Source organism: Sabethes cyaneus, chromosome 1, assembly GCF_943734655.1.
Source record: "Sabethes cyaneus chromosome 1, idSabCyanKW18_F2, whole genome shotgun sequence".
Classification (NCBI taxonomy): Eukaryota; Metazoa; Arthropoda; class Insecta; order Diptera; family Culicidae; genus Sabethes; species Sabethes cyaneus.
In genome coordinates this window covers 173,345,651-173,447,823 of record NC_071353.1, presented here as the reverse complement: position 1 = coordinate 173,447,823, position 102,173 = coordinate 173,345,651, and the positions used below count along the sequence as shown (strand labels likewise).

General features: G+C 43.1%; 4 protein-coding genes across 10 annotated transcripts; 3 read left to right on the top strand and 1 right to left on the bottom strand.

The window, feature by feature from the left end:
* Positions 1–10,198: 10,198 nt before the first annotated feature.
* On the top strand, positions 10,199–57,539 carry LOC128742053 (uncharacterized). 6 transcript variants are annotated; one of them, XR_008412245.1, is made up of 7 exons: positions 10,199–10,348; positions 20,092–20,593; positions 38,966–39,071; positions 55,143–55,348; positions 55,412–55,717; positions 55,875–56,392; positions 56,945–57,060. XR_008412245.1 is itself a non-coding variant. In XM_053838249.1 (6 exons), exons 2-6 carry the CDS (start codon positions 20,348–20,350, stop codon positions 57,050–57,052), a joined length of 972 nt encoding a protein of 323 aa, XP_053694224.1. In that variant the 5' UTR covers positions 10,199–10,348; positions 20,092–20,347; the 3' UTR covers positions 57,053–57,539. The 6 variants fall into 6 exon arrangements, 5 of the variants coding, with proteins under 5 accessions (XP_053694224.1, XP_053694233.1, XP_053694250.1 ...); XM_053838249.1 differs by lacking the exon at positions 55,875–56,392 and having other exon boundaries at positions 56,945–57,539; XM_053838258.1 differs by lacking the exon at positions 55,875–56,392 and having other exon boundaries at positions 10,199–10,370; positions 56,945–57,539.
* Positions 57,540–68,927: 11,388 nt separating this feature from the next.
* On the top strand, positions 68,928–70,480 carry LOC128745271 (arginine/serine-rich coiled-coil protein 2). 2 transcript variants are annotated; one of them, XM_053842310.1, is made up of 2 exons: positions 68,928–69,018; positions 69,152–70,480. In XM_053842310.1, exon 2 carries the CDS (start codon positions 69,257–69,259, stop codon positions 70,298–70,300), a length of 1,044 nt encoding a protein of 347 aa, XP_053698285.1. In that variant the 5' UTR covers positions 68,928–69,018; positions 69,152–69,256; the 3' UTR covers positions 70,301–70,480. The 2 variants fall into 2 exon arrangements, with proteins under 2 accessions (XP_053698285.1, XP_053698277.1); XM_053842302.1 differs by having other exon boundaries at positions 68,931–69,018; positions 69,149–70,480.
* A 4-nt stretch (positions 70,481–70,484) lies between these two features.
* On the bottom strand, positions 70,485–83,025 carry LOC128745260 (paraplegin). Its single transcript, XM_053842291.1, has 3 exons — positions 82,038–83,025; positions 80,846–81,976; positions 70,485–70,964 (listed from the first exon to the last, which is right to left on the bottom strand). The coding sequence occupies exons 1-3, from the start codon at positions 82,884–82,886 to the stop codon at positions 70,605–70,607; spliced, it is 2,340 nt and encodes a 779-aa protein (XP_053698266.1). The 5' UTR covers positions 82,887–83,025; the 3' UTR covers positions 70,485–70,604.
* Positions 83,026–88,308: 5,283 nt separating this feature from the next.
* Positions 88,309–89,784, top strand: LOC128745373 (protein artemis-like). The gene is made up of 2 exons (XM_053842433.1): positions 88,309–88,660; positions 88,722–89,784. The coding sequence occupies exons 1-2, from the start codon at positions 88,420–88,422 to the stop codon at positions 89,714–89,716; spliced, it is 1,236 nt and encodes a 411-aa protein (XP_053698408.1). The 5' UTR covers positions 88,309–88,419; the 3' UTR covers positions 89,717–89,784.
* The last annotated feature ends 12,389 nt before the right edge of the window (positions 89,785–102,173 follow it).

Genomic DNA, 102,173 nt, shown 5'->3' with positions numbered 1-102,173 from the left:
CACCATCCGTGCGTCGGAAGGAAGCGGTCCGTTTGGTTCGAGCTGTTCTTTTTTCAGGGGATGAAAATCCGCAGTCAATCGAAGTATGCCATGCCTCTCACAGCCACGCATTATTATCGGTGCTGGGCTGTCACCTACGGTTAGGTTCGTTTCCAATGCATTGAGTAAGAAATTTTGAATTGCTTTAACGATTTTTTAAGTCACAATTAATTGTGATTTTTTTTGCTTACGCAATTATTTCCTACCAAGCCCAACAAGTCTTAAGATCGAGACTCAGTTGATTTGTTTTATTTTGACATAATTAAAACAGTCCGTGGTTTCCACCTCCTGAACGAAACAGCTCCGACGACCGCACACTTCTTCCAGCACAGAAAAAAAATCTACATACAATGCTCAATAATGGATCAGTATCATTTCGCCATCCAACAACATAATAAAGCACATTTTTGCACGTTCACGAGATTACGGAGGCGAAAGCATCGCATCGTCGTCATCATCTGCATCATCCATCGTTCATCGGAATGCAACAAAATGCGTTCAATTTTCATGCATTCTCTCTTCTTTTTGACCTTAAACAAGGGGTCGAGTCGAAGAGGACGAATGCCGAGGGTAGAGCGCGATCGGAACGTCCTACCTTCCCGTCAGAGGGAATAGGCGTTCAACCACCCAAACATACAGCTATTTAGCTATGCAATTTTCTCGTGTTCCGAGAAAACCCACACATCACATCATTTATCATTCGTTCATGTACATACATTTGTACACCATACGCGCATACAATTTGTGTTGATTACAAAAAAGCTGTGATTTTTACAACCTCGTCCTATTTCCTACACTTAAGCCCCGCTTTCTTCTATTGCTTCGTGTCCCGTTTTTGTGATCCCCTTCTCCTCCCCCCAAAAAAGCCCCCCAAATGTACATAGTGATTAACAATTTAGAAACGTTTTCCGAATGAACCCCGCTCTCCTCTTTCCCGCCTGCGCCCTAACGAACCTGTAGTGTATCCCCCAAACCTCGTTCGTCTGTTATTAATGTTAGGAAAATTTAGTCGATTATGTCGTTTTAAGTTAGTTATAGGTGAAAAATCGTATTCGAAACACTGGGGAAAGATAACCAAAACGAAAAAAAAAAACTGAAACACTATTGGTCTCGGTGTCAGGGCTGTCTGCCCCGAACGAAGCCTACTTTGATTGAATGTGTCAACCGCGTCGCGGTGACCATTGAAAACGATATTTATTCGCAATTTTGTTTACTGGAAGGTAAAGGAAACAAAAAAATTGGGGAAAATAGGAGTATCGCCCCCGTTGCTGCTGATCCCGTATCCCTCGACTGCTTTTTCTTTACGCGACCACAACAACAAGCCTCATGGAGCTATGCGCCATCTGTCTGAAGCAACGCCAGAAAGAGGATCGGGAACAGTGAATACTTCATAGCTAGTCAAATTTTATGTTATTGTAATTTGTAATTATGTTTTATTACAAAAATCCAACAAACACACACACATTGTAAAACTACAAACATGTAAAATGATATAAGCGCGTAAGCAAAAACTATTATAATGAAACGAAGAAAAAAAAAACATCTATAAATTGAGGAAAAAACAACACGCAAGTCCTTTAGTCGTCTTTTAATGAAATTTAAGAGTAATTAAGAAGTTTAAATTATTTATTTAACTAAATTGTGAAACCAGAAAAAGCTAAAAAAAATAAAAAACGAAAAAAAACATGCTAAATTAAAGTGTAAAACAAACCTGCATGAACTATATCTCTGTATGTCATATTTATTGATATGATACTATAGAAACGATAGATCGAAACACTGACAAAATGAAGTAATAAATGAAAAGGTGAAATAAAAAGAAATACAAACGCGCACTATCTACGGATTGAAAACAGCCGAATACCGTGAGCTTGACAACCAGCAGCATTCAACGATTTGTGGGAGTCACATTTTTCAAACAGTCACAGAAAAATCGGAAAAAATTGGGAACCGACGACCTCAGCGGGATACCAAACTACCCCCTCCAGAAGAACATAAGTGTAGCAGAGTGCACAATGTATATAATCTTACAAAATTCCTTCGGTTAACTTAGTCATATGCCGCCATTGCATTTAATGAACAGACCATCTACTGGTATTCGTCAACAAAGCTTATGGCCTTAGTCTGTGGAATGTGACTGAGAACTTTATACCTATGCAGAATTGTGGGATGTGACATACTTGCCGATCGGGGTCGATCAATTATGCAGCTTTCTTTTCCCGTGAAAACAACAACAGGGCCACCTGGAGATCATCTGATCAACGGACAACGTACGAATTGTATCGGACAGGGCGCTAGGTAGGTGATGAAACTTCCTTCACAAGAAAGAATCTAGCCAAGTATCGACGAGCGCGGAACCAGTTGATTACGATTTTCAAAGGAAAAAATCGCCAGAAAAAGGACAGAGATCGTAGCCCCCCTGGAACGTACGATATTTGCCCTTATTCTGCGAGTCACGTGACTCAATACGACAATTGTCACTCGCCGTGACTCGCCACGGCGAGTAGAGTCACCTAGGTGACAGCCGAGTCACCTAGGTAAGAAACACCTGTCACCTAAGTGACAGACCGTGTCACCTAGGTGACAAAGCGAGTCACCTAGGTGACAAATGTCACCTGATTCGCGGTGACTCTAAATAGTCACGTCACTCGCCTCGCAGAATAAGGGCAATTGAATTGCCTTTCCGTCCTAAGGTATGGCCTGATGAACAAAAATAACTAGGTTGTGGGCTGCCTGCCATCCAATGCCTTGGGTATCATTGCGTACTCGCCGGTGGATCTCGCTTTATTCTAACCACCTTGCCCGATGTGTCTCTGATCGTCTTGTTCTTACTGCATCTCTGCAAATATACTACACTCTTTTACAACATGTCCTACCCATTGTATCCGTATTCCGTCTAGCTTTAGTTACCATTTGAATACTGGGTTTGCCATTGAGCTGTGCGAACTTATGGTTAATCCTCCGCCTTCATACTCCATTCTCCTGAACGCCTCCGAGTATCGTTCGCAGTACCCATCTCTCTAGGGATGGGAAAACTATCATTAATTACTGATAGTTATCAGTAAGCAATAATATCACTAAGTATCAGTAAGGTTTCGCAGTTATTGATGCATACTGATACAGTTACGTCGTCCCGTTAGAAAAATCAGTTGGATTAAAGTTAATGGTCGGTAGTTGCGTACGATAGACGAAAGTGACACAATATATCGTCGTTGTCGTCAGCAGCCTAGAGCCGGGGTGGCTCGTCCTGTTTTAAGCAGTCGTCTCTATTCAACTCGATCTTGGGCCATTCGTCGCAAATTTCCCAGTCGTCTCAAAAGTCATAAATCACTTTCGACTTGGTCAAGCCATCTTGCACGTTGAGTTTTCGTGTTTCCGGTGCCGGTGGGGTTGTTGAAAAGAACTGTTGTCGTTGCTCTGTCGTCCGGCATCCTTGCGACGTGCCCGGCCCACCGTAGCCTACCGACTTTCGTCAGATGTAGATGGGAATCTGGGATACACAAGCAGTGAAAGTATGTCGTGATTCATATACTTCTATCCTTGATGAAAATCATGCCTCTCGTTTCGGTACCCGCTGGTCGGAACACCGCCTCAAGAGTGATGTTGAACAGCATACTGAATAAGCTGTCACCTTGTCCCAACCCTCGCCGTGTCTCGAAGGGACTCGATTGTGTCTCCGAGACGCGCGAAACACATCACTCGTTCCAATGTAGCTCTGATTAGTCGCGTCAGTTTATCCGGAAAACAGGTTTCGTGCATTATGTGCCATAGCTGGTCTCGATGTATCGTATGTTGCTTTGAAATCAATAAAGATGTGATCCGAGGACACGATGTACCCTCGACATTTCTGTAAGATCTGTCGGATGGAAAAAAAAATCTGGTCGGTAGTTGCGCGAGCCTCCATGAAGTCTACCTGATAAATTACAATGTAAAATTACAATGAATAATGCAGTTATTACAATTTCCTCTTTTTTAGTTATAATGCCGTTATGCGTAAAATTACTGATATTTACTGATAGTTATCAGTAACGTACTGAAACTACTGATGGTTATCAGTAACGATTCTTAATGATAGTTCCCATCCCTACATCTCTCGTAAACTCCAAGCACTCGCACGTCTTGCTCGAGCATTGTCCACTTTTCTTGCTCGTAGAGAAGAAGAGAATGAGCGTAGCCATCGTTCTCGTCCATGATTTTGCATAGCTCTTTTCGATCGGTAGTATCAGATGTAGCTTTGAAGTTAGCGAACAAATGGGGCGTGGGAACTCTGTATTCAATGGCCTTTTTGGAGGATCTACGGCAGTGTAAATATTTGAAATAAATTCTCACAAATCTGTGCACAATTGGTGACAGTTGGTGGAAAATTGTTTTGCGACAGCACTCTGTAGGCGGCATCGAGAACGGTGATTGCTTGATAGTTTTCACAGTCCAGCTTGTCGCTTTTCTTGTAGGTCGAGGCAAATAACCGTATAACCTATAACCCTGTAACCTCTCAATCCTCCGGTAGATGTTCAATATCCCAACTGCTAACAATTAGCTAGTGCAAACAAGTGGTCAGCTTTTTTGGCCTTCTTTTCTTCTGGCCTCGAAGTCCTGCAATTCTTATTCCGTCACAACACATTTTCATCCCTATTCTGTATTTCGAACGAGATAAAGATCCGGGGGGTTGTTCGGCTCGCGGCACAAAGCCTTTTTAGTTTCTTGTCTTCTAAGAACGATGCAGTTGCTCCCACTCCGCACACTCCTGCTCTTTCCGGCAGCGCTTTTTCTCCCGGAACTGTATCCATGACCCTTCTACATTCATCGTTACATCGGTCGTTCATTGATTCCGTGCCACGTGCCCGATGATGCACTCTGCTACACCGTTAATGGTTGTTTTGATTCTATTCAGCAGTCCTCGAGAGGGTCTTCGTACAGCTCGGCCTCTTCCGGAAGCGTAGTTTCGAGTGAATGCACGTAGAGCTGACAGTCGATGAAAATGTCGCTATGTTTTTGTCGGTCGATGTGTGTTTGTCTGTTTTGGGAATTAGAAGTAAACTAAGAAGCCCTTCAATATCTTGGTAGCCCGATGGTGGTACCAATACTGATATAGCCACACGGATCAGGAAGGCCAGGGGTGCCTTGCAGGTCTGTGAAACATTTGGAGTTCAAACCAGATCACTCTACGTACGAAAACCTGAATTTTCAACTTTAACGTTAAATCCGTACTGCTGAACGCTTGCAAAACGTGGCCCGACAACTGGATATCCATCAAGGAACTACATCGTCGATGTCATCAACGGCCGATAGTAACAGAAACTCGAGAACGTAGGTGGAAGTGGATCGAAATCATCTGGAGGAAAGCAGCGAATGAGATCTGTAGAGAAGTTCTCGACTGGAATCTCCAAGGACAGCGTAGGATTGGCAGACCCAGAGGCTCATGGTAACGAAGCTTAGCCAGCGACATTCGGGCCGATGACGAGAACCTATCTTGGCAACAGGTGAAAGCCAAGGCGGGTAATCGTCAGCAATGAAGAACTCTGATTTCGTCCCTTTGTTCTGCCGAAGCAGTAGACATGGACACATAACTAAAAGTAACATTGTTTATATCGATAAGAATCTTATTCCTTAATCTTGTTTGTTTATGATATGACAGCTGTCGATTCTAGTCAATCTTACCAGTGCGGTCGAGTCCGGATGAGATTTGGTTAATATAGGAGGCGCGTTTCGCATATCGCACAACACTCCCTCCCAGGTACGCATGGCCCTGGAACCTCGGGCTTACTCGGTGTTGCTGAGACATCAACATCAACCAGCTTTACCACCGGTCGTTCATATACCTGGAATACAGTCTTCACTGTGGCGCTACGTATTTGCCCGTTCTTAGTGTATTTGACGTCTACAACTCATCTCTTGGGCTATTGCCGTCCTTGGCAGTTCCGGATCTGTGACAATCCGGGCGATAGCACTTCGTACGCCGACCTATCGAGGGCAAGTACTCCCGCAACCATCTAAATCCACGAGGTTTTCCAGCTATTGGCTAGCGTAGCAAAGCTCTTGTTGTATGTCACAAGAGGCTTCGAAACTGAATAAAAAAAACTATTTCGGTTGAAATTGAGTGTTCTTCATCAGACAAAAAATCAAATTGAAATAAAAGAGTTAAAATTTTGGCCTCCCAGCATTGAGATACGTTGTTTGTTAGAACTTCGACTAGGAGAGGCTGTTCAGTTTACTCTTCGAGACGTGGCGAGGGCGCTGCAAAACAACATACAGGATAAGATTCTCAACATCGCTCTTAAGGTGATTCGACGATCAGCTGATATCGAAACGAGAGGTTTGATTCTCAGTAAAGGTAGTACACCTCTTGGCTAAGCAGGTGACTTGAAGCCACAAACTTTACCACGACGAAGGCCATCTGTGCTAGACTGAAAGCGGAGCCTGGGAGGATTCTGCTTAAAATCAACGCGTCGAAGACCAAATACATGCATGATAGGGGCTCAAACGCTATTAAGTCAGACCGAGCCAAGTGACAAAATTCGCATTTCGAGAAAACTGCGTTCGAAGTTTGCTGCTCTGTATGGTTAATACCTAGCAATTGTACGAAATTATCTCATAATCTGACTGTTTGTAACATTTATGTACTTTGATTAGAGTAAAATGTTTGCTTAACTCGTTCTTTTAAATTTTGCGACTTGGTCCGGTCTGATTTAACAGCGACCGAATGAGATGAACGTACCTTTTTCACGGACGGTAATCGTTAACGGCGACGAACCAGAAGTGGTAGATGAGCTCGTGTACGTGAGATCGCTGGTAGCCGCGGACAACAACGCAAATAAGGAGATCCAGCGGCATATTCAAGCAGGACAACGGCCCTACTTTGGTCTTTGCCAAACGTTGCGATTAACAGGCTTAAGTTACTTTACGAACCTGACAATGTACAAAACCCCTGTTAGACCGATAGACCATGCTCACTTAGCATGGTTGACGGAGTACACAGGTCTAAATCGACATTTTGTATTTTTTACGTAAAAAACTGCGATTTCAGAGACGCCTGGGAAACGGGCGACGAGTAACCCAAGATCCAATTGAATGGAGCTTAAAAGAGCACGAACCATCGCGGCTCTAAGTTGACGACGCCAACAGGGATCGTATAATCACCCCCGTACATGTTCCTGAGCTCTAAACAACCAACGCTATTCTATATTTCGAACGAATTGGTATTTCGAACGAAATTTCCGCCTGCAAAATCAAATGGGCAAAACATCTCGTTCGAAACAAGTCGAACGAAATAAAGGTTCGTTCGAAATACAGAATAGGGGTGAACAGCTGGCTGTGAAATTTCAAACTTGAAAGTGTATAACAAATTTTCTCATGGGGGAGGGGGGGTTCCAGGGCTACTCGTTGCCAATTCGTTGAGCGTCCCTACACACGCAATTCGGTTTTAGTCTGATCAAGCCATCTAGCGCTGCTCTATTTCTGGTGCCGGCGCGGTTTTTGAAGAGAAAAGATTTCGCTACACGGCATCCTTTCGACGTGGCCGGCCCACCGTATCCTTCCGATGTATGATGGGAATCTCTCCAAATAGTGCCTGCAGCTAGGGATTCATGCGTCTGTGCTATTCTACGTTTTCCGTTTGTACTCCGTCAAAAATAGTCCTCAGCATCTGGCAAGTGCACGTATATCTTCCATAATCAAGGTTAGTGTAGCGAGTCAGTTATGGGCTAACGGTCTGATTAGCATTTTGTACATTGTCAGCTTTGTGCAGCAGTTTATTCTATCGTGGAGGGGACTTCCAGCTTGAATCCGTCGTTGAATCTCCATACTTCTATTATTGTCAGCGGTGACCAGAGATCTCAAATATATGAACTCCTCAATCACTACCAGTTCATCGCCGCCAATAGTCCGCCAATGAGCCGCTTTGTTGTTTTTCTAAGGCCTCTTCCAACCATATATTTGATTTTCGATGCGTTGATTTGTAACCCAATACTTGAAGCCTCCCTCTTTGGTCTGGCGCAGATTGCCTCCGCCATTCCATAGTTTCCAGTAATGATGTCGAGATCGCCTAAGGCTAGGAGTTGGCTATTTTCGCTGAAAATTGTTCCTCACATTTGGATGCGTGCTCGCCAGAGCACGGTTTCAGTAGCGATATTACTGTCCATCCCCTAGCCATAACTTCCTACGCGATTCGAAGGGATCCGAGAATACCCCGAAATACGCACGTAGCATATCAGTCGCTCCAGGGTACTAAAGCCACTTCGATTGATCCGGAAAATCATTCTCATACATTTGCCATAGTTCTTCGTGACTGTATCGTATGCTGCCTTGAAATCCACGAAAATATAATGCGCAGGCACGTGGTATTTCAGACACTTTTGAAGGATTGTAAAAATTTGATCCGCAGTGGTGTGGGCCCCCATAAAGCCGCGGTACTGCCCTACGAAATCTCTTGCTATTGAAGATATACGACGTAACAAGATCCGGGAGAACGCCTTGTAGCCCCCCCGTCGCTACGCCCATTCGTTTCGCGCACTGCTGTTCTATAAACTGTGAAAACTAGATCACCTATCTATCTTAACTCACCTTGGTCAGTATATTGTTTACAGATTTTACCAATCTCTCCCAGCTTCCACCCACGCGGGGACCGTTCGGAGGCAAGAAAGTCCATTTAGGTTTTGGCGTCGGTTTCTGCTCTGGCTCCGGTCTATGAAGTGCAAAGTTTCGCCCAGCTCACGTTCCGCATCAACAAAATTTGTTTCACGATCGCTGTATATTTCTATCGGGGTTCCTTTCTTGGTTATGAAGTTCCCAAGTAATATTATTAATTTTTTGATAATCTGTTAACGTATCTGTAAACGTTAAAATCATCTATATGCTTTTAAGTTTTACTGCGCAATATCCCATCGTAGCTATAAAAGGGGTCATTGCAACTTTAACTAGAGTTTTTAGTAATACTTCTAAGTACCAATTTGAGTTCTATTGTACTTTTCAGCGGTTTTTATAACTAAATTTAAAAAACTTGTAAAAATCCCCATGTATACCAGTTATATAACCATTTTAATGCCTAGTGCCCACTCTTCAGAAGGTTTTACGTATTTATTGCAATGAAATTTCTTTGTCTTGGAAGGCAACCAAAGTTCAGGAAAAACCGGTCGAAGTGTTAAAGAAATTTGTTTATTTCCAACTGCACATTGATGAGCTTTAGACTTCAAATATCGTCAAATATGGTCGTTGCAGACAAACAACGCAGTGGACGCCCACAAGGTGCAATAAGACCAAAAATCATTGAGTAAATGTATAATGAAAGAGTACTCTATATTGTACATGAAGAATCACTGACTGAAGCTGGTTATTCAGCTGCAAAACAGGGTTAAGTTAAAAAGGATTGCTGGAAAATTGATAATTTGTTATCAACTGGATGAGACAAAAATCGCGAGAAAAGATCTGGTTTACAGGCGAAAGTAACAAACATTTTTCATCAAGATAATGCACGTGTTTACACAAGTGTTTTGATAATAGCTAAATGGAATGAGTGGAAGTGTTAATTGCTTGAACACCCACCGTATTTAACGTGTTTGGCCCTCCGCAAGCTGTTCAGCTGTGCAACTTTGAGGAGCCCCCGGAATGGTTTTATTACAGAGTCATAAAACTACTGAAGGACCATCAATGTAATTATGTAATAGAATGTGAAGTGTATCTGATCTTATCTGATCTGATAGACATTTAAGCAACCACTTTACCTGTTATGGAACAAAAATAAATTCAAAATTAAAACAATATGCTTCAGTACTCGAGCTGCGTTCCGGAAACCACCCCTATTGATCATAAGCGAGCAAAACAACTTCGCAGATAGTACGAAAAAACAATCCTGCATTATCCACTCGTATCGAATTAAAATTTGCTCCGCGCAAACCGCAGCGCAGCTCAGGTATGAGTGAGTGTGGCCGCATAGAACAACCATGATTGTGGGGCTGATGCTTATTGCTGGCCGGATTCCGGAGGATAGATAACAAAGCCGCGAGAGCTTCTGACTTTCTGAGAGAAATGTATGCAAACACAACTCAACTCGCGGACGCGGTAGCGACTTATCCAAAGCGCGCTCCCCGCGCTCCCAAATCAACAAACAGCACACGGTTTATATATTGGTACAGCAACGAAGCGATTCCGCGCTTTCCAGTCGGCTCAGTCAGCTCAGTCGGTAGCAGCACAGCAGCAGTCAGTACGAGTTCAGCGAGCAACCTGTGCGGACGGGAAAATTTTACGGTTCGAACCTACGGAGCTAAGTAGGCAGTGAGTGGTGTGATATTCTGACAGCGATATCAAATAAAAACAGGTAGAGTGTCAGTGAAATATAGGTACAAAGACTAACCAAACCATTCGCGGGGGTTACTGTTCTAGTGGGACGTTGCTGACTGATGAGGTGAAGGGGAAATTGTGTTGATTTATGATGGTGTTGTGTGCTGGCTCCCCGGGTTAACGAATCTAACAAAGTGAACAGCGCCAGCGGAAGGGGGTTTTGATCACGAGTCCCAGTGAAGTTCATGTTGTTGCGAATCAGCGGAAGAAATCATTGAAAACAGAAGTGTTGTGTGGTTATGTTTTTTCTCGTGCTGTCTGGCAAGAATAGTGATTGAGAAAAAAGTTTTAGCGAAATGTTTGCCTACTGCGATCTGTGTGCTAAGCAGTTTGTGAGAAGGAAAAATACAATTAAGTGGAGCAGGACTGATACACATAGAAGATAGTGCACTTTCACAAATCCTAAATTGAATAATAACCCAATTAGGGCCACATATTTCATTCGCATTGTCCTCCCGTTGCGGGAAGAGGAGGGGTGAAGAGCCATGCAAACGTGAGCGAAGCACTGATTAGCGACGACGATCATTACCGCCTACTCGACGGCGGCTTAGCAGAACCCGACCCGACGGAGATCATCGTCATCGTGTGCGAAGAGGAAGTGCCACGATAGTGCCGGAACAGGGTTACCATCAGACAGGGCCCACCCGCACAAAGTGAAGCGCCAGTATCTTGCTGTGACGCTTCGACCAGCGGCGGCGCGGCGGTAACTTCAATGCTTGCGGAAGCGAGAAGAGCGTTTTCCGGTCTGGATGCCACCCGCGTGTCGCGGGTTTAGGCGCCGACGGTTGCGCTCGATGTGACTGACCTTCGGCGCAATGAAAAAAAGCTGTAAAAATCAAACAGCTACCTGCGACACTCTGCTGCTTAGGAGGGCGACAAAAAAGGCACTTATCTAGCTCATTTCCGAGCGGTTATCACTCTTTCAGGTGTCTGCATTTCGCTTTTATTGTGGACCTTTCGTCCGGTCGTCACCGTCCTCACAGCTTGAGCAAACTAACTTCGATGCGGTGTTATGAAGTTGTCACACGTTGAGAACGGCAGGCGAGATAAAGCGGCTGATGGAGCGATAAAAATTACCTCCACCGTCGTCATCGTCATCGTCGTCGGACGTTCTTTATTTGTTGTTGTTTAGAACCGAATGGGAAATGATGGTTTTTGTTCCTCTCTACGTGATCACACGTCGGCATTTTTGCCGCCGGCGGTCATCTACGGGACGGACCGGGACCTCACGTGCGTTGTTCGCCTTTAGCAGCGATTGCACACGACGTTGCATTCGGCAGCCGCCTTGCGGTAGTTGGGCGGGTTCTCAAATTGAATAGTCATGTTTGTCCGGACGGTCCCACCTCAGACCGACGGACGACGACGACAATGGGACAATAAGTCCAAAAACGCTGCACACATTGAACCCCCGTCGAAGCAAAGCATGAGGGGAAATTCAAATTACACCTTCCCGTCCGGTTTCCTCGACAGTCGCGCAGCGAACAACGGTGAAGTCGTGAAATTCCATTGCGCACACGTTTACTCAGCGACGGGAGTCGCCGTTCGGTCCGAAAACAGGTGGGTGACTCATCGCAGCTCTGCTGCGAAAAACTCGCGCGACTACAATTCGCTGTCAGGTGGCTCGCTGCAACGACCCTGTCGCAAGCCACACCAGAGAGCCCACTTGAATTGAAAACGTGAACAGCATTTATGAGAATGGACTGTTCGAAGAACTAAAATTACTAGGTTTGCTTTGAAAAATTTGATCAACCAAATGCTGTGCTTTATGCGCTGACTGATTCTAATTCTGCGGTTGGTCGACATCGAGCGTCATTGCACACCGCATCGCTCTCGGTCGTAACCGGATACAGACAATCAAAAACCCGCAATGCCCGGATTAGCCGCAGGCCGCATACACAGAGAGTGGCGCTGGCGCTGGGGCTGGGGCAACTCAGTTAAGGTTGAACACCGCATTATATGCAGAAGAGCGCTGATTGCCCTCGATATGATGGCGAGCATTTTTGCACACAGTTGGGAGAGATTTGAAATACGCACTTCACTAGTTTGAAAAAATGGGGGGGAAAATCAGAAAGGTTGTGCTCCAGACACTGCCCGCATAGTTAATGTAGAAGCGCGGGGGTTTTGTGCTCGATTCTGTGGCATTCAGTTGCTAATGGTTGATGGATGGGCGAGTTCCCGTCTGGCAAATGCTATTAAATCTGCACTGTTTTGCATTATGAAAGAATCAGCTACCCAATTTGTGAAGGGCTCTAGGGCAAAATGCCTTTTACGAGCCGAACTTGCTTTATTAACAATCATAGAATAATATACGGTAGTCAAATATTAGATGATGTTTTTATGACGGAAGCTGATTGCAGTGCATTTAGGAATCCTCAGAATCATGTAGTTGCGGTAGCACCAATCAGAGAACAAATCAATCAGCGTTTGAAGTCTAGTGAGTCGTCATACGACGTAAAAGGTGGTCGTAGTTTCGTGATATCGTTAATAAACAATGAACATAGCAGTGAGAAAAAACTTAACGACCAAGCTTCCGAAGAGGAAGCGACATTGTGACCAAGTGACCATTGTTTTATGTATCCTACAAAGCATCGAATGAACTGTGTGGCTATAAACTACTATAATCTGGTTCCTAAGGTAGAAGCATTAGAACTGGTGGCTGCTCAGCTGCTTCTTCCCGAATCAGTTCCAAGAGTCATCGAAAAACTGTGGTCTTCCGGAGCAACTGCTTCAAGAGTTCTTGGACCAAGTCAACGAGCTAGAACCACTAAAACCTGATAATTTGAAAAGTTTCATACCGTTTGGCAAAACACGGTGGAGCAGCTCTGTGAGCATTTGAAAACTGCCATTCCAAAGATGCTCTGCTGTCCAGAACAAAAACGCCGAAAGGGACAGGTGTTTTGCTCCACCACAGTAAAGCTAGCAGTTCGTAATAGTATCTATTTCAACCGAAAAAAAAGAACTGAAACCTTGCAAAGTATGCCACAGACCACTGCCTGCGTCACTGTGATCGTTTTAGAAGAATACCTGCAACTGGGCTGTTGCACCCAATTGGAAGCGCAATAGGCATGAGCGCGCATATTCGCAGTGACTCAGCCGTAATATTCCGGATCGTTCCCGTACAGCTGTACTGCAGTGAAAAGACGATAACGGTGCTTGCATTCCTGGATGAAGGTGCCTCGGTTACGCTGGTGGGGAAGAAACTAGCAGCAGGCGGTTAGGTGTGGTTGGCGTTCAAGAAGACTTGACCATAAAGTGGACAGCCAATGTCAAGCGTGAGGAAAGGGATTTGCGACATATGAATTTGTGGGCATCTAGTGTCGATGACGGCGCAAATAAGCTGCTGTTATATGATGTCCGGACCGTTGATAAGCTCACGGTTCGGTGCTCGCTCGGTTAGACTATCTACGGAACGCACACTCTGGAAGTTCAAACCTAGAAACTGATGACACTGCTGGTAATTCGAAGTATACAAGTCAAGTCAAGATGCTCCTAGAAATCGAAGCCCACGAAATGGTAATCAACTAGCACCCGGCAGTGTTGCCGCCTCTGTCACTACCTATATCAAAAATACCCTTAAAAAGGTCATATCTTATGACCGGTTTTAGTCACTTCTTTTTGAGAATGTTCAGACGTACCCCGTGATGCGCCTTCCCCTCCTAGAGCTGCAACGGAGAGGAAGTTTCTTAATTTGACAGTGACCCCGTGCGGGATTTACGGCCCGTCAACGCGTGACGAGCAGTCGGGTGATGTCAGCCGAGAAACAGGCTGGGTCAGCAAGTCGGGCCTACACGAGCACAGCTAGTGGCGAGAAAAGGTTTAACGGCTAAGCTTCTGAAGTTTTCGGGCCAACCACCAAAGCAGTGGCCATTGTTTTATGTATCCTACAGAAAAAGGTCCCGAGATACTGCCTTGGAGAACACCGGATTGGGACAAAACCAACCTTTCAGCAATTTTCCGGTTGCGTAGATAAAATTCTAACCATACTACCATCGCAAAAGAGGCTTCTAGTTTACCAAATTTAGCGCAGACAGAAGCTACTCCACTTGCCACTCTTGCTGAATACTGGAAACAGGAACGGTTCTTTCCAGCTGGAAGAAAACTGTTGGCATCGTAAAGAAAGATGGATAATCATGGCTAACGGCCATCTTTACAGCATCGTTTGGACTATAACAGCCACCGGAAGAGGTCCAATCGACTCCTTTTGATGCAATATTGACTACGTCAGACTCTTCGACGAAAATTAGAACAGTTAGAATCAAAGTCATCAGTGAAATGAGCCTTGACTTGGTGGTCTTCATCATACAAACACATGCGACAGTAAATACATTCAATAGTACAATTACAAATTTATCATCTACGAGAGAGTCTTCACTGAAAGTTATTAGCCGTCAGGTTGAAGTCGAACCAATCATAAAGTTCGTTGACCCGCATAGCCATAAATCGGATAGAGTCATACAGTCCGTAGTTTGCAATCCAGTTCTGAAGTGTTCAGTTCAATGTTCAATTCAACACTATACAATTTTTGAGCAAACATATGTGATGGTTCATTAAATTCAAAGAAGCTTTCCACAATAGAAAAAGTCCGGATGCAGGCAGTTATTGGCTCATAGGATCCAAAGGTGGTCCGATGGAATCTCGGTTGAGCGCAGGGCACGTTGCGATGCTCACGAAAGTTGATGAGAGACAGGATGCTCGGTGACTCCATTTTCTCCATTTAAGATCTATGCAACACACACTGCTTACTGAACCTTCCTGCGCTGTTCAAGTGTCTGAAGACCCAATAAATGGCAACGATCGGCGTACGGTGGTAGATTGATTGGATCGCACCACGGTAGGTCTCAACGCAAGCCTCAAGAAACGTTTTTGCACTCTTTCGATACGCAAATTCCCCGACAACTGATAGGGGCACCATACCAAGCAAGCATTTTCAATCAACGGGCGAACTAATGAACAACACAGCGCCTTCATGCAGGGGGGATCACTGAAGTCACGTGCAGTTTTAGCGATGAAACCGAGCTGTCGGGAGGCTTCCGATATTGCCGTGGTACGATGTAAGTTGAACGTGAGTTTGGTGTCAAGCAGTACTCCAAGGTCATTGACTTGATCGACTCTTTTGAGTACATGGTCATTTATTTGGTAGTTGAAAACAACCGGACTGGCGATGCGGTGGAAAGTCATCACTTGACATTCTGTGATGCTGATAACAAGCCAATTTATCTTGCACCAATCAACAATCACATCCAAGAGCCTATGAAGCCGGATACAATCGTCTATGGAACGAACTATATCGTTCACAAACAGCAAAAACAGAAGTGGTCCCATGTTGCTACCTTGTGGTACACCCGACAAGTTGGTAAACTGGGAAGAGAAGCAAGAGTCGAGCTGCACGCATAGGACTCTACCACATAGGTAGGAACTGAGCCATTTCGTAAAATTCTGAGATGCACCAAGTCGCGAAATTTTCTGCAGCAGAACGCAGCCTTCAAGTCCGTGTAGATCATGTCGAGAGATCAAGCGCCGTCGTAACGGAACAAGCGTTGTTATTCGCTCGCTGATTCACAAAAACTAAATCCAGGAACGGGAACGGAACTTATTGAAATGCGCCCGAACAAGTCGGTCAGCATTTTGCATTAACTGGGTGTCAAGATTTGGGTAATGGAATGCCGCCTGCCTACAAAGGACTTTCCCCAGTCATCTTCCATCGATTATCGTCAATAGCTAATAGATTCGTAGGAAGTTATCAGGCCGGCTTCATGGCGGGTCGGTCTACAACGAACCAAATCTTTACCTTGCGGCAGATCCTCAAGAAGTGGCGCGAATTCCGTGTCTCCGCGCATCACCTGTTTATTGATTTCAAAGCCGCATATGAAAACGTGTAAACCAACAAGGGCTATAGAAAATTCTGGACGAAAACGACTTTTCTGAATTAACGTCGTTGAAATAGAGCAGAAAAATCAGACGGCCTAGGTGGCTTCCTTGAGGTATACTGTCATGGCATGGTTTATCTTGTGAAAGGCTGCCGACAGGTTGGTGTAAAAGACATTTGCTTGAGCTCTTCGGATCACACCTTCCGTTATGTATGATGTAAGACACAGTAGAGGTTTCATGACTACCAGCTCAAAAAGTTACAAGCGTGTCTCTTCAAGAATACGGAAGGTACTTGGGTACAAGATTAACGGACGATTTAAGCATGGTCGAAATCATCTCGTCATTGATATCAATGGTACCCAGCGTTTAACTACATATTGGCATGTTGTTGGCTGCTAGGGCGATATGTTCCGCGCTCAATACCTCATTGGTGAAAACACTTACAAACTTCTTGGAAAAGAAACGGCATATATCCTATAAGGAGCAACTTCCCTGTTGTACTCCCGGACTCTTTGCGTTGCCCGTTTACATAGTTCCAAGAAGACTTCGGGTGACGTTTGTTTATCCTCGCATCTTAGTGAAAGCATACGAAACTTCGTGAATCGTCTTAATGCTGCCCTTTTATGACTTCAGCCTGAGTAACTAATTCGTTTGCCAAGAAGGATGACAGGTACTTCTTTTCGGTACGTTTCGATCGATAGCATCAAGACAGCTGTTGATCAGCTTCAAGGAAGTTATATGAGATAGCAGCTAGACATTCATCGAAATCCCGAAGGAGATTATCTTCGCTGCAGACGATCAGAGGAGGACGGTGTTGAACTCTCTTGATTAACGAACACGGAGCCGCTGAGACACATGGGGCCTTGTCCTGTGAACTAACGAAGCAGAGGTCTAAGGAACGGTTCTCGTTGACGACATGGTTGACTTGATGAAGCACGAAGATTCAATGCACCGACATGTGCCGTAGAGTTTTCAGAATCAGAATAGAGGAAACCGCTATGTGCGTAAAATGACTGGCAGTGAGCGTCAATTAGGTTGTGAGTCGTGAACACGATCAGGTGGGATGTATAAGGCACATAGAATAAGTAAGCAATCACTCAGCTTGATGGCCATCCAAACCTGCTCGACGCAGCTCTCGGTTCCAATCCACGACGGACAGCTATCAGAACATCACAGACGGTCGGTAGATTTACGGCTGTTGTTATGCTTCCGATCACAACCGAAAGCTTCGTAATCGGGCTCAAAAACTTGACTGGAAATCGTCTGAGAGTTAAGCCACGTTTCGCATATGACAATGATATCATAGCAGCGATCCGATACGACTAGTCGGTTGTCTTCAATATCGGAATTCATTCCACCGACGTTTTGATAGAAGGCTATGACATCTTACTTGCTTGAGATTAAAAGGGTATTATCAGGGGAAGTCGTGCCTACCACGGACTCCACAAACACTTGCGGTCGAACAATCTGAGCCTCCGTACAAAGTGCACATTGTACAAAACGCTAATTATGCCGGTTGTCCTCTACGGGCATGAAACGTGGACACGGACATTAAGAACCATCTTTGGCGGCGAGCAAAAGAACGGTGTATGAAGGCAACGAATGAATAACGAACGTCTCTACGGCGAATTCAGTATTCAGAAAATGGTTAAAACTGGACGGATACTTTGGGCAGGGCACGTTGTTAGAATACCGGACAACTATCGTGCAAAAATGGTTTTCGCATTGAATCCGGTAGGAATAAGGCGAAGAGGGGCACAGAGAGGAAGGTGGCAAGACCAGGTGGAGCAAGACCTGGCGAGCATTGGGTAGCCGCGGAATTGGCGAGCTGCCATGGAGCTGCCATGGACCAAATAAGATGGATGAATTATGTTACCCAGACCTTGTCCTAAGACGTAAGGCCAACTAGGTAAATAAATCCAGGAACCTGCCGTTCTGGTTGTATACGGGATTAGTCTGATACATGCTGTGAAAATTCTTGCCATCTAATAAACGGAAACTGCGAGCATTCAACGATGACCGTAAAGCGTCAGCTTGTGGATGCAGCGACTAAGATAGTCCAGAACGATTGAAGTCACCAAATTAATGGTATTTATTGGCATGCTATCCTTTCCAAATTGGCAGAGTTATTCGTCAATCAAGTCGTCGGAATGATACGGATCTTCTGCTATTCTGCTGGTTACGATCGTATCTAAAGACGGAGAATGCGCTCCCGAATAGCTGTTGCGAGTTCCATTCAACTATAGCAATTAAAAAGACATCGATTTTAGTTCGAAGACCGCGCACGTTCTGGTAGTAAATCAGGGCCTGGACGACTGAAGTGCGCTGGCAGTGAAAGCTCGAGCCAGGGGTTGGGTCAGGAGGAACAGCAGCCTCCATGATGATAGAAACGTTACGTCCCAGCATCTGAATGACCGATAGTGGAGTGATAGCGGTGCTTGGAGAGTCGGAAATAATTACATGACCGTAAATTCTGGAGCTAAAACTGGATCCGAGGTCGTCGCAGGAGTTAGTGTGATCCTTGGAGTGATAGGCGACGAGAGGAGAGTTTGATGATGCCCAGTAGTTTTTTGTGACAGCACCCTCCTACTCTCTAAAGAGAAGACCTTGGCTAGGTCCCATTCCGATTGTAAACGAGATGAAGTTCATTGCAGACAAATCAGGATGCAAATTTTGGCCAATGGAATGACCTTGAATGGTCCATCGAACTGCAAACATACCCTAACCAAATCAGTTACTGCATCCGCTTCAACACTAGGGGGAATTCTGGACAGGTAGAACCAGAATAATTCCTTCGGAGGGAGAACTGTGATTATACGGCTTCAGAAGTCGATGGTTTCGTACCTCCAAGGAACGGCTTGGCAACCACGAAGCGCTCATCGCGACGACATTTTATCGGACAGTCTCTTGTACTTTCTTAGAAAGCTGCTCCATCTGCTTGCCGTTAACCATTATTGCCTGCTTCAAATCACTGATGGCCTCAGCCTCACTATGGTAGGCAACATTGAGGAGACAGCGTTGTGATATGATCTACACATGATCCAGCCTGCTTCCGGCCCGGAGAATAACGTCGTCTTCTCCTGGATCCGATTAAGGATGTCCTTACAGAGTTCTTTCAGAGTCATGACCATAGATCGTCAACAAAAAGGTAACCAGCTTCTGGACGCAACGACCAAGATAGTCCCGAACGATTGAAGTCTTCAAATAATTTGTACCTATTGGCATGCAATCCGTTTTAAAATTGGCAGAGTTATTCCTCAGCAAAGTTGTCGGAATGATACCTTGCGGTAAGACGAAGTTTTACGCAGGTTTTTTTTTGTTAAAAGCTAACAGGGAAGTCTCGCAGATTTGAATCATCTATTACGACATTGCCACCACAGAGGATACAATATATAGGGTAAGAACTCCGCGTGTTTTTAAGGAAACTACCCGTCCGATTTATAAATCCGACGCCGACGCCCAGATCATGGCACGGCATGCTGCGCTGCCGTTTTACCGTTTGACGTTTTATCTAAACGGTTATTCGCGCAAAAATTAATCCGTTTTGTTTGTTGCCATTTAGTAGCCACACACCACAAAAAGCACACAAAGAAGGCACGTCAAGTGTCCGGCGCGGCTGCGGCCGCAGCCACTTGACAGGGTTTATTACCTGGGGCAATCATTTCGCGTGTTTTTGATGGTTGGCCTATGTTTATTTTTTTTTTATTTTTTTTTTCGCTGCCTCTCTTCTTCTCACCGTTTCGTTTGAGTAGTGCAAACATTTCGCACCCGCCGCCGGCGGCGGCCGGCACCCGACACGGACCAGAACCCACCGAATCAATCGATTTTTGCCTATAATCTTGTTATTTTTAGTTCCCCAACTGAGTCAAGTGGACGTTGAAGATGCACATCGGCTAATCGAAGGAGAAGCAGGCGGCATCACCCAGAACGAGACAATCAGAATAAACAGGGGCGGGCAGTGCGGTTGTTGTGTGTCCAAGTGCAATTATCGTGTTTCTCTCGAAGAAAAATTCGGCCTGGCCGACATAGACAAGAAGAAAATACGTTCAGTGCCCTAGATCGTGAAAGTGCAAACGAAAAAAGAAAAAAAAAAACAAAATTAAGTAAGATGCGACGATTTCAAGTGCATGCAAGCTTTGCCGTAGCGATGCTTACTGTGCTCGCGCTAACCGGTGGTCCTTCCGGTGGACACGCTTCGGCCATCGAAGGCACTCCATACTACGGACGGTCCTACCGGGGCAACAGCAACGGCGACAACCGGATGATTTTCCCCAACGAAAAGGAACGCTACAATCTCTTGAACAAAGATGTCAAACGCGAGGCGGACGATTTCGACGGTTGCTGCGGCGATGATGTAAGTTGGCCTACTTGATTTTACGCGACCGGCGTCGCCGGTCGCCATTTCTACTACTTACCTAGCTTTGTGACTCACTGATAATAATCTATCACCATAAAACTGTGTTTCATAGAACTTACCCTTGAATGTGTATCAAACTAGCTAATCGTCAACGTAGTGACAAGTGTTTATCGGCAGCAACAACTGGCCTTGACTCAACAATTCGTCGAGTCGAAGCGGCGGCGGCGGCGGTGAACATTCCAGTAAATCACTGACGTTTACCTTGAGAACGTGGTGGCATTCGACGTTGGAATGATAAGACTTTTTACCCATTTCAATGTCTGATCCATTAGTAGAAAAAAAACGCCTTGCACCTTAGAGAAAATAGTCTCGTTGGAGACGAGCAAGTATGTACGATTAATTATTTCAATTGTTTGTTTTAATGATGTGCAAACAGTAGGTACTGTCGCCGTCGTCGTCGATGAGTAATAAAACGATAGGGTTTCTCTCGTATTTTGTTCGATACCAATGCATGCCGTACGGTACGTGCCAAAGTAAGCAAAGTGCGTTGCTCATTTTTTTTCTTTCGCTCTGACACGTTCTTATCGCGCGCAATCACACTTGTTTATTGTGCAATAAATGGTCATTAGGAGCTCGATGATCGGCATCGGAAGGCGTCCCTTATTGGGGATTGTTGCATTGTTCCACCGATTGATGGTGTTTGATTTGTTATACGCAACCGGTTTCAGTGATTTGATTGACCACCTGAAATTATAAATGGGTCTTTTTTGCTGTTGGCGTGACGGTTTACTACGAAGTGACTCATTGCAAGTAATTTAGTCAATTAGTTTGGGAATAATATGCTTCCATGGAATATCTGATAATAGAGTGGCTATTTTTAGTAAAATGAAACGCTTTGTCGTTATTGTACTTGATTTGTTAATGAAAGTTATTCTATCTTCTAGAGCAGACATAGAACTTGTCGGAAGAAGCCCCTTTATCGATTTCTCGTGGCTGACGATTTGATTGTTTATCATAACGAACTTCCATAGTAAACAATCAAAATATTCGTTATATAAACATCAGTTTATACATGTTTATGTCCAATCTATTAGCGCTTTGGGGAATTGCTTGGCCATTTCACGAAACCGATAAGAAACGACACTAAAGATTCAGAGAGTCGCTAGTTAGAAATGTAAACATTAGTCTAAAACGATGCTGAGCTAGTCAAATTCCTTCTATACTATAACCCGATTTCGTGACACCTATTGATGAAAGGAACCATTGTTATAGCATCTTATTTGTTATTTCAGATAGAAATCGACACGTCCTTAAAAACCTGCTTTTTCAAGCAATTGTCTCCATTCAACTTGAGCTTGGACTATGCCAATTTCCTAGGCATCCCGTAAATTGCAGGTTGCTTTCGATCTGGTCAAGCCATCTTGCGCGTAGGTTCCCTTCTTTCCTGGTACCGGTGGGGTTGTTCAATAGAATCGTTTTCATCGCACTGTCATCCGGCATCCTTACGACGTATCCGGCCCACCACCGCCCGTAGCAGTGCCATGTAACTCACCGCTTTCAGTTTGTACTCCGTCAATACATCGTGCGTAGCACCTTCCACTCGAACATGGCACTCATCTAGAACTTATACCCCATCGCCGTCAACGGTTTCCGTCCGTGGGAGGTGCTCGTTTGTATCCTTTGGGCGTCTTCCTGTCATGTATTTGGTCTTCGACGTATTTAATTTTAGCCCAATCCTCCTAAACTGCGTCTTTCAATTTGAAAAGCTCCTGGCTACGATATCAAATATTTTTTGAAACGATGGTTCCACAATTGATGAATGGACGGTAAAAGAAAGTAATGAAGAAGGACTTTTTTGGGAATGGACCGGGAATGGTAGAAGTCACAATGACAACTTGTTAAGTGTAGCTAACTATTAACCCCCCCCCCTCCCTTCCTTTCCACTCTTTCCCCTCCATTCCCAAAAAATCCTTCATTACTTTCCCTTACCGTCCCTTCATCAAGTGTAGAACCATCGTTTCAAAAAACATTAACATATGCCTGACCACATTTCAAGGGCATGACTAAAATTACGAGGTTTGGTCAAATTTACGATATCAAAGTCATCTGCGATGCCTAGGAGGACCTTTGCTAAAAATCGTGCCTCTTGTTTCGATGCCCACTCGGCGGATCCTTAAGAGCGATGTTGAACAGTAGGATCGTTGCACTGGCCCCGTAATTTTCCTGTACTCTAACAGCCGGCTGTGAAGTCTGTCGATAAAGAAGGGCAAAGTCTAAAGACGGTATAAACCCAAGGCTTTGCTTTGCTTGTCTTAACCCTCGCCGCGTCTCGCAAGGGGCTCGAGAGTGTCCCCGGGAGGTGCACGAAACACATCCGCTCGAGTCGTGTTCGTGCATTATCTGCTATAGCTAGTCTCGATCGACTGTATCGTACGCTGCTTCGAAGTCAATAAATAGTAATACCTGGACACGTTGTACTTCCGACATTTCTGCAAGTTCTGTAGGATGGTTCGTTCCAAAAGAAATATATGATCAATTTTTAGGGCAAACTTCGTAAAAACCCAACTAGTTTACAGTATTAATTTTTAACGTCTCTACGAGCTTTGTGCTGGTACAAGGGGGAGCTACTTCCTCGCATGAAAGAGCGTTCTGTATTTCGACATTTACATGAAATGTAAGCATCTCCTTCTGTTTAAGTTCTTCATCGAGTGAACTATCATAAGAAAATTCCATCTGTTTCTTTTTGGCGCTGGTGACTTCGACGATGAAGTTCCAAATCCAGAGATCCAAGTGTAAAGCAACCAAGCCAGAACAATGATGCTGGCAGCAGTTCACGAAGATCTGCATAATACATGCAGAAGATACATTTAAATGAAGCAAAAGATACATTAACATGTTATCCCAGCTAGCACTAACTCGTATATCAATGTAGGAAAATTATCGTAAATATCTCTTAACAAATGCAAAAGCGTAATTAAAGCTTGATAAAGTAGGCCCAAGTTGATTTTCTATCGTATATAATGATAATAACTGACATACATACGATTTTCAGCACAAAATCGTATAGCATTACGAAGCGAGTCGCGCTTAATCGGATATTATCGTATATAAATACATATATAGTCGTAACGCTTATAATTATTGCTAATCACGTATATAGCCTCCAAAATAGTACGGATACACCAATTTTGCGCATCAAATACGTTTTGATAGCATGTATAGCTGTACGTAATGATGATTTTTATCCTTTATATACATATGAAAATGCTAGCTGGGTATGCTATAGATTGATAATATTTGCCAAAGTCAATAACAAAACACTTTGACTTTGACCGTGCCAATTAAAAATTAGTAGCCTCTTCATGCTGCTTTACGAACTTTTTTAGGTTTTGTCTCAGCCCCTAACCTGGGATACAGCCGCATACCTGGTACGGAAACGTCTTAACCCTCGTCGCGTCTCGAAGGGACTCGAGTGTCCATGTGCACGAAACACATCGCTCGAAACGTGTTCGTGGCGGTCGAAAACATGCGTGTAGGCATGTTTTTGAGTTCTTTCTTCGTTTTACTTATCAATTCCTCCTCAGCTTTTGCTACAAAATTGTTGGAGTAGATCTTACGTTTCAGGTTTACCCAGAAATTTTCGAAAGAACGCAGCTGGGGGACGTTGGGCGGGTTCGCCGACTTGGGCACCACATCGATATTCAGGTATTTCTTGATGAACAACGCAACTTTCGGCAGCCACTCCGTACTATAAATTTCCCCGTTCATGGCCAGTCCGGAGCGAAAGATGAGCGGCTTTGACTTCCCCTTCTCACTGGTTGTCAGCCACAGCAGCACCTTCTTGTGGGGAACTTGGTGTGTGAAATGAACTTCCCCTCGGAGCTCACTTCCTTCGTGGGGGAAGTAAAATACGAAGTTCCCTACCAGTCATTGCCATCCAGGGTGAGATAGATCTCGTCGTCTATCACCACCGCCACGGCGCGATTTGCCGGGAAAATCGTCTTGATCATCATATTCAGTCACTGCCGCAGCGTCATTTCTTGCACTTCCGAGACCAGTGGACGGGAATGCCGCTCCTGAGCAAAATATAAAAAACAAAATGTATGTTCATGTTCGCCAGGTACTTTTTCACTGTTTGGCCGGTTGCACTGACCTCTCGGCCAAGCGCACGCAGCAATGTAGCCACTTTTCCGTCGGTCTTTCTCTTCAGCATGCTTTGGAACTTCGTGTCGCTCAGGGTCGTTGGCCGTCCGGAACCGGGGTTTCTTTCGATGCTCTGATTGTTGTCCAATAGTGCCAAGATGTAGATACCGACACGGGCGGTTTTTGACGCGGCGGGGCACCGTACTTTGAACGCGCACACTTCTGAACGGTGTAGCTTCACTGTTTTTTGGCCATCATGGATAGAGTTCGACTAATAGAGCTGTCAATTTTTTGTGCTGACTCATGGGTTACTATGATTAATGCTGAATGGCTAGTTATGTCAGTGCGTGTGGAGGTAAACCCATGAAAAATCGGCAATTTTTGTCTATTTTTTAATGCAAACATTACCTGAGTCCGTTGTATTTCCGACTTTTCTGTCAGTTCTGTAGGATGCAGTTCAGTAGGATTTAACAAATATATGTAAATGTTTTAGGGCATTACAAATTTGCGTAACAATCTCTCTGGCTGGTCGGCTCAAGGCTAAGAAGTAATCCGGTTCGGATGGAATGCCTAACGTGGACCTGAAAACAGCTATACAAGCGTTCCCGGATATGTTCAGCATGGTGCTGCAGAAATGCCTGAAAGATTGTAGCTTCCCGAACAGGTGGAATATCCTGAAGTTAATGCTATTGACGAAGCCAGGAAAGGCTGCCAGGGATCCGTGTACAAGTGGTACATACCTGGAAAGGTATTCGGAAGTTGAACATGGCTTGTCATATGCAGTTCTGGTTTCGAAAAGGGTGGTCCACGGTAATCGAGCGAGCCAAAAAGTCCTCCAGATAGAAACGAAGTTGAGATCGTTTTTTCATTTGTGTTGTAACGTGGTTTTTTTAACGTGAAAAACGCCCTTAACAGGGCCTGCCGGGATATCATCGCCGGGTCACTAGATAGAATACAGGTTCTGGAATATCAATGCAGATCTCTGAGGTGTGTCTTCCAGAGTTGAGTGCTTGTTTACGAGGCCGCTAAGGGGAGAAAGACGATGAACGTTACGGCGGAAGTTTCGCAAGGCTTCGCCCATCTCCATTCACGGAACGTTACGTACAACGATGAATAAAAGTTGCGTAAAAGGTTTGAGTGCTAGCTAACACTGGGATTGGCCCCAATGGAGCAGGTGAAAATGATTTGATCGAGGCAATCGGGAAGATTAAAAACTGGATGTAGAGAATGCTAGTTGTATGCCAAAAAACGAAGGGCGTTCTGGTCAGTAAATCAGTCAGTCAGAGGAGCTGTAGAAACAGCAGAGCACGGGGTCTTCAAATGTCCAAGATTTGCCGTAGTGCGAAGCGAAAGATGCTACCCCCGAGCGTGAACGAGAGGGAAAGAAGGGCAGGAATTGGACGAAGAAAGCAGGAAGTTTCTTCGTGATTAGGCACAAAGTATAAAATTGTGAATCCCACACTCTCATTTTGTAACAGGCCAACAGGTTTCTTCTCTATACCACAGACACACAAACATACATACACATTACACACACAGTCATCGTAGAAGGACTTTTTCCAAGGCACGACCCAGCGTGGTGGCCATAACTCCGTACTTAGACGAAGGGGACAACGCCGAGAGTATACAGGTGTCCAACGAGCAGCTTGTTGCAAGAGGCCTAAAAATGAAGAGGACGCCAAACCCTAACGGAATTCCTAGCATAACCGCATAAAAACTGCAATACAAGCGTTTCCGGACATGTTTAGAACGGTGCTGCAGAACTGTCTAGAGGACGGTCACTTCAAAACGGAGGGCCGTTCGATATTGGGCGGTGATAACCACCGGCGTCAAAAACACCTTCAATAGCGCCAGCTGGGAGGCTAGATCCTGTGCAAGATCCTGAAGAGTTACTTCCCGAACCGAGTGTTGGTGTACGAGACGGCCAAGGGGTAGTGATAAGTGCAGATTACGACGGGTGTCCCTCAAGGCTCTTCTCTCGGTCGTTGACGGTGTGTTGACTGTAGAACTGCCCTGCAGCGCACTATGGGCCAGAAATTAAAATTCCGGGACAAAAATATATGCGGTTAAACGGCATGTCTCAGCTCAATGTGGTCTTCCGCAACTTTTTGAATGAAAAAATGATGCATCTTTTGAAGGGGTCGTCCTATTGGACGATTGGGATTGGATATTTTTAGGTGTTACTTTAACAACAATTTAAGTAATAACTTTTTGAGTAAACTTTTTTTCACCTTTTTGGTTTTAAAATATTAAAGATAAACCAATTTCAAGTATTTTTTCTGAAGATATCAAACTTTTACCTTTTACCCATTTTCAGCAATAGATCTTTGTTTATAAACGACCCCTCAAATCACATTTCTTCTTGTAACATGTTTATATCAACAGACAGCTCAATTTGATATTCTAGACAACATTTTGCACATAAAAGAGGAATATTTTTGCTGAAGACTGTTTTGCTTTTTCTGCATTAATTAATACGATAGAACTGATTTTAGGTTAAAACCCGTCTGATGAAAAATGTGTATTTTTTCAAGGATGGTGTCTTCGGAGAAATAAAATAATAAAATATAGCGCATCTTCCTGCACTATTGGGGTGACCATGAATTCACCTATTAGGGTGATACAAACTTTTGTTTTCTTAAATAATTTCAAAAAGAAAATTTTTTCCTCAAAAGTTGCAGAACATACTAAAATAAGCAACTTTACTGAATAAACTAACTATCTATCTTTTACCGGTTGCGAAATATAATAATGTGTTAAAAAAGAGCACTTAAAAATCAATTACACTCAATAACTTTGCACACGATTATTTTATTGCTTTCAAATGTTCTACAAAGTTATTCAGTATATTAAAATACATATTTTCTGTGAAGACTGTTTGACGCTAGGACGCATATTTATTAAGTTATAAAATGTTTGAAAAAAAATTTGCGTTATTCCCAGCCATGGTATTCCCAGGTATTCTCTGAAATACACATTTGGGCAGATAACTTTAACAATTCCTTACAAATTGGTATGCAAACTAATTGCAGATGGCTAAGATATTCGGATTTTTCATCAGACGGTTTTCAACCTAAAATCAGTTATATCTTATTAATTAATGCATATAGAGCAAAATAGTCTTCAGCAAAAATATTCCTCTTTTATGTGGAAAATATTGTCTAGAACATCACATGGAGCTGCCTGTTGAAATAAACATGTTACAAGAAGAAATGTGATTTGAGGGGTCGTTCATAAACAAAGGTCTATTGCTGAAAATGGGTAAAAGGTAGAAGTTTGATATCTTTAGAAAAATACTTGAAATTGGTTTATCTTTAATATTTAGAAACCAAAAAGGTGAAAAAAAGTTTACTCAAAAAGTTATTATTTAAATTGTTGTATAAGTAACGCTTAAATATTAGGCGACCCCTTCAAAATATGCATCAATTTTTTATTCAAAAAGTTTCGGAAGACCACATTGAGCCGAGGCATGCCGTTTAACCGCAAATATTTTTGTCCCGAAATTTTAATTTCTGGCCCATAGTGGCAGCGCTAGCACTGAAGCACCTGAGAGTGATGACCGACGATCGGCTTAATTTTAATAGTCACGTGGACTATGTCTGTGAGAAGACGGTGAAGGCCATCAATGCGTTGGCTAGAATTGTCCCGAATAGCTACGGACCTAACAGTAGTAAACGTCGACTTCTGGCTGGTGTCTCCCTGTCGATTCTCAGGTACGAATGTCCAGCCTGGATTTCAGCGTTGAGAACCGAATGATACCTAACAAAACTGAACATGAGAGCCGCGAGTGCTTATCGAACAGTCATCACAGGAATGATCCCTATTGGTGGAAGACAAGGAGACTTATATGCGAATGGAAACTAGAGGAATTCGGAAAGTTGTCAGAGAGGAGTCCCTGGCCAAATGGCAACAGGAATCGGATTCGTCCTCAAACAGCAGATGGACCCGCGAGGGTGGTCGTGAAGGGATGGAAGTCAAATTGGGCGCCATCCACGCATCGGTGAACGTCTAGGTAACAGAGAAGTGCGGAGCTAGAGATGCTACTTCTGAGCGTGCGTGAGAGAGGAAAAACGCGTCAGGAAATGGACGGAATTTTTTTAGTGGTTAAGCGGGGTACGCTGCTGAAAAGAAAACAGCTCAAGAAAAAATCTTGCTATTTACCGAAGAAATTTTGACAACTCCAATGCAAGTAACCACCTGTCATTTTTTCTTGTGGTAATAATTGCGCCGGATATTATTCCGTACGGAAAAGTGACGTTTTAATTCACCTGCATGTAAAACTGCGCCATCTGAACGTGAAATAATATTTCTTATGAAGTGCGTACTGCTTAAGAAATCGTAAAAGAAATCGATTTCTTGAGCATTTCTTGTCCTATCTTTTTACCCATTACTTTTCAGCAGCGTACCCCGCTTTAGGCACAAAGTACAAAAGATTAAAGGTTTTTTCTCCTTACCGCAAACAAAAAGTGACACGTATCGTATCGAAGTAACACGTATCGATTGGTACATTGCCCTCCGGGCTTCGAATCAACTTCGTGTTTTTCGATAACTTTCCAAATCTTTGTTAAAGTATAACAAAGATAAAAATAAGACACAAACACAAAGCGTAAGCTTCGAATATAGTTGAATCCTCTGTTAACATAGCATACTGCCCAATCTTATTTATAGAGATGAGAGAACTAAGATAAAACCGGATTTTTCGATAAACCTGGATAAACCTGTGCATGAATTTAATACTTTCAGCTTAACAGCTCCTATGTCTGTGCTCGCATAAAGTCGTTGTGTCGTGTAGGTATAACGCCGAAATGCGCTTCAAACACTTATATTCTCATAAGTGCAACCAATAATCTTTCACGTTTGTAAATTTATTGGCTTCTATATTCTACCTAATTGCAAACGACAGATTTAAATGAGTTCATTTAAAGCTGATTCAAATCGTTTAAACTGATTGACAAAGCTAGGCAGTTTCTAGATAGAATTCTAATGCTATTGTCAATTAGTAAATTAATACGAGCAGCTTAGCTTCTAATTCGCGTGCCGACAAAACTCACGGAAGTACTGGAAGCTTTTATGTCGTCTCAACTTTCCATTATGCTGTCCGTCAACAAGCGACCATCACAAAGCAAGTTATAGTAGAAGCCGCGTGTTTAGTCGTTGTGTTCTCCTACGTAAAAGAAGCTATAGTTGATGCCAACTGGTGGATGATCGTGTCTCATTCAGTGAGACGACGCGACGAGCTAACTTAATTAACTGATTATACCTCCAATCAGCGCTGCTGTGTGATATCATGCACTCGAGTGATAATTTTTGCTCCTTCAAAAGCAACTGGAATGAAATTTATCGTTGTTTGAAACCCACTGTATATGGGTCGAATTCGACGGCCAATCGATCTGCTGGCTGGTTGAGGGTCGGCTCGGCACACTCACCTTGGCTGGAATTCGCTTGTTTGTTGTTGTTTCACTTGGTCGACGGCCAATGTGACATTTGCCTATTCTATGCATACGGTCGGTTGAGTTAAGCTGAGGCGCATTTCATAATCTGCGCCGGCGACGACACCTCCGCGTGCAGAATCGCGCGAATTACTGGTATGAGTCATCCGCGCCTGTAAAAGGTCTGCTGGCTGTGGGGTGGATGAATGTCGCAAAGGAAGAAATTCTTCGCATGCCAATCACTTCACTACTTCAGTGGACAGGCGAGAGCAGCGCATGGCAACGTGACGCCGAAGGTGTTCCAATTCAATGCTGTAGACCTGTAGATCTTTCATCGCACGTGGTTGTGCTATTGACACTGCTCTTACATCGATCCTGGACGGTTTTACTAAAATATGGGATTATTCATCTCGAAGCTACTGCTACCAGCAGCGTTACGGTGGGAAAATTGCGCTGCCAGCGCATCGCATTTATGCCGAAAGCAGTTTTCCGATTCGCGAGAGGGTGATAATTGGGGTGTCGGCAGATAGGGCTGCGACGTGGGACATATTCTGGTTTTGCAAGTTACATTCGAGTAACGTTTCGGTCATAATGACGATCGTTTACAAAACAATACTTTCATTGATTCGGTGATTCACGTATTGTTTCATAACAGCCGTAAACAAACTAATAAAAATTCAAGCTGAGCCACAAATTGCCCGGTGCAGGGATATCTATGGCAAGTTGTAGATCACCTTAATCCATCCATCCATCAAACCCATTAAACCGGTATTGTTTATTGCCAATTTTCCAGGTGCTTTGACTGTCATAAATTTGGTCTGACGTGATCAAGCCCTCCTGGACGCGCATTTCTGTTGACGGTTGGATCTTTGGAACGAAAAAAATTTCATCAAAGTACCCTTTGAGATCCTAGGGATGTGCTCAACACAGTTTTTCGATATGACATGTCACTGACGTACCAAAGTAAACAAATTCGTCGGCCATTTCAAAAGCATCTCCAGTAGTCACCACCGCAGATTGAACAGCCGAAGGGCTACCATGCTTTCTGCTAGCTGTTGCATACTTTACTTTGGTAGACTTTATGATGGGCCCTCCTTATGAGGGCTTATACTTTGTAAAGTTGCTTCTTAAGATGCGTGTACGCCTCTTATACAGCTCTACGATCACTGGCGTTCCCAGACAACAGAAGATGTTTGGTTTGGAAAATCACGTAATCGTAGGATGGCGGAAAAATCCTGATCAAATAGATTACTTTGGGCTTTGGAATTCCGTCCGATTACGAGATTTTTTACATTTTATAGAGAAGGCATAAAAGTGGGTTTGAAATTGTATTTATAACAAAACCTAAAATTGAACTTGGAATACGGATTTGATTTTGGACCTCAGCTTGAAGTTTGATTTGAAATTGCGTTTGAAACGGAACTGATAATTGGATTTCAAATTGCACTTTAAATCGGGGTAAAATTGGATTGGAATTCATTTACAATTGAAATTGGACCTAAAATTAGACACGATATTAGACTTCTGTCAAATTTGAAATTGCACTTTATATTAGACTTGAAATCGGTATTTAAATTGGACTTGACAGTTGACTTACATTCTGAATCTGGACTTAAGACATCAAATCGGATATAAATTGGACTAAATCGGAGATGAAATTTAAATTAAATTAGACTTCAAATTGGACTTAAATTTGATTTAAATTTGATTTAGACTTGAAAATTAGAATTAAACTAGACTTTAAACGGAACTTGAAATCGGAGATGAAAACGGACTTGAATTGGAATTAAATTGGAATTGCAGTTAAACTTGACATGACATAAAATCAGACTTGAATTGTAGTGGAAATCGGAGATGAAATTGAAATTAAATTAAGTTTAAAAGGTAGAGAATTGACCTTCAAATTAGACTTGAAATCTGAGTTGAAATAGGAATTAAACTACCCTAAGAACATTTTTGTTGTATTATTGCTTATCAAGCACTTGTTCCACGGATATTAATTATACAATGACTGAATAAGTTATTCTTAAACAAAAATGTTTGTTAGGTAAACGTCAAAATGAACATATACTTACTTACTGGGCCTAACATCTTATGACAAGGCCTCTGTAACGTAATTCCTCCATGTAATGAAAAGGGACTTATTTTAAACTTGAATCTGGACTCAAAATTGGACTTTATATCGGAGGTGAAAAAGGGCTAAAAATAAAACATGAAATTTGGCTTTTTTGTTAAGGGAGGACCTAAACCACTTAGTAATTGGACCTAAAATAGGACATGAAATTGCACTTTAAATTGATCTGTAGTGGACTTGAATTTGGACGCAAATTTGGATCAGTTTACTTTGCTTGACAATTAAATTAGGAATTAGAATTGTGATTGGACATAAAATTGGACTTGAAATCTTACTTGAAATGACTTGAGACTGACTGAATCTAATCTTACGCAGTTAATTTACTTATCGAAAAGTTACTGGTTATTCAAATAACTAACAGCTCCGGAGATTCGGGTTGCACCTTGAGGAAACTTTTTGTTCTATATCAAATTTTGTAGAAAAGGTGGAACTCGTGCCCCAGGAAAAGATCGCAGTAACGCATTTTTACGTCACGAATTTTTCGTTTTTAAATTGAAACATTTAACTTCGATTTTAACATAAAATTTAATTACCGAATTCGGCAGAAACCGTGTGAAATCAGCCCATCGAAAAAAAAAGTAAAAGTACAGTGCATTTTTCCTTTTGATATCTGGAAAACTTTCTGCTAATTGGTTGTCGATGTGTAATTCTGTTTCAAGTTTTGCGTGGCTGGACCGTTTGAAGTGAAAAATAGTGTAATGTGGATTCTGTCGATACTTGTAAGCTAAGATTTCCTACCATTTCGTTAGTTCCGGTTGGTAATTCCCGATTGAATCTTGGAGCAAGTGGGAAGGACCGGAAGTAGCAGGATGAGAGTCCGATGTGCTTTGACTTTTGTAACTGTGGATAAAGCTGTGCAAGTTAAATATCTCCGGGGGTCAAAGCCGGTGTTTGGCAGAATGCAACAATCTAGACTCCATCATTATCATCATCATCATCATCTAGAATTGGAGCCAACTCGGAACAAATCGAAAAATTTCAAGAAGCCGTCGCTGTCGAATTGGTTAAATTTGAAAGTTTTGCTCAAGCGGCAGGTTCCGAGTTCATCCAACGGGGGCAGTAGAAAGGCAACAAGATCTCATTGGAGACTGATGGTGCGGCTGCTACGGGGTAATTCGAAGCAGCAGCAAAATATTTAATATCGAGCCCAAGAGGAACTGGGACCACTGCCATCCAGAAGTAATCTATCTGGCGGTTCAAATCACAGCACAAACTGGGAAGTAAATCATTTCCTCTTGTTTATTTCTCTTTCTCTCTTGGGTATTTTTACAAATTTGACCTTTTTATAAAATAATTTATGTTAATCCTTTGTTAGTTGGTTAGTTTAATCTATTTCCAGATAGCGAAATAAGGCGCCTTGGCCTTTTGCAGCCTGGCTTTTGGTCTAAAAACCATAAGTTCATCCCCGAGGGTCCGGAGTATCACTTAACCTTTATTAGCAAAGATACTCCCAACGAAACAAAGTTACAATTAATCAGAAACGGTTGGTACGAGACGTCCCCGATTCTTCTTCTCCTGTTGATTTTGAAATGCATCTATATATGAATAACTTATTCACACAAGATTCATTTCGTATTTCAATTGTCTTCGCGGCAATACTTCACAGTTGGCCTGGCCGATTAAACATTTGCAATATATCACTGATATTATGCAAATGTTAATACAGACAAGAAAATAATTTGAAATATTTCTTTAAATAGAAATAATTAAAATTATTTCCAGGAATCCTTGATTGTGGCTGTGATGGTATTAATAAGAATAAGAATAAGAAGGTAGAACACGTGCCCCAGCCTGGGCACATCATTGTCTACGATTCACACCGATGATATCGGTCCAATCAAGGCTGATCCGGATTAGTTTTGTTGGAAAACAAATGGTGAGTCGGCAATTTAAACTCCCGGAGTTTATTGAGGATTGGTCGCAAGGCTAATATCTGGCCCGTCGTGGAATGTCATTTTGGAAAACGTATTTCCCAACACAGATTTTCGGCTTCGGTCTCAGTCTATGAAACAGGATGCAGGAGACAATTTTGTATACAGAATTGGAAAGAGCAATTCCCCGACAATTGCTGCATTCGACTCGGTGGGCCGTTTTGTAAATAGGGCCTATGAGACCTTCCAACCAGTTCATAGGCAGTTCTTTCTCAGTCCATACCTTTAGCATATAACCCGATGGATTGCACAATAGAGCCGTTCGCTCCCGACTTTCAAAAGATCGGAAGCTGATTTGCCGTTCTTCACCTTTCTAGCTGCTTTTTTAGTCTCTTGCGGGGTTGGTTGATCCACTGCTTGTCCATCATCCACAATCGTTACCCTGATTCTGTTGACAGCTCTATCCTGTTCACCATTCAACAGTACGTCGAAATGTTGTTCGTAACGCCTAATCACCTCCGATCTTTTGGTAGTTAGGTTCTCCTTCTTGTAGTTGCACATAACAGGAATTGGCGCGGACCGGTTTCTGCTTCCGTTGATGGTTTTAAAGAAGCTTGTATCGTGCCTCTCGAAGCAATTCTCCGCCTCCACAAGAATGCGATCTCAGTGCTGACGTTTCTTACGACGGTGAAGTCTCTTTTCGGCAGCTCTAGCATCTCGGTATCTCTCTCTGCTCCGGCATGTCACAGCTGCAGCTAATATGTGAGTTTTGGTTCGGTTCTTCTTATCAGTCACTCGTTGGCACTCTGTGGCAAATCACTCACTGGAAGTGGCTGCAGCGTAGCCGTAAGATTACCGAGTGTGCTTTGACAAGCGAGTGGTCATGGGTTCGAATCTTAGTAGGATCAGGCCATTCGATGTCAAGTGACTTTAGCATGGGTTTATTCTCAGGCCCCTAATTACCCTTCCATCACGCTGAATTCTATATGACCCCCATAAAAGCACTCTTGACAGTGCAAAAAGTCACTCTTATAGTTAAATGTACTGGTCAGCCTCGCCAGGGATGACTGTAACTGGAGACAGTACTGGCATTGAGGAGCAAGTTGAGTAAAGTAGATCTAGCATTGAAGGAAGGGTAAACGCCACTGCACGCAAGCACGCATAACATTTAATAAGCATATCGCTCATTCAATAGCGATTATAGCAAAAAATGCAGTGAGGTATACAGCAAACACCCGGCCGATATCACAATAGATCAACGATACTGCTCGTAGTGATGCGTCCATTCAGGAAAAAAAATCCATTGATGTTCTACCTTCTACTCATTGAGTAGTGAACTGAGCAACAAAGTGTTAATACAATTTTTGGCTGCCCATGAAATGGGACTAAAAAACTGTTTAGACTTCTCACAGCGGCAACAGTGCAAAAAATGTTGCATATAACGATAGTGGATGATATGACAACATTGAAATTCCCGTGCAGTTGCTTTTTCGCTCAATGAGAAACAAAATTTTGTTTATATATCTCTTTATTTTTGGCCTGTTTCGCTTTGCGTGGATGGATTTCTCATTTGTGGCCGCAGTTTTGCTCATTGTTATGAACAAAAAAAGGTGCACTTTTTGCACAATTAGTTAGGAAATGGCAAGCCTGTGTGTGAGTAATGGCATAGGACGAACAAATAAAAACAAAATAAAGCAAAATCTGTATCCGCACATCCTTAAGGTTTTCGCTTGCGCTCGCGAGTTGTTGGCATGGTTTGCCTCGTGAGCGGACTGAACGGAAACACGCTGTGCGCTTGCGAGTGTGCAGTTAGTAAAATGTATGCAATTGTTTGTCGTATGCTTTCGTCAGCAGAGTAAGTGTTGGAGGCTATGCTCCTCACATTCGCTCGCGTAAGAATGGCCATTGCTTGCTTCTCGCTCGATTTCCAACATTGTCCTTCACTGCATTAGAAATCCTAGCATCCCCGAGAGGATACGTCGCCTAACAAAGCGTTCATTCCCCCATGCACAGGTTAAAAAGGATTGAGAAAAAAAGCTTTTAAAAGGGAAACTTGGTCTGTTTCTCAGTCCTTTTGACGTAGGACTACGTCTTACGGCAAGTTTTGAGATAGGGTGTCATTCCAAAAAATCGAAAAATGCGAGCGTCACGAAAAATGAAATGTTTTGAGCGCTAATAGCTCAGCGGTTTTCCGATCAATTTTCAATATTCTTACACCAATCGATCGGAAAATCTTCTAAGAATTGACCCAAATGAAGAAAAGTATAGGTTCTTGATGTTGAACTATTGAAAAATTGAAAATAATGAACCTATGTTTTACCAGAATTCTCGCTTCGTGATTGGTTGGAAGATTCTTTACGATGATCTAAACCTATACCAATTTGATATCTGTGCTTGGGAAGTAAGCCAAAACAAGCGACAGTTTCCTCATTTCAACAAGATTTCTTAACACCACGGTTCAATCTAGACCATTTTGATGTCCTTGCTTGGGAAATACGCCAGAGAAAGTAACAAAGCCCCCTCGTGCCGACAGATTTCTTACGAACGCGATTAAACCTAGTCCAATTTGATGTCTGTGTTAGGGAAGTGTGCCAGAAAAAATGACACAAGTTCGTTGTCTCAACAGATCACAAATTCTTTACTGCGACTGCGAGACGACTAAACCTCGGCGAACTTGATATGATGAATACGCATGCTTGCCGTTTTATTAGAAGTGTAGTGAAAAGATGTGCTGTTGATAAAATAGGATTGAATTGGTAAAATCCCTTCAACGTGGGAAACCATGGATAATAAAAACAATCTTTAATTTGAGTAAGGTAGCAGCTAGCAGGAAAGCAATAGTTTGTGTTCTTGATGTTGTTAAATTGTTTTCAAATGCACAATCTTTTGAAAATTGAACGTATGCAATGTTACTACTTTGATAAATGTTACATACAACGCATGTAGCATGTATATATGTTGCATATAGCATGTATACATGATGAATCGAATGATTACAAGCATGAATACATGCCACTATCACTACAAAGGGACTTACGTAGTCCTGCGTTACCTATATATGTGGTCGTGTCTTGTACACAACCCCTCTGATTTTTTCAATTCTCTTAGCGATAAATTTCCGCTACTGGGAGCTATATTCTATACTACAGAGGATAGAGCGATATCCTGCTGTAGCATCTCTGACTTTCAAAATGCTTCATTCATAAAAGGATTTTGTTTTATAAGTCTGCTCAGAACATTTGTCTTACTTGGGCTTTCTATGTGATCCCAAAGAATGCATAAGCTGAATAAAAGATTTAATAACAAAACTATTGAAGAGCCAGTATTTGTATATCAAGCCCAACGTTTCTTAGATCCAAGCGCAGTTTTGCTGTTCATCAGGAGAGCGGATCAAATCTCAATCCATGCCCTTTAGAAGTTGGCGCGAACGTGTTTGAAAGAATGGCATACAGAACCATGTGAAGCTCTCTTAGAATTGCTTCTTTTAACGATGCTGTAAAATGACTGTTTTCCATCCCGATCTAAGTCGGACCCCACCGCTAATAATCGGACCCAGACATAGTTGCTTGAAAGACTAATTTGATTGTACTACATCATGCACCTGGATGGGTCGATTAGCTATAGCATTAGAAACATTCTAGCGTTACGGGCCACTATCCCTACTATGCAGATCGGTTCCTGTTTCATCAAATCCCTGGCATTCTAGTGGAAAATGAAGTACTCTTGAAACAACTATTTTACAAGGTATTTGCCAAAAAATTGGTGAAACAGGAGGCGATTCACACGGTAACAAAGAGTGCTTATTGTGTCCCGTTATGCTGGAATGTGTCATTAGCATCTGTGGTTTGAGCAGCACGTTCCACCGGCGTTTGGATCTCATCCATGCTTCAATTGAAGTGCACTCAAAATATGGTTAATCTATACAGTATTTTAAAGCACAGATAAAAAAACTCACTTGAAATTTGAACCAAGATTTATAATCGTCTAATTTATCATTCTAATTTTAGTCCTATAACGAAAACCCCGTTTGCCTTTCACTCGAGTCGCTTTTTACGCAAAGGATATGTTTCGCGTAAATTCCGGAATTCTCGTAAAAAAAATCTCGTGGATTCCAAAACTAAGAGTAAAGATAGGCGCATTAGGCACAACCACGTAAATTCCGAAATTCACATGAAAACCCGTGCAAAACGCGACTTCGAAGCAGGTGCTTTAATGGTTCAGGTAAAAAAGAACTGTACGCTAAGTAAGAAGTCTGGGTTGCGTAAGCTCTAAAATACAGCTGAGCACACACATGAATGACTTGATCTCTGTAATCGAACGCACTAGGGACGTAATTACAATTACTTTTCGTTACCTATATTAACTATTATTGAAAAAAGGAGATTACCGTCAATTAACAGACACTTCCATCGGTTGTCTTTTCAGTCGATTTTGTCAAAACTCGACAAATCTTCACCGCTCTTTTAAAGTTTTGTTGCCCTGAAATTCCAGTCTTTAAAATGCCTAATTTGCAAGGTTTACAGCACTTTTTGAAATGTTCAAAGCAATTTCACTGTTTTATGATTTTGAAATGAAAATTATATTTACCTCGGTAGAAATGAAAATTTTGGAGAGCGAAAAATGTACATTCACCTAAACGCGATGCCTACTTCGATTGCCTGAGGCAACTGCAATCGGAGAGGACCAGTCAGTGCATCAAGCACAAACAAATTTATAAGATTGTTAGCAAATCATATTAAAATTTATTGGCAAAAAAATAACAGGTTTTTTTTATTCTTTGAACCTCTTGCAGATACCATTGGAACTTGCCCTGCAGCTGGGCAACATCAGCTCCAGTGACGACGTTTTTAACCTGGTCGAGCCGGACTCCATCGATTCCCGCATCTTCTCCAAGGAGGGTAAGTTTCTTTCCTGTAGTAAAATAGGTTTTTCACGCCTCATCTTGAGTATTCACTGATAATATAATATACAAAATATATTAAAACAAAATTTGAAATAAAATATTAGACAACTGTCAGTGGGTGTGTGTGTGTGACAAAAACAGAAAACAAATTGGAAACCAAACACGCGCTAACTGTCTAGAAGATCTAGAACCGCAACGGTTTTCGTATGGTTGTGGAAACATCGGATAACTTACGACTTTTGGCTGCCGATGCACCGCCGGGGCTTCTTGCTGCGGCATGTTGGCTCTTTCGAGGCCACGTTTGTTGTACGGTTGTTTCGTTGAGGCTGCTGCCGCTAGCGGCGGTCGCGCTGGTAGGACTAGCTAGACTGCTTTCATCGATCCCGGATGTTGTTCGACGAGGGGACGACCGCATACCGATTATTCGGCGCCGTTTGAATGGTGTAGCAGGAGGTTGAGGTGTTAGGGTTGCTAGGTCTCCACCAGGTACGCCACCGTCGTCCGGTGGTGACTCCGGTAGTGGTAAAAGTTCCGTGCTATCCTCCTGTCGTCGTAGAGGGGAAGATGATCCGGAGGCCCTGCCATGTTCAAGTTCCGTAGTTTCTTCGGCGAACAAGTTTCGCCGGACAGCCGTAGAACGGTGGGACAGATCTTCGTAGATTATGAGAGCGAACTGAATTTCCCGCGAGTGCTGATGCATTCGATAGGAAAGCTTAAGGCGGGTACTTTTTTCGACCGGATTGGTACTGGGCGGAGTGGGGGGCGTTGTATCCAAGCCGTCCCCAGCCGGCTGTGTTCTCCGAGGAATGTGGTGGGTGGTACGAGTACCACGATGTTTTCTTTCGTTAACCGTACGCACGGTACCGACGGCCTCGAGATAGTGCAGTTCTGAGTAGACATTCTGTCGGTGATGATGGTCCGCGGGAGAGGGCGACTTTTTGATGCGTTTGACAGCTGATGGTTCACCGTCTTCGTCGTCGTCGTCGTCGTCGCTCGAAAGCGGTTGGAACTGACGGCCGACTGTCAGTGCCGGTGGATGTGTGGCTGCCGGAAGTGTCCGTGGGGGTGTCTCAAAACCGGAATCTTCACGAGTTGAGCTGTTCGATTTGGGACTGCTTGTACTTTGCTGCGAGGCGAGATCCGTCGTTTCTGCCGTAGTTCGGGAGGTGCCTGCAGAGAGGCTGAAATTTTCCGGCGGTATTGTTTTGCTAGTTAAATGGAGGAAAAGTTTTGTAAAATATAAACGTATTTAGTGGTTGATGATATAGTGGAAACTTACGTAGAAGCATGAGTTTGACGGTTTTCGAATGCTTCTACCGTGCTGGCATCGGTGAAACTTTGTACCATTCCAGTGTGCATTTTCTGTCGAAGGAACTTTACTATTTTTGCTCCGAATCGAATCGTTACGCCATTCCATTCTAGTACGGCATTCGAAGCCAGCTGGTGGCCCAACCGACTGGCGTCGTTGGAACAAGCTTCCAAATATTGCTGCAGTACTTCGTCGGGGGGAGTCATCTGTAATACAAGAGAGTAAATAAAGCAAATTGAATACAAAAACGTTTGATAGCAACGGTAGAATAAAGGCACGGAATAAAGGGGTTACAAGTATGTTGACTAATTGAATTCAAGGATTACTAGGTATTCTAATACCTCCCCCCTCAATTATAAATTGCCTTAACTCCTAATAGCCGTCTAGCTGCTTGTAGTTTAAGGCCTCCGGTTTCTACGTGGCCTAGTTTAATGGATTTTGTCTTATTCCTTAATGAAACGAACTATGACAGCTGTCCTCGAAAATATCAGACTTAAATTGGTTGCATCATCTGCTTGATATCCTTCGAAGGCGGTAGCTTTTCGATAGCTTCAGTTTTCGAAGGGTCAGCTCGAATGCCGTCCTTGTCCACGATGTGTCTCAGAAACTCGATACATTCGAGAACATCATACAGGAGGCTCCGATCGGGCTCCTGCCTAGCGCGACCTGCGATAAGGATGTCGTCTAAGTACAGTTTGACTCCAGCGATATCCGCCAAGCTAACGAACGTCCGCTTGCTTCCGATGTAGCTTACTTACTTTTGGCCTTATGTCTTATGACAAAGCCTGCATAACGTAATTCCTCCATCTAATGCGGTCCACGACCGCGGGTTTCCAGTTCCGCGGGTATACAGTGCTGGCCTTATCTGCCATGTCATGATACGTCTAGTAAGCTTACCCGGAAAGTTGTTTTGGTTCAGAATTTTCCATAGCTCTTATCGGTTTACACTATCATATGCGGCTTTGAAATCAATCAAACAGATGATGCGTGGGGACTCGGAATTCATGGCACTTCTGGAGGATCTGTCGCAAGGTGAAGCTATTTGGTCCGTTGTAGATCGACCCTCCATGGAGCCGGCTTGACTACTTGCCATGAATTTATTGGTTGCTTTGTTGTCCACTGGATGGCTTCTTTAACTTCGCTTATTGACGGGGGTGGAACATCTCCGTTGCTTACTGCACCAATGAAGTTATTTCTTCCACTGCCGCGAGGTTCCGCCTGCACGCTGGTGTTCATCGTAGTGGTGCTTCCAGCTTTCGATCCCCCCTCGGTCGTATGTCAAAATACCTCCATCCTTATCTCTGCACATTTTGGCCCGCGGCGCAAAGCCTTTGCAAGATTCGTTGAGTCTCCGATAGAACTTCCGTGTGTCGTGAAAGCGATACAGCTGCTCGAGTTCTTTGCACTGCTCCAGGTAGCGTTTCTTCTCCTAGAAACGTCGGGTTTGCTGTCTCCGCTTCTGTTTGTGTCGATTGACATTCTGATGGGTGACTTTACGCAGCATAAGCACCAACGCTGCATTAATCTCAGGCAATATCTGCTGGTGTTCCTCGTCTAACACGGCCTTAGACGTTGTCCGCTACGCTGTTAATGGCTGTTGTCTTCACGGCTCTCTAACAGCCCACAAGAGGGGTTTAACCCCTTCGGCTTCGAAAGATTACGCGTAGCTTTCGGCGACATACGATTGTTTCAGTAGCGTTAGTTAGTTTGATATTCTTCCACAAGGTTCTCCAGAGTTACTTAACCTACGTCTCTTGCTTTTCATTGGCTTCCAGCTTCGAAATCAATCTGGCTCGGATGTTCGCATTTCTGGCGAAAATCGGATTAGACGAGATAAAAACGTGATTTATCTGGAAACGTTGACGAAATATGAACAAAGATTGCATCATCTAATTTAGCATATGGTTGATATCCTTTCTGGTAGGTAGACCTAGCAGAGGTACGCAGTACGAGGGGCACACGGATGTAGACTGCCGGATGTGGTGTACTTTTCAACACTCCTCCCTACCATGTGCCACCGCTACATTTCGTTGAATCCTAGCAGCGGGCAGAAACAGCGACGTAAAGCAAGGCACCTACGAGGCTCCGGCAGGCTGTGTTGTCCGGGAATGGGAAACTGGTATCAATCGACAAAATATACCCAGTATCCATCGGGCTGTTGGAAGTCTTATCGTCCTGTTGCTCGAATCTCGCAGCGATTTTGTTAATGTAGCTCTCCAGACAAATACTGTATTTCCCGTCAAGCCACTGGATCTCCAGACCTAGAAAGAAGCTTGGTTCTCCTAAATCGAATGTCGAACTTTGCACTCAATGCATTGGTCACATGGTTAATCTCCGAAGAATGCAGGCAAGCGACTAGTATGTCGTCGACGTAAATGAGCAGATAAACTCTCAGATCCGTTCCGCTCTGCCCAAAATCACAAAACCAGTAGGGCTCTGTGTCTGTGTAGACGTTGGCTCCAGCACCTGACTGATTGTTTAAGGTCATAAATGCTACGGCGAAGCTGCTACACAGCAGCCGTTCTTTACCCTTCTCGATGAAACCAGGCGGCTGCTTCATATACAGGTCCTCATTCAAATGTCCGTAAAGACATGCGGTCTTCACATCGAGCTGTCGAAGAATCAGGTTACGCTGTAAATTTTTTTTTTCTATGATGGACCAGACCTTTCTTGGTCCTTGCCTCCACCCCATACGCATCTTTGAAGTGGGAGGTTGGGACGGTTTATCTCTCGGATATTTGAAACTGATTTCTACACATTTTCCACATTTTTATTTATCTAATCAGTGTGACTTGTTGCATCACTCTCCCGCGTATGTCCATCATAGTATTACTACTTCTTTTGACTACTTCTAATTGGCTAGACTGCCGATACTATTTTGCTTGTCTTGCCTTTGCAAGCAACATAGCAACAACCCTCATATCTAAGCCATTCTACCTTAATAGACTTCAGATTACACGAATCAAGTCGAATTCAGCATCACAACATGTTCATATTCATGTGTTGTCTTTAATTTAAAACTGACTTTTAACTGCCACAATTGCCATTCGTTTAAACTGCGTCATATTTCTTGCAAACTTCACGTCCAACGATAATCTGTTGTATATTTGAAGACCTTTATAAAAAAGCGATCCCTGAGTCGTATGTTTAAAAAATTGAGGCAATCTGAAATCAGCAGCTCCCCTACTATTGTGTCTATGTACATCTCTGCCAAACTGAACTTCGTCTGTAAGATACTCAGGCAATATCCCCAGTTTCATTTTTTGTATGAACATTACACTATTGTAGATTATTCGTTGTTTCACTGACATCCATTGGAGCATATGTATCTGACGCCAACAATAGCACCGTTGCGCAATAATCAAAATGGGGTAATATAACTGATTTTACATATGTAAGCTTAGACCAAAACGTTAAATATCTGTTTATTCTACACAATACTCCATATTTTATAGCTATCTTTTTAATTACGTTATCTACGTGTTCTGAAAAATTGAGCTTTTCGTCTACGTGCAATCCGAGATATTTCGTAACTTTCACCTTCGCAAGTTTCAGGAATTCCTATATTATACAAAACATCAAGCAGTTGTGAATTTATAAAAGCCATTAATTGTCCTTTGACGACAATTTCAAGTTTTTTTTTCTTGGAGCTCTAGCATATTAATAGGCCTGTACTCTGTTGCATTCTTTGTGTTGCTAATTTTCGGAATTGGAACTATGGTTGATTCTTTCCATGATCTTGGGACCAAACCACCAAACCCTCTGCTAAACTTGTATTTATAATTTTCAATAACATGTCTTTTGTTTCTATAAACGTATCCTTAAAAACTCTAGTGGACACATTGTCAATTCCTGCCGTTTGTTTCAGCTCTTTAACAATGTCACATAACTGTGTCATTGAGATGAATTCAAATCTAGACATGCACCGGTTACACGTTGTCTGTGATGTAGGGTTGCGCTAATATTTGAGCTTGTTCGTATACTGTTTTGTATCTGGCATTAACTATCAATGAAATAATCATTAAATTTTTTGGCCACCGTTTGCTCATCCGATTTCTCTATCCCATCGAATATTATTGTACTAGTAGATACACTTTTAGGACTTGAGTCTTTTTATAGTTTTCCACATTTTTTTGCCATCTTGCCATCGAATTCCTTTTGAATAGATTTATTTTTCGCATCTTGAATTGCTTTAGAGTAGATATTCCTGGCCAAAATATACTTATTCCAATTATGTTGTGTCTTATGTCTTCTATGTTCTCTATTCAATTGAACACTCTTGCTTCATCTGTGCTAATTCATTAGTGTACCATCCATTACTGCGATTTCTATTTAGGATCTTATCGTCTATTAATTTGGCTGCATTGTTTTTAAGCATTAAATCATAATTCATGACACAGTTTTCAAAGTTTTCTTGTATACTGCTACTCAAGGACTGATCTATACCAACAAAGGACAGTAACGGCTTGTGATCAGTCAGCAATGTGTAGTGACGTCCAAGCAAATATTTATGGAACTTTGTTACTGCATAAACCAACGCAAGTGCCTCCTTTTCAGGTTATCCATAGTTACGTTCTGCTGGTGCAAGCGTTCTTGAAGCATGTTGCACAGATTTCATTTTGTCATCGGGAAACTTGTGAAAGATGACTTTGATGCAGTGTTTGATGCATCTGCAGCCACAATTTCGGGTCGTAATGCATTAGCAGTAACTTTGATAATTTGACCTTAATTCTTCAGTAATTGGTCCATAGGATGACGCAGTTCATGTAAGTTACGTACCAATCTTCCGTAAAAGTTGATGGCGCCTAGATACTTTCTCAGGATCTGGATGGATGCTTTGATTAGCCACGATGTGTCTCAAGTAACGAAGTTGTGGTTGGAAAAACCTACACTTTTCAGCTTTAACATGAAACCCATACTCCTTGAGTCGTTGAAAAAGCTAATTGAGTGATGCTGCATGCGACTTCATATCCTTCCCAAACACGATGACGTCGATGACGAAGCTCCCGGAGCTGACTTCACTCCTGGAGTAAGGCGATTAAATCGGAACAAACCACGATGCGTATTGATGGTGAGAAGCTTTTTTGATTCTTCATCAACTTCAAGTTGTAGATATGCGTCTGAGAGATCGATGATCCTGAAAACGGTGCTGCCATTAAGTTGGGCGAAAATTTCCTCTGGAGTAGGAAGCAGTGTCCAAGTGAGTCTTTGAAAACGTCTGCATGCTTCGCTCGGAATTCAAGAATTTGTTGATCGCTTTTCACTTGTACTTGATTGCAGATGGAGTCGATGGGAACCGACCATAGTCCAAACATTTCTATCCAATCAATGCCCAGAAGGTTGAGGTTTGGAGGCGTTGTGACGAAACATCTTCCTTGATAGGTTTTACCGTTGATCTGGATTTCGCACTGGAACTCGCCGATTAGTTTAAGTGGCTGACCTGATGCGTTGACTGCTTCAATCGTCGGATTATTCATTGCAGGTTTACCCAAATTGTTCCAGGTCTGCTTCGAAATTACCGCCATATCGCTTGCTGTATCGAGTTGAAGTTTGGTTTTCACACCGTTAATGCTGATCGGTATAAACTTCCGCTTGCTGGATTGGTGAGCGATTTACTTCATAACGAAAATTCCTCTTGATTTGGCTTGCTTTCCCTTTTTCCTGCATTGCTTTTTTCCCTCTTGTTCTGACTTAGTTGCTAGCTGACTTGGAAATGCAACTACAGTAGCCTTCCTTATGGCCAACACGGTTGCATGTCTTACACTGATGACTCGAAAACGGACAATCGCGAACGTAATGCATTTGACCGCATTGCCAACAAGGTGTGCGTGGAGATTTACCAGTCGTTGAGTTATTCTTCGAAGTATCTTTATCACGAACTGTGTACACCGTTTGCTTCGAACTTGATGGTTGCTCGATTGATGTGGTGTCCGCTTTGAGATTGACCAGTCGTTGATACTGCTCGATAAGATTTTTAACCAGTAAAAGGTGCTTCAGCTGTTTCGGTTTCAATGCGGGAAAGTATGTTGAGAACTCTTGCCTTATCTTGATTTTGCCACTTACCGTTCGACGATTTGGCCTTGAACCTTGGGCCCAAAGACAGCCGCTTTCCTTCACAAGAATGGCGACCTTGTCTGCAATGTCGCACCCAGATGGCTTTTATCGTTGATTTTGGCTCCTTTTTAGTCACAACGTATAGAGATACACCTTTACTTGGCCAAGCAGGTGATTCTTCTGCTACTGGCTGGCGCCAGCGATCACTAATCCTCGAACTGAGAACTTTTGTATGGCAATCAGACGCGTTGGGCGACCGGAACCAACCGACCAAGAAAACTGAACAGCTTAACACGCACAAACGGCACTCTTTCGCACTTCGATAGTACCGCGGGGATTACTCAACCGTTCGACGTTAACGGCCGACCGACGTGGCCAATTCGCACAATCCGATGATTCACACGAAAGAAGAATAGAACGAGCGGGACCGCACGGGAAAGTTCTGATTATCGCTTCCTTTTGTAAGCAGAAGTTCCTCCCTCCTATTTTTCACGTCCGAACACGTTCCAAGTCTTACTACAATGGTGCCAACTTTTAACCACGACAGGTTTTTTGACGTTCTTTCCTCGGCGATTTGCGTTATGGGCCGTAGTGTGTGTGCAGGATTTTGATCGGGGGGGTAGTCCTGTGGCGATTTACGCACTGAGCGCAAATAGCTTCTCGTTTTTTGTGGCAAAAGCAATTTCTACGCTACACAACCCTACCCAGAAAGCGGTTCACGAAAAATTTCTAAAACTATCACTTCCTTTCAGAAGTGTACCAGAGAATACCGATTACGATTGCTCAATATAACTAAACTAATCAACTGAGAGCTAAACAATTGCTCTCCAAATCTTGAGCTCAAGCGCTAACTAAACTGCCAAATACTAAAATAGCAGACGACCTCTGCTCAGAATTTTGTAATCAAGTGCCGGCGTTTCCCGGCCAGAAGATCTCTGGTTCAGTTTTTCTTTGTACATTTGTGCTTCCACTAAGGTAGTGACTTTCTATGTTTCTATTCAATTAATGCATATAAATTGAATGAACAAATAATGCCTATTCTGCAAAATTAACAATTAATTTAACTGGCTCGACTTGTTTCGCGTCGTATCCTAGGGGTATGAGAGAATTTAGGCTCTCCAATCACCACGAGCCCAAGACAGAGGTTAAGCTCTTTAAGCCAGGGCTTCAGAGCGTCCGCGCCCCTGATTCGCGTTCCTTTTGACAAGAAATTTTCGTGGTGATGCCCCTTCGATGCAAAGTGACGATGATGACCTAACAGATTAACTAATGTACTCTAACCGATTCTAGGAAGAATTTTTTGCTACCAATATTCAGGTTTCATGACTACATTTTGCTTTCGATGGCCGACGGCTTATCGCTTACTTTCCGCTTTAACCAGGTCCGGTTTCTCTCGATCCGATAACGGCACGCGTGTGGTAGATTTACGCTATTTTCTACTGAACGTCGATGGTCAAGGGGAGAGGTAGATATTGTTGTTGTTGTTGTTACTCATCGAACCCTTGACCAACTGCACGATTTGTCCCGATCGGCAAACGGTGTTTCTTGGTGTTTAACACATAGTTGACAAGCTTTCGCTTGCTGACATAGCTGTAAAGAGTGTTCTCTAATCCGCCTTGATATCCTTCGCATGATATTTTCCTAGTTTCCCGGAGATCACGTCTTCTAACTCATAAAGGTTGGTACCGAGGACCTTCCGGACAATTGCAGGAATGAACTTCGGATTTAGCTTCTGGTTGATATGATCCACCTTGGATGACAAACCGAACGATTTATGCCAAACTAGATCACCAATATCGAATTGCACTGCTCGTTTCCGCAAGTTGTATCGTTGCTTCGACTTCTCGTGGGAGGCTTTAATCCGTTGGTTAACGAATTCATGAACACGTTTCAGATTTGATAGCCGGAGGCTCTGAGCGAGTTTGGGATCCTCGGTAGTGTTGAGTTCCAGTTGTTTATACAAATCAGTGTGCAAAATCAGGTCTCTTCCAAAATTGGCGAAATGAGGACTGACTCCTGATGATTCGTGCTTTGCGCTGTTGATGGCTGCTACGATTGACGGTAAGTTTTCATCCCATGTGCGATGATCTTCGCTAATGAGTGTTCTGATGCAAGTGATTAAAACCCTGTTAACTCGCTCTGCGTTATTGACCATGGGGCAGTAGAATGCTGTAGCCATGTGCAAAATGTTGTGTTTCGTGAGAAGCGAGCGGAACGCAAGGGATGTAAATTGCTTCCCATTATCCGAAAGAATGATTCTTGGTCTTGAGAATCGCAAAAATACTTCGTTTTCGAGGAAACTAATCATCTTTGCTGTATCTGCGTTGCGCATTGGGTGCACCACGATGTATTTTGTTACCCAATCTACGACGACGAGCATGACTGTGTTTCCACGCTTTGAGCGTGTGAACGGACCAACGAAGTCGATCGAGATGAGCTCCCATGGAACTTTGGCGGGCTTCAAACTTCCCATTTGGGGCGTCAAACAGATATTTGGAGCCTTACTAGCTTTGCATGTCTTGCATTTGCGCACGTGCACTCCGATATCATCTTGCATCTTTGGCCAGTAAAAATTCGTGTGTATCTTCTGCAACGTCTTGTGAAATCCTAAGTGTGCACCCGTGGTTGAATCGTGGAATTTGTTCATTATCTGAGCCCGTTCTTCTTTTGGTACTACTCTCTTCCATTTGTGTGTGGTGTTCCCCAATTCATCTTTTACCTTGCAGTTCTTAAAAAGTTCATCTGCTACAATGCGGAAATCTGGAAACTTGTCTGGTTGCTTTTCTACGTTTGAGGCCAACTGCTTGTACCAGTCATCTTCGCTACTGTGTGCTGAGAAAGACAGGGTCGCTACTATCCTCGAGAGTGCGTCCGGAACCACATTGTATGACCCTTTCCGGTATTTTATTTCAAAATCAAACGCATTGAGACGAAGAATCCATCGGCACATCAGCGCTGTCGGATTTTTGATTGATCGAAGATAGGACAGAGCGGCGTGGTCGCAGAATACCGTGAATTTCACTCCTTCAACGTAGCCTCGGAATTTCTCGATTGAGCGTATGACCGCTAAGCATTCTCTCTCCGTGACGGAGTACTTGCGTTCGGAAGTGGACAGTTTTTGCGAGAAGTATGCCACGGGATGTTCTACGCCGTCTATCTCCTGTGCTAATACGGCTCCGATCGCTACGTCGCTAGCATCACACGCTATGAGAAACGGTTTGGAGTAATCTGGCATCACCAGCACGGGTGCAGACACCAGCATTGACTTAAGCTTCACGAAAGCGCCCTCTGCCGCCATCGTCCAACGGAATTTATTCTTCGCCTTCGTTAACTCTGTTAATGGGACGGCTATCAACGCAAAGTCCTTGATGAATCTGCGGTACCAGTTGCACAGACCGAGAAATCGTTGCACATCCTTCCTGTTCTGCGGCGTAGGAAAACTCACGATGCAGCTGATCTTTTCATCGTCCACCTTCCATCCATTTTCATTCAGGATGTAGCCGAGGTACTTGAGTTCTTTACGACAAAATTTGGACTTGTCCGGAGAGATTGTTAGGTTTGCTTGCTGGAGACGCTTAGCTACCTTTTCCAACATCGCGATGTGTTCGTCGAAGGTTCGTGAACAAATTATTACGTCGTCCAGGTAATGAAATACTTGCGGCTCCAAGTCCGCGAAAAGATGTGTCATTAGGCGTGCTAGGGCTTGACTGGCTGTGCATAGTCCGAAAGGCACTACTTTAAATTGGAAGTGACCACGTCCAGGAACTGTAAACGCTGTCATTGATCGGGAGCTGCTCTCTAAAGGCATTTGCCAAAAGGCATCCTTTAGGTCGATGGAAGAAATATAGAAGCATCCGCTGAGATTACTGACTATCGACGCTATTTGAGGAATTGGATGGCCTTCGTTGACCATGATCGAGTTAAGATGCCGCGCATCCAAGCATACTCTATACTGTCCTGTTTTCTTTTTTACCGCAACCAACGGGTTATTCCACGGAGAGAACATCGCTTCCTCGATGACGTCCAGCGCCAGCATGCGATCAATCTCTTTGTTTACTTCATCTAACACGTATTTTGACATGTGATAGCATCGTTGTTTTCGCGGTTTAGCATCGCCGATATCGATTTTATGAGTGTACATATTTGTTCGTCCAATTTTTTCTTCTTTGCTCACTGGAAATCTTGATACTACTGCCGACAAATGTTGCTGCTGTTGCTGGGAGAGTTCTCGCATCGGTTCTACGCAGAGGTCTTGATCGTCTAGAGACAAGCTTAATTTGTTGCAGACGGCTTGTACGCCGAAAGCGTTCCAGAAGTTCATGCCAAGGATGACGCAGTTCGGTAACGAAGGAGCGATTAACATGGGGATAGATTCGTGACGACCGTTGTAAGCTACCGGTAGGATGACAAATTCAGTAACTTTATGCTTTGTACCATCTGCTGTTTGTATGCCTCCCCTAAGCAAACCTCTTTTAAGATGCAATTCGTCGACGAGTTTGCCCATTTCACCTCCTATCAGGGAGCAGTTTGCACCACTATCCAGCAAACCCGTCAGCTGTCTTCCAAGGACGGAAATCACCGCATGAGGGCGATTGTCACCATTTGTGTTGATGATTATAGAATCGATGTGCTGTAGTTCTGAGAAGGATGAGGGATCGTAAAAATTTCGCAAGGATACAGGTCCCTCAACTACTGGTTCCCTGCCTGCTCGTTTCCCTGACTTGATAGACAGGTTGGACAACTTCGAAGTGAATACCCCTTCTGACCGCAACGGTAACAGAACAGCAAGGCCTGAGGTTTTGGGCAGTCCATGAAACGGTGGCCTTCTTCCTCGCAATTCCAACAACGCAACGCGGTCTGCCGTGTATGATCTGAATTTTCCGTGGATCTGTCTACCGTTTGTGTTGGTTGGTGTGTGCGCGGTGCTGGTGCATCTGCGACTTGAGATGGTTGTTTCCCTTGTTGTGCGAGCTGTTGGGGTCGGAGATCTTGACCTGATATGTTGCGTTGGTTTCTCCTATCAAATCGGCCCCTAAGCGCGTTCACCTGCTGACAAAGCATATCTATTTGCTGCGACCATGTCTGATCTTCGACAGTAGTTTGCGCGTTTGAATCATTTTCCGGAGTGCTATGTAATTGCATACTCTGCGAATCATCCCATGATTCCATGGCGTGTACTCTGCCGAACCGATGATATTGGCCTACTCCGCCCTGCATTCTTTCTTTCTGCGACACAGACGGGGTGGCAAAATTTGGTTCGAGTAATGCATGGTGGGGAATGGGTGCTCTGCGATAGCGATTGAGTAACACTCTGGTTTCATCAAATTCGTTGCAGACGTCTGCTATTTCTTTAAGCGTTCGTGGTCTGGCGGCAGCAACTACCGTTGCGTATTCTGTGTTTATGTTCTTCTTCACCATAAAAAACTTTTCCTCGTTTGACATCGGTGGATGGATAAACCGGAACAGGGTGGATATGTCTCTATAAAATTTTGCAAAAGATTCGTTCCCTCCTTGATGACGATCGTTGGCCTCGTTTCGCAGAATTTGTGCGTAGCTGCTGGGTAGGAACTCACGACGTATCTGCTCTTTGAATTCGCTCCATGATCCCAATGTGCCTTCCGTAAAAGCTCTGCCGTACCAATCGACTGCATCATCTAGCAGAAGGTGTTTTATAGATCTCAACAACAGGTCATCCGCAACTCCTTCTGATCGCGCAAAGCATTCCACGCGATCTAAGAATGTGTTCAGCGACGTTGTGTCTTTTTCTCCGCGAAACTTGAAAGGCCAATTGTGGATTGCTTTAGGATTTCTAGGTCCTTCTTGTTGATGCCGGTCTCGACGTAACAGGTAGCTAAGCATTTCATCTCGAAGACGGTTGAATTCTGCGGAATCATCTGACCTTCTGTTTTCCGTGCGCGGTGCATACACCTGGTGAACCGGTTCTTCATGAAAGGGATTATGTTCCGCCACGTCACCTCTTTCTCTGTTCTCCAAGCGTGGTGGTATGTTTTCCTGATAGGCCGGCGGGGGAGTGGACTTCGGGATGTCGCAATTCGACCAAGGATGTTGTAACTGTGGATCGCGTCTTTCCCGCTGGCTGTTTCCAAACGTGGGATTCCACGGCGGTAACTCTGTTGCAGCTTGACGACCTCGACCGCGTCCCTTTGCCACCGGTGATGATGTTAATGGTAGTGCTGCTGCTTCACCAGATTTCTCTGAATGATCTGCCGCGCCAGTTGCTGCGTGTTGTGGCTTGTTTGCCCATAGACCCTGCACGCTCTTGGGAATGGCCCCGGTGTATCTTGTCGTCACTGTTCCTTGCGTTAAACTGATATTACCTCGCTCCTGGACTGGGCGTTGAACCGAGTTGTTGACCTGCTCCGCTTGTAAGATATCACCTGTCACGTTTGCACGCACTGAATGTACACTATTTTCACCAGACTGAATTATATTTGACAAATCTAACGCAGCATTTACATTGTCTAATGCCGAGGAAATAATTGCTTGGATATTTTCGTAACTCTTTTGAAGCGCGTCAGGAAGTGGATTAATACGTATTAACCGGTTGCGATAATGATGAAGCCGCGATTTAGCGTGATCTAAGAACCCGATGTCGTGTTTTTTAATAGCCGTGTCGATCGGCGTTAGCAAAAGTCTGACCCGAGATTGACAAATGTCTAAATTGGTAGCATCATTCATCACATGAGCGGCGTTTGAGTAAAACAAACCCTGCCTCATGTCTTCTTCAAAAGCCCTGTGCAATCGCGCGCATTTGACCCTCCTAGTAGTTTGCCCTAAATCGGTTATTTTACGTAAGGTTAACTCATAGTTGAGTTCTTCCTCACTCAAGTGCAATGGTTCGATCTCCATTTTGTGCGAAAAATGTCTAATATTATGCCACTGGGTTTAATTAACTTGAACGGTTCGATTTTAGTTGGGCGCCATTGTTGAGAACTCTTGCCTTATCTTGATTTTGCCACTTACCGTTCGACGATTTGGCCTTGAACCTTGGGCCCAAAGACAGCCGCTTTCCTTCACAAGAATGGCGACCTTGTCTGCAATGTCGCACCCAGATGGCTTTTATCGTTGATTTTGGCTCCTTTTTAGTCACAACGTATAGAGATACACCTTTACTTGGCCAAGCAGGTGATTCTTCTGCTACTGGCTGGCGCCAGCGATCACTAATCCTCGAACTGAGAACTTTTGTATGGCAATCAGACGCGTTGGGCGACCGGAACCAACCGACCAAGAAAACTGAACAGCTTAACACGCACAAACGGCACTCTTTCGCACTTCGATAGTACCGCGGGGATTACTCAACCGTTCGACGTTAACGGCCGACCGACGTGGCCAATTCGCACAATCCGATGATTCACACGAAAGAAGAATAGAACGAGCGGGACCGCACGGGAAAGTTCTGATTATCGCTTCCTTTTGTAAGCAGAAGTTCCTCCCTCCTATTTTTCACGTCCGAACACGTTCCAAGTCTTACTACAATGGTGCCAACTTTTAACCACGACAGGTTTTTTGACGTTCTTTCCTCGGCGATTTGCGTTATGGGCCGTAGTGTGTGTGCAGGATTTTGATCGGGGGGGTAGTCCTGTGGCGATTTACGCACTGAGCGCAAATAGCTTCTCGTTTTTTGTGGCAAAAGCAATTTCTACGCTACAAGTAGTCTAACGCGTATGTCTGCAAAGCGTGGCGCTTTGAGACCACAAACGAAAATCAGACATTTCAATTGGTCTATCGTAAGTTTTGCAAATTCGAAAGCTTCACAGGCGCAATTCACCTTCCCTCCGTAGCTGATGATGTCGTCTGCTTCGGACTTCAATAGTTGTAAAAAACACTGGTAACGTTTGTTGAACACGGTTGTCTGGGTGTCGAAAATTTTGCTATGGTTGCTATGGTAACGTCAAAACTTTTCATACCTGGCTCTTCCGGAAGGATGAAATTGATGTACCGGGTGTGCGAAGGCGTGTCCAATTTTCGTAACAGGAGTCGTACCTTTGTTGGCTCGTCCAATTTCGAAAAGGTGCTTGTAACGATTGTACCACCGGTCATAAGTGATTCCGTTGTCGGGATCGAACGAAAATTCGGTAATGTTGTTTGCAAGATTTTCGAGAACTTGTTCGTTATTAATTCGTGCTGGAGCTGGTTTCGCCAATTTTTGAAGTAACTCCGTTATTCGCAGGATCGCTTCTTTAATTTCTTCCGGAATTTTGCAGGCTTTATCCTCGTCGCCAATTTGTTGTGTCTTGATTTGAATGAAAGACTGTTCAAACTATAACGTCTAATGTATTTACATCTATTACCATCTACTGACAAACCAGGAATGAATAGCTGTTACTCGTTTGCTAGCCAAATTTGCTATGATCTGACATCAATAATAGTATGTAAGACAATTCGTCTTGGGGTCCAGAAAACGATACGCTTTTCTTCCATCGGCATACCCGAGAACAGTCTATCTTGCTTGGTGGTTGACTAACGAATTGCAATCTTTATTGCACAAATCAAACTTAATTCCATTTCTAGGAGAATGCTGAATTGATATTCGGAAAAATTTTCACTTTGTTTAACTTGTTACTATGGCAACTACAGATTGCCTATAACCTAATAGAATGACGTCCGATAGCCGACAATTCGATAGCGATTCATGGATTACTAGGATCTCTAACCAGTAAAATTTCTTTCCCTTCCGCGCAGGATTTGGAGAACGATCAGCCGGAGAGGTACCGAAGCCAGCCGGGTGCAACACCCAACCGACGATCGTTAGTCTACGACCGGAGAACAACAGCGATCCGCGACTGATCTACAGCCCAACGTGCACACGGGTACAGCGCTGCAGTGGCTGCTGCGTTTCGAAGCGACTCTCGTGCCAGCCCACATCGACCCGCACCAGGACATTTACCGTAAGTTTGCCTTTAATTATTAGAATGAGATTTAAATTATTAAATTTAAATACTCAACGACAGGTGAACGTTCTTGAGTACGTCAGCGGTGTAAAGACCCGCTTTAAAAGCCGCGATCTGGCATTGATCGAGGAGCACGTGGGCTGTGCCTGTCAGTGTCGCGTTAAGGAAGAACACTGCAACAGCTTGCAGCGGTATAATGCTCGTAACTGTCGGTGTGATTGCGTGAACAACGATGACCGATCGAAGTGCCTACAGCAGCAGGACATCAAGCAGTGGAACCCAGACACGTGCCTGTGCGAATGCAACGACCCCAAGGAGTGCACAAGTGGCTCTTACTTCGACCACAACTACTGCAAGTGCCTGCAGGTAAACTGAGCTAGCTTGATAGAGTACTTATGTTAGAACGTACTTGCGTATGTGTGCGTGTGGTTTGGAAGGAAATTTCGCCTCAGTGAGCGGGAACCAGGGGAGGCAAACCATCAACTAACAAATTTCCTTTATTTTCTTTTCCCTATTTTTCTAGACCGACTTTTACAGCATACATTAACATCATTCGATGCACGACAAAAAGTAAATGAATCAATCAATTGCACAATTTCAAAATTTTATCTCTCATCCCATCATCGATAACAAAAGCCACGCGACAAAATCAACAAACAAACAGTTTGTTTTACGACTTTTTGAACGATCAAAATTATCAACCAAATTTTTCAACGGGCAACAACAGTAGAAAAGAGAAGAAGAAGATTATCTGAAATTATCACAAGAATTAAAAGCAAACATTGTATCTATCATTGATAGAGAATAGTTTACAAATATAACCATTGCAGTAGCCGATAAGATAGATGGATGTGCCAAACCCGAACGAACAAGCGAATACCCACATATAATCCTTGGTAAACGTTTAGACTGGAATACCTGTAGCCTTAGTAGATGTTAGACCTCCACATAACTGGCGGTTTTACTTAGCGTGTCGTTGTGTATGTGCGTGTTTCTTCCCTCAATTCGCGGTCTTCCGCCCGCCCGGTGATTTCCTACTGCGTGAGTATATCATTCGTACGTGACAGTAATAATTCAAACAAACAGTAACTCTGCTCTCCCTCCCGCTAACAACCTACGCTGATGACTAACAACGGTGAAAAACGCTAGTAAGGAAAGGTACATTCTCGTCGCTATCACGGGACGTGAGCTGTAAATAATACGCCCTACTAATTGATTACCAATCATTAATTTCTGATTTGACCGTGAAAGGGTAATCCCTTTGTCATCATCATTCGCTTCTTCTTCTTCTCTTTACCCTATCATATAGTGCCTATAAAACTCGCTTAATCTGCTTAAATTTTTCGACTATCTCCGCTCCGCGTAAAATACCAAACTCATACAACACAACTGCAAACAACCTATTCCTATTTTATCAAGCTCTTATCTGGCACACCGACTAACGACTGTGTCTCCCAAATAAATCAATCGCACTTAATTTAGGTGGTGGTTTGTGTTTCCATTCCTTAAGCCTGCCTGCCTACCAGCTTCGTAGTACCATTATACCATTGACATTGACCACGTTGGTTCGGTTTTTATTACTGATCATTCCAGAGCTACTCTGCCAGCCGCTACCGCAATCAGTCGACGCTCGATCGCAGACGGTTGATTCTGCGACCGGTACCGGCTGCTATTTCCGTTGAATCGATCCCATCCGCCTGAGACCGCACCACACAAGCTTTTTCGGTTCGTTTCATCACGTTCGTGCGGTGGTCCGGTGACCAGTGATTTCGGTGTGGCACATCGCAGTGTTGGAGTTAGTGGACAGGACAGTACAAAGTTTTAGCAGGGGCAGGAAAGACAAAAAACGTAAACGGAATCGGAATCGTTCGAATTTTGTATACAAAAGCGTAACTTAGAGCCAAGGAACGACATTCCTGGAGAGGAAAATCAAACCTGTAAATTGGATTAATTTTATCGTTCTACTCGGGTTGTGGGCAGCTGACGGAGCAGCGAGTTGGCGGATATCTCTTTATAATATCTAAGCGTGAAAACAAGGGTTGAATGAATGAAAGTATTAAGTTTCTAGTTTTGATTGCATATAAACGAAAAGTATTTAAGTTTGAAACAGCTAAACAGCATGTAATCGAACGAAGTTAGTGTTATTTATTATTCTTTACCAAGTGGAGATTTCAATAAAGAGCCTTCTATACAAGCAGGTTGTTTTTCTTTTTCCCCAATCGGCCATTTTTAAATGAAATCCTCACAGTAAACACAAAACAAGGCTAGGCAGGAATACTTACGGTTTTTAGGAATTTCCCCACTATATATTACACTCTTCACTGGGAGAAATATGATTAATCAATTGCACGATAAAACGTAGAAGCACGCAGGAGAAAAACTACATATTTTCGACGGAAAATCAATAAAAATGAATCTTTGGTTGAAAACGGGCACGGCACGCAATAAAAACAAAATCGTTTGTTGCAAACTTGCATGCAAACCGCAGACAGGGTGTCGTTGGATTGGTAAGTTGATACTTCACAGGGTGCGAAGCCAGCATCTGTCATCATCCCGAGTTGTTGCTGCATGGGGTTTGATCAAAACGCTGCACTGACGGTAAATTTGTTTTTGATCTTCTCCGCTTTAATTGGGTCCTAAAGCCCTATGTCGTTTTTAGCTTGAATCGATGAGGTTAGGGTTAGGAACAAATATTTTGATATTCAATTTTATATTTTTAGGCTATTGCCGTTAAAAACCTTTTTTTTTAATTTTGTGAAATTTTGAACAAAAAATAAACATTTGGGCAACCTTATATAGACAAACTATAGTTGTGCATGGTTGTGTCAAGCGGTGTTTAGACAACACGAATTATAAAAAGAAACCATAGTATGTCTTGAAATGTCACGGAAAACTTTTTGTTTACCTTCACGCTCATGTGATAGTGTGTCAAAAAGTCAAAAGTTGCAAAGTCAGGAAATGGCTTGGCAATCGCGACCTAAAACATTTTCTGAGTTTACAGCTCATTTTCCGGTTCCGGTCATCTCAGTTTAATTAAGGCCTTTGTCAAAATCAGCAATAAGCGTAGTGACTGCACTTGGTCACAGCGTGGATGGCTTCAGTTTTCGGATGCAACACTCGCCATCGAGATGCGACCGTGTTTGGTTAGAAACGCACAGAAATTTTTGGTCTGCCGTTCGCCCTACTGCTGATTCACATCGGAGTAGCAGAACATACCAATCTGATTGATAATACGGTGCCAGTTTCGGTTGGCGTTTTTTTTTTCATACTGTTCTGCGGGGTCGATTGTACCGAGATTATACTGTTGGCCATCAGTTTGACATCGTTTAGTCATTAGCGCAAACTATTTGAGCAAAGTCTAGCACCGTGAATCGATGGATTGAAATACATTGCCCGAATCAAAACTTTTATCCGATAACTAGTACAAATTTGATGTTCCACTTCCTCACGACCAGCAAAACGCAGACAAGAACAAGAGACAACTGCGAAGCTGTAACTGTCAAAACGATCAGCTGCTCTAATGTCAAACCAGAGTTGCCAGTGAGAAAAAGTTATCATTGTTGCCAGAAACGTGTTATTTTCGTTATGTCAAGGAAGATCTATAATGTCAAGGGAGAATAAATTACAATATTTTTGTTTTTTAATTTTTTAGTGCTCTGCATCTTTTTAAAAAAGAAAAAACTATACTCTGGTAGTCATAATGGGAAGCTTTATCGTTCCTTCTAAAAAAATCATCTTTTTATCACAAATTTTAGGACCCAATTGGTTGGATTTCACACTTAGTTTAAACAACTGCCCAAGTAACAACGGTAGCTGAATTGCAAGAGCAATGGCTGTTTACGGGTTGGTTTAAGGCGATCAATGCTGCATCAAGTAAGCACTCAAATGGTGTTTAAATAAGCGATGTTTAAGCTACTTTAAGATTTTCAAACCAGTTCACTCCCAAAAGCTGATAAAAAAGCTTAATAGCGGATTTTTCTGCGAAACAATCTGTTTCTAAACAACTATAAACGTCAAACCGTTTTACGGCTGCTTAAAGGTGTTAAAATGTAGAGTGGAAGCTTTCATTAGGCTCACAGCTTTCAAACTACTTTAAGTCTGCTTAAGGGTGTTAAAGTGGCTTTACAAACTTCTACCAAGTTTTCTTTCGGCTCATAGCACACATACTGTCAGATCATAGAATTTCGCAATTCGGCTGACAGCAAAAGTTTGTCAGTTATCGACATTATCGACTGCTTCACGCTAGACGGGCTAGGCTTCTGGTGTAAAGATATTCTCACTGTCTGTTCTGCAGATGCAAATGGGGCGGATCATACGGTGAGTGCTTATGGATCAAAAGATGGTGGGATCGATTCCCGGAAAAAAGACATGCATATTTTTAATTAGCTAGCTTATTTGTACGAATTAAAGTTATTCGAAACTAAAAATATCGCGTTGAAGGCGAAATAAAGATGACGCGTTCCATTTTTTTAAATTTAAAAATAGATTTTTTTGGCTGCATAAAGGTTGATGAAGGGTTGTGTCGTGTCTCTCCTTTTAATGACTGGAATTTTCACGATTTGGAGCATAATTCAGCTCCAAATCTACCATCGACACAACTTTCGAACTCCGATGAAACACGTCCGTCCAAGCTTACATCATCCAAAAAATTGCCTCTCTTGTTTCGCGCAACGCTTTTAATAAACTCGCAACCGCAATTCGAAACGAACGATTCGCTCTCCTTTCCTCTGTTCTGCTCAGACAAGAGAGTGTTGAGCCACGCATTTTGTGCGCACGATGCATGATCTCGTTCACACATGCAGAGGAATTCTTACACTCATACCAGTAAACAAGATCTATATGCCAACACCATTTTGTAACACGGAAAGGAATACAGTGGACCCCCGTTCGTTTGAACGATTCCTCATGCAAACTAACGGGGTTGCTTTTTAATTTGAACAACTGGCCACCCTAAATATGCTGAAACTCGTATAAACTGGCCGCCCTGCTCTTTGTGATTGTTTTGATGGTTTGATTTAGTTCGCAGTTGCAAGCAGCAAATATTTCATTCTCCGATCGAATTTCTATCGTAATCGTTGGGAAACAGATTGTGAAACTGTTTAAACATGCTAGACCAGTAAGTGTTTATGTGCATTGTCCGCATAAGCAAATGATGCCATGTTGAGAATGACATTTGAACCATTTTTAATTTGTACGTCGTGCAAACCAACGGGGTTCAAATTAAAAAGTGTTCAGAATAAAAACGGTCAAACGAACCGGGGTCCATGGTACAAACATTTATAACCTAACTGGATTAATTATCCAACCAACTTATTCTGCCTGACACATTCCCTACAGGTTGATTAAGCGACTGGAAAAGTAGATTGCAAAACTATTTCTCGTTCTAAAAATAGAACTGCCAGCATTGCGCGAATTGGCTATTTAAAAGTGCAAAAAAGTTTCTATTAAGCTTCATTGCAGCTTCGAAAGCAGTTATTAATTAGCCTGAAGCTTGATACAATCACCAAATTTAGATGTTCCTGAAATTGTTACTTGGGATATCTCGCGATTCACGCAACTTACTTCTGAATATAGAAAGATTGAACCAATTCTGACTAGTTGCCAAAACTGTTTAAATAAAATAAACAAAAAAAAAGAGTTGCCGAATAGGTAATTTTACTTTTTGCGCGTCTGTAGATTATCTACCGTCTGTACCAAAAACCAGGTCTCTGACAGGACGCCATAAGAGGCTTATCGGTAACTAAAAACAGGTTCCTGACAGGACGTCATGCTTTCGTAGCAATGGGTTGTATTCTCAGCCACCTCACTGGTCGACTGCTGGACTGCCGATTGCTCAACTAGTTGACTAGACTGCTCGACTGGACTGGTCGATTAGATTGCTCGATTTGATTGCTCGACTTGACTGCTTGACTGGACAGCTCGATTTAACTGCTCGAGCGGACTACTCGACTTAACTACTCGATTGCTTGACACATTTGCTTGACTTACTACTCGACCCGACTACTCGACTTAACTGCACGATTGAGCTGCACGACTGGACTGTTCGATTCGACTGCTCGACTGAACTGCTTGACTGTACAGCATGATTTATCTGCTAGACTAGACTGCTCCACTCAACTGTTCGATTCGGCGCTCGACTCAGCTGCTCGTTTCAACTGCTTGATTGGACTATTCGAATCGGCTGCTCGACTCAACCGCTTAACCCGGTTGCTCGATTCAACCGCTTGACTAGACTACTCGATTTGATTGCTCGACTCAACTGACAGCTTGATTCAACAGCTCGACTAGACTGCTCGACTCAACTGTTCGACTTATCTGCTCGACTGAACCACTAGACCCGACTACTCGACTAGACTGCTCAACTCAATTGCTCGACTAGACTACTCGATTCAACTGCTCGACTGGACTACTCGACTTAACTGCTCGATTAAACAGCTCGACTGGACTGCCCAACTCGACTGCTCGACTCAACTGCTCGGTTGGACTGCTTAACTGAACACCTTGATTTAACTGCTTGACTTCTGTTTGATTCGATAGCTCGACTGGACTACTAGACTCAACTGCTCGACTGGACTGCTCAACTCGAATGCCCGACCCAACTGCTTGACTCGATTGTTTGATTTGACTGCTCGACTCGCCTGCTCAACTCAATTGCTTGTCGCGATATATGGTCGGTGTTAAATCAGACCGGACCAAGACCATTGGCGGAACTAGGGGGGGCTAGGGGGGGCTAAGCCCTCCCTAGAAAAGATTTAGCCCCCCCCTAGAAAGGTTGACTAAGTTTTTTAATTTTTGAAAAACCAATAGTTAGATAACTATATAGGTACGAAAAACTTCAGAGTAAAGTTTATTTGCATGACTGTTATAAGATTCCAGGCATCAATGTGCATATAAAGGGTTAACCATTTATAAGGCCGTGGCAATTAAATTGTCACCTACGAAAAATATTTGTTGTACGACTATAATGACATCAATATGATTATAGAAGCAAAATAAAAAATTTTTGTTGGTGGCAATATAGTTGCCACTGCCTTATATAAAGGGTTAAATTTTAATATGCTGACGAAATAAAACGGTTGAAAAAAATTCCGGGGGCTGTAGCCCCCCCTAGAAATGAGCGCTAGTTCCGCCAATGACCAAGACTCAACTAGTGTTGAATATTTATGCAGAAAGTGATTTACCCCGTGCCTTTTACACACTTTCGTCAATTACCTGCGGCCTGTTCTTTGTGGGTTTTACACACAAAAAATCGTGTTTAAACTGCTGAACATCAGAACATTGCACATACAGAGTAAACGCGACAGCGACGCGACACGACTTCGCTCTCATGTTGCTAAATGCACAAGTCTTGCTTCGGGCGAAAAAGGGCTGTGCGTATAACTACAGCAAGAAAGGTCGCGTCGCGTCGCTTGTCGCTTGCACTCTGGCGGTACCCTAAGCGGGATGTGGCAAGAGCTGTTATGATGAGGTGGACACATTTAAAATAGTAAATATATCCCAGGTAACCAATAAGCAGGGTATGAAATGGAGAGAGTTACCTGGAAGGAGCGTCAAACATAGCTCTGGCTCTCTCAAGCTCCCACCTGGCGCCTCCACGCAGATCTAAGTCAAATGATGACGGTCGATGGCCTTACCCGGAAATGCTTCACGTACTTACTGAAGCAGCTAAGCTAGGAGGTGCGAACTAGAGCGCCTGTTCTCCAGGTGAGGGGCGGCTCACACAGCGTCTGTCTCGTAACGGGCGGCTGAATATGAAATGCTGTATCCCGCAAGCTATACCTAAGATGGCAGACCCATCAGCGGGATGTAGGTATCGCGACCCCGGTGAGGTAGTATACCGAAAACTCAATTACCACGAACAATGAACAAAGAAATTCAGGACGGAACAATCGGTATAGGACACGGCAAGGGACAAGGAAACGATTAAGGGATAACGATTGGAAACTTGGTACCTGGAATGTCCGAACTCTCCATGAACCGGCACGGGCTGGCTTGCTTGCTCGAGAGCTGCATCAACTCGGAGTGGAGATCGCTGCTATTCAGGAAGTTCGGTGGCCAAATTCCGGAGAAAGGGAGTTCCGTGCAGTAGACCCTATTGCAGGCACTTCTTTTAAGTACCACATCTACTACAGTGGCGGTAAGAAAGCTGAACATGGAGTCGGTTTCGTAGTGTTGGGAAAACAAAAGCAACGAGTTATCCGGTGGAGGCCCGTAGATGACCGTATATGCGTGTTGAGGATTAAGGGCAAATTCTTCAACTATAGCCTAGTCAACTTATACGCACCGACAAATGATAAATCCGATGATGCTAAAGACGAGTTTTACGACAAGCTTGAGAGGACCTATGGAGAGTGCCCAAAACATGACGTGAAAATCATCATCGGAGATGCAAACGCGCAGATCGGGAGGGAGGAATTCTTCCGTCCAGTTATTGGAAGACATAGCCTGCATCTGTCGACCAATGATAACGGTCTGAGGCTCATAAATTTTGCCGCGGCCAGAGGAATGGCCATCTGTAGCACCTACTTTCCACGTTTGAATATTCGGAAACAAACCTGGAGGCATCCAAATGGAGACTCTAGCTCTCAGATCGATCATGTCTTGATTGACGGTCGACACTTTTCGGATGTTATCGATGTACGGTCTTTTCGTGGACCAAATATCGACTCTGACCACTATCTCGTAGTGAGTAAGATTCGCGCAAGGCTGTCAAACACGGCGAAAGCTCGCACTGAAAGGACGCTGCGTTTCAACATCCAGCGGTTAACGGCAGACGGCGTTGCAGTGGAGTACGCCAGGAAGCTTCACCAGCGAATCGCAGAACAGCAGGTAGAAGAAGAAGAAGATGTAAATGGGCTGTGGAGGAACATCCATGGTGCCATCCAAACAACAGCGAGAGAGGTGGTAGGCACGACGCGTGGAAGACAGCGTAACAGCTGGTTTGATGCCGAATGCCAGAGAGTGACAGACGAAAAGAACCAGGCCAGGAGTCGCATGCTCACTGCGGCAACGCGTCAAAACAGAGAGAGATACAGAGAGACTAGAGCGGCGGAAAAAAGAATCCATCGTCTAAAGAAACGCGAGTACGAAGAGCACGTGCTTGCCGGCGCAGAGGAGCGATACGCCAGCAACGACACACGGAGTTTCTATAAAACGGTGAGAAGCAGGAATTTTGCCATGCCTGTGATGTGCAATGATAGTGCTGGCAACCTGCTTACCGACAAAACGGCGGTAGCAGCCAGGTGGAAGGAGCACTTCCAGACACTATTGAATGGAGAGGTAAATGAGGAGATCAGCAGGGACAGGATAGAAATTGTAAGCGATGGTCAAGCTGTGGAGCCACCAACACAGGAGGAGGTTAAGAAGGCAATCAGTGAGCTGAAAAACGGTAAGGCTGCTGGGAAGGACGGTATCCCGGCTGAACTTCTAAAAGCGGGGAGCGAGCGGCTGTACGAAGCAATCCACCGGATCATTGTCAGGATCTGGGAGGAAGAACAAATGCCGGAGGAGTGGTTGGATGGCCTCATTTGCCCAATTTTCAAAAAGGGACATCGAATGGAGTGTAAAAACTATCGAGGAATTACATTGCTCAATTCTGCCTACAAGGTGCTTTCCCGTATCCTGTTCTGCAGACTGAGACCGTTAGCGGAGTCCTTCGTCGGCGAGTACCAAGCTGGTTTTCGTGAGGGTCGCTCCACGACGGATCAGATGTTTACCCTGCGCCAGTTGCTAGACAAGTTCCGGGAGTACAACTTGCAGACACACCATCTGTTTGTGGACTTTAAAGCGGCGTACGATTCAGTTAAACGAAATGAGCTGTGGCAGATAATGCTAGAACATGGTTTTCCGACGAAACTAGTTACGCTGATTCGTGCGACGCTGGATGGATCCAAATCATGCGTTAGAATAGCGGGTGAGACCTCAGCTGCTTTCGTGACGTTGGATGGACTGAAGCAAGGGGACGCACTCTCTAACCTGCTATTCAACATTGCCTTGGAAGGTGCATTACGAAGAGCAAACGTGGAAAGGAATGGAACTATCATCACGAAATCTCACATGCTTCTTGGTTTTGCGGATGACGTCGATATCATCGGAATCAACCGTAGAGCAGTAGAAGAGGTCTTTAGGCCCTTTAAAAGGGAAGCTGCGAGATTGGGACTTACCATTAATACCGCCAAAACGAAGTACATGGTTGCTGGTAGGGAACGTGGGAGCTCAAGTGGTGTTGGTGCCGAGGTGGAGTTAGATGGGGAACGATATGAAGTAGTGGAGGAATTTATATACCTTGGTACACTCGTGACATGTGACAACGATGTAAGCCGCGAAGTGAAACGACGAGTTGCAGCCGCGAATCGGGCTTTCTACGGATTACGTAGCCAGCTGAAGTCCCGTAGTTTGCAAATTCGCACAAAACTGGCGCTCTACAGAACACTAATCCTCCCGGTGGCCCTTTACGGACACGAATCATGGACGCTAAAGGAAGCTGATCGGCGAGTGCTTGGGGTTTTTGAGTATAAAATTCTGCGATCTATACTTGGTGGCAAAATGGAAAATGGAGTGTGGCGCAGACGCATGAATCACGAGCTGTACCAAGTATACAAATATGCTGATATAGTGACGGTAGTGCAATGTGGCAGGCTGCGGTGGGCTGGACACGTGGCCAGAATGCCCGATGAAAGAGTAGCCAAAACTATTTTCAGCAGAGAACCAGGAAGAGGCCGTAGACTCCGAGGCAGACCCCGCACCCGGTGGGTGTGTGCTGTCGAAGACGATGCACGTTCAGCTGGTGTTCGTGGGGATTGGAGAACGGCAGCCCAGGACCGACGGTACTGGAGGACTATAATTCGTTCGGCGCAGGATCGGTAACGGACCGTTGCCACTAAAGTAAGTAACCAATGAGCATTAAAATAAGCAGTAAATCAGCCGTTTATTAGCATCCCTGGCGTTTTATACTGCAGGTTGTTGTTTATCAGCTTTTTGACTGCATAACTGTTCCCAACAAACATTTTATTTGAACAGTAGATTATTCAACCGTTATATAGCTAATGTTCAGGGATCAAGCGTTTAATAAGCAATTATACTGCAAAAATGTTTGTTGGGTTGTAAATTGGCATCCACAATTCTATTTAAATTCTTCTTGTTGGCAACTAGCTGCAAATAAGCATTGTCAGCACTATAAGAGGGCTAGCAGTAAAATAGCCGCATATTTTGCCAAAATAGCATTTAAGTAGCATTTAAGGCTACTTAAATGCTTATTGGCTTGCATTTAAATTGCATTGGAAATGCCTATTGGTTACCTGGGTTGAATCAAATAATTTTTGCTTTCGCTATAATCTGCAGGATAGGGAAAGATTTTTGTAATTCGCAGAAAACTTTCACACGCATCATGCTAGATAATTTATTATTATTTCCACCCCATCGACATCTCTATATCGAGCTGCAGGGAACGTCAGCGACAGCATGTCCTGGGTTCAAAATTTGACAGCGGGACCAAATCAGACTGAGGGCAGTTGAGTGAAACGCAGTGCTGAGATGCTATCTTATTTTCGCACACAGGAGATGTTGGCGGCGAAAACATGGCTGCCTGCCGATGGGGTGTCAGCGACAGCATGTCCTGCACGCTTAAAAAATTTAACCCGCGAATGAATAAGATTAACTCAGAAATGAGTGACTTTCAACTCAAAAATGAGTAAAAACCGACTCACTATGACAAAAAGTGGAACAGCCCAAAAATTTGAGTAATGGTAATTTCTAAATTCTGAGTAGTTTAGGTCGACCTCATAACTGAGTTAAATTTACTCGTAATTTGTGTAAGTACTACTCAGTTTTGGGTGAAATGGCACTCATTTTTGAGTAAATATTGCTCATTAATGAGCTTCTACGGTGGAACTCATAAAAGGAGTAAGAGTTACACAAAATAGTGTGTAAAATATACGCATGTTTTGAGCTGTTCCACTTTTCGTGAAAGTGGGTCAAATTTTTTAAGCGTGTGGGCTCAAAATTTGACAGCGGGCCCAAATCAAGTTGCTGGCAGTCGAGTGAAACGAAGTGATGAAATGCTATTTCATTTTCGCTCACGCTGAGATGTTGGCTGCAAAAACATGGTTGCAAATAAATAAATAAATAAATAAATAAATAAAATATTGTGCTTTGCAGCTGTATACCTGGATTAATCCAGATTATTTTCTCTAATGCCAACACGGAGAATAAAAATGTAGTTTCAACCATATTTATGGTTGTTTTACGCACAAACAAAAATTTCGTTTTGTTTCAAACTGAAATGTATGATTGAAATGGAAATATTTATTGTTACATCAATGTTAACTTCAAATTTGAAAATATTTTACTTTTAATTCAAAACTGTTATTTACTTGATTCAAACAGAATCTCGTTTGAAAACAACAATATTTTCAGGTTGTTATAAAAATATTTTATTGAGGCTTAAAGCAACAATCATTTTGTTCGAAACAAACTGGAGCTTTTTCGCTCCGTGAATGTATATGACAAAACAAAACAGCAACATTGCAGTTGTTACTCTTTCTCTTTCTCACTCACAGCATTCGCATTGTCGCAGTTTTTGTGCCAGTCGCACTTTTAGACTGTGGTGTCCAGTAAGGTGCAAAATGCGGGATAACATCAATTACATATCAGGTAAAATCTTCGAGAACACATGTGTTTTACCTCCAGCTCCACCGTATATAAGGTAAGTTTCCGTTTTAATAAAAGCAGTGTGTTTTTAGACCGCTTAACGTTTTGGTGTTTTCTAATCTTCAAGTAGCACAATAATTCGTCCAAACTGTGGTTCAGTTGGTTCTAGATTGAACTGCCTGCGGGAAACGAAATTTTAACCAGCTCACAAACAAGTACTGAAGCGGTCTTCCTGTCCACCAGGAAGACAATCGTATATTTCCCACGCTGTGAAGCGTATACGCAAATCCTTCGCTCACCTGATCTACACAGAAGAAAACACCGGAAGTTCTCCGACGACTAAACGGGGACGGTAAGTAATGTGGAAAAAACATGCACCATGTTTCTTTGTAGGCGGGCAGCCAGCGAACTAACAGGTTTTTGAACCAATTTTCGGTGATTTCAATTTACTCTTGTACGAACACGTTTAGCGTGCAGTATATTTAGTTGCTGCATGGGAGCATGGGACGAAGCAACCGAAGCATAATCAAAGGAAAACCGCCAAAAGCAACAAAAGAGGGTGAAAAGCATCAGGGATACCAGAATTGCAGATGTTAGCAAATAGCCAACTTTGGTGCAAATTTAAAAATTGCAATTTCCAAACTTGCTTTAATAATTTGCTTCAAAGACATTTCAGATTAGTGTGGTTTTTTTGTCAAAATGTGTACAAGATTTACATTTTACATTAATGACGTTGCCTTATAGTAATTCCTATATTATTTATTTCAAGATTTATTTTGTTGATTTTATTTAACAAATCTATTTTTAATTTCAGAGTTTCAAACTTACTGGCATCCCTGCATAGATGAGAGCAGAGAAAGAAAATCTGTCATTTCCTTCCAGAAGTTTCCTTGCCAAACGTGTTTGTTGATCGCTGCGCTGCTAAACTAAACTAACTGCGTATAGTTTTGTTTTTTGTGTTTTGTATGCTTGCTTGGATTTTCAAGGTGGTTTGTCGATAGAAATTTTGCTGGAAAAAGGTATGTATAAAATATTTCATCGATCGAAATTTGCTGTGAAACTAGTAGCTTGCAAGTAGGAAATTAGTGAAACATTAGTTAAACGTGAAGGTTATTATTTCTACATTTTTATTCGTCGTCTTTCTCCCAGCAGCTTAAAACTGTTGTAGCGATTAGGCGTCTATTGAAAAGAGTATATAAACGCTGCTAAAGCGACGGGCAAAGTCTGAAGAACTATTTTTTGAAAGAAAGAAAGAAAATGTCGGCTCCGGTTGGATATGGCACTTTACTGGAGTGTCCGTACAATAAAGCGCACAGAGTGCAGGCTACGGCAATGGCCAGGCACCTCTTCAAGTGTCGTAAAATGTACCCAGACACAAAGTTTGTAATTTGTCCGTTCAATCATGCACACAGAATAGCGGAACCCGAGCTGAAGATGCACACCGCAACTTGCGAAGATAGAGCTAACTTTGATATGTACAAGTATTGTATTACGACGGCTGCGGCCACACACGGTACGACCGAAGCGCAGGAACCGGAATTGATATATAATAATGAAGATCCGATTGCGCCGAAAAAAGTGCATGACGATGATGACGAATGCTGGGACGATCTGCGCATTCCGGCGTACAATCCACAGGAGTACTGTGCCAACGCTAAAATCATTCGTAAGGCTACACTGAAAACACCTGCGGAAAAAAGAAAATTCTACGAAGAAGAAACCCAGCGGCACAGACAACTAGACACAAAAATAAAGCGAGAAAAAGGGGAAGATGACGATAGTAGCAGCTCGAGATCGCGCTCACCAATCAGACGTCGCTCGCCAGTTCGATCCCGTCGCCGGTCCCGGTCACGGTCACGCTCGCCTGCCGTTTCGTCATTCAGACGCTACAGGAAACGTTCCCGATCTAGATCACGTTCAAATTCGCCACTGTCGGTACGCTCTCGCCGCACACGTTCCAATTCCAGAAAATCTCGTTCCCCATCTTCACTGCGTGACCGCAAAAGGAAACGGTCTCGATCCCGGTCGGTCGAACGTCCCGCACCTAGACGGCGTTCGCCGACCCCGGAATACAGCAGGCGCGACCGCGAACGTTTGGCCTCCGATCGGTACGAGCGAGAACGTAGCTCGCGGCCGTACGACTATTACGATTATCCGGCGTCATCTTCTTCACGGTACGACAGCTACGCTCGCTATTCATCGTACGATCGCTATTCTGCGCGATCCAGCGGTCACCGCGAGCGGTATTCCAGTAATGACCATGACGATGAATACATCTATCGTCGTGATTTCCGGGATTAATTAGGTTTATCTTTTTTTTTTTTTTAATTTTGAATTATATTATGAAAATAAGAATTTACTTTTTACTTATATTTGTAAAATTATTTACCTCTCACTTACAAACATTACGCTGAATGGTGAATTTCATGTAATCTAACCTGTACGAAATCGAAAGTTCGTTCAATAAAAATATTCACTACGCATGAAATGTTGACTTTGGATTTTGGCTGTTTCGAACAAGAAAAAGAACCCTCCCACGGGCGCGAGGCATTTCAGTTTTCAACAGGTAAGTTTTATTGCTGGATCACGATTCTTTTATAACAGTTCACTGGGCCACACCGTCTCCGTTTGCGGAAGATAACTTTGAAAGGCTGTCCTCAAACTCGACCGGTTCGATCTTGCGCTTCGCATCGTCGTACCTGGGTGGGCCAATCAGGGCAACGACTTGGTCGTAGTTAAGCGTTTCGTGCCTCAGCAGGGCTTCGGCGAGGGTGCTTAACATTTCGGCATTATCCCGCAACAGCTGCTCGGTTCGTTCGTACGCTTCCGTTATCATCCGACGTGCTTCCTGGTCGATTACGTCACCCAGGTGCTTCGAGTAGGGCTTCGCCGCGTACGGGTTGGTTTCGCTTTCCTCGGAAAACGAAATCGGTCCGATGGTGCCGTTCATACCAAAGTATTTTATCTGCCGAAAAAATAAGCGATTAAAATCTTTAGATTGATTTATGAAAAAGTAAAGTAGGCTGTGCTTAAAAGATGCATGTTCAAAGATTTGCAATTCGAATGACGCTAGTGAAGTAACCATGACAACATAAAATCTGTCTGTAACTTTAGTCCGCAGTTTTTAATTTAATCGGGCAGTATTTTTCGGTGAGTATTGCGTTAAAATAGTTCCAATTTCAAGTCCTATAATTTATATTTAAAGTTTAGTTGCAAGCCTAATTTAAGCTCAACCTTAAATTCAAATTTAATTCTGATTTCACGCTCAATCTCAACACCGATTTTAACCGTTGACATTTTCAAGCCTAATTTTAAGTTTACACTTTCAACCAAGTGCGATTTAAATTTGTAATCAAGTAGGCAATCGTATGCTTGGTTACGCAGTTATAGGGTTGCCAAGTCCGAAAATTTCAAAACCCGGCCGGTCGTTCCTGCCTTCAAAACCTGCGGGGGAGGGGGGGGGAGGGGTTGTGGCAGCATATTACTAGAGGATTTACCTGGAATATGTAAAGTGCGTAATGTAATGTGTAGAGGATCATCGGAATCGAAATCACAACGAACATTGCATGGATTATTGAAGATACTAGAAGACAACTAGTTGCTTCTGGTGCTGGTGGACAATTTAAAGTATATTACCGCCAGAAGCAAAGTATTGTCACTGCAAAACTGGCTAACTACAATGATCCACTGTTCAGGATTGCTAATAAATTTATCAGAAAATTTAACAAATCAGAAAAAAAGTACTAATCCGGCTTCCTATGTCGGAAAACCGGCCTTTTTGCAGGATTGACCGGTCACCGGCTTTGCAGGTGAAAAACCGGCCACTTGGCAACCCTACGCAGTTATAGCAACATAGGTTTGTTAATTTTTCATAACATTTAGTTACACATTTGCTCTCGTTCAATACAGACTAGTTTCATTAGTTCTCCTGTTTTATTCTTGAAACGTCCATTTACAATAGGTTATGGGCACGATCAAGGATTCGGCGCATGGAATTCCTCAGTTCAGCGGAGGTCCAGGTTTCCATAACTGGAGTTTCCGAGTCCGAATGTTCCTGGATGCAGCAGGAGTTATGCATACGCTTACTGAAGATTCCCCGTTGGTGGCCGAAGAAAGGCAGAAATTCAGTGAAGCGGACAGGAAAGCCAAATCTTTATTGATTAGTTTCTTTGGAGACGACTGTCTGGAGATTATTCGTGAAAAATCTGCTGCGAAGCAAATGTGGCAAGCTCTGGAAAATTGCTTTGCGAAAAAGTCCCTTGTAACTCAAAACTTAGTCCGGTATCATCTAGTAATCTTTGAAGGTTTGATTCGACAACTAGCAGTCGCAGGTGCTGAACTAACGGAAGCTGACCTGATTGTGATGTTGTTCGGAACCCTTCCGGAATGTTATGATCCATTGATTACGGCACTGGAAAAACGCAGCGATGACGAGTTAACGGTGGACCTGGTCAAACAAAAGTTTTTGGCGGAGAAGGTAAAGCTGCTTGACAGACAGAAAGATTCGTCGGAAAAATCAGCAGCATTCGTTGGTGAAAAAGGTAGAGGAAAACCTAAATTTTTCAACGACAAGTGCCACGAATGTGGCCGAAAAGGGCACATGAAAAAGGATTGTCGGTAAAAAGGTATCATGGAAGCTAACGTCGCTACAGGCAACAAAGCAGTTAGCTTTATGATCAAACGCAAAGAAGCAACAGGGTCGCGTAGTGGAAAATTGATTTTCAAGCTGGATTCTGGATCAAGTGACCATTTAGTCAATGATGCCAGTGTGTTCTCGTCGTCGTCAACCTTGTGCAAACCAATTGTTATCCAAGTTGCAAAGGATGGTGAAACTCTTATAGCGAAAAAGAATTGATGGCTGTAGTAACGAGCAAGTTCCAGTAAATATCAACGAAGTGCTTTATATTCCTGAGTTACGAGATAACTTGATGTCAGTCAAACGGTTGACTAAGGCAGGAATTTCTGTGCTGTTTGCTGGGAAGCAGGCTTTTCTTTGTAAAAATGATCAGATTCTTGTAACGGCAGAGCTGAGAAACAGTTTAAACAAGTTGGAAATTAGCGTCGATTCGCCAACTGTATATTTATGCGAAGCGGAAACAAGCGAATTGTGGCATCTACGAATGGGACATCCCAGTGATCAAGCAATGTCACTATTAGTACAACATGATATGGTTACTGGTATCAATGTAAAGCCGAAGCCAATTGGTTTCTGTGATCCTTGTGTGCAAGGCAAACAATGCCGTGAACCCTTCAACGGAACTAGACAGCGTGCAACTCGACCGTTGGAAAGGATTCACTCGGATGTATGTGGTCCCATTGATCCCGCGCCATGGGACGGCTCGAGATACTTTGTATCATTCATAGATGATTACACCCATTTTTCGGGTCTTTTCTCTTGCGCAAGAAGTCTCAAGTGTTCGAGAAACTTAGTGAATTCGAAGCTATGGCGAAGGCGGCTACATGTTATACTATTTCAAAGCAGACGGTGGACCAGGGTAGAGAATACGGTTCAAACGAACAGAAGCAGTGGTTAAAGTCAAAAGGAATTCAAGTTGAATCAACGGTTGCATACACACCTCAACAAAATGGCGTTGCTGAGCGTTTTAATCGGACGCTTATAGAAAAAGTACGGGCAATGTTGTTGGACTCTCAGGTTCCAAATCATATGTGGTCAGAAGCTGCTCTTACTGGTTTTTATTTGCTGAACCGAAGCCCGATGACCAATCTGTCGTGTAAGATGACTCCTGCGGAACTCTGGTTTGGTGTTAAACCAAATTTGAAAAAGCTACGTATTTTCGGTTGCAAAGCTTTTGCGTGAATTCCAAACCAAATGAGGCAGAAATTAGATGCAAAGAGTGTAGAAGTTGTCATGATGGGTTACGCACCAAACGGTTACCGGCTGTAGGACGGGACGCGCAAAAAGATCATCGTAGCTCGTGATGTGAAATTCAACGGCACCAAACGGTTACCGGCTGTAGGACAGGACGCGCAAAAAGATCATCGTAGCTCGTGATATGAAATTCAACGCTGTTTTCTTAGTTGTACCGTACCAGTTTGAACAAGAGAGGGAAAAAGAAGCTGATGTTCAACGTGCTACAGAAGCAGACGAAGACGATGAAAACTTCCATATTGAATTATGGAGAATCTTTATGTCAATGTTGATGAAGAACGCGATAGTCCAGGATCATCAGCGCTTCCTTCACAGCCAGAATATCACGAGTCTCAAGGACAAATGTTGATGAGGCGCAGTGAGCGGGAGCTCACTCTTCCTGATAAGTATTTGGATTACTTCGTTGGTTACGGAGCAACTTCTGGCAGTGACTTTCCCACAGATATCCCACAAAGCTTCAACGTCATGATTGTGAAGACTGGCTACAGGCAGTGCGGAGCGAACTCGAATCTCTTAAGGTGAATGACGTGTCCGGCTGGAATGAAACCACTTAAATCGAAATCGGTATTTCGTTTAAAGGAGGACGAGAATGGTCGAGCAGTGCGCTACAAAGCACGGTTAGTAGGAAAGGGCTACCTACAAAAGGCAGGAACAGATTTCCAGGAGACCTACGCGCCGGTTGCTAGATTGGCCACTATCCGGGTTGTGCTAGCGGTTGGAGTTCACCACCAATTTTATTTTCATCAAATGGATGTGCGCACAGCTTTCTTGCATGGTCAGCTCAAGGAAACAATCTACAGGGAGATCCCGGACAGTGTGTCTAAGAAACCTGGACAAGCTTGGAAATTGAACAAGTCGCTATACGCTAAAACGCTAAAACAATCTCCACATTGTTGGAATGAGCGATTCAACGAAGAACTTTTAAAGTTGGGTTTCTCAAGATCTAAGAATGATTATAGTCTGTAGACAAAATTAAGACAATAACGATGAACTCTTCCTGATAATTTATGTCGATGATCTGTTGATTGCGGGTCGTAACTTGATCACCATCAAGAGTTTGAAGAGTAAGTTGACCGAGGTTTTTGAAATGTCTGACTGTGGCGAACTGCGTTATATCTTGGGAATCAAAGTCGATTACAAATTATCGGTCGGTATTACGAAGCTACAAAAGGCAAGCATTGATCGACTGATGAGAAACTTCCAGATGAGTGACTGCAATCCTGTTAAAACCCCGATGGAGAAAAGTTTGTCACCAGATCAGACAGGACCGAATACAGCAGAACCATACCGTGAACTGCTGGGATCTTTGGTGTATCTTATGCTGTGCGTAAGACCTGATATTTGTTTTCCAGTTGGATGTCTTGGACGTTTCCAGCAGAACCCTGCAGTACAACATTGGAAGGCGCTGAAACGTGTTGTTAGGGATCTTCAAGGTACTAGGGATCTAGTTTTGCAATATACAAGGAGTAACATTAGTAAGCCATTAGTCGGATATGCAGATGCAGTAGAATCAATATATATTGATTATACTGTTTACCCCAAAGAAAATGATACGACAGTGTACCTCTCCACCTTGGCCAAATCATACTCTGATTTCTTTAAAAACCGCCAAGAGACTAGCGCTCAAAAGATTGTCTAAGTTTCGTACAAATCCACTTAAATACCATTACATCTCTTCAAATAACCGTTACAAGCGTTTAAAAAAGCTTTAAGTTCATATCAAAACCAAATTCAACGGAATCTTCATAACAATCCTAAAAAATTCTGGCATTATATAAACCAGCAGAGAAAAGAAAGCGGCTTACCAACCACCATGAACCTCGAAGATGATAAAGCTACGACTGCTGCCGGCATATGTGAGCTTTTCCGCAAACAGTTTAGAGCTGTCACCCAACTATAACTGCTCAAGTAGTACTCAATGCGTGCTCGAAGCTTAAAAGTTCCACAAATCTTGATGGCATTTCGTCTATTATACTGAAAAAGTGCTGCGTAGCTCTTTGTGCTCCATTGGCAAGTATTTGCAACGTCTCTCTACTTTCGGCAATTTTCCTACTGCATGGAAAACCTCATATGTTTTTCCGGTGCATAAAAAAAGGTTCGAAGCAAAACGTTTCCAACTATCGTAGTATAGCTTTTCTTTGCGCTGTTTCAAAGCTTTTTGAGCTCATTGTTCTAGCATGCCTTACCACCTACGGTTTCTCTACTTACATTGCCGAAAACCAGCATGATTTTGTATCCAAACGGTCCACTTGCTGATTTCCTATACATCTTTCATCGCTCGCTCAATGCAAAACCATCTTCAGGTCGACGCAATATATACCGATTTATCAGTGGCCTTCGACAAAATAAATCAAATCGCTATCTCGAAACTTCAGTGGCTTGGGTTGTTGCTGCGCAACAAATTAAAGAATACGTTTAGTGTCTCTACAAATGTTTTGGAATAAAATAATAGATTTTGATGGCGATATTTGCGGCCAATATTTAATAGTTATTAATTTTAATATAAGTTGTGGTAAGGATCTCTTATAGTGATCTTTAGATCTCACTGTACCGCAATCTTTCTTAGTATCGTTTGACCGGATATTATCATTGTCATTTTACCTGAGCGATGATACTGACAATCAGTGACGGTAAGGCGTTGCCGATCCCACACGGCAGAGCTCCCAGATGACGGAGGTTCGTCCCACAGAGTGTGACAGTCCCCCCAGTATGTCGTGGTCATTGATCCGACTTACTCCCATTGGAACCCACGTCCAACACTTCTATCTTGACTGCAGGCCTCTCGAGCAGTCCGCTCGACGTTTGTAGTGTTGCTCGACGTATCTGTCCATCCTTGGAAGGTACTACTGCTACCACACGCCCTAGTGGCCAACAGTTTCTGGGGAGCTTGCTGTCTGCTATCAAAGCTACGTCACCAACGTTGAGAGGTTTGGCTGGCTGGAACCACTTTGATCGACGCGTTATCGTGGGCAGGTACTCTGCGAGCCATCGTTTCCAACACTGATCTGCGTAGAGCTGCGACGTTTTCCATGAGTTTTTTAGGTTCTGCGGTTCTTGGTTGAAGGCAATTGGTGGTTTACTACCGTTTGAGGAACCCAGTAGAAAGTCATTCGGGGTTAAAGCAGCGTTGTCATCATCAAGTGGTATATGAGTTAATGGTCTTGAATTAATCATCATTTCTATCTCGCTTAACATGCTTCTAAGAAGCTCATCTGTGGGGAGTCGTGCGGGCTTTACTTGGTTCAGAACCTTTTTTACCAATTGAACTAAGCGTTCCCAGCTCCCCCCAAAATGCGGTGCGGCCGGAGGATTGAAGGTCCATTTCGTGTTTGGGTCGGTAAACTCTGCCATGATTTTATTTTGATCGACGATTTGCAACGCCTCCTTTAGTTCACGACTGGCGCCAATAAAGTTTGTACCTTGATCGCTGATAAATTCGATTGGAGCTCCCCTTCTGGCAATAAAATTGCGTATGGCGAGTATGCAGGAGTTAGTAGATAGCGAATGAGCAACCTCCAGGTGTATTGCTCGGATTGTCAAACAGGTAAATAGAACACCCCAGCGTTTTTCTACGTGCCTGCCTACTACTACTTGGAGCGGTCCAAAGTAGTATATACCTGTATACGAGAATGGCTGAGAATACGCAGCGAGACGACAGTTAGGTAAATCTGCCATCCTTGGAGGTTGTGGTTTAGCACTTAAGATCTTACAACGTTGGCAATTACGACGTAGTCTATTGTATACCGTACGAAGCTGTGGTATGTAGTATTTTTGCCGTATTTCGTTCAGGGTCGTTTCATGGTTTACGTGGTGGTATTTTGTGTGAAAATCAGCGATAATCAAGTTTGTGACGTGATTTGATTTGGGAAGTAGTATCGGATGCTTGGCTGCTTCATTTATCAATAGGCAGTTTGCGATCCGTCCTTGCATTCGTAATGTACCGTAATTATCAATTGTAGGGCATAGTTTATATAAACTGCTATGCTTTCGGAGCAGGCGTGTACCCCCTGCCAACGTCGGTTTGGTTTCTCGCATAATCTTTACTTCTTCTGGATAACCTTCTAATTGCGTTTGCTGGTATATAACATTTTCAGCAGCTCCAAGTTCTTCTTGAGACAGTGGACCGTAGTTTATAGGCATTTTCGCTCTTTTTAAACGAATGTTAGCTAGGAAGCGAAGAGCATAGGCTACTGCTCGTAGTAGCCGCTTCCATTTAGAAAAGCGTTCGACACAAATAGATGGATCATAAGACGTATGATGTAGAACATTCGCACGTAACTCTTCGGTAGTAGTTCCAGGAACTCTGTTGTCCAAAGGCCATTCAGTTTTCGGTTTCCACATAAAATCTGGCCCACGGAACCAACGACTCGATGGTGTCAGGTCGGGAAGTTTCGTCCATTTGGTGCCTTCATCTGCCACGTTCAACTTCGTCGGTAGCCAGTTCCATTCACTGAGCTCCGTTGTTTCGAGAATTTCTCCGACCCTGCTCGCTACGAATGGACTATATCGTCGATGATCCGATTGTAGCCAGCACATTACGTTTCGCGAGTCAGTCCAAAAATATCTCTCCGATGTTTTGATACGGTGAGACTCTCTGATCGCATTCGCCAAACGAGCTCCAATAACAGCGGCCAACAGTTCCAAACGCGGAATAGATACGTATTTCAGTGGGGACACCCTAGTTTTCGAACCAATTAATGCGCACTCTATCACTCCATTTTGTTCGAACCGGAGATATCCGACAGCGGCAAACCCATTCTCGCTCGCATCCACAAACATGTGCAGCTGGATCAAGTTTCTCTCGTTGACCGAGGTGATCTGCCGGTAGCATCGAGGAACGTTTATCTCTTCAACCTTGGGGAGTAATTGTATCCATTGCATCCATTTTTCCAATGAATCGGATGGTATTTCGTCGTCCCAGCCCGTTCCAGCTCTTGGTCGTGGTTTGGCGAAAGCTTGAAAGTAAAGGTGTCTGTCTCTGTGCGCCAGTACATGCCGAGTACTTTCTCGGTAGCCGTTAAAAGGTTCATGCTTATCTCAGCTTGCTCTCCGCCTAAGTGTTTCGAAACCGTTGGTGAATTCGTTAACCAATTGCGGATTTCGAATCCTCCTTGGGCATGAATATATCGAACGTCGTTGGCTAACTTTACTGCTTCCGCTTCGGTCTCTGTGCTCGTCAACATGTCGTCCACATAGTGTTCTTTTATAATGCAGTCGACTGCCTGGGGATATTGGTGACGAAACCTCTCTGCGTTACTATTCTTTACAAACTGTGCACTGCTTGGGGAACACGTCGCACCGAATGTCATGACGTTCATCACGAATACCTCCGGTTTACGACCAATGACGGCCAATTTTTGCAATCGCAGCTAAGTAGTTTTGCTGACTGGTATAATACCAATAGGATGCAATTAAATGCTTCCAAATGGTCCTGTATCTCTTTTACACCCAAGAAATCAATTGTAACATTTGATTATAAAATATCTTACGTTGTACTAAAGCGGGAAACAGTTGTAAAAGACTTAGGAGTTTTGCTGGACTCCAAGCTGATATTCAAGGATCACATAGCCTTCATCTGTTCTAAAGCCTCGAGAAATCTTGGCTTCTTATTCAGGGCCACAAAGCAGTTTACTAGCAGTCCATGTTCATCTCCATGTTTATCTATCTTTATCTCCGACATCTTAACGTCGTTTGTTGATTGTTCCGATATTCTACAACTCCTAAACATAAACATTCGCCGCAGAAATCTTCGATCCTATGCCTTTTTTTACCTTCCCGTCTCTCGTACTAATTATGGTAGTAATGAGCCTTTCAGTAGCATGTGTCGCGTTTTTAATAAATGTTATAATGCTTTTGATTTTAATGTATCTCGAACCGTTCTAAAAACTCGTTTTCGTTGCGCTCTAAAACAAATGTAGTTTGTCCTTTATAATATCAATAGTAACGTGTTAGTCCTAAGCTCCTATTTTTTGTACACATCTAGTTCTTGTAAGTTATTTGTTAAGAAACCTATGTGCACCTTGTTTCAAGTTAAAAAATGTATCATTTGGCGTAAATCTGTTGGTACCAAAAGATAGGTGGTTTTGTGCCTACTGGAGAAGGAACGTTATAACTGTTCCACTCCAGCGGGGTTTCCCTTCTCAAATAAACAATAAACAATATTATTGATAATGAATTACAAACTGCAAATACAAAATGAAAACCGGAGAAGAAAGGAAAAAAGAGAGTCAAAAATCAAAAATACGCGATAGAAAAGGTGGTAAAACGGGATATCAAAAAAAGGAAAATTGCACAGACGACGACGGAAAACGATAAGGAGAGAAAGAGTTATGAAAATACCAAAACTGGAAGCAAAAAAGGACTGATAACGGGCATCACAAAAATCGAGTTAAAAGCATAAGGAAAAAACGGGAGTGCAAATAAGAAAAAAGGAAAAGAAAACGGGCCCCGTAGCCGCAATGTTACTGAATTTGCTTGGATAGCCAAGTGGCCGTAGGTTTGAATCTTAGAGTAGAAAATCAGGTCATTCAATGTCAAGCGACCTCAGCACATTTTATTTATGCTGAATTCTATATTACCCCGATTGGGCCTCTTGAGAGTGCAAAGTCACTCTTAATAGTTTAAAGCGTACTGGTCAGAGGAATGCAATGAGTCCTCGCCAGGAACAGCTATAGTGTGGGATAGTACTGGCAGTGAGGGACGAGTGAGTAAATCACAATGCTTCACGAGCTACTTGGGCGCGTACCACAAGGGAGGAATCTGGGACCATTGCTATTTTTTTTCTTAAATTTCAAACGACGGTATACCATCAGGCCGATGTTTGCTTCATACTGACGATGGTCGGGTGTCCCACTTTTAGTAAATGTCTGAGCACTCTAGTTGTTTTCATACAGACTATGTTAAACTTGGCAAGGTTCTAACCAAAGAACGGTGGTTAAACCGAATCTCTTACTCACCTGTGCGTACGCCATCTTGGTGACTTTCTCCAGGTCATTCTGCGCTCCGGTGGTAATCCGTTCGAAGGTGATATTCTCCGCCGCCCGTCCGCCTAGTGCCATGCACATCTTATCGAACAGTTGCTCTTTGCTGTACAATTTTTGCTCTTTCGGTGTGTACTGGGCAAATCCGAGAGCCAAGCTGGTCCTGGGTACGATTGTCACTTTGAGCAATACGTCGGAATTGGGCAGTAGCCAGCCAACAAGCGCGTGTCCGGACTCGTGGAATGCAATCACCCGTCGTTCGGTTTGTGTCAGCGCGTGTGAGCGCTTTTCCGTTCCACCCACCAAGCGCTCGACGGCATATTCCAGATTTGCCGTCGTAACCGTTTTCTGGCTTGAACGTGCAGCGTGCAGGGCTGCTTCATTGCACACATTCGCAATATCGGCTCCGGAAAAACCAGGCGTAAGGGTCGCTAACCGAGCCGAGTATTTTTCGGGCGCTGCTGCCAAGGCGATTCCCGACAGATGCTTTTCGAAAATCTCCTTCCGCTCCGTCAAATTCGGCAAATCAATTAGAATATGCCGATCGAAGCGACCGGGTCGAAGTAAAGCTTTATCCAGAATATCTGCCCGGTTAGTACTCGCCAGCATCAGCACACCCTCTCTAGAGGCCATTCCATCCATTTCAACTAGCAGTTGGTTAAGGGTTTGCTCGGACTCCCCCGAGCTAACTCCACCGAAACTACCGCCACCATCCCGTTGCCGACCGATAGCATCAATTTCGTCGATATAAACTATACAGGGAGACCGTTTGCCCGCTTCCTTGAACAGATCTCGTACACGAGCGGCTCCCAGCCCTCCTATCATTTCAATAAACTCCGAACCGTTCATACTAAGGAAAGGAACCTGAGCTTCGGTGGCCACTGCTTTCGCTAGTAAGGTTTTTCCACATCCAGGAGGACCTAACAGTAAGGCCCCCTTCGGTACTTTTGCCCCCAATCTTTGGTACCGATCGGGTGATTTAAGGTAATCAATAAACTCTTTAACCTCCTGTTTGGCTTCCTGCAAGCCGGCCACATCTTTAAACCAAACGCCTCGACCACCATCAACCGGATCGACAAGGGTGAATTTTGCTCGTCCCATTTGAGTCTGAAAAACATAAACAATTTTACTCGCAATAGAACCAATCATTCACCATTTTTTTTCTTACGAACGAATCCATACTGATAGGACTTCGAATGCCCCGCATTCGACTGAGCAGAGCAATAATCACCCCGGTTGCAATCAGCGTAAACAAAATCCGCCCGCTCACGTCACCGCTACGCTCAAACTGCACCGAAACCCCATCCTTGATGCCCAGTCGCTTCTCCACCAGGCGCAGCTTTTCCTCGAACTTGTTCACATCCGCTACGGCCATGTGGAAGATGTTCGAGTGCGCCCGCCTTCCCTTAATGATCGCCCCGTCATGCAGCAGAATCGTTACCATTTCCATGTCCGGGTGGACTACCACTTCTTTCACCTCACCGGCCGCCAGCATGTGGTGAACGAACTCGTGCCAGCTGACGTACCGAGTGGTTGCTTCCGGCCGGTTTCGATTCGGCACAACCATCGTCAAAAAGGCCACCAGAGTGTAGATTGTTACCATCAGAACTAGCGTTTTCGTTACCACCGACATCATTTTCTCCTTGTCATCGTTGTCCTTTTTGCCACCACCACCACCACCACTACCAGCTCCTTCACCGTCACTCGAGTTTGACTTGTCCGATTTTTGTTGCTGGTATGGCCTGCTGGAAGTATGCAGATTGCGTGCCAGAACATGCTGCGGAATACCGTAGGAACGGGCAAACAATCGTATAATAGCGCGATATTCATCCTCTAATTGATGCAAGAAGCGTTGGTTGTGGCAAACGACAGTGAGCCGGTTCTTCCTCACCGTGGATGGTACCGGTATTCCAAAAGTGGTTGTTCCATTACTAGCAAGGGCTGGAGCTAATCTTCCCAGAGACAATCCACTTAGACGGCTGGTTAGCAATCTTTTACAGCGTTCTAAGCGTAACATTTTGTAACAACAATTTTTTACAGCATTTAGCTTAGGATCACGGTTGATTTTTGCTAGTAAATTCGAACTTTCGTTTAATTTCGATTATGTTATGAAATTATTAACTTCAACCTGCTGTCTTTTTTGTGCAACTTTTTCACACTCTTCTCTGTTTTGATGCTGAAACGGTATAAACCGGCTGACTTTGCAGTGTTGAATCCAAGTTGAATCGATGACAGTCATGACCAGGGATGCCAGATATACCGACAAATCTGTATTATACAGACTTTTCGTTTTCTGATACACTTTTTTGATTACAGATTTTATACAGACGTGCGATAAAAATTTCGCAAAATATAGTTTTACTTTTGTCAAGGTAAAAGTATACTTCGATTTTAACTCGCACTGAAACCTCAAGACAATATCTCGTAAGCGACTATCAATCCTCCTTATGAAAGACTTTCGTTACTGAACAAGCGCAGTGCCGATATTGCATCCGACCATCAGCTTGTTATCGCTGAAATAGGTACTCAATGACTGGAGGAGAAAGCTGGGTGTCGTTTCGATGTCCGCCGATTGGGAATCCCAAGGCGAAAAGGGTTTTTATCTAACAACTTGAATTTCGAGCCTAGGAACTGCTACCTGGTGGAACTGTCCAAAAGTAATGGACCAGCCTCAAGAATGCCCTCATTACGATCAGTGATGAAACTGTCAGCAAAGTGCGCAGCGGGCAGAGAGAGTGGATTTCGGATGAAACTCCGAGAAAGATCGATGAGTAGAGAAAGGCAGAAGCTGGCATAGGCGAGGGCGAACCAAAGCGACTAAGAGGGCTGTCCGCTAACGATATGCCGAACTGGAGAGGGCTGTTAAACGAGTTTGGATGTGGGGCAAGAGAGCCTGGACTGACTCCCGAGTCGACGAAAGAGTTCGTCGTATTATCCGCGTCAACTCGGAGGCGTCAATACTGGATGAAATTGAAGCAGCCATCAACAGCATAAAAAGCTATAGAGCGGCAGAAATAAAAGACCTAACCGAATGCGGGCGTGGCATCACGTTGCTCTGTATTACTCTCAAAGTGCTCTGGAAGGTAATCCTCAACCGGATCCAGGAGAAGATCAACGCTACTCTCTGGCGGCAGCAAGCTGGATTCCGCGTCAATCGATCATGTGTAGACCATATCAAAACGTTCCGCATTATATTGGAGCAAATCAACGAATTCCAAGACTCTTCATCTAGTGTTCGTTGACTTCGAAAAAGCGTTTGACCGACTCAACCACGAAAACATCTGGGGCGCACTTAGGCGTAGAGGAGTCCCAGATAAGCTAGTCCATCTCATCGAGGCTCAGTACGAGGCGTTCTCGTGCAAGTTCTTGCACAACGGGGTATTGACCGACTCTATAAGGGTTACTGAAGCTCGGGGGGTCGAACTTAGAGCGGCCAGGATGGCACTTACCAAGGAGGTTAGGCATAGCAAGAAATCCTGTTTTCAGGAGCTTTGCCGCGATGTGGACACGAACCGCTGGGGTGGTGCATAACAGGTGGTGATGAAAAAGATGACGAGTGTTTCCGCTCCGCAGAAAACTTGCCCCCAAAAGCTGAAAGTCATCGTGGAAGGGCTCTTCCCGCAGAACGATCCAGTTTGATGGCCTCCGACCCCGTACAGTCAATCGGATGATGTCCTCATTCCGGTCACGAATGAGGAACTCATCGTAATTGCCAGGGGTTTAAAAACGAAGAAAGCGCCCGGTCCTGACGGGATTCCGAACGAGGCACTCAAAGCTGCGATCCAAGCATATCCCGATACGTTTAGAGAGATGCTTCAGAACTGCCTAGAGGTATGCGAATTTCCAGACAAATGGAAAGTCCAAAGATTGGTACTGCTGCCGAAGCCGGGGAAACCACTGGGTGATCCCTCGTCGTACAGGCCAATTAGCCTATTGGACACGTTAGGCAAATAGCTAGAGCGGGTAATCCTAAACAGGCTGACGCCTGTGGCGGAGAGCGATGTCGGGCTGGCAAGCTCGCAGTTTGGCTTCCGTAAGGGAAAGTCCACAGTAGATGCCATAAAGTCCGTGGTGGAGAGGGCCGAGAAGCCTATGAGACGGAAAAGACGAGGCGACAGGTATTGTGCCATAGTCACAATCGATGTCAAAAACGCCTTTAACAGCGCTAGCTGGGATGCAACCGCGCTAGCACTGCATAGAATGAGGGTACCGGATCATCTATGCAGGTTGCTTAAAAGTAATTTCGAGAACCGGACGTCCAAACACTGTTAGGAGAGTTTCTAGAAGAGATGGAAATGCTGGCATCAGACGCTATAAGCATAATAGAGGGCTAGATGGCTGGCGTCAATCTACGATTGACCGGGAGGGGTTCAGGAAACGGAGAGCAGGAGAGTTTTTAGTAGGTAGGCGCCTGTTGACACCTTGTGAATCTTATTCGGCACCGTGGAGGGGCTGTCTATGAAGATTTTCTCCCTGCATAAACAATATAAGAAAGAGGTGTTTTGCAGCAGAGAAGCGCTCGACTGGAATCCGCAAGGACAGCGTAAAAGTGGCAGACTCATGGGCTCATGGCGACGCAGCATAGTCATCGGCATCCAGGCTGTAAACGAGAACCTGTCCTGGCGACAGATTAAAGCCATGGCGGGTAATCGTCGGCAGTGGAGATCTCTGATTTCATCTCTTTGTTCTGCCGGACCGCCGGACAAGGACACATAAATAAGTAAGTTCTATTTAGTAAATGTTTCAATGAAGTTCTCTTGCGTTTCGATATTCTTAGAGTTGGTTTTCTCAAACAAATCTGCTACTTTTCCAAAATCTGATTTTGTGCAAAAGAGCCGCATAAAGCAAAACAACCTAATCTAATGGATTGACATGTATTGCGCTGCGGGTCGGGGTTTTCAATGGACCACAGACTTATACAGACATTTTCAAATTATTATACAGACTACGGAAGAGCTCCGGAAACCCCTAGGAAATGACCAATTTCGAACATAAACAAAAACTCATTATACGACACCTTAAATCACACTAAAACTTTTAAAATAGATTCAAGTAAGCCAAATTGAGTACAAGAACTACAATGACCAATTCCGAACATGTCTTTATTATCAAAAATGTACCACATTGTGTTATTGACTTCCCAGGGGATCCCGGAGTCCCCCAAATATGTCCAGATATGACCAAATCTGATCCTAGATAGCAGATTTGGCTTCCATTGATCTAGTTATTAAATTCTAGTGTGATTTAAAGTATCGCACGATAAGTTTTTGTTCATGAACGAAATTGGCCACTCGTCTGGGTGTTCCCGGAAGTCCCCGGAACTTGTACAGATATAACCAACGTGGTGCTAGGTAGTTGATCTGGCCGTCAGTGATCTAGTTTTTAAATGCTGGCGTAATTTGCGGTGTCGCATGATAAGTATTTGTTCATGTTCGATACTGGCTATTTTCCACAGCAATAACTTAATCCGGAACATATCCGGTTAATCCCAATACAGCGTAAAACCTTTAAAATGGTGGGCAATGAGCATATCCCAACTAACAATGGTAGCTGAATTGCAAGAGCAATGGCTGTTTACGGGTTGGTTTAAGGCGATCAAAGCTGCATAAAGTAAGCGCTCAAGTGGTGTTTAAATAAGCGATGTGTAAGCTACTTTAAGTTTTTCAAACCAGTTCTCTCCCAAAAGCTGATAAAAAAGCTTAATAGCAGATTTTTTTTTGCTAAACCATCTGCTTCTAAACAGCCATAAACATCAAACCGTTTTACGGCTGCTTAAAGGTGTTAAAATGTAGAGTGGAAGCTTTCATTAGGCTCACAGCACTCAAACTACTTTAAGTCTGCTTAAGGGTGTTAAAGTGGCTTTATAAACTTCTACCAAGTTTTCTTTCGGCTCACAGCATACATAGTGTCAGATCATAGAATTTCGCAATTTGGCTGACAGCAAAAGTTTGTCAGTTATCGACATTATCGACTGCTTCACGCTAGACGGGCTAGGCTTCAGGTGTAAAGATATTCTCACTGTCTGTTCTGCAGATGCAAATGGGGCGGATCATACGGTGAGTGCTTATAGATCAAAAGATGGCGGGTTCAATTCCCGGAAAAAGACATGCATTTTTAATTAGCTAGCTTACTTGTACGAATTAAAGTTATTCGAAATTAAAAATATCGCGTTGACGGTGAAATAAAAATGACGCGTTCCATTTTTTAAATTTAAAAATAGATTTCTTTTTGGCTGCATAAAGGTTGATGAAGCGTTGATTAAGCGACTGGAAAAGTAGATTGCAAAACTATTTCTCGTTCTAAAAATAGAATTGACAGCATTGCGGAAATTGGCTATTTAAAAGTGCAAAAAAGTTTCCATTAAGCGTCATTGCAGCTTCGAAAGCAGCTATTAATTAGCCTGAAGCTTGATAAAATCACCAGATTTAGATGTTTAAGAGCTGAAAAAAGGTTTTCATTTCTAAACCTAAACCATAGATCAGCCACAGGCTGAATAAAATCAGCTATAAGAGCGTTTGATCAGCCTGAAATTGTTACTTGGGATGTTGCATAAAAATCAATACCGGCTGTGATTTACGTTCATTTTGGAAGTGTCATTGAAGATTTTTATTTACTTAATATGGAGCAATCTGCCCTATAAAACTTCAAAAGGGCGTAACTCAAAAAGTCGTCGATCGATTTTTTTTTAAATTTGCTCAGAAGTGTAGGACGGCAATACAAACCAACTGGCATTTTCCGTTTAAATGGCCAATTTTATTTTTTAGTAACGGTATTTTGAACACCGTGGTCCAGTTTTACCCTGAGAGAGAGTCGCGAAGACGGTTTTCTTTTTCTTATTCTTTGACAGTTCTTCTTCTTATTATTATGTTTATGTTCATTTTCGGGCTGACTGTTCAAGCGCGTGCGTGAACTCTACATTGGACGTGAAAAGTGCGTGTCTTGCAGTAACATTTTTTGGTGCTAGTTGGTCTATGGGACATCAGCTTTTGCAAAAATACTGTATGCAACATACGATAAATCGGAAGCGCATAGTTAATTGCATGTAAAATGACACGTTATGAGTACTTTTGTGAGAAATTCGAAAGTATGCTCAGTGTAAAATATTATCAAACGTTGTTTAGCTAATTCCCAACGAAAAAATAATACCAATTTAATTTCTTATCTGTGTTTTCCTAAAGAACTACAAGGCGAAAACTTGTATGAGTCACCAATACTTTTCCATTTCTAACCAATAATAACAACTGGCTGCATTTGACAGTTCGAACTGGCTGCATTTGACGTACGATTTTTTCCTATCCGCGAATCTCTCTCAGGTTTTACCTATTCGACCTCTTCGATGCTTTCTCGATTTTTATCTGGCAGCACTGGGTACGAACGATTGAGCAAAACAAAACCAATAAGGCACGGGACGGGAAAGGAAGACGAAAATAGTACTATCACAGATTTCATTCATGTAAAATCCGGAAAACATCTGTAAATCTAGCTGTAAATGCAAAACATTCCTTCAATTTTGCACAATTTTTGTTAAAATCTGCCTTTTGGATCACACTATGAGCACATTCTCCGGTTTATTCGAGGAGCTACCGGCTATCTCAGCCGATCGATTCTTGGCGCTGAACCGGTCAGAATCGGTGGTGTTTTTTCTATCCCACTGCCACCGGGATCATATGGCGGGACTAGAACTGCCCGAACCTCTTCCGGGTCCACTATACACCAGTCCGATTTCAGCTGTTTTTCTAAAACATCGTTTTCCTCACCTGTCCAGTGGAATCCGTACGCTCGAAATTGGAGGTAATTAATCACTGATTTTGTCTGATATAAAAACTAATTTTTTATTGATGGATCTTTATAGTTGCTACCTCAATCACATTGAACACCGATAGCGAAAGCCGAGAAATCCAGGTAACGGCCATTCCAGCCGGCCACTGTCCCGGCTCCGTCATGCTGCTCTTCGAAAACCAAGCTCATCAGCAAATTCTCTACACCGGCGATTTCCGTCTTTCCCCTAAAGACCTTCGAAACATCGTACCGCTCCGAACCGTCCACCTGGATGCTGTTTACCTTGATACAACATTTTTCAACCGAAGCTTCTCATACTTCCCGTCGCAGTCGGAAAGTCTAGCGAAAATTTCCTCCCTTGCCACTGAGTGGCTTGCTCGGGACGAGCGGAATGTCGTCGCGTTCAAGCTTCCCGCTTTGTATGGGTCAGAGTTTCTCTTCGTGGAATTGTACCGCCGGTTGAAGCAGAAGATTCACGTTCGACCGGAGGAACTGCAACAGTACAGGTATCTAGTCAGCCTTGACGACTGTGTAACCGCAAATGGAAAAGCTGCACGAATTCACGCCTGCCAAGGAACAAATCCGATCCGTACCGGAGGGTGGACGTGTTCATCAGCTAAAGAAGAGCATGACGATAGTAGGCACGTTCGCGTTATTCGGCCATCAGCTCTTCGATGGCGTAACTTGACGGAGGGTAAACCTTTCTGCCGTAGGTTATCGGAAAGCAGTGAAGATTACGGTGTCTGCTATTCCAATCATGCTAGTTACTCCGAGTTGGAGGATTTTCTACGTTATCTTCGACCGAAAAGGGTGCACTTCAACGTACTACCGAAGGAGGACCTGAAAGCAGAGCGAAGAATGAACCGTCTAGTGGAGGCGATTTTGCCAAAAGACGAAACAGTGGACATGACTCTGGAACTAGCACCGATGAGCTTTAGCGGTATCGTTTACCGAAAGTCGGTTGGGAAATCTAAACCGTTACTTTCCGACGATGACGGCAGTGGGAGTGGTCAGGAGGATGAGGAACGACTAACGATGCTTCCCCTGCCGAAGCGGATGCGAAGCTGACGTATGTTTTTAGATGCGGTTTATTTTTTGAGTTTGTCAAAGTAGAAAAAATATGTTTTGTGGATGAAATAAAGCGCCTCGTTTTTTATTATTTTTTCATAAAATGTTTTAAAAATAACATTTGAAGCCACTGGTGTGCCCAGCACGGGGCACGTGTTCCACCTTTTCTTTAAAATTTAACAAGAAAAAATATTTTCTGTAACCCAGAAGTCCATTGTTTTTAGTTTAATCTTGCAGTATTTTTGCGATAAGTAAATTAATTACGTAAAAATAGTTCCAGTTTCAAGTCCAATTCCAAATACAATTTCAAGTGTAATGTGAATCTCATTTTCATCCAATTTCAAGTCCTACTTTGAGTACAATTTCAAGACTAATTTTATGTCCATGGCCAAGTCTACTTTCAGGTACAGTTTCAATTTTGATTCAAGGTCCAACTTCAAGTCCGACTTTACGTCCAATTGTAGATCCTTTCAAGCTTAACTCCAAATATAATTTCAAAACCAAAGGAAAATTATATTCTCTCACATCCGTGGAAAGTAGGTGCTACAGATGGCCATTCCTCTGGCCGCGGCAAAATTTATGAGCCTCAGACCGTTATCATTGGTCGACAGATGAAGGCTATGTCTTCCAATAACTGGTCGGAAGAATTCCTCCCTCCCGATCTGCGCGTTTGCATCTCCGATGATGATTTTCACGTCGTGTTTTGGGCACTTTCCATAAGTTCTCTCAAGCCTGTCGTAAAACTCGTCCTTAGCATAATCGGATTTATCATTTGTCGGTGTGTATAAGTTGATTAGGCTGTAGTTGAAGAATTTGCCCTTAATCCTCAAGACGCATATATGGTCATCTACGGGCCTCCACCGGATAGCTCGTTGCTTTTGTTTTCCCAACACTACGAACTGACTCCATATTCTGCTTTTTTACCGCCACTGTATTAGATGTGGTACTTGAAAGAAGTGCCTGCAATAGGGTCTACTGCACGGAACTCCCTTTCTCCGGAATTTGGCTACCGAACTTCCTGAATAGCAGCGATCTCCACTCCGATTTGATGCAGCTCTCGAGCAAGCAAGCCAGCCCGTGCCGGTTCATGGAGAGTTCGGACATTCCAGGCACCAAGTTTCCAATCGTTATCCCTTAATCGTTTCCTTGTCCCTTGCCGTGTCCTATACCGATTGTTCCGTCCTAAATTTCTTTCTTCGTTGTTCGTGGTAATTTAGTTTTCGGTATACTACCTCACCGGGGTCGCGATACATGCATCCCGCTGATGGGTCTGCCATCTTAGGTATAGCTTGCGGGATACAGCATTTCATATTCAGCCGCCCGTTCCGAGACAGACGCTGTGCGAGCCGCCCCTCACCTGGAGAACAGGCGCTCTAGTTCGCACCTCCTAGCTTAGCTGCTTCAGTAAGTACATGAAGCATTTCCGGGTGAGGCCATCGACTGTCATCATTTAACTTAGATCTGCCTGGAGGCGCCAGGTGGGAGCTTGAGAGAGCCAGAGCTATGTTTGACGCTCCTTCCAGGTAACTCTTTCCATTTCATACCCCATATGTATTCTTGCTGTGTAATTGCTTATTAAGCACTTGTTTATTGAATATTGGCTGTATTTATAATTTATTATTCAAATAAAATGTTTGTTGGGATGAATAGAAGAGAAAGAGGAAACAGCGACCAAAAAGGAAAAAAATGAGTGAGAAAAGAGGGAACACGAGGCGAACAAAAAAAAAACGGGACAGAAAAGTGTGAAAACGAGAAAGAGGGGAGAACGGAACAGAAAAAAAGTGGTTTCACACAGAGAGAAAAAGAATAGCAAGCGAGAAAAAAGAAAAACGATAGAGGAATCGAGTAAAACGGGAAAAAGAGGTCAAACGGGATATAAAAGGAAAAAGCTGGGACAAAATGGGAATTGGGAATGGGACGGGACAATGGGATAGAAAAGGAAGAAAAAAGAAGAAAAGCGGACCAAAGAAAGAGGTAAAACTTGAGAGAAAATGGCGAAAAATAGCAGAAAAAACAAAAACCAGAGAGCCAAAACGAGTTGTTGGAAGCAAGATTTTGCCACTGAAAAAGAACCCTCATTTCAACGTCATCACAAATGTACGTCCGATCAGCATATTATGCGGATTGTCTAAAATATTCGAGAAACTTCTCAAAGAGCAAATGACTTTATATATCGGCAGTAACAACTTGCTAAGTGCTAATTCCATGCTGGTTCCCGCATGGGTTAAAGCATCAAAACCGCTATGCTGGGGGTTCACGACGACTTGGCGGCGATAATCTACTCAGAAAAGTTAATCGACCAATTCTCCAATCGATTAACTTTACCGAGAGTCCACTGATAATTGCCACTGCCTTATAGAGGGTTAAATATTGTCTCATAAGACCACAAAATATGCCGGTGCAAATTTTTTTTTACAAAATTGTGGGCGCTTTCGACCAATTTTTTACGAGAATTTTGAAAAATCTCCGTGACAACGCGTAAGATGAGTGATATTAGATGCATAATCAGTTGCATTTCTTTTACATAGATTGCAGCACGATAGCACTTCCGGTTGACTGGAGTTGAGCGAACTGCTATTACCGTGAACATTTTCTCTGTTTTGGTTGTGGAATAGAAACGGCACGTGCGCAGTTCCGTTCCGTTCCGAAAAGCCGGAATTCGCTACTAACTTTGTCGTGTAGCGTAAACATAAACATCCCATGTAAGATGAACTTACTGTTTATGTTTGTCGGTTCATTGAAAGCAGCCACTCTCGGAAGGATCCCACTTCAAAGGCGCCTATCGGTATGTGTTACGGAACAACGTGCTGCTGCTGTATCAAATGTGCCTCACAGAACCCAATAGATCGAAAATTTTCAGTGAGGCTGTGAGTGTCGGGACGATCGGGCGTGATTTTTATTCCTCCTCTGTGCCAAATGTGGAAAGTAATTTGTGTTCAGTAATTTGAAAAAGTCCATTTTTTGGCTTGAAAGTTTTCAAACCGTTGGTAAACATACCTGTCTTGGATACCCGTACGCTTGCGGATTTGAGGATGTAAGAAAAAGTTGGGTTTTTCCATAATGGGCGGTGCAGGATTCAGATTACATTCATTGTAAAAAAAATCTCATCTCACTCTGCTGGACCAGCATTGGTGGTTATGTAATAAAAAGTTTTTAAATTTTCTTCATTTTCTGGGTGTGATTTTCATTTGGTTGAAGTGTGAAGATTGAATTGAAAAGAATTCTTGTTGAAAAATGAAAAAAAGCCAATATGTCTACCGTCGCTGTAATAAAACTACTAAACTGCATTTTTTCTTGGATGCCGTATGCTCAAGGATTAGCAGGATTGTAAGAAGGAAATCTTTCCTCCATACTGGGTGGTGCCTAGCTGTGCTATACTTATTATGAAAAAGTATGTTCCTGCAGGTTATGTAACATAAATCCTGAATTTTTATTTGTTCTGTGCTGTGATTGATGCGAGAAACAAATATTTTCAATGTTCAATTAGAAAGCATCCATTTTTTCGGATTCTAAATTATAATACTAAAAATATCTTGGCCATTATGGCTTTAAAACCAGTATAATCTAGGAGAAAAAATCGTCCTTCCGTGGTAGGTAACGCACATCCTTACTAAATTTATTAAATTTGCACCTCACTTTTTCACCTTTTTCAGAGTCATCATTAAAGATGATGCTTTTTGTTGTTCTCCTTCAATGCATGAACACATGCTCGATAAATGTTCGAAAGTGAAAGCAAATCTATATTTGTTTTCTTTCATATAAGAATAATTTAATGCCGTTTTTCTTTTAGCTGTGTGAAGGCACTCATTTTTGTTTATAGTTCACACCATTTCGTAATCCAACGTTTATATAAAATGCACGTGGATGCAGTAGCATACATATCAGCCTCCATTCATATGTTCAATATTCAATGCAGCGTGTGAGAAAGTTAAAAATCGTTTTTCTTACACCTAACAGTGTGCCACTTTGATGCAGTGTCATTTGTTTTCTATTTTTTCTTGGATTGTGTTTAATTTTTCGATTGAACTCAAATATTATAAAAGCCACCTTCAACTGTCTACCAACAAAACACAAAAAGTTTATCTCAATGCGTTGTATGATTTCCCAGAAAAAGGAACAAGAAATAAGAAAAACACGCCTTTACAGGTGCGACATTTCGTTGCATCGAGTTCCTGTCCTGTGAGTTATTGGAATGCCTAGGTGTATGACATTTTTCTTTCCATTTCCCCTGGTCGGATCGCTCTAAAATTACTGTCGTAATAAACGAAAATTTTCCAATTTACAAAACATGTAACCTTGCCATCGTCAGCAAATATGGTTTAAATTTTATGTTGCGTGAAAATAGACAGATTGTTTTCTCTCTGAATCTTCAAACAAAACAAAAAACTGTATTAACTGTTTCAGTTAATTGAATTTGAGCGAACTGCCTCTATTTCGAATCACACTTACCTACAAACAAATGGCACCTGCGCAGTTCCTAGCGAAAGGATAGATTTCGCTATAAGTATCTTGCCGATGCCTCAAGTCATCTCAAGTAAGATGAACTTTTTTGTTTATGTTTTGGTTGCTTGTAAAAGGACACTCAGGAACCCATTTCATCTACATGTGCACCTGAAGCATAGTGCTCTGAAGATGTAATAACGCAACCAAGCAGACAAAATTTTTTCAGTTAGGCTGTGAGTGTCAGAAAACTCAGCTTCTCTTCGGTGTAAAATGCAGAAACCCATTTGGAAGCAGCCTCCGAGCGAATTTTATAAAATAATGACTTCAGGCAATAGCGATCTGGGAAATCGTTAGTAGCTATGTTAGTATGTAATCTAAGTTTCTCTTTGCTTTGGCAATGATGCTGTTCATAAAACCAATTGATAAACAATTGTTTGCACGTGAAGGATATGGCACAACATTTTTCTACGATAATTACCTGTTGATTCCAGTAACACCCATCTTCAAACAGTTTCACTAACCATTTCAGTTTTTTACATTTTTCGTTTAATTTTATACCCATGAAGATCGTTGATAGATTGAGAATCATTAGGACCCCAGGTTGCTTCCTTGCGGTACTCCAGAAGTGTTAGTTAAGCTGTACGACTGACATTAACCAAATTTGATACTTAATTGGTGATTAACTACGTAGAATTTCAACCATCTAATGAACTCTGTAAAAGTACCAAAGCGATTCATTGATTTAGCCAACAATATGTGATAATCAACGTGGTAGAAGACTGCCTTAAGGTTAGTGTAAATTGTGTCTATTTGATATTCGTCTTCAATACCATCGACACAAAGCTACGGGAATTCAACAAGATTTGTATCTCTTCGAACTCTCTCCGACGAAACTATACTGAGTATGCGAAATGTATCATTTGGCTGCAGCGAAAAGTACGTCTCCTATCCAAATTTCCAAAAGTTTCGATCTGGCACACAGCATGGCGATCCCACAGTAGTTATTGATGTCACGCTCGTCGCATCATCCCCTCAAAAGCGATATTGAATAGCTTGCAGATTGCAGGATAAGCTGTCACCTGGTCTCAACCCTCGCCGCCACACGAAGGGACTCGAGAGTGTCCCCGAGATGCGCATGAAACACATCACTCGATCCAATGTATGATCAGTCGCGTCAGCTTATTCGAAACACCGTGTTCGTGCATTATCTGCCATAGCTGGTCTCGATCGACTGTATCGTATGCTGCTCTGAAATCAATAAAGATGGCATGAGGCGTGGAAACGTTCTGCAAAATCTGTCGGATGGTAAAAATATAGTCCATAGTTGCGTAAGCCCCAATGAAGCCTGCCTAGTAATTCCCTGCGAAACCAGTTGCTAGCGGTGACAGCCAGCGTAACATGATCTGGGAGAGTACTTTGTAGGCGACGTTTACTACCGTTATGTTGCGATAGTTGCAGCAGTCTAGCCGATCACCTTGATTTTGTAGATGGGACACACCTCTCCTTCCATTCATTCTTCCGGTAGCTTCTCCTCCTCCCAAATCTTGGAAATAACCCAGTGTAAAGCCAGCGTTTCGCAGCCATGTTTATAAGCTTCTACCTGTGACTGATGTCCTTACCAGCGGCTTTGTTGGTCTTCAGCAATCCGATTTCGTGTTTGATTTCTTGGAGATCAGATGCTGGGACATAACGAACTTCCATGGGTACTCCTAGGTTAACTTCCATTCCGCCTCCTTCTGCAACTTATATATTGAGGTGTTCATCGAAGAACTGCTTCCACCTGTCGGCCACCTCGCGCTCATTTGTGATTAGATTTCCTCCTTCGTCGCTTCACATGTCAGGTTTCGGTTGGTAGCCCTTATGAGTTTGGTTCAGCTTCTCGTAAAACTTGCTCGTGTCATAGATATTCTAATTCTTCACGATCTCTTGCCTTCTTTTGGCGCTTTTTACTCCCCAGGATCGTGGTCAACTGGTATTTGGTAAAGTTTTCTCTGGTACTCTCGCAGCTACAAAGCTGTTGATATTCGTTTGGTTTTTGTGTGAGCAAAATAACGAGGGAAATATTTTTGGGAACGTTTACATTGTTTTTTTCCGGTTTTCAAATTTTAATAGGGAAAATTTCTGAAGGGGGGATAGCTACCCAATGGTGATAGCTGAGAGGTAAATGTTTCCACGGTACTGTCATTTTTGCTATCTAATAATTGAGACCAATTCAAACTCGCAAAAGCACGACCAAGTTCAGCAAAATTGGCCCTGTGAAAGGCAAACTTACTAGTAGTAGGCTAGTGACACGATCTTGGTTGAACGAATCAGTTTCCGAAGCAACACAAAACAAACTCATTAATGATGAAAATAATGTCCAAAATACGGTCTCTATTGTTTTTAACATTGAAAGTGCAAGATGGATTACATTTTATTGGCGACGGTCCGTCATGGACCGTGCGCCAAACGAGTTATGGTTCTTCAGTACTGTCAGTCCTGGATTGCCGTTCTCCAATTCTCTCGAACACCAGCTGACTGTGCGTCGCCCTCGAAGCCTACGGCCTCTTCCTGGTTCTCTGCTGAAAATAGTTTTGGCTACTCTTTCGTTGGGCATTCTGGCCACATGCCCAACCCACCGTATACTGCCACATTATACTACCTTCACTATATCAGCATATTTGTTTACCTGATACAGCTCGCGGTTCATGCGTCTGCGCCATACTCCGATTTTCCGTTTGCCACCACGTATTGATCGCAGAATTTTACGCTCAAAAATCCCAAGCACTCGTCGGTACACTTCCTTTAGCGTCCATGATTCGTTTGCTGCTTAATTCGTAAGAAGTCCGATTCACAGCCTACATCGTTGTCACACTACGTTACGAGCGTTCCAAGCTATATGAATTCCTCAACTACTTCATATCGTTCCCCATCCAACTTCATCTGTTGAGGTCTCTCTTGCTATTCTGACCAGGGCTTCGACCGATCCTTTTTTTCTACCACAGTCACGCCAACGCGCATTCAAGTTCACACCGTCCGTTTAGAGGTGGAATACGAACGCTGTGTATAACACAACTGGCAGTTTGCTCAGTCAAACGCCGATTGCACGCAGCAGAACGAACGTGTTCTAAAACTTTTTTACATTTTCGTTTCGATCAAGTTGCCTTTACCGTTTGGAGCAGCGAATGACTGCAAAACAGTCAAATGACTGGCAATCACCACGCTAACGAAAAGCAACCGCACAATCGTATCATTCAATACTACAAAAAACAACCACTACATGTGCATGGAAGAAGTCGGTCGGACTCCGTCCAATACAAACGAATATTTTGCTTGCGTCGGACCGACGTCCGGGTGACAAACTATTACTGTGAGCAGCCGATTTGGAGACAAAAAGAGAAACGAAAAAATACGTCACCGTTTGCTTCCAGTCAGTTTGCAGTTTATTTTCTCAAAGCGCAAAGCAAAACAGGAGATCGACTGTTTGCTTTTGCTGAGATGCCGCATGAATTGTAAGACGGCAGCAGCGCAAGCGGCAGATTGACTGGATTCAAAAAACAGTCAAATGATCGTTCAAAAAGCGGAGTTTGAATGCGGAAAGTTCGCATTCACGGCAGTCACGTTCAACTTGCGATTCCTTTTCAAGCCCAGCGTAATTAGTTTCGTCGGAACTGCATGTTCTTGCATTATCTCCTACAACTCGTTTAACTGAATCGAACGCCGGTTTAAAGTCTACAAACAGATGATGAGTCTGCAAGTTGTACTTCCGGAACTTGTCTAGTAACTGGCGCTGGGTAAACAACTGGTCCATCGTGGAGTGACGCTCACGAAAACCAGCTTGGTACTCGCCGACTACACCCACAGTCTACAGAATGGGAAGGATATGGGAAAGCATTTTATGGGCAGAATTGAGCAATGTAACGCCTCGATAATTTTTACACTCGAGTCGATGTCCTTTTTTGAAAATAGGGCAAATCAGGCCATCCAACCAATTCTCCGGCATTTGTTCCTCCTCCCAGATCCTGACACTGAATCGGTGAATTTCTTCGTACAGCTGCCCGTTCCCCGCTTTTAGAAGTTCAACTGGAATTCCGTTATCCACAGCAGCCTTGCCGTTTTTTCATATGCCAAATTAAGTCCAATTTCGAGTCCGTTTTCAAGCCCAATTTTAGGTCACTAATTTTGCGTCCGATTTGAAGTAAATTTTCACGTCTAAAGTATTTTCAATGCAAGCTAAATTGCACGTCCAACAGCTAGCTTAATTTCTAGACCCATTCTAAGTGCAATTTAAAGTCCAATTTGTAGTTCAATTTCAAGTAATGCTTTAAGTTAAAATTAGTGACAATTTGAGTTTAATTTCAAGTTCAATTCCAATTTCGAACGCAGTTTCATGCAAAAATTCAAGTCCACGTTCAAGTTCACTGGACTGGTATCACCGCAAATCGATCGTGAATGAGGTTCGCCAGAAATTCTACATTGCTAAGTTGCGAGCTAAATTGCGTTTAGTAACACTAAATTGCCAGTGGTGCCGCGTATATAAGTCAAAACCAATAGCACCAAGAATGGGTCAGCTGCCTCCGATGCGAGTAACGCCATTCGTACGACCTTTCACGACATTTGTTGGCATTGACTACTTCGGTCCCTATTTTGTTAAGGTAGGACGAAGTCTCGCCAAGCGCTGGGTTGCAGTCTTTGCTTGTCTCACTATTCGTGCGATACATCTGGAAATAGTCTTCAGCTTGACAACGGATTCATGCAAGAAAGCAATTCGGTGGTTTATCTCCTGTAGAGGTGCACCACAGGAAATATATACGGATGACGGTAAAAACTTTGTTGGCGCTAGTAAAGAGCTGGAAAGTAAAATACGACACATTAATCCACATGGGTGGATGTTGGGAGAGGATGGTGCGGTCAGTGAAGACGGCATTGGGAGCGTTACCTTCATCACGAAAGCTAGACGACGAATCTTTTATGACGTTGCTATCGGAAGCAGCTCACATGGTTAATTCGCGACCATTGATTTCTGTGTCACTGGAAAACGAAGAAAAGCCAGCTTTGACTCCGAATAACTTTCTCATGCTAAGCTCGAGTGGTGTTCGACAGTTGACCAAGGTTCCCGTAGACGCCAAGGCGGCCATAATGAACAGTTGGAAGCTGTTACAACTCATGCTGGATGTTTTTTGGCATCAGTGGATAGTCAAATACTGGCCAATGATCTCTAGACGGACTAAATGGTTCCAAGAGGTGCCCTCAATTAAAGAGAACGCGCTTGTTATGATAGCAGACGAGAGAGTACGAAATCGGTGGCTCAGAGGACGCGTGATTCGTACCTACCCAAGCAAAGATGGGGTAGTACGCCGCGCGGACGTGGAGACATCCTCTGGAGTTTTACAGCAACCAGCATGCAAACTTGCAGTTTGTGATATTATTGGTGATGCTGAAGTCGGAGGAGACAATCGTGAAAATGCGATGGTGTAGGCAGAAGAGATTGTGACGTCGAACAAGGTTCGAGCGACACGAGGGGGAGGATGTTGCTACGTGTGGATCGTATCGAAGATCCCTCGCCATAGCCTGAGAGTGTCAGTTTGTGGAACATATTGGCGAATTACGTCATACGTCAATAATGATGCGTGATCGTGAGGCGAAGTACTTCATACGTCAATAATAGGCTGAAGAGTAATAAGCTAAAATTGATTTGTCATCATTGGATGTATTAAATAACTTTGAGCGGATCTAACCGTAAAAAAAGTTAGCAGCTTCAACGAACTCCGAAAAGAAACTGTCGCAACACCGCTAATCCGACAAATTCATGGCCGGATTAACGAATTTTGACTGGATTATCCGGCAGTCAAACTAACGTCAGCGGGGTTTTGAAATGTCGTGTTGTTTACATCCAGACGTAAACAACTCCTGAAATTTCCGACAAAATTGTCGTAAATACGCAATCAATTTGTGTTGTACTAAGAAATACTCAATTTATTCTATAAAATACTTTTAAGTTCTTGTTTAGCTTAGAAATAAGCGCAAGAACGTTAATCTTTTGAGAAGAGTGATGAGAAATGGAGCTCCTGGCAAAATTGAACGCAGTTATAAGGAGCCCCATTTACCCTTTCCATTTAGTTGGAATGAGTAACATCTTGACCCAAATGAAGACCTCCATTAAAAGCAGTGTTCGGCTGAATGAAGCTAAGTATAATGCTTTTTAATTCGGAATTTTCCGGATTGGCGAGATCTGGACTATCGAGTCGTCGGATTATTGGCTGTCGGATTAGCGGGGAGTACTGTAAATCTCACGATTACTTGGTGTTTTCAAGTGAAAATATGGGTCGGGTGTCTCAACCTTCTATTTATATCTCCAAGCTCTGACTTAGTCCCCAGATAACACAAAATCGTAATAGAAAGTTCACATTAAATCGTTTTCATGTCAATTTTACATTGGAATTGTATAATGATTAGAGTATGTCAAATCGAAGTGAACGATAAGTTGTTTTGCAGTCGTGCGTGTCTTCATATACAATTCATGACTGTGAATTATAAAGCAGGATAGACAATTGCAATATTTGATTATATCTATATCATATATTCAGGAGCATTTAGTTGCGTGTTATAAAAACTGCGCAAAATAGAATTACAAATAGTTGTCAAAATTTTCGCACGTATATCGCCTCCACTTTGGTACATATATGTTCTTATATGGCGTTAAATATAACTTTTTCGTTCAGATATGATTTCGTATACCTCAGTTGCAATCGAGATATACAAACCAAATGGTTTACTGGGTCATCTATAAATTTGATGGTAACTACCTTGTAATAATTTATTGCAACACAACATTTTCGGCGCGGCTGGAGAGGCGCGTCCTCTTATCATGAACTTCTCGCTCGGTTCTCTGTTTTGATTTTTGCACATAAACAGTACCTGCGCAGTTGCTTTCGAAGTGCCGGGATTTGAAACACAGAATTTGTTGTACAGTAGGTTGTTATACATCCTGATGCACTAGGATGAATCCTTATTGTTTATGTTTGGTTCAAACATGGACACTCACGAACCCATACCATAACATATCGTTGGAGATGAAATCAAAGTTCATAAAACTTAAATTTTCAGTGAGGCTGTGAGAGTCCGAAAGTTCGGGCGTGCTAGTTTTGGCTCTAAGCTAGATGTCAAATGTGAAGAATAGTTTAAAAGAAATTTGTGTTCGATGGTGAAAAACATTGTCTGCATATCGAAACTGGAAACCAGGCAAAACTTTTAGTTGCAACTCCCGCATATTTTTTCCTTTGTGGTTTAATCCTTTGAAAATTGTGAAAAACGCCATCTGATGAAGTAGCCTCATTACAAGTTGCATAATAGGTATTAAACTTTCAGATTTTCTCAATTATTTTTTGCAATAGACTCAACTTTCACGTATGATTTGAAAAACGTTGAAGAAAAATCTTCAATTATCTCTTCCTTCTTTTCGAAATTATTGCTTAGATATTGGTTCCATGAACATCAGAAAGTAAAAGCTAATCGATATTTGTTTTCATCTGTGTTACAATATTGTTACGCCTGTTCTGGTGTGCGGACACTCACTTTTTTCTGTACATATTTTTGAGCACACCTCATACAAATGCAGCACATATTTGTCGTGTTTACCTAGTGTCCACGTGGTTGCATCCATTCATAACTAAATTGTTTGATGTTTATCCAAATTATATACCTAGAAAAGAAAAAAAAAGGATATCCTTTGAGAGTCATTCAACTGAGTTGCATAGAACTGCGAAACAAGTTCTCTGTAAATGAATGTTTTTCAATCTTGTTTTCAATCGTATATGTATCAATTTTTCTTTTACCGGACAGCTGATTTAAGCTTAAGCTTAAGAGGGTTAAAGCAAAGTTTGAAAAGCAGTTGAGCAATTCAGGAACTGCTTACCAATATAGTTATTCAAACTACCTCACTTGAACGGTAATTGAATATCAACGTACTTTCTTTGTTTACTCGTTACCATGGTATATATGGTACTCTTGCGGCAGCCCTACATGAAGCCCTACA

What these genes read in the sequence shown, in the direction of transcription:
- LOC128742053 (XM_053838249.1), top strand. Translation starts at nt 20,348, where the DNA reads ATGCGACGATTTCAAGTGCATGCAAGCTTTGCCGTAGCGATGCTTACT. An exon ending in ACGGTTGCTGCGGCGATGAT is followed by an intron (nt 20,594 to 38,965) that starts GTAAGTTGGCCT and finishes AACCTCTTGCAG; the next exon opens with ATACCATTGGAACTTGCCCT. An exon ending in CCCGCACCAGGACATTTACC is followed by an intron (nt 55,349 to 55,411) that starts GTAAGTTTGCCT and finishes ACTCAACGACAG; the next exon opens with GTGAACGTTCTTGAGTACGT.
- LOC128745271 (XM_053842310.1), top strand. Translation starts at nt 69,257, where the DNA reads ATGTCGGCTCCGGTTGGATATGGCACTTTACTGGAGTGTCCGTACAAT.
- LOC128745260 (XM_053842291.1), bottom strand. Translation starts at nt 82,886, where the DNA reads ATGTTACGCTTAGAACGCTGTAAAAGATTGCTAACCAGCCGTCTAAGT. An exon ending in CTATCAGTATGGATTCGTTC is followed by an intron (nt 81,977 to 82,037) that starts GTAAGAAAAAAA and finishes TATGTTTTTCAG; the next exon opens with ACTCAAATGGGACGAGCAAA. An exon ending in CCAAGATGGCGTACGCACAG is followed by an intron (nt 70,965 to 80,845) that starts GTGAGTAAGAGA and finishes TTTTTTCGGCAG; the next exon opens with ATAAAATACTTTGGTATGAA.
- LOC128745373 (XM_053842433.1), top strand. Translation starts at nt 88,420, where the DNA reads ATGAGCACATTCTCCGGTTTATTCGAGGAGCTACCGGCTATCTCAGCC. An exon ending in CCGTACGCTCGAAATTGGAG is followed by an intron (nt 88,661 to 88,721) that starts GTAATTAATCAC and finishes GGATCTTTATAG; the next exon opens with TTGCTACCTCAATCACATTG.